We start from the raw sequence: 144,179 nt of genomic DNA on the forward strand, positions 1-144,179 counted from the left end.
CTAGCTCAGTCCGAAGATAAGAGGCTGACTCCAGCCAAGGCCACTGAACACAACCGACTCTCAGCTACCTGCCAAAAAAGACAGGAGCCTAGATTCCAACCCCAGTCAGCCATGAGAAAGGAGAACTAAGCTGAGCAGGACTGTAAAAATTGCAAAAATCTAGAGAGACGGCAAAGGCCAGCAAGGACAAAAACAAAGTCTTGCGTCCCTGAAGCTGGTGTGTTTTGGAAAAGCTGAGAAAGCTGCAAAAAAATGGTTTGGACTGGAACAAAGAGCACGGGAAACAAAGGTCCCTGAACAAAAAGCCTCCAGAAGAACCCAGGACTTAAAACGCTCCCGGGAGCTAAAGCAAGTTGGAGATCAACAGTGGACGGCTTGTGCACAAGACAGAACTCTCGTCCACCCTTCCCCCCCTCTTCTCCTGACGTTACACCCAGGCTTGGCCAGCCTCGGGTCGTGCATGTGTGAGTATGAAAGTGGGTTAAGGCTGGGGCACTAATGCTTTCTTTCTTTCTCTGAGTGATGTGGGGGCGTTCCCAGCACTCACCACTGTTATTTTATTATTTTATTAATAAAGCTTTAAAACTTAGACCCTTGGTGTGCTCCTTCATCTCCTCCCCCAACGATCCTCAGCCTGATCACCTGACACCTCAAGCAGATGGGTAATAAAAATCTGTCACAGATTTGCCACAGACTCCATCAGAAGTAACCAAAGCAGGGACTTCTGCACTGTGTGGGAGGAGATATAATGGGGCCTTCTAGAGGCCATCCCTGTCACTGGCATCCTATGGATCCAGAACTGTGCAGATCCTCTCTCCCACACACACATTCTGGGGGCACTATGATACACATGCTGCTCCCTCCCCTAGCCTAGGGAGAAAATTGCAGATAGGAGCCAGCCACAGACTCCATTTGGAAGAAGCAACTTCAGAAGCTGCTAAAAAGAGGGACTTCTGAACATTCAGACTACTTTCTATAGTTTTGACTGGACTTTCTACCCTGCCCTGTCCTCCTCACCCCTTTCCCATCACTTTTGCTTTCTATTTTTTTGACCTCTCCCAACACACCTGAAAAAATATGGTGATTTCATGCCATTAGCTGTTACCACATTGATCACTCTGCTGGTGTTAGAACCCCTCCTCCACTCTGTGTTTGTCTTGTCCATTTCAATTGTGAGCTCTTTGGGAAAGGGACAGTGCCTGGCTCAGTGGGGCCCCTATTTTGGTTGGTCCTTAAGCACTACCATAATAAACATGATTAACTTTTTTTTTGGCTGAGTAGAGAACTACGGATGAGTATGAGAAACATCTTTAGGGATGGGTAAGAGAAATCATTCAGGGAAAAATTACAACCAGCCTGAACACACTGCATGGGGCTGATTTTATCAGCAATGTCAGAATGATATATTCTGGGATGACTTTAGTGAACCAAGAAGCAATGGAGTAAAAATAAATTTATGAAATGCAAGTTTAAACATATTTATGTTCTGAGTGATCCCAACATTTGCCAGTCATTGCATGTGTGCGTGTTGTGTGTGTGTGTGTGTGTGTGTGTGTGTACACTTACAAAATAATAATATATGGACTCAATTCTACCTTCATTGTAGCTTTGAAGTTCTCCTTTCAATAAAATTTTCTGGATTTTTTTTTAAGAGAGAGACTCTCTTGTTCTGAATTTTGAAAGCACAGTAAATTATGTGCAATCAACAAAGCTGTTATGTGACACTGTCAAATATACAACTAATGAAACTGTAATCACCAGGCCTTATCATTTTAGTTGATGTTCTAATTTAATAATAGTTTCAAATCCTCAAGAGCCTTCTTAAATGTATTTATCATGCATTTGCCATTACCTAATCCAAAATAATTGTCTAAAGTTGATTCTCTAAATTATGCTAATAGCATCTTGCAAAGGTCTACATTTTCAGTAGGTTCAAGGTAATGTAAATATATACATCACATTAATATGCATATGCTGTAGTACACCCTATTAACAAGGATTCTGTAGAACTGCCATTTAGTGCTATAGGTGTTCCCTGCCGTGACCAGGCCATAGATCCAATTTGTTTCTCACCTCCTGAAGGCAAGGAATTTATCCTATCTGAGTCATTGGATTTTCACCTCCTGTTTCATTTTGAATAGTTTCTCATCCATTATATGCCTCCTTACTCTCGTAATGTGCTCACTTTTCAGGATTGGATTGATTCTGCAGATTTAAGGTCTTGATTCTACACCCATTAAATCAAAGGCAAAGCTCCCATTGACTTTACTGTTCCAGGATAGGCTCTAAATACAGGAATTCCTAGTTGATATAGTCTATTCATTCTTTTAGGGCTCAATTCTGCCAAATGCTGAATGTTCTGGCTCTAGTTCAGCAAAGTACTTAAGCATGTTCGGAACACTTGGTTAAAGTTAAGCACATGCTAAACTGCTTTGCTGGAGTGGGGCCAGAGTGCTTAGCACCTTGCATGATCAAGTCTATCATCGGGTTTCAGATACCAACACCATTATGTGCAGCTCCCTACACTAAAACATTTGTTTTGTTCTGTTAGAAGTGGAGCAGATGAGGTTATCTTTGCAAGGATGTAGCAGCAGCATTTGCAGTTTTCCTGTGCCCCCGGAAACATTGTGCTTGTTTCTGGCACAATATTTCCAGGAGCTCCCATTAAAAGTTGGAAAAAATCAGTTAATCTTAATTCACAGCCTTTTCTTCTCCTTACTGCAGTTCACTTTCTCATCTGCTCCTTTAACTACCCTTCCAATAATTCACCACTTTAATTTCTATGGATAAAATTACATAATTTAAATAATGAGCAACATGATCATTGTATAGATTTTGGGTTTTTCAGTAATAACTCAGCTGATATTTCATGCTTTCTGTGATGTAGTGGATAGCACTTTTGCACTGCCTTGTTTTACTGTGCAATTGAGAATCATAGAATCATAGAATAGAATCATAGAATATTAGGGTTGGAAGGGACCTCAGGAGGTCATCTAGTCCAACCCCCTGCTCAAAGAAGGACCGATCCCCGACTAAATCATCCCAGCCAGGGCTTTGTCAAGCCTGACCTTAAAAAACTTCTAGGGAAGGAGATTCCACCTCCCTCATAGTGTTTCCAGTGGTTCCAGTGCATTCCAGTGTTTCACCACCCTCATAGTGAAAAAGTTTTTCCTAATATCCAACCTAAATCTCCCCCACTGCAACTTGAGACCATTACTCCTTGTTCTGTCATCTGCTACCACTGAGAACAGTCTAGAGCAAACCCCTTTGGAGCCCCCTTTCAGGTAGTTGAAAGCAGCTATCAAATCCCCCCTCATTATCTCTTCCGAAGACTAAACATCCCCAGTTCCCTCAGCCTCTCCTCATAAGTCATGTGTTCCAGTCCCCTGATCATTTTTGTTGCTCTCCGCTGGACTCTTTCCAATTTTTCCACATCCTTCTTGTAGTGTGGGGCCCAAAACTGGACACAGTACTCCAGATGAGGCCTCACCAATGTCAAATAGAGGGGAACGATCACGTCCCTCGATCTGCTGGCAATGCCCCTACTTATACATCCCAAAATGCCATTGGCCTTCTTGGCAACAAGGGCACACTGTTGACTCATATCCAACTTCTCGTCCACTGTAACCCCTAGGTCCTTTTCTGCAGAAGTGCTGCCGAGCCATTCAGTCCCTAGTCTGTAGCGGTGCATTGGATTCTTCCATCCTAAGTGCAGGACTCTGCATTTGTCCTTGTTGAACCTCATCAGATTTCTTTTGGCCCAATCCTCCAATTTGTCTAGGTCCCTCTGTATCCTATCCCTACTTGCCACCGTATCTACCACTCCTCCTAGTTTAGTATCATCCGCAAATTTGCTGAGAGTGCAATCCACACCATCCTCCAGATCATTTATGAAGATATTGAACAAAACCGGCCCCAGGACCGACCCCTGGGGCACTCCACTTGATACCGGCTGCCAACTAGACACAGAGCCATTGATCACTACCCGCTGAGCCCGACAATCTAGCCAACTTTCTATCCACCTTATCGTCCATTCATCCAGCCCATACTTCTTTAACTTGCAGACAAGAATACTGTGGGAGACCGTGTCAAAAGCTTTGCTAAAGTCAAGGAACAACAAGTCCACTGCTTTCCCTTCATCCACAGAACCAGTTATCTCGTCATAGAAGGCAATTAGATTAGTCAGGCATGACTTGCCTTTGGTGAATCCATGCTGACTGTTCCTGATCACTTTCCTCTCCTCTAAGTGCTTCAGAATTGATTCCTTGAAGACCTGTTCCATGATTTTTCCAGGGACTGAGGTGAGGCTGACTGGCCTGTAGTTCCCAGGATCCTCCTTCTGCCCTTTTTTAAAGATGGGCACTACATTAGCCTTTTTCCAGTCATCTGGGACCTCCCCCGATCACCATGAGTTTTCAAAGATCATGGCCAATGGCTCTGCAATCACATCCGCCAACTCCTTTAGCACTCTCGGATGCAACGCATCCGGCCCCATGGACTTGTGCTCGTCCAGCTTTTCTAAATAGTCCCGAACCACTTCTTTTCCACAGAAGGCTGGTCACCCTCTCCCCATGCTGTGCTGCCCAGTGCAGTAGTCTGGGAGCTGACCTTGTTCGTGAAGAAAGAGGCAAAAAAAGCATTGAGTACATTAGCCTTTTCCACATCCTCTGTCACTAGGTTGCCTCCCTCATTCAGTAAGGGGCCCACACTTTCCTTGACTTTCTTCTTGTTGCTAACATAACTGAAGAAACCCTTCTTGTTACTCTTAACATCTCTTGCTAGCTGCAACTCCAGGTGTGATTTGGCCTTCCTGATTTCACTCCTGCAAGCCCGAGAAATATTTTTATACTCATCCTGGTCATTTCTCCAATCTTCCACTTCTAGTAAGCTTCTTTTTTGTATTTAAGAGCAGCAAGGATTTCACTGTTAAGCCAAGCTGGTCGCCTGCCATATTTACTATTCTTTCTACACATCGGGATGGTTTGTCCCTGTAACCTCAATAAGGATTCTTTAAAATACAGCCAGCTCTCCTGGACTCCTTTCCCCCTCATGTTATTCTCCCAGGGGATCTTGCCCATCAGTTCCCTGAGGGAGTCAAAGTCTGCTTTTCTGAAGTCCAGGGTCTGTATTCTGCTGCTCTCCTTTCTTCCTTGTGTTAGGATCCTGAACTCAACCATTTCATGGTCACTGCCTCCCAGGTTCCCATCCACATTTGCTTCCCCTACTAATTCTTCCCGGTTTGTGAGCAGCAGGTCAAGAACAGCTCTGCCCCTAGTTGGTTCCTCCAGCACTTGAACCAGGAAATTGTCCCCTACATTTTCCAAAAACTCCCTGGATTGCCTGTGCACCGCTGTATTGCTCTCCCAGCAGATATCAGGGTGATTGAAGTCTCCCATGAGAACCAGGGCCTGCGATCTAGTAACTTCTGCGAGTTGCCGGAGGAAAGCCTCGTCCACCTCATCCCCTTAGTCTGGTGGTCTATAGCAGACTCCCACCACGACATCACCCTTGTTGCTCACACTTCTAAACTTAATCCAGAGACTCTCAGGTTTTTCTGCAGTTTCATACTTGAGCTCTGAGCAGTCATACTGCTCTCTTACATACAGTGCAACTCCCCCACCTTTTCTGCCCTTCCTGTCCTTCCTGAACAGCTTATATCCATCCATGACAGTGCTCCAGTCATGTGAGTTATCCCACCAAGTCTCTGTTATTCCAATCACATCATAATTCCTTGACTGTGCCAGGACTTCCAGTTCTCCCTGCTTCTTTCCCAGGCTTTGTGCATTTGTGTATAGGCACTTGAGGTAACCTGCTGATCGCCCCTCCTTCTCAGTATTGAGCTTTCTTTAGTTATCTAATGAAAGCTCTGTGACTCTAACTAATGTCAAGATCAAGAAAAAGAGAAGAAATAAAAACAAATGAAGCTAGGCCAGGCAATATTTTGTCTTGCCTAATTTTTGTTTCCACTTGTCAGGAATTCTGGAGATTAACCCTGACACAACAATGCATAGTAAAGCAGGTTATTAATCTGTATTAGAATCTGTATGCACAAAACCCCTTTAGCAACTGTATATGTGATAAGAAAAGGAGGACTTGTGGCACCTTAGAGACTAACAAATTTATTCGAGCATAAGCTTTCATGAGCTACAGCTCACTTCATCGGAGGCATTCAGTGGAAAATACAGTGTGGGGATTTTATATACACAGAGAACATGGAACAGTGGGTGTTACCATACACACTGTAAGGAGAGTCACCCACTGTTCCATGTTCTCTGTGTATATAAAATCTCCCCACTGTATTTTCCACTGCATGCATCCGATGAAGTGAGCTGTAGCTCATGAAAGCTTATGCTCAAATAAATTTGTTAGTCTCTAAGGTGCCACAAGTCCTCCTTTTCTTTTTGCGGATACAGACTAACACGGCTGCTACTCTGAAACCTGTATATGTGATGTAAGGGTGGGATTCACAAGGGGGACTCAGGTGCCTAAATTGAACATTTTAGGTGCTACTGGCGTGCACAAAAACCCTGCTTAGCTGCTGACTAACACTGTAGATGCCTAAGTTCCCTGGGTGCCTAAATTTCCATGGTTAAAGTCCCCAAGGCACTAACATTTCACTGACTGGGTATGCATGAAGCTGCCTAAATCCTAACACTGCCAGCAACTCAGTACTTAACTCCATCCTAAATCCTTTGTAGCTTGCCTTTGGGGTCTGATCTAGTAGGTGTGTTCAGAGAATATCTAAACCCACACAAAACAGCCAGAGGAGGAAGTGGTGGTCTCCTTAACTTTTAGCCCAGTGGTTACAGCACTCCCTCTGGACATGGATCCCTCTGTCTCTTGTGGAGCAGAGATATGAACTTGTGGAGCAGAGATATGAACTCCCTCCTAGGAGAGTATATTAACTTATAGGGTGCTCTGTTGAAGCTGTTTGACTTTATATAAATTAAATATCCATTGGGCCAGAGTGACTGTATAGCTTGGCAGTTAGAGGTCTGAGGTGTGAGACCCAGGTTCCAGTCGCCCTGCTCTAATTACAATATATTTATACAGGGGAGGCCAAAATACCATGTAGTCCAATGCTCTAGATGCTTTCCTGGGAATATGGAGACCCAAATGGAGTCCCTCCTTTCAGATGTTGTCATGGTATCCTCTCGCACTGAGGATATCTCTGTGGAAGAGGAGACCCCAGTTATTAAGAAGAGACAGATAACTATAATGGGGGTTCAATTATTAGAAATACAGATAGTTGCATTGGTGATGACCAAGAGAACTGAGTGGTGAATAGCATGTTGGGTGTAAAAGTTGCAGACCTCTTGAGACATCTAGATAGACTTAGGTGCAGTGTTGGGGAGGAGGCAGTGGTCATGATACATGTAGGTACGAATGACATAGGGAAAGGCAGGAGAAGGTTCCTGGCGGCCAAATTGAGGTTGCTCGATAAGAGATTGAAGTTTAGGATGTCCATGGTAGCAGTCTCTGAAATCCTTCCAGTTCCATGTGAAGGGCCAGTTAGGCAGAACTGCAGGGTGTCAATGTGTGGATGAGATGATGATGTTGAGAGGAGAGATTTAGGGTCTTTTTGTAACTTAAGGTTTTGCCTAGAGGGATTCTCTATGTTTTTAATCTGATTACCCGGTAAGGTATTTACCCTTCTGATTTTACAGAGGTGATTCTTTTACTTTTTCTTCAATTAAAATTCTTCTTTTAAGAACCTGATTGCTTTTTCATTGTTCTTAAGATCTAAGGGTTTGGGTCTGTGTTCACCTATGCAAATTGGTGAGGATTTTTATCAAGCCTTCCCCAGGAAAGGGGGTGTAGGGCTTAGGGGGATTTTTGGGGGAAAGACTTTCTAAGTGGGCTCTTTCCCTGTTATATTTGTTAGACGCTGGGTGGTGGCAGCAATAAAGTCCAGGGACAAAAGGTAAAATAGTTTGTACCTTGGAGAAGTTTTAACCTAAGCTGGTAAAAATAAGCTTAGGGAGTTTTTCATGCAGGTCCCCACATCTGTACCCTAGAGTTCAGAGTGGGGAAGGAACCTTGACAGTGTCCAACTTGATATACTTTTCCAGTTTCTTTGATCTGGGTACATTTCATCTTACTTTATTGAATGTATTTACATAGGCAATTCCTGAGAAGGGGATGTAACATCATGGTGTGGGTTTTTTTGAAAATCATTCACAACTGTAATCATTAATCTCCTATACACAGGTCAGGGTTCCTATTTTTTTCCTGCCTCTCATATTTATCCAAACATTCTTTTGAAAGTTTATGCCCAGAATAATTATATCTCAGCTCAAATTAGCATTCTTGAACCTTTAAGGTGATTGTCTACTCTTTGATTAAATCGTTGTGGCATGCTAATTAACCTCTGTTCAAATGTTTATTGTCCCTGGTTTAGGGTCTTACCTTGAAGAGACATGACTGCTATTTCCCAGTAATTCTATATTAACATGATTTTACTCTATGTTACAGATGAATTATTAATAGGTTGAAGTTGATACACCTACCTATAAAATGTTAAAATAAAACCTATTAATTGTACCAACTATAATTAAATGATTCAACTCTATAAATATAAAATAGATAGAAATGGCCAGAAGACATTGACAATCATCAGGAAAGGTGAATAGAGTATATTGCCAAACAAATATACACTACAATAAAGTAATCAGTACAATTACATTTTTCCACATTATGCATTTCTAAAATATTTTTGTTTAGTAACATTATTAGATCTACTACACACTGAGAATGACACAAATTCATTAAATGGTTCAATATAGACCGATTTTAAACTACTAGAGTAGTTCAGTTAAAGTACTTCATTTTGGAATACTAGAGTTGTCCTAAAAATAAATTATTCCAATAATTTTATACCATTCTAAACTGAAAGCTTAAGATCCTGATAATTTTCAGATCTCAGTATTTATAGTAGGGAAAGAAAAGGAAAACAAGCACTCAGAATAGCAGTAATTTGTTCTGCTTTGCACAAATCCGCTTTTGGATTTGCATTCTTGAATGAACTCAGATACATATGCAAAGTCTGAAGTTATTTGCACTTATTCAAACTTTAAAAAGGAGAAACCAAACAAGGTGAAGCCAAAAAGAGGGCAAAAGAGGAGATAAAAGTGCAGGCGATATTATATGGTGTTGAGCTGTGCAAAATTTCCACTATGAAACTCAAAACCATAAGAATGCAGTGATCCAGACAGAGCCAGTGAAAGCTTAAAGACTTAAATACAGCTGAGGAGACATCACAAAGGGGGAAAAGGAGAGAGAAACCCAAGTGGGAGTGGACTGGGGAAAGGACTGCAAACAAGATTGGTCCCCAACTTTCAAAAGTGCTAATCGCTCAGCAGCTCCACTGAAATCAATGGGAGCTGCAAGCTGATCTACATTTTTTTTAAATCAGGCCACTTATTTAAGCATCTAAATATGGATTTAAGACACCCACTAATTTTAGACACCCATTTTTGAAAATCTTGGCCTGCAAATATTATTTAGCGCCATCACTGGTCAACAAGGAAACTGGAGAGGGCCATGATTGAGAGGGGCTTGGGAGATGAGTGTCCTGCAGAGCATAAGGGAGCTGAGGTTGTGATTCCCTAGAAAAGCAAGGACAAGAAGGGAACAAGGCTGCCTCCTTTCCAATGAGTCAAATTGATATCCAGCTTTGTACTCTTCTCTTCTACCAAACCATGTCTTTTAAAACAAATTGTATCCCTATGGCCATTGACACATGAAATGTAACAATCAGCTGAGCTGTTAAGTTATTCTCCCTTTTAGTTTCTCCTGGATGCCCTTTCATCCATGGCTGAACTCTATTCCCGCTCCCCCACACACTATTGAACTGAAAGAAACCTGTCACCTTTCCCTCCTTCAGCCCAGTTCTTGTCTGTGGACTCTAGGTCCCAGATCCTCAAAAGGGAGTTAGGCACCTAAATATTGTTGAGGATCTTGGGTCTAGGCATATATGCTGAGTTTCTAATGTGCCAGGGAATGTTCCCCCTGGCTCCGCCCCAGGCCCTGCCCCCACTCCACCCTTCCCCCAAGACCCCACCCCAGCTCTGCCTCTTCCCGCTCTGCCCTCACCCAATCTCTTCCCGCCCCATTCCACTCCCTCCCCCAAGTGCTCCCAGCCCTTACTCCTTCCCCCTCCCCCTCATGCCTCCTGCATACAGTGGAACAGCTGATCATGGTGGGTAGGAGGCACTGGAGGGTGGGGAAGGCACTGATAGGGCGGCTGCTGGAGCCAGGGCTGGAGCACCCACAGAATTGGTGCCTATGGGTCTAGGTGATTTTTCCATGCATCTAACAGGCTGAAATACCTTCTGAGAGAGGACTTCTTAGTGTGTGCCCTTTCTTCACTACTGTTTTAGAGGTTGTATGTTTAACTTTTCTGAAATAGTCTGTGAGATTCCCTGAATATTCAGAAGGCCAGATTCTGAACTGGTGTAAAATGGTAAAAATCTAAAGACGTCAATGAAGTGACACCCACTTACACCAGCTAAGAGTCCACCACCACCACCCCCTCGCCACGTTGCAAGTGGTCTGTCTAATTAAAAAAAAGATTTATTTAAGAATAGAGTGAGAATCATATTAAAACAAAATGAATGTTCTGAATAACATATCTAGTTCAACACCCGCATCTAGATAGGTCCCATGAGGTTGAGTTGCAGTGAACAAAAAAGGATTTTGTAGTTCCAGCAATCCTTTCTCACCTCTACTCTCTTAACCATGTAGCTCATCAATCAGACACTTTCTCCTTTAAGTCTCTTGAGTTTTCTGTACCCCCTGCATCCTAATCCTTTATAGTGTATAACCATTTTTAATATTAAAGGTGTGACAAAATTAATTATTATACCAAGCATGTAGGTCTAGGTTATATCAGCATTTCAGCAATGTAGAGTTTGATCTAGTGAATTATCTGGGGGAAGTGAAATAGTCTTTGTTCTCCATAAAATAGCTATTGTTCCCTGTATCTGCTTACATCCCCACTCCCTGTCTAACTCCGGATAGATTTCCCACTTTCCCGTCTCAGAACCTAATATTTCAAATCCCACTTTGATCTTGCCTGAACTTTTGTCAGCGAAAGAGTTGAGGTGACAGGATCTGGGTTTACAAATCAATTGTTCCTGGCTGGAGGCAATAGTTAAAGCCAACCTCAGGCTGTCTTTAAAGGAACAGGATTTACATTTATTGTGTAGCTTCTTCTTACGGGTATTTCTACTCAAAGCACATATCAAATGTTGGACGATTAAATCCAGTGTGCCACAAAAAATGCTCAAATTCCTTTGTAAAAGAGCTCAGGAGTAAGGGCTGTCTGAGTGTTACATCTCTATAGAAAAATCAGAATCATGCTAATTGAATACGGTTGCCTTCAGCAACTTTCACCAGTAATACTCTGCATTCTTCTTTGAACCAATTATTATTGGCTGAAGGACAGGGGGTGTGGGAAATGGTTGATCAAATACATTTATTGAACAAAATATGGCCTCATTTCTCAATTAATCAACTTAACAGTTAGCAGTTGACCAGCTTTTGTATAAAGTGAGAACAAAAAGACAAGCTAATTCTTATTTCCAGCTCTAAAACTATGGGCTCTAAATATAAACAAGAAAATAGGTCCATGAATCAGGGAAATAACTGTACATGTATTTAGGATGGAAAACTAATGTGCAAGAAAAAAATCAAAAGAACTCTTAATGTATAATATTTATTAGTTCTTATCTAAACTTCTTTCTGAAAAGAGTATTACCAAAAGACTCTTATGCCTCCAAGTGTCTACTCAGAAGATGCTCACTGTTCGCTGCTTCCTTCTCAAAGCAAAAAATAAATAAATAAATAAATAAATAAATAAATAGGCCTGGTGCTGTGCTCTCAGTACAGCCCTGTTAATCTCACCCACAGGTAGTATCTGAGAGAAGATGCCTTAGCTTTTGACTCCCACCATTTCCCAAGACTGTTGAGGTAGTCAAAGACTCCTTCCACTACCAGTTGAGCACAGTTTCTGCAAAAACTCTTTGGTCAAACTGTGTAGCTTTGGTGTTCAACTCTAATCGGAGGTCTAGGGCTCTCCCATTTATGAAGAGCTGCAATTAGGATTTGCAGTTGCATTCTTTTGGTGATATCTTTCCATGAGTCTACTGCACATGGCTGCCATCATCCCCAATGATATGCAGCCTCACTCTTTTCCCTTTTGTTGGAAGCTATCTACTGATCAGAGACAGCCACTGCTTTTCCACCCTGGCTAGGAGGCTCATTCTGCCTGCAAAGCTGAGGCAACATCTTGGTGATTAAGAAATTTTTTAAAAAATGGGAAGTGGTAACTGGGAGTCAGAGAGGACTCAGCTAGCTTGGAAGTGGATATATTAGAATAATTGATCTATATGCGAAGATTGCAAACCCCAGAGTATTATAGAAGTATTACCAGAGAAATTCTTCAGCCTCTATTTTGTGCGTCTAAGCTCTATTCTGAATAAGCAGGAGTCACTCCACTCCAAGATGGAAATTGTAGATCTTGAGCATGCTAGGTGCTGAAAAAGGGTGAAAAGTGTTGTTAATTGGCAGAAAGCCCAGGAACGCTAAAATTGCATCTTGACAAAAGGCCAAGTGGATGAAAGGCCAGTTGAGGTAAACAACTAGCTCAAGATGCTGCCTTGGCAAAAAGCCAAGTGTGTGAAAAGGTAGGCAGAATCATAACTCTGAGGTTAACAGCAACTGTGAGCATTTGCAAAGTGTTGACATATATACAAGAATGAGGTAATGTTTAGTAGCAAAACATACCCGACAAAGACCTGGGAGCTGATAGCACTGTATAACAGTCAGATGCTCAGGAGCAGAGTTAGCAATCAGGAGAGGATGGACAAGGAGATTAAAAGACTGCAAGAAAAACTGATGAAAAAGAAGTCAGAAGCTGCTAAGAGACCTGACCGCAGAAGATTGGAGTGGAGGTAAATGACCAGAGCTGACCAAGAAGCAAGCAGAAATAGCAGTAGCAAATAGAAGCGGCAGTCAGATACAGAGATTAAAGAGTAAAACCAAAGTATTTATAAAGTAAGTCTTCTAGTATTTTAATGATAATATAGCATAAATATAGGGTAGGGTAGTGTATAGTGTGTGTGTGTGAATAAGAATGCATAAATTCTGTTTTTAATTGCAATTTACCTATGTACAATTTAGGGCATATTTAAGAATTTCTATCAGCAATCTATAGTGGACTGACCATTTGTTATAGAGCACATTGCTTAGAGTCATTTAAAGTATGTATGCTTAGAGTTATGTATACTGTTGTAGTTTAAAGGTCCTTTAGCTTTCAGTAAGGGATTTGTGAAAGGGACTTATGCCTCATTTAGGATTTTAGATTACATTGCAGTAGGGATTGTTGCTTACATTAATAAAAGATACTTTGTTTTGGAAAGCGTGCTACCTATGTCAATCACTTTATCAGAAGGTATATCCGTGACCTTCAAGGATTTTCTTACCTACTCTGGAGTCCGATACCCCAGGCAGAGCCGATTAAGGGGGAATAGGCAGTTTCTTCTAGGGGTGCCCTAAAGCCTAAATTTCAGGGTAACAGAAATACCTATATTATGACACAGTACTGATTGATCCATGATACAGTCTCATTTGTGTAATGAGCCTAAAGATTGAGCAACTCCTTGGGATTGTGATTTCCCCCCTGCCAAAACCATACAGCTAAGGGTGGCCTAGAATTCCTCCTTACCTGTAAGGGGCTAAAAAGCTCAAATAACCTGGTTGGCACCTGACCAAAAGGACCAATGGGGAAAGAAGATACTTTCAAATCTTGGGGGGAGGGGGAGGACAGCTTTGTTTCTGTGTGTTCTCTTGGGAAGCAGAGAAGCATCAGGTCAGAAAACTTCTCCTATAAACCATCCTAAAAGTCTCTCATCTTACAAAAATTGTAAGTAAAAGCCAGTCAAGGCATGTTAGATTATCTTTTGTTCTGCTTGTGAATTTTTCCTTTGCTGGAGGGAGGTTTATTCCTGTTTATTGAAACTTTGAAACTAAGCCTAGAGGAAGTTCTGCTGTGTTTCTGAATCTTTTGTTACCCTGTAAAGTTATTTTCCATCCTGATTTCACAGAGGTGATTTTTACCTTTTTTTTTTTAAATAACATTCTTCTTTTAAGAACCTGACTGATTTCTCTATTATCCTAAGACCCAGGGGTTTGGGTCTGTGATCACTTTGTAACCAATTGGTTAGGATATTATTCTCAAGCCTCCCCAGGAAAGGGGGTGTAAAGGCTTGGGGGGATATTTTGGGGGAATAGGAACTCCAAGTGGTCCTTTCCCTGATTCTTTGTTAAATCACTTGGTGGTGGCAGCATACCCTCCAAACACAAATAATTTGTGCCTTGGGGAAGTTTTAACCTAAGCTAGTAGAAATAAGCTTAGGGGGTCTTTCATGCAGGTCCCCACATCTGTACCCTAAAGTTCAGAGTGGGGAGGGAACCCTGACACCCCCCATTCTCCGATAGTGAGTCCAGTTTGCTCCCTAAGCATATGCAGAGGTTATGCAGTTCTGCAGCCAGGCTTTCCCAGCCCCAGACTCTTGATGAAATATGCACCTCTGAAAGTATACTTTTTGCTTCTGTCTCTGTGTCTTACATTGGTTGCACATTTGACCCTAGTACCCTCAATCCCTCTGTGTCCCCACACAAAGGCCGCTATATGTCACCAATTTAAGAGTACAATGCAACATATTAGTAAGAATAGATGAAAAATATTAGCAAGTAACTAGTGAGACTGAAAAACCCTGGTCACCCTTGAGGTCAAATCCCTAATGTATCCCCCAATTTAGCCTCCATTTCTGAGCACATTTTTGTCTGTTATTACTAAACAAATGAAGTTGGCACAAGTGATACTGTATGCAAAGTGTATGTGCAAAAGATTGCATATATGCAAAATATATATGCAAAATACAGAGTTTGAACCTTCTAGACAAGTGGTTGGCAGCCTGCGGGCCACATGCAGCTCATCAGGGTATTCCACTGGCGGGCCACCAGACAGTTTGTTTACATCTGCACGGCTGCCCGCAGCTCCCAGTGGCCGCGGTTCACCATTCCCAGCCAATGGGAGCTGCAGGAAGTGGTGCGGTCCACAGGGACATGCTGGCCGCTGCTTCCCGCAGCTCCCATTGGCCGGCAACAGTGAACCACGGCCACTGGGAGCTGCAGGAAGTGGTGTGGTCCACAGGGACATGCTGGCCGCTGCTTCCCGCAGCTCCCATTGGCCGGCAACAGTGAACCATGGCCACTGGGAGCGGGGGAGGCTGTGCAAACATAAACAAACTGTCTGGCGGCCTGCCAGCGGATTACCCTGATGGGCCACAGGTTTCCCACCACTGTTTTAGACTCTCCCTCCCCTCCTCCCCCCACATATTTAGATATAGTATTTTAAAATTGCTGTTCCAACCAATTTAAAATAAATCTTACCCATGCCTGTCCTAGAAATCCTACTATGAAACATCTAAAAGGTGTTCAATAACACTCTAATACAGAAAAATCAAAAGGCAAGAAATAAGGGCACTGTGTTAAAGTTGTTAGTTGAGATTTTTTGAGAGCAAAGAGAATTTAGTCTGAGGCCACTCCAGTTAGCACATGTAAATGGTTGAACTATTACATTGTTATTGGTTGGGTGATTGAGTCACATGGCTGAAAAAAATGGAAGTAGCACCCAAAAACACAGGCAGATGGAAATGCTAAGAAGCTGAATCATGTAACCAGAGGGTTTTAAAATCCAGGGATCGAGGCTTTAATTGATGGAACTGTGTGTGTCTCTTTGTGTGAAAGACAAGTTGAGTACATACAAAAACTGAGAGAGACTCAGGGAGAGAGAGAAAAAAAAGCCAAGCAGAAGTCTGGAGCATGGAGTGTGTGGCAGACTGACTATATCCTGTAATATCCTGAACAAACATTATGGAATTAAGTTAAACCTTATTGAATTATGGTTAATAGCTTTGGAGCACATGGTATTAAAAACATAATTGTGTGTGTGGTGGTGTGTCATTTCATGTACCTTCTCTAGTAAGAAGGGGGGAAGCTAATGAACTTCTTCTGTTGTTATCCTTTGAAGCCACCATCCAGGAAGATATTCATATGCTGGTTCAAACTGTATTCTCCAACAGAGAGACCAACAGAAAAATAAAAGACTTTTGGACAAAAGCCTGAATTTAAAATGACTCAGGTCCTTCTTGCTGATCCAGTTAATGGACAGGACCCCTAGTCTATGGAGAGCCCAAATCCTTAGAGGAAGATATGTAGGACTTAGTCCACTGAGGCCCCATAAGACTGTGTGCTTGTTCTGAGCTGAAGCTATGATGAACTCGTAATGACGAAGAAGCCCCTATGGAAGGGTGATGCCTGATAAGCTTATTAGCATGTGTTCCTAATAATGTTCTTTTAATATTCCTAATAATTTTTTTCACTGTGAAGTTTTTTACCTAAAAATAAAGTAGGCTTGCTTAGAAAGAGCTGTATGGTCACTTATATCTGTGGCAAAAAGAAAAGGAGTACTTGTGGCACCTTAGAGACTAACCAGTTTATTTGAGCATGAGCTTTCGTGAGCTACAGCTCACTTCATCGGATGCATAGCATATCGTGGAAACTGCAGAAGACATTATATACACACAGAGACCATGAAACAAAACTTCCTCCCACCCCACTGTCCTGCTGCTAACAGCTTATCTAAAGTGATCATCAAAGAGGGCCATTTCCAGCACAAATCCAGGTTTTCTCACCCTTCCCCCCCCCACAGACACACATACAAACTCACTCTCCTGCTGGTAATAGCCCATTCCTCTTTGAAACCTCTCTTTATAATGCGCATGATAATCAAGGTGGGTCATTTCCAGCACTAATCCAGGTTTTCTCACCCCCCCCACAACACACACTCCCCTCCAAAAACCACACACACAAACTCACTCTCCTGCTGGCAATAGCTCATCTTACAATGTGCACAGCAATAATCCAAGTTTAACCAGAACGTCTTGGGGGGGGGGGGGGGTTGTAGGAAAAAAAACAAGGGGAGATAGGCTACCTTGCATAATGACTTAGCCACTCCCAGTCTCTATTCAAGCCCAAATTAATAGTATCCAATTTGCAAATGAATTCCAATTCAGCAGTTTCTCGCTGGAGTCTGGATTTGAAGTTTTTTTGCTTTAAGATAGCGACCCTCATGTCTGTGATTGCGTGACCAGAGAGATTGAAGTGTTCTCCGACTGGTTTATGAATGTTATAATTCTTAACATCTGATTTGTGTCCATTTATTCTTTTACGTAGAGACTGTCCAGTTTGACCAATGTACATGGCAGAGGGGCATTGCTGGCACATGATGGCATATATCACATTGGTGGATGTGCAGGTGAACGAGCCTCTGATAGTGTGGCTGATGTTGTTAGGCCCTGTGATGGTGTTCCCTGAATAGATATGTGGGCACAGTTGGCAACGGGCTTTGTTGCAAGGATAGGTTCCTGGGTTAGTGGTTCTGTTGTGTGGTATGTGGTTGTTGGTGAGTATTCGCTTCAGGTTGGGGGGCTGTCTGTAGGCAAGGACTGGCCTTTCTCCCAAGATTTGTGAGAGTGTTGGGTCATCCTTCAGGATAGGTTGTAGATCCTTAATAATGCGTTGGAGGGGTTTTAGTTGGGGGCTGAAGGTGACGGCTAGTGGCGTTCTGTTATTTTCTTTGTTAGTCCTGTCCTGTAGTAGGTGACTTCTGGGAACTCTTCTGGCTCTATCAATCTGTTTCTTCACTTCCGCAGGTGGGTATTGTAGTTGTAAGAATGCTTGATAGAGATCTTGTAGGTGTTTGTCTCTGTCTGAGGGGTTGGAGCAAATGCGGTTGTATCGCAGAGCTTGGCTGTAGACGATGGATCGTGTGGTGTGGTCAGGGTGAAAGCTGGAGGCATGTAGGTAGGAATAGCGGTCAGTAGGTTTCCGGTATAGGGTGGTGTTGATGTGACCATCGTTTATTAGCACTGTAGTGTCCAGGAAGTGGATCTCATGTGTGGACTGGACCAGGCTGAGGTTGATGGTGGGATGGAAATTGTTGAAATCATGGTGGAATTCCTCAAGGGCTTCTTTTCCATGGGTCCAGATGATGAAGATGTCATCAATATAGCGCAAGTAAAGTAGGGGCGTTAGGGGATGAGAGCTGAGGAAGTGTTGTTCTAAATCAGCCATAAAAATGTTGGCATACTGTGGGGCCATGCGGGTACCCATAGCAGTGCCGCTGATCTGAAGGTATACATTGTCCCCAAATGTAAAATAGTTATGGGTAAGGACAAAGTCACAAAGTTCAGCCACCAGGTTAGCCGTGACATTATCTGGGATAGTGTTCTTGATGGCTTGTAGTCCATCTTTGTGTGGAATGTTGGTGTAGAGGGCTTCTACATCCATAGTGGCCAGGATGGTGTTATCAGGAAGATCACCAATGGATTGTAGTTTCCTCAGGAAGTCAGTGGTGTCTCGAAGGTAGCTGGGAGTGCTGGTAGCGTAGGGCCTGAGGAGTGAGTCTACATAGCCGGACAATCCTGCTGTCAGGGTGCCAATGCCTGAGATGATGGGGCGCCCAGGATTTCCAGGTTTATGGATCTTGGGTAGTAGATAGAATATCCCAGGTCGGGGTTCCAGGGTTGTGTCTGTGCGGATTTGATCTTGTGCTTTTTCAGGAAGTTTCTTGAGCAAATGCTGTAGATGCTTTTGGTAACTCTCAGTGGGATCAGAGGGTAATGGCTTGTAGAAAGTGGTGTTGGAGAGCTGCCGAGAAGCCTCTTGTTCATATTCCGACCTATTCATGATGACAACAGCACCTCCTTTGTCAGCCTTTTTGATTATGATGTCAGAGTTGTTTCTGAGGCTGTGGATGGCATTGTGTTCTGCACGGCTGAGGTTATGGGGCAAGTGATGCTGCTTTTCCACAATTTCAGCCCGTGCACGTCGGCGGAAGCACTCTAGTCCAGTCTGCTGTTTCGACCTTCAGGAGGAGTCCACCTAGAATCCTTCTTTTTGTAATGTTGGTAGGCAGGCCTCTGTGGATCATTATGTTGTTCAGAGGTATTTTGGAAATATTCCTTGAGTCGGAGACGTCGAAAATAGGATTCTAGGTCACCACAGAACTGTATCATGTTCGAGGGGGTGGAGGGGCAGAAGGAGAGACCCCGAGATAGGACAGCTGCTTCTGCTGGGCTGAGAGTACAGTTGGATAGGTTAACAATATTGCTGGGTGGGTTGAGGGGACCATTGCTGTGGCCCCTTGTAGCCTGTAGTAGTTTAGAAAGTTTAATGTCCTTTTTCTTTTGTAGAGAAGTAAAGTGTGCGTTGTAAATGGCTTGTCTAGTTTTAGTAAAATCCAGCCACGAGGAAGTTTGTGTGGAAGGTTGGTTTTTTATGAGAGTATCCATTTTTGAGAGCTCATTCTTAATCTTTCCCTGTTTGCTGTAGAGGATGTTGATCAGGTGATTCCGCAGTTTCTTTGAGAGCGTGTGGCACAAGCTGTCAGCATAGTCTGTGTGGTATGTAGATTGTAATCACTCTGTTATCTGTCACTGAAGAGAAAGCAAGGAAGTCTGTTTAGTCAGACGGTTTTGCTGGGAAATATCCAGTGAGGGCAGGGAACTGTGCAGTCATGGAATACCCTTGTCAGAATAGAGAAAGATGCAGTTGCCCACCCAGAAAGACAACAGCTGAGGAGCTGGAAGCTGAGGTGATTGCCCTTGCTGAACCACTGAGTTGGTGCAGTTGCCCTGCTCTGTGACAGTATGGCCCTGGGAGAAGCCAAGAGAGAATTCTGGGTTGGGATGCTGGCTGAGAGAAGCTTGGGTCTATAAGCAAAAAAAACTACTCCTTTTTTTTTCTCTTTTTTTGTGCGTGTGTGATTCTCCTACATTTGGAGAAGTGGGACTTTGTATGTTCCTTTTAAAAATACCTGAGTGTATCAAAGAAAGCACCAGTTTCCATTTCTCCTTCATCAGTTTCTGCTCCCAAATAGAACTTCTGCAGGACCCCAAACTTTGACTAGCTGCTTTGGTCAAAAAGGGACAACAATATTTTAAGATAGGATAACAATTACTGATTGACTGCTAAGAGAGCAAAGGGATCAGTAAAAGAGCTGGCACACTGTAAAGAAGACTGCACTATTGTTCATCAAAGTTTCCTATGACTAAGCAGTTATTTCAAAACAAAACAAAAATCTCTCAGTCCAGCACATTCTGGTGTCTCATCCATCATAGCAGACACTTTTCTGATTTGATTGAAATGTTTTTTTATTTAAACACTGCATTGATCACAGCAGCAGCTTGCTGATGACTGCCTGGACAAGCCTGGTCAAGCAGATATCTTATCCAGTTATGGCAATTATAGTCAAGAAGAGGCCATCCACTTGCAAACCCTATATTGTACAGTGCAGGAAGCATAAATAGTATCAGGGTATCAGTAGATTTTTTTGTGGAAGTTTCTGTCATAGATATAACATATTTTTCTGAATGTTATATAGCTTTTAGCTTGCACTTCCATCTAGTCCAGCAATTTATTATGTATCTGTACTACTAATGTATAATTTAATTTGACTTATAAAACAGATAAAACATTTTGATTTTGTATTTATACTACCTTATACATTTCTTGGGTAAGGGTTAATGGCTTCCTCTATGTACTGGACACCCCTAAGTACATTTTCAGTACTCAATATATAATAGATGATGACAATCTTAAGGAATGATGCAAGTTTGTATTTAATAGGAGGAGGGAATATTTTCTAGAGATGTGTGAATAATTTTAGAAGCTCAGAATTTTAACAAAACTCACAATTATTTAGGTCCATATTCATAGCTTTGTAAGGCCATGAGGTATCCTCATGATTATGTAGCTTGACTCCTACGAACAGGCCATAGATTTCATCCAGTGCATTCTTCATCTAGACCAACAACTGGTAGTTAAACTAGAGCATATCTTTTAGATCTGTATCTCCTTTTGTTTCTCTGAATCTTCACAAGTTGCCAATTGTGTTGAAATTCATCTATGACCCTTTTTAGGTCTCACTCTCTGCTGGGCAGGTGGCTCATCTATCACACAAGTTTGAGAAAGTTGAAGGAAAATATATTCCTAGGTCCACCTTACCTGAGAGACTCCCAACAATGCAAGATTTAAATAAGAACAGCTGGACAGAATTCACCTTGTGGATAAACTGCGGAGCGGGGGGGGGGGTCATCTGGGCCTTGGCTTGGCCACTTTTAAATAGGCAGGGCCCATTGTAACTACAGGCAAACTACAAGCAAACTAGGCAGCTGCCTAGGATGACTAGGGTTGCCCACTTTCTACTCACACAAAACCGAACATCCTTGACTCACTGCCTGCCCCTCCCTTCCTCTGAGGCCCTGCCCCCTGCTCACTCCTTTCACCCTCCCTCTGTCACTCTCTCTCCCCACACTCATTCACTCGCTCATTTTCCCCAGGTTGGCTCAGAGGATTGGGGTGCGGGTGGGGGTGATGGTTCTGATTAGGGATGCAGGCTCCAGGGTGGGGCCAGAAATGAGGATCGCAGGATGTGGAAGGGGGTTCTGGGCTGGGAGGTGGAGCCAAGTGGTTAAGAGTATGGGAGGGGGCTCTGGGCTGAGGCAGGGGGTTGGGGTGTGGGAGGTTGTACAGGATCTGGGCTGGCGGTGTGGGTTCTGGGTTGGGGCCAGAAATGAGGGCTTCAGAGTGCAGGAGGGGGCTCCAGGCTCAGGCTGAGAGGTTCAGAGTGTGGGAAGGGGCTCCTGGCTGGGTCAGGGGGTTGGGGTGAAGGTGTGTGTGTGATGGCTCCAACTGAGGGTGAAGGCTCTGGGGTGCGGCTGGGGATGAGGGGTTTGATGTGTAGGAGGGGGCTCCAGGCTGCTATTGAGGGGTTTGGAGGGCGGGCGGGGGATCAGGGTTGGGGGAGGAGTGGAAGGGTGCGGGGCAGGCTCTGGGTGGCACTTACCTCAGGCAGCTCCTGGAATCAGCAGCATGTCCCCACTCCAGCTCCTGCATGGAGGCACGGCCAGGCAGCTCTGTGTGCTACCCCATCCACAGGTGCCACCTCGCAGCTTCCATTGTCCACGGTTCCCGGCCAATGGGAACTGTGGAGCTGGCGCTTGGGATAGGGGCAGCGTGCAGAGCCCCTGGCTGTCCCTATGCCTAGGAGCCATAGCGGGGACATGCCGCTGCTTCTGGGAGCTGTGCGGAGTGATGGCAGGCAGGGAGCCTGCATTAGTCCCACCGTTCCGCTGACCAGACGTTTAACGGCCCAGTCAGCAGTGCTGACCAGAGCTGCCAGTGTCCCTTTTCAACTGCGCATTCCAGTCGAAAACCAGACACCTGGCAACCCTAAGGATGACAGATTCAGCCAAGGGTGGAAGGGGTGGCCAGGCCAAAGCAGAGAGATTCTGTGACCCCATGCACCAGGTCACAATGCCACTCACTCAAATTTGTCAGTTCCAAACCCACACTTGTGCCATACCCACCGAACCATGAGAAGGCTCGCCATGTCTTCCTGCCTGGAAAGTCTGATGCACCTCCCCAGGATACTGCAATCTCCCAGTGGACAACCCCTTCTCTAGGGCATAGGAGGGGGTTATCTGAAGGTTATTGTATGGAACAAACCTCTGTTCCCCACAGCCCCATTTGATAATTTCTGTCTTGAATGGAATGTCACCAAAGAGAGCAAGATACTTAGGAGCCAGGGGGAAGGAATTTGGCACACAGGTGATATTACTAGGTGTCAGGGAAATGGAAGAATGGGGATGAATAAATGATGAAAGATAACACTGAACACTGAGGAAAGTGAAAGATGTGCAGAAGGTGGAAAAGAGTTAGGGGGAAAAATGAATAGAGGCCAGAAAAGATTCAGGCATATTCAGAGAAGCTTCAGATCTGTATGCAGTGCAGATAATAGTCAGTGGGTGTATTTGAAATGAACCTTTTGAAGTTTGCCCATCATTAACATTTACACAGAAGATCTTCTAGGCACTTAAGATATGTTTAGAAGAAGATGAATCAGAAATTCTAGTCACTGCATTTTAAGGCAGTATATCTATGTTAGTAGTAGGAGCTAATGCATATTTTAGTTTTTTTTTTTATTATGAGATTTTATAACACTTAGGGGTAAATTATCAGCCTTTTTTTTTTTTTTTTTTTTTTGGTCACTAAAGTGTGCCTAAGAGATTAAATGAGTTTTTTATTTCAGTTTTTGTACCTTCCTCATCTAGCAGCTCATTAGAAAGATTGGTGTACATTTCAGCTTGCTGGTTATTCTGCATCTGATTCTGCATCATGTAGTACCTTCCTTTCCTAAACCAAAATACCTTTTAATCTGTGTTAGTTCAAAAACAGGCGCATAAAATGTAAACTGGAAAGTGCATGGGTCCTTCACCTAATGCTTGTCTGTCCTTTTCCTTTCAGCTGGTCTGAGGGCAGCAAGCTGCTCTCAGCTCTCCATTTACAAGTATTTTGTAAATGTAAAGCTATACAGTAATTCTATCTCTCCCTCTCACTCACACCCATGACTTAATACAAAATCATTTTTTTTAATATTACAAAATAATTTTAGAAATTATTCTATGCCCATTACAATCACTATAAACAGAGTAATCAGACAAAGAAACACCATCACAACAAATCCCAGCAGACTAGTAGATATCAGGAAAGTTCTTAAAAAAAAAACCCAAAGCAACCCTAAATAATATATATTGCATATCATGTGGCTCAAATAAATCCTGCAGTAGGCTAATGGTGTAGGGGTAAATCCCATGGCATCTATACAACATATTGAGAATAGTCATACTATGTTAAATCCATAGTAATTGTATATTTTTATTTGGAGATTGTTATTAAACTGTCTGGAAAATACATCATTAGCCTAATGTTAATTAATGATTAGGCAAAACATTAGCCCAGGGGTGACCGGTTTGTCTGCTTATACTGAATATCAAGTTTGTTCCTGCCTCAAGTCTTTCTTGCTTTTAGATTATAAAGAGTTCTTTAACTAAGTCTGAGAAAATTGTTAAGCTTCATTATTACATATTAATGACTTTATTCTACATTTGATCTTTGTACAAAATAATTGGAGGTCTATGTGTAGAATTGTAATGATCTGGGATGGATGTAAATATAGTGAAGGAAGAGTTGGCATTTCATGTTTAAGTGAAGAGAACAAAAAGGAGAAAGGAAAAATGGAGTGAAATAAAATGCAGCAACACAACCATGTTGAGGAGTATTATGTAACTGGCAGGATAATTTTACTGGCTTAGAGGAAGAGAAGCTGAGAATGTAAACAAAGCGGTCTTGATATGGCTATACTGTGGTGCTTGGGACTTTAAGGACTCAGCTTCCCAGAAAGCGATTCAGGGTGGGGCACTGTGAAGCTCTTGTTGTTCTGCACAACCAACTGGAACAAAATACAGAAAAAGCAGGTCTTAGCACTTAGCACTCCTTAAACACTAAGACCCTCCACCTGCCCAGGAGGGTGCACCCCAGGGGACAGAAACACAGGCTGGGAGCTGTTCTTTGGTACCTCGGCCCCCAACCCATGGAAGGTGGAGGGTTTGGGGCTCCACACAGCAGCCTGAGTTCCCTGGGCAGCTTTTACCACAGCCCACCTCTGGCTTCTAGCAGCATGGTCTCAGGGGGAAGAGGAGGAGCAGTGGCAGGGTAACGGAGCAGGTGGGGCTCCTGCATGTGTCCTGCTTTTGCCTTTTGAAAAAGTGGTCACCCTGCTCCCAACTTAGGCCAACTTAGGCAGCTCCCTGTCTAGTGTGCTTCCTTTTATGGATCCTATTCTTAGGCACCTATCTCTCCCTTTGCATTGTATAGGGAGTCTAGGTGCCTAACTCAGGCTTTGTGGATTCTGTTGGGTGGTTAGGTGTCTACAAGGTAGGCATTGAAGCACTCATTGGCTATGTCTCTTTGTGGATTTGGGACTGAGTTATCACTGAACACCGCACAGAGAGCACAGTGGACTGTAGAGTGCAAATAGGAGCCTTCCTGTAGACAGCTAGATTCACAGCAGATTTGAGTTTCAGAGCAAACAAACTAGAGGAGTTCATGCTTAGAAATGGTCAAATATACAGCAAAGAAACTTGTATTCTGTGTTCTGTTTTTAACAATGCAGGTAGCAGTCCTGTGCTATTAGAATATATACTAAATGTATCCACAGCCTTCTGATATTGTATGCTGGTTCAGTTGGCAAGCCTCATTTCATCTCAGTTAAACAAGAGGAACCAGGAAATCCCCTACCAAAGCATAAACAAGTTAAAATTAACCCTGCAGAGTTCCAGGGTCCTCTACCCATGCAGTTTCTTGTGTCATCCCTCTGGAGACAGCACACAAATTGGCTGTAATTCAATCCATAGAGCAGAAGGCAGAAATTTCTTGCCACAAACAAACACAGCCCCAGGACATTTTATTCTCTTCAATACAGGATTTATGGCTCCCTTAAGCCACAGTAGAAATGCTATTAAGGGAGGAAAAAGGCCTGAGAAGATTGTTATATAGACATCTGTACTTGGTGGTGAGCAATTTAGGAATTCAAAAGCTAAGACCTAAATCATTGTTGCCTCTGTGGATGCACTGGTGGCAGGAGACAATATTGCAAGTCCCTTCCTCCTCACACTCCCCTGCAAGAGATAGACACAGTTTCGTAGGCATATATATTTTAAGCCCAGAAGGGACCATTTAGTATGATCATTTAGTCTAACCTCCTGCATAACACAGGCCTTTTAAGACTTCCTTTAATTAATTGCAGCTTCAAGTCCAATAGCTGTAGTTTAACTAGAGCATAACTACAGACTTTGACTACAAGTGTTATGACCTATGGAAATCAAGATGTGCTGCTGAAACAGCCTTCCCCAGAGAAAAGTGTCTGGATATAGTGTGGGAATGGCCAGAGGCTTGCCTTTTCTACATGTGAAGCAAATACCACTGCTTCTTGTTACCCCTCAATATCCTGGAGACAACTTGCTTTGCAGAGGCATGATGTCCATGGGCACTACAACTTGAGTGTTCCATATCCTCATCACCCTATGTAGCTTTGCTTTTAAGAGTAATAATTTGGCCGTAACCTTTAAAATAATTAAGATTAAGATAGACAGATTATTGCTTTCAGATCCAGAAATGGACAGTTTTAAGAGGTCTATCAAAGTAGTTGCATACAGACTCAATCAGTTACAGACTGTCAGTAAGAAACAATCTACTTTTTGGACTGTAAAGTTGCCATCTATGTAATGTGGGAACCTCTTATGTTTTGGCTGTATTTGTATAATAGATGTTTGGATAGTAAAATGCCTCATGGGTACAATGTGTGCCTTAAGAATGGGTACATGATTTTCATCCTCACCATTCCCCTCCTGTGCATATTGGTCTGGGCATGGCCATTTCTCTGTTGGTTTTTATTTATTGTAACCTTGTTCAAAATTTATTAACCATACTGTCCGTTTGTGGCACCCTAGAATTGTAAAGTTTTTTGACATTTAGTGCCACCCATTCACTTTCTGCCTCTTCTGCACAGATCAAGGCAACTCATCATTAGTGTGTTCAGTTATTTATGCTCCTGGACAGAAAAAACAAAACAAAAGAGCATGCAAAGGTATTTTTCACAGTTTACTACATTGTTTGCGTCACAGCCTTAGATACAAATTAATTGAACAGCCCTCATAAAGCATATGGGTATATTTATGGGAAGAGAAATAAATTTTTCACAATATTTGAACTGATTTTTGTGAGTTCACAAAACAAAAATGAAGCCTGCAAAAACATAACAGTGGTTTCCTATTGCTATTTTAATAGGTGGTATTTTAATTAATTACTGTCTTGGAGGTATCTATATTTTTTCCACTATATCAGTCTTGTGTTTCTCCATTTAGTAAACATTTCCCAGTGTTATGAAGGGATCTGAAATTCACATGCCAGATTTTTGTCTTAAAAGATCAATTTCTATTAAATCTTCTCATGCCAATCATTTTGTTTTATGCCTTTCTTATCTTCAACAATTGGTGGAACAACAGTTAGCTACTACTTCAGAGCCAGCAGAGAGCACAAAAACCATTCTTGTTGTTTTTTGCCAGGCAAAAAAATAAATAGTTTCTGTATGTTCTCTGCCAGTGAGCCGGTGTCTTTTAAAAACTGCATTATTTAAAATTCTGACACTTATCATTCTTAAAGTAGGTCAGATATCGTTTTGATCCTGAAAATATTGAGTGTGTCTCTTTAACTGCAATTTTAAAGCTTGATCCTGCAAAAATTTACAAACTTGGGTAATTTCCCTTCAAGGGCTAAATTATTATGTTGCTGTATTTGTGTGATTTGACCGATTAAAGTTACCAGAGTTTTGGGGTTTGTGGGATCAGGCCTCTAAACAAGATTTATACATAATCCAAATTTCAGAGGTTCTATCACCTGTCTATTTGGTTGGTAGGCTGCTGGTTGGCTGAAGGGCTGTATTTTTTAATGAGCGACCAATTTGGGCTAATAGATAAATTACCCTTCAATCACTTAGTAACCAATTAGTTGGCTATACAGAGAAACCATTTTCATTTAGTCTTTTAAGAAAGACAGGCAAGTACCTTGACCCCAAAGTCAATGGTAATAATGTTGGAAAATGTAAAGAGTGAGTGTTGTTTTATTTATTTTATTTTATTTTATTTTATTTACTTGAGTCAGTTTGCTTTTCATTTTTTTCTCCAATGGAAATAGCTTCTTAGGCTTTGATGTTTTCCTGTTAAAGTTATTCTCTCATGAGAGCCCTGGTCTAACTCAGTGAGTAGTTCTCAAATGAAAATTTTACAATTTAACCTTAAACCACTTAGAATTTTAAAATGATGATGGTTCTCTTATTGTTTTCCTTTCCCCTATTTTCATTTCTTGCTTTGGAACAAGCCTTTATTGCCCTCTTGCATTATAGGATAACATAGGCTGCAGACAGATTTTGTTGTGTTGGTTTTTCTGAAGCTGCTTTGTAACATCTTGAGCACTTTCTTTGTCCTTCTTTAGCAAATTACGGTCCTGATCCTGAGAGCTGCTGACTTCCTAAGAAGTTGTATCAGCTTGGCAGTTCTCAAAATCAGGGCTTAATAATATTTTTATCTTTGTTAATTTTGTCATACTTAATGTTCCTGATAGCGTTATGGCAAAGATATACTAAGATTACTTGGTTAGTGGGTGTAGGTCTCATGTGTGTGATCAACAATTTATGGCTATTGAAAATGTAAAGGGAGCCAGTAACAGACAAGTTCTCAAATATGGGTGAGCTCTCAAATTAATGGTCAATCCTATAACTGACCTATCAAACTCAATTCCTGAGCTGTGTGCTGGGTCAATGGCAGGGTCAAGGTTTTCACATCCATGAAAGGCTTGGGTGGGGTTTTTTGCACAAAAAGGGTAAATAGCACACGCAAGTACCCTTCTAACTGCACAATAACATTGTTGTATTTTGCATCAGACTTGTGCAGCATGGATAGCTTTCCGTGGATTTGATGTGTAAGCAGTTGGAAATCAGTGATTTTTTGACTCTGGTTTGCTATGAGATGTTGATCTCATTTGAACTCAGAACACAAAGTGAAATGGGTTGGACTGAATAAAATATTTGTACCATGTCTCTAAAGCAAAACCATTTGATTTCATACTGTTTGAGTCCATAACATCCTAATGCTGTTTGCTGCTACTCTTGCTGCATTGAAGAAGAAAGATGCTGCAGGTGCCATTCCTTTGTAAAAGGAAAGACTTGAGATTTACTTTTAGCCTCCACTGACACAACTGCACCTCCATTCAATATGCCTTATGTTTTTAAATTATTATGGAAGCAGGAGACAAAGTCAAAAGAACCTGCTATGTGACTTTTTGGGTCAGGCACCAGGCCTGGGCATGCTAACACCCCTCCTTCACATGCTTTAATAAAACCAAATGGGAATTACAGCTTGAAGAAGATGCTGCTACAGAAGCTGACCTGTTACTCCCAACATTGTTGTTGCTACTTAACTGTCTTCTTAGCTCTGACTACTGCCTTCTAATATGCTTCCAGCAGCCTTTTGCTTAAAGGAGGAAACAGTATTTAAACAAACAGAGAAGCATTCACTGTCTCCCACCTCCACCCCAACTTGCCTTCCCACAGCAAAATAATGAAAATAAGATTCAGAAATATTTCTCCCGCAATAGAAAATCATACTTATGAATAAGTGTGAATTTTAGGGACCTTAATGATTAACTACAATCTTTTCAATACCATTTCTATGGGGCTTTTTGCTCTGCAGATGCCCTCTGCACTGTGAACTTGAGCACTTCCTGATTGTACATTGTCAGTAAAACTCTGCCTTTGAAATCTTTCTCAGCATGTGGAACTGACCCTTTAACTTCCTACGCCCACCCTCTGCTGTGATGTGTGGCTCTGATTTCAATCGTATTCACTGTCCAAGCCTGCTTTAAGCTGAGAGTGGAAATAGGGGATTTTATATTTAAATAAATATTTTAAAAAATACGACCATTACAGGAAAAAACAAACAAATAAATTGGGTTTTGCTGTTTATATTTTCTAAACAATATATTCTTAAAATCCATTTTTTTAAAGTAAGTGCAAAAATGTAAATGAAGCTTCTAGAGCTCTTTGCCCTTGCAACTTTAATTATCAAGGTAAATATAAAATGTATGTGTAATTACTTTTAGATAAGGCTGTTTTTTTTTAAAATTGTTTTAGAGCACAGTTGATTAATTCAAGTGGTATTTTAGTTGGAGGAAATGGGGGAGGGGGTATTTTTCCTAAGAATGATATATTTAATTTTTTACCAACATTAGAAACAAAAAAATTGTTGCATGGCAGGAGTGCATTAGGGCCAGGAGGAGAAATAGTTGACATTCACAAGTAAATGGGAGAGTGCTTCAAAATACAGGCCCTCTTTCTCTTCAGATAAGCGTCCACACTTTGGTGCTTATCCAAACTATGTAAAGGTAGTATGCAAAAGTAGGTTGGTTATCTCATGAGAACAGATGTTCTCGTGAGATTTCTTTTATTTATTATGTTATTGATTGTTTGAATTATGGTACCAACTAGAGGCCTTAGTTAACATCTAGGGCCCGCGTCTTCTCGGTGCTGTACAAATGTGTCATAAGAAACTGGCCCTGCCCCCAAAAACATAAAAAATCAAAATAGAGTCCGAGAAAGGAAATCATATTAATCCTGATTTTACACATGAGGAATGGAGGCCCAGATGCTCAGAGGTATTTAGATATCTAAATATCTTTGTAGATCTGGGCTACGGAGATTAAGGTTTGGATCCACAAAGGGACTTGGGTGCCTAAATTAGTGCAAAAACAATGGGATCCACAAATCTTGAGCTGGCTGCCTAGGCTCCCTATACAGTGCAGGGAGAGAGAGAGGTGCCTAAGAATGGGATCCACAAAAGCCAGCACACTTGGTGGGGAGCTGCCAATGAGAGGGATATGTTCTAAATCCCACCCCCATCACAAACTTAGGAGCCTAAGTCTGGGCTGCAGGGAGGCACCTATTTCTGTCTCCGATCCACAACCAGTCTTAAAGTCAGGCAGCTTAGGCACCTCAACTGTTTCTTGTGAGAGAAAGTTAAGCTATTCACCTGAAAGGGAACCCCTATTCAAATCCCTTTTCCTCAGGCGGAAGGAGGAATTGAACAGTGTCTCCCACATCCTGGGTGAATACACAGGCTAAAAGTTATAAGGATGTATTTCCTCTGGCATTTCGTGTGATGTTAGGTGTGCTTAGAGCATGGCTACTGGATCAGTCACTGCAGACAAAATAAGCGGAGGTGCACCACTCTCTGGTTTGTGGATCACACTAGGACTTTGGTGGAAGATGGGCGTTTGGACACCTGAAGTTAGGCAGCAGTGTGCATGCCCAGAAGCAGAAACAAAGGCACTTACAGGCAGCAGCAGAGTGGAGGGGTTGTGGATTGTAGTGGTGCTTAAAACTAGGGTTTAGGTGCCTGTGGTCCTTTGTGCATCAGGGCCAGAAAGCCCAGTTCAATGGGTGAAAGTTTAGCTGTTGTATTTACAAAAAGAAAAAGAGTACTTGTGGCACCCTAGAGACTAACAAATTTATTTGAGCATAAGCTTTTGTGAGCTACAGCTCACTTCATCAGATGCCTGAAGTAAGCATGGGACTGCGCTTTTTCTTTGTGTTTGTTCTGGGGAGCTGTGTGGTTTGTTGTATCATTTTTATTCCACTTTTGGAGAATTGTAAAAGTCATTTTAGGCTATATCCGTTTTTTGCAAATACCAGAGTTGTTTTTTCCACTGACTTCAATGCACTTTGGATCAAGTCATGATTCTTGAGTGCTCTGTCCAGTATTGGTTTAAATGTTTCAAGCATTGGTATTTTTGCCACTTCCCTCAGGATGCTGAACCATAGTCTAATTATAGAACTCATTAGTTCTGCATTTGCTTTTTTCAAACCCTTTGGCATTCCTTTTATATCAATAATGCTTGCAACATAATTGCCAGTGGTTCAGTGAGTTTATTAGTTAATTCCCTTAAGACTGTGGGATTCATATCATACTGATCTGCTAATATATATAGGTTCAGATTTTCCAAATATTCCTTTCCTGCTTTTATCAACAGCCATGTTGACAAAATCTTAATTAATTCCTAATTGTCCATACCACTTTTATTTTGATCTATTCATTTATTAATGGATTTACTTTTTTGTTGTTTTTTTCTTTTTTCTGATAGTACTTATTATTTGTATGACTATCGTGCCTGGGAGTCCCAGACATGGACCAGTACTCTGTTGTACAAGACACCATACAAAACACACAACAAGATAACAGTCCCTGCCCAAATGAGCATACGATCTAAGTATAAAATAAGAAACAACAGATGGATATTAGTAGACAGAGGAGTTCAAGTGAATAGTGAGACAATATAGATCAACCAGGGTGCAATCCACACAGGTCCTTTGGCACCTATACCCTGTTTTTAGGCACAACTTGCAAGCTACAAAACTTTCACTCTGCTGCCACCTAACCCTGCAGGTGCCTAAGATCACTCAGTACCTAAATGTTTGCCTCTGGGCACATGCTCTGCTACTTTATTCTAGGCACCTGTTCCCTGCCTAGAGCAGGAGCAATTCACAAACTGGGGAATAGAGGCATTTGGCCACCTAAGTCATGTGCAGGGGCCAAGCCAGTGGGCATGCTCACAGGTTCCTACCAGCCTAAGCATCTCACATGAAGCAGAAAGGTGGAGGAAGGAGGCACACCCTTAGCATCTTTTAGCGTAGTAGTTAGGGTACTCACCAAGGATATGGGAAATACCTTGGTCAACTGCCCCCTCTGTCTGATGAGGAGATGGGATTTGAACAGGGATCTCTCGGGTGTCTGTCCTAACCATTGGGTTATGGAATATTCTGATGTGGGCTTTTTTTTCAATCCCTCCTATAGAAGTTGTTCCACTTCAATTCAATAATTAAATATTAATTGGGCCAGTGAAAGATAATGACTCTAGAATAGCCTAGTGAACTCACCTGAGAGGTGGCAGACCCTTTTCCAAGTATGGAGAACTTGAATCTGGGGTCTCCTATATCCTGGACAAGTAACCTACCCACTAGGATAAATATTACAAAGGAACTCCACCTCTTCTCCCCCCCAAAAAAACTTTTGTAGTGTTAGGTCACCTCTGAGTACACCTACCACATCGAGCTATGCATATGGCTTAGGCAGTCAAATGCCTATCCTTCCCCAGTTTGTGGATCTCTAGCAGAGCTAAGAGCCTCCTTGAAGCCCAGACTAAGGCACCTATTTCTATGACAGGGGTGGGTCTTAGCGCACACCTCTTTGATCAGCATCTCCTGTTGGTTAGCTTAGGCGGCTCCCTGCCTAGTGTACTGGCTTTGTAGATTGCATTCTAAGGCACCGATCTCTCCCTAGTCATTGTGTGTGGAACCTAAGTGCCTATCTCAGGCTTTGTAAGTTTCAGTGTTGTTTCTGTGATTTTCTTGGTGCCTAAAATTTAGTCACTATGATTCTCAGCATTGCAGTTCCTAAGTCCCTGTGTGGACCTGCCCAACAGCCTACCTGTTGTCTATTTTTTTGTAGGTATCGTAGTAAAAGAGATTTTCAAGCAGGTATTTGAAGGGAAATACTGAGGTAGCTTTGTGGATATTTACAGGAAATTGCTCCTGGGGATATGAGGCTGCATGGGACAAAGGATGAAGGTACATACTAAATTTTCAAATAAATGGGAAGTGGCTATATCTGTAAAAACACCCTTCAGATATTTCTTAACTATTTTGGGTATGTCTATGCAGCCCACAGAAGCGAGTCTCCCAGGCCAGAGCTGAGCTAGCAGGGCTCATGCTAACATGCTAAAAACAGCTGGGTAGACAGTGCTCTGGGGTTGTGACTTGGGCTGAAGCTCAGTCACTGAAGCCGAAGGATGGGCTTCGCTACTTGTGCTCCAGCTCAAACTGCAACTTCAAAGTGCTGCCTAGGCAGCTATTTGTAGAGTGAGTTCCACCAGACCGCATCAGTGAACTTGGGCTGGGACGCTTGCCTCTGTGGGCTGTGTAGACAAACCCTTTAGCAAGTGTTAATTTAGAGATAGGATGTGATCATGGGGAATGATTCAGTTAAGTGGTGGATAGATAAGAACAAATGAATGTTTTAATAACAGATTTCTTTAACCAAAGTGGGCCTTAGTTTCTCATAAACAATGAGACAGCTGCAGCATCCTCCAAAGTCGTTAATTGGAGTGGATACAGCAGTAGCACCTTCCCAGTTTATCATTGGCCAGACTCTGCCAACCTTAATCAATGCAACTACTCAAAGTGATTAAAGTTTGCAATTTTTTTCCTAATGGGATTATAGCCATAACTAACCTGTGGCCTTTAAAAGGTTTTTCTGTATTTAGTTATACAGGACATAGTTGTTTGTTTATAATCAACAGTATTTCTAGGGCAGCATGTAGTTGCATTGCCTGAGGAGCAGATTGGGTAGTCCTGGCACAGTCAAGGAACTATGATGTGTTTGGAATAACAGAGGCTTGGTGGGGTAACTCACATGATTGGGGCACTGTCATGGATGGGTGTAAACTGTTCAGGAAGGACAGGCAGGGCAGAAAAGGTTGAGGAGTTGCACTGTATGAAAGAGAACAGTCTGATTGCTCAGAGCTCCAGCATGAAACTGGAGAGTATATGGGTTAAGTTTACAGGCGAGAGCAACAAGGGTGATGTCTGTAGACCACCAGACTGGGAGGATGAGGTAGACGATGCTTTCTTCAGAAAACTAACAGAAGTTTCTAGATCACAGGCCCTGGTTCTCATGAGGGACTTTAATCACCCTGATATCTGCTGGGAAAACAATACAGCAGTGCACAGACAATCCAGGAAGTTTTTGGAGAGTGTTGGGGACAACTTCCTGGTGCATGTGCTAGAGGAACCAATCAGGGTCCATGCTCCTCTTGACCTGCTGCTCACAAACAGGGAAGGATTGGTAGCGGAAGGAGAAGTGGGTGGCAACCTGGGCAGCGAGTGACCATGAGATGGCCGAGTTCAGGGTCCTGACAAAAGGAAGAAGGGAGGGCAGCAGAGTATGGACCCTTGACTTCAGAAAAGCAGACTTTGACTCCCTCAGGGAACTGATGGACAGGATCCTCTGGGAGGCTAATATGAGGGGGGAAAGCCTTATTGACGGGGCAGGAACAAACCATCTTGATGTGCAGAAAGAATAGCAAATATGGAAGGTGACCAGTTTGACTTAACAGTGAAATCTTCGTTGAGCTTGAACACAAAAAGGAAGCTTACAAGAAGTGGAAACTTGGACAGATGACTAGGGAGGAGTATAAAAATATTGCTTCAGTATGCAGGGGTGTAATCAGGAAGGCCAAAGCACAACTGGAGTTGCAGCTAGCAAGGGATGTGAAGGGTAACAAAAAGGGTTTCTATAGGTATGTTAGCAATGAGAAGAAGGTCAGGAAAAGTGTGGGACCCTTACTGAATGAGAGAGGCAACCTAGTGACAGATGATGTGGAAAAAGCTGGAGTACTCAATGCATTTTTTATCTCAGTCTTCACAGACAAGGTCAACTCCCAGATTGCTGCACTAGACAGCACAGTATGGGGAGGAGGAGAGCAGCCCTCGGTGGTGAAAGAACAGGTTAAGGACTATTTAGAAAATCTGGACATGCACAAATCCTTGGGGCTGGATACAATGCATCCAAGAGTTCTGAGGGAGCTGGCTGATGTGATTGAAGAGCCATTGGCCATTATGTTTGAAAACTCGTGGCAATCGGGGGAGGTCCCAGATGATTGGAAACAGGCAAATATAGTGCCCATCTTTTAAAAAGGGAAGAAGGAGAATCCAGGGAACTACAGACCGCTCAGCCTCACCTCAGTCCCTGGAAAAATCATGGAGCAGGTCCTCAAGGCAAGCATTTTGAAGCACTTGAGGGAGAGAAAGCTGATCAGGAACAGTCAACATGGATTCACCAAGGGCAAGTCATGCCTAACCAACCTGATTGCCTTCTATGATGAGATAACTGGCTCTGAGGATATGGGGAAAGCGGTGGGTATGATATACCTGAGCTTTAGCAAAGCTTTTGAGAGGATCTCCCACAGTATTCTTGCCAGCAAGTTAAAGAAGTATGGATTGGATGAATGGACTATAAGGTAGATAAAAAACTGGCTAGATTGTTGGGCTCAATGGGTAGTGGTAAATGGCTCGAAGTCTAGCTGTCATCCAGTATCAAGCTGAGTGCCCCAGAGGTCGGTCCTGGGACCAGTTTTGTTTAATATCTTCATTAATAATCTGGATGAAAGGATGGATTGCACCCTCAGCAAGTTCGCAGATGACACTAAGCTGGGGGAAGAGGTAGATACACTGGAGGGCAGGGACAGAGTACAGAATGACATAGATAAATTGGAGGATTGGGCCAAAAGAAATCAGATGAGGTTCAACAAGGACAAGTGCAGAGTCCTGCACTTATGATGGAAGAATCTCAGGTAATGCTACAGGTTGGGGACCAATCAGCTAAGTGGTAGTTCTGCAGAAAAGGACCTGGGGATTACAGTGGACTAGAAGCTGGATATGAGTCAACAGTGTGCCCTTGTTGCCAGGAAGGCTAATGTCATACTGGCTGCATTAGTAGAGCATTGCCAGTAGATCGGGGAAGTGATTATTCCCCTCTATTTGGCACTTGTGAGGCGACATCTGCAGTATTGCATTCAGTTTTGGGCCCCCCACTACAGAAGGGATGTGGACAAATTGGAGAGAGTCCAGCAGAGAACAACAAAAATGATTATGAGACTGGGGCACATGACTTATGAGGAGAGGCTGAGGGAACTGGGCTTATTTAGTGTGCAGAAGAGAAGAGGGAGGGGGGATTTGATACTACCTAAAAGGGGGGTTCCAAAGAGGATGGAGCTAGACTGTTCTCAGTGGTGGAAGATGACGAAACAAGGAACAATGGTCTCAACCTGCAGTGGGGGAGGTCGAGGCTGGATATTAGGAAAAAAAACTATTTCACTAGGAGGGTGGTGAAGCACTGGAATGGGTTGGTTACCTTGGGAGGTGGTGGTATCTCCATCCTTAGAGGTTTTTAAGGCCAGACTTGACAAAGCCCTGGCTGGGAAGATTTAATTGGGGTTGGTCCTGCTTTGAGCAGGGGGTTGGATTGGAAGACCTCCTGAGGTCTCTTTCAACTCTAATCTTCTATGATTCTATGACGCAAGTTGTGAATCAGTCATACTCTGCCTCCTGGTGTACCCTTTATTTTGTGCCATGGGTATGTGGGGAGAAAGTATCCAGGTCAGCCCTATATCTGGCACAATGAATGTCCTCTGGCCTGCTAGCACTTTGTGGGGTGGAGCCAAGGCTCCAACTATTTTCCACCCCACATTATACAGTAGTATAATGGCCCTGGGAGGACTGCTCTCCCCACTGCACTGCTGTCCATGGCATGAGGAATTACCTTACTCCTGTATGCAGAATGGGGCGCAATTTGGTCCAAATGAAGACACACAAGTGACATGTAATTCTAATATCTTCCTTTCAACAACAACAAAAATTGCAGTAACACCGCCTTTCAAATGTCTCCCTGTACATGTAACAGCAACAAAGGTTTGGGTTTGGCCTGATGATATAGTTTGGGGTCCCTTCTAGAAAAAGAATCATTTTCCATTTTCAGGAATTACTACCTTCTTCTATGATTTCTCTTAAAATAGTGAGTCAGAACTGAAACATGCAGGGAGATGTGTGTGAGCACGCACACATCTATATCACATGAGCGGTTCTGATGCATTGGTCCCCTTCTGCTGCAGAAGGTTGTGGTACTAGAGATCCAGATGACACAAACTCTGATATTATGGATTAGTTTATCATGAGAAAGCAAATAATAATCTGTTTTGTGGACCATAATTATCATAATCACTTCTCTCTCCCTCCCTCCCTCTAGAGATTTTGGACTATGTCAATGGATTTGTGAGATGATGATTATAAGGAAGAAGCAAAGCAACCTGGACACAATAATAAACATTAAGTTTGATCAGAACTCAAACAAAACACGAGACCATAAAAAGTTTAGTTGATATTTTCTGCTTATCATTCCATTGGTGTACCTATCTGTCCATCTTAGCTATTACTAGAGCAGTTACCATATTATCTAAGTGCCAGATGTATCTCTGCATTTTCTGGCTCTAGCTGACAGCAGGAATGTGAAAATACCACAAAAATACTATCATCATTTCATTCCCTGGCTAATTTTGTAGATCCAAGAAGGGTTCAGTTTAGATGTGGTTCAGACTTTTGACTGCTTCCCCCTAACTAAATTATTGTACTGTCTTGAGTTCACCTACCAGTAAAAACTGAACATACTTCAGACACCTATTAACAGCTGAATTTTTTTTGTCTCTGCAGTGTACTTTTAGTCAACCATTTAAAATAAGGACAAAAGTATAATATTTAAACAGGAGGCGTTCCAATGGTAATGTTCTTTAGATTTATTGTGGTCTGCTGTCACTGAAATCAGTATTTTGAACAATGAAGGGTTTCCCCCCATTTCTGTGCCAAGAACCTTGCCACGTGGGGACTGTTAGATGACAATATGGCATTAATAAGAGAAGACACCTAATTTTTGAAATTTTGCCCCACCATAGCAAGCAAAGAAACCTGTTTTAAAGTTCTGGATTCCCATCGGGGCACCTGGTGGTCAGAAGAATCTTCCTGTCAAGTCCATGGAATGCAATTGGACAATACTTTCCCCTAAATTAGTGATTTATATATTTCAGTACTTGGAGGGTAAACTATAATTTTACTTTAATAAAAACTGTTATTCTTCACTTAATAGTGCTTTAAAAAACAAAAACAAAAAAAACCCCAGCCATTTTGGAAAAAAAGCTATCCTTTTATTATTAATGTAGGCTTTGAAGTGTCAGATCTCAAGGCCTGAATGACAGCTTTTTGATCTTAAAAGCCTTGTACAGGGAGAGCTTCACTTTTGTGTACTGATATAGTTGCAGATAATTGCAGGTAGTCTGAATAAAGGCTTAAGGCTACAAGAGTTTACATAAATGGTTTCTATCTCAGCATAACGATCAACCGCCTGATGGGGTTAATTTAGGAGGGATTGCAGAGAAGTATTTAATAAGTGAAAAGAGTCTGGTTAAGAGTTAGCCAGGATTCTGTCTATTGGTTAAGAAGAAGTGATAGAATAGGATATAGAACAAAACCAGCCCATTCAGGGCTTAATAAAAGGATAAAAAAGTACATCTGAGGAAAAGAGAAAAAGAAGAAAGGCAAAGACAAATATTTTTGCTCTTTAATAATAAATATTGTCTTGACACATTTTTTAAAGTCATTAATAGGAGTGCTAAGAAGAGCAAGGTTTAATGCAAGTTTTACTGAAGCTGCCAAGGGAACAGGAATAAAAATCACATTACATTACAAACAGCGCTACACTGCAGTTTCAAAGTCTTCAGAAGAATGATCACAGATGCCAAAAGGAAATGGCCATCATCACGAAAGATATATTTCTAGGATCTGATCTGGCTGCCTTTGAAGCTAATGGCAGCCTTTCCATTGATTCCAATGGGACGTGGACAGGGTCCTTAATTTTTCTACTGCAAAATAAAAAGAAAAGATTTATATTTTTCACAAATTATTAAAATAACTGGGCTAAGAAAAGATAAATATGCCATTTTCCCAGATAGATCATAAAACATTTATGTCAAATGGAGCTTGGTGATTTATTTTTTTCAGATAGTATATTTCAGCCACCCAAAATGTTTTTCAGGTAGCAGCCTCTCTTTTAATACTTAGCCTAGTGGCTAGAGCACTAACCTGGGATGTGGAAGACCAACATTCAATTCCTCCTTCTGACTGACATAGGAAACTTGGGTTTCCTATCTCCCAGGTCAGTGTCCACATCGCCAGGCTGTAGAGTCATTCTCACCTGCTTTTCTTAGCCCAGTGATAGTCACTGTCAGTATATGTTATCATGAAGCTATGAATCCAAGCCTCCCACATCTTGCGTAAGTCCTGTGATCACTAGGCTATAGGGTATATGTGGGGGCAGCATCATCAACATGTCCCCCTTAGGTTTTTTTTGAGAGGAAGGGATGACCTCGCTTAGATAGCTAATTCCAGGAGAGGGTGGATGGAGGAGAATCCCAAATGGAGGGAAGTGTCTCCCAACAGTCCAGATTTAGGCGCCTACCTCCCTTTGAGGGAAGAGCTTAGGTCCCACCCATCTGCTTGACATTTCCTATTGTCTAGTTTAGGTGTCTGCCTGCTCAATATGCTAGCTTTTGTGGATCCATTCTTAGGGACATAACTTTCCCCATGTATTGTATACGGAGCCTGGGCACCAAACTTGGCATTGGGGATTCCAGAAGGTGGCAGGGCACCTAGAAATTAGATGCTGCAATGCTCAGCGGAGCAACACCTAAATAATTCTGTGAATCTGGCCCTAGGTGCTCAATGTGGTAGCTCCTGTCACATCATAAGCATCTCCTATGCCATGCAGGAACAGTGCCCTGTTCTTGCAGGGCTTACAGATGTCTCATGACAACTACCTTCCAATACTGTGCCACTCTTCAGCTACACAGATGCCTGCTCTGTTCAGGAGCTATGCAGCAGGGCAAAGCAGCTGCTCGGTGAAGATCTTAGCCCCACCACAGTAGAATCCTGGCTGCATGGTTGTTGAGTATTGTCAACCCCAAGGTTTCAAAAACCATGAGACTGGCTTAAAAATCATGAGATTTACCTCTTATATATCTACATAAAGGTATATGTATTTTTTCTTTGCCATCTTGGTTCTGAGCCTTTAGGATGTACTCAGGTCATGTTTTCACATTTTTCTAAGCAACCATGAGGGCTAGAAACTTGTTTTTAAATGAAATCTGAGATTTTTCACATGACTCCACAAGATGTCATAAAGAAAGAGGTCAAATATCATAAGATTCAAGATAAAATTCTGAGGGTGCTGGGTAACATCCTCCCATACCCTCTCTAAGCTTTTCTCTCTGAGTCAGTTCTCCCACCCTGTCTATCTCCTTGCATTAGACAAAAGGTCAATATTGCTCATCCTGTTTGCTTCCACTGGAATGCAATGGATTCTCTCTCACAGCCCTCTACTTTATATTCTCTTCAGGACAGCAGTATATAAAGAGAGGTAGGAAGCAAATTGAACTACACAGGTTGTGGGGGAACTGTAGACAAACATTCAGCGAAGGGGAGAGAGCAGTAAAGACAAACTAAGGAAAAGAAGATAGGAAAATGGCCCTTTGGGTGTAATTACGCAATATGGCATCTTGGCAAAAAGCTAAATTTTTGAGGCATTTGTTTATAATACATTAGACATGAAGCCTTGAGGATATCAGACATTCATAGGTCCCCGCCCCGTAAACACCACAGTGGATCTACTTGCAAGATTGTATTTACTCATGTATTTGATAGATCAATCCCATATCTGCTCTGCTTCACTTAGATGGAGTTTTGCAGTGAACAAATGCCAAAATCAATGAACTTGTCAGGGGAAAAAAATGAAATAATCACTTTTTTACCTTAGAAAAAATAATTATAGACATTTATTAAAATGTTGGCACTCATTAAATTGAATAGTGGCCTTAATATCCAGTCCTGAATTTTGGAAGCTGTAATGTTCTGTGATATAAATATATATATATTGCATTACAAAAACCTACATCAAAATAATGTTAAGGTTGCAAATTCAAGCACTCATAATTGAGGAAATGCCAGAATTAGTTGACTGCCATTCAGTCTCTTTGTGCATATGCATTAAGATAGTCTTCACTTACAAGGTCACATACAATTTTTTTCAGAGGACTCCAGCCTCATTCAGCCCACAGGATGGATGGTGTTCTCTTAACAGCCAGCTATTCAACATTGTGTTTTCTCCTCACTGTTCAATACATGGATCCATGCCTTATTCACTGCACATTATTCAAACCTTTCTCTGAAGACAGAATTATTAATTCCCTGCTTGGCTTCTCTATGGAGCTCACTACAGCATCTGAGTGCTTAAGAAATACTTATGGTTTTATCTTCAAATACCCCTGTGACATGGTATTATTTCCATTTTATACATAGGAAACTGAGTCACAGACATTAATGTAAAAATGTCCACTATTTTTAGATGCCCCAGCTGAGATTCCCATTGTCTGATTTTTCAAAGTACTTCACATTGCATAGGACTTTATTGGTTCAGAGGACAGTTATTATTAATTTCAGTTGCAGCTCAGGGTGCTCAGCACATGCATGTCAGACCACAGGTGTCTCTAGTTGGGCACCCAGAAAATGAGAAACACAAAATTAGTGTGAAAACTTTCATTTAAGTGATTTTCCTAACATCCAATAGGACCTCTGTGGCAGAGACAGAGATAGAATCCTGTTCTCCAGGGCAGCATTCAGCTCCCTTAACCAAGAGACCATCCTTTCTCTTCCTGCAGTCCCCTGCTTCATTCGCTATCTACCTTTTAGCTTCTGAAACAAAAGAGGTGCAGGGCTCTTGCAGACAACAGCTTTATTCACTACACAGCTCTGATCCATTCTTTGAGCACTGTCCAGCCTGTGTACTGAATGAGGCAGGGGATCTATGGAAAAAATAGAATGTGATCATGTAATTAAAAACAATATAAAATGAATATGCACAAAGGGGGAAAATTAAAAGTTTTAATGAGGAAACTTAATTCTGGCATTTCCTTTTGAGTCCTTGACTGCAACATTAACATTCTTTCAAGTTTTTTTAACATAATTTCCTAGATTTTTTTAAGCAAACTGAAAAAAGGGAAATGGGATCATGTAGAACAGAAGTCCCCAAAATGTGGTTCATGTCCCCTGAAGGGGAACAGAGGAACTCTCGGGGGGGGCACGGTAGGGCTAGGGCCACCCTCTATAGAGGGCGGGGAGGGAATGCCACCTAGCCCTGCTCTGCCAGTAGGTCTACTCCATCCCCGCCCCCAGTCTTGGCCCCCGAACATGGCCTGACCGCAGCTTCTGCTCCTGCCCCCTGACTTGCTTCCATCCTCAGTCCCAGCCTCAGCACCCTTACCCCTGTCCACGACCCCCTGGAGACATGTCCCTACTCTGGCCCCGCCTCCTGGGGAGAGGAGGGCACAGGCATGAAAATTTTGGGGACCACTGATGTAGAAGAATATTGACTGTAACATTGTTCATCATCAAGCCTGGCACCTTTAGATCCTCCAGACAGACCTCTGCGCCTTGAACTAAATGAGTAATTGATAAGAGTAGGTGGTTGTGAGGCAGACACTAGAGGAAGCTGAGGCATGCATTTTGCCTGAGTCCACAGCTATTTGCTCAGATGAGAGGAATACTGAAGTAATTGAATCAGGGGTTTTGTTTCAGTTTCTGAAGGGAATGGAAGTGGCTACAGACCCTTCTGCCCTTAGCCTCTCTAGACTGTCCTTGTCCCTGTCTTCTTCTCTGCTCCCCTCCCCTCTCCTTGTCCCAGTCTCCTTCTCTCTGCCCCCTACTCCAGCTCTGTGTTCTAGCTCCAGCTCTCTCCCACTCACACATTCTTCCCCCAGCCCTGGCTTCTCAGTCTCTAGGCTGGAATGCAGAGGAGTTTCTCCTTCTCATTGGGCCCAGGAAGCACCCAGGGGAGTGTTAAGAACCCAAAAAAGGAAGTCACCCTGCTCTCAATTCCTGTATCTAGTGCAACAGCAGCTCTGGCAGCCAGGAAGAGCAATTGCAGGGAAAGTTCTACTTAGCTCCTGTAGCTGACACACTCTATTTAGCCTCTACTGAGCATGAAAAAAGGAGGCTTTCTGAGGCTTGTGACTTAGCCAAATGTAGGTGGATTTTAATAGACAATAAAAAGACACATCTCTGACCATAGGATGACCCACCTTACCAAATTTCAAGTCTCAACCCCAATATATGGAGATGCAAGAACTTCTCAACAAACCAGATATAAGACATTTTTAACATAGACAAAACAACTTATTTTTCCCTAGCCTCCCTCTAAGAAAAGATGGAGCCATTTGTGATTAAACTTAAATAATGATAATAATGAATAATATTCAGCTTGAGGCAGACACTGAGCATGAACAATTTCAGGCCAACTGGTTAAAATTTGGCAAAGTTATAAGCAACTTAAAATAGAGTCTTATAATGGGAAATGTTGGGCAACCTTAACATAGGTGTCACCACCTATACTCTAATAATTTAGGAGTAGTTTTTTTGAAAAATTACTATTTACTTTTCCCCATATCTGATTTGGCTGAAATTCTTTTCAATTTGTAAATTTTTATTTAAGATTAAAGGAATTGAAATTGAATGGGCGTAAATATAAAATCTTCTGTAATACTTATTTAACCAGTTTAATATTTATTTTTACTGTATGATATTGAAATACAAACCAGTACAATTTAATGCTTAGAATTATGAGACAGCTGAAGTTCCTGCCCCAAATCCTAACTGTTTTATGGAAGTAGACCCACTAAAGTTAATAAGGCAAGCAGAATATGCCCCAGTTGTATGTCAGTGTGACAGTGACAACTTGCATGTGTTGGAGAACATTATATTTTCTAAGGGTGAACTCAGCTGATCAGTCTTTTTTCTTCCTTTGTAAGTGCACAGGATAATTTAAAATATTAACTAGATATGTGTTAAGTATTCACAATGAAACCTGAAATCCTGCAAAATATCCCTGTTTGGGGCTGTGAATTTGCGCCTCTGAGCAAATTTGCCATAAAGTTTACTAACGTGCACAAAACCATTGAGTAAACCTGGGCTAGATTATGATGGTCATAGAATCCTAGAAAGAGCTCAGTGGGACCTTGAGAGGTCACTTACTCCAATCCCTGGTGCTGAGGCAGGGCCAACTATATCTAGACCATGCCTGACTGGTGTTTGTCCAACCTGTTCTTAAAAATCTCCAATGACAGGGATTCCACAAACTCTGTTGAAAGCTTTTTTCAATCCTTAACTAGCCTTATATCTAATATCTAACCTAAATCTTCATTGCTGCAGATTAAGCTGATTACTCCTTGGCCTTTCTTCAGTGGACATGGAGAACAATTGATCACTGTCCTCTTTTTGTAACGTTCTTCAAATATGTTAAGGGTTGTTATTAGGAACCCTCTCAGTCATCATTTCTGAAGACTAAACATGACCAGTATTTTAAGCTTCCCTCATAGGTCCGGTTTTCTAAACCTTTTGCGATTTTTGGTGCTCTCCTCTGGACTCTTTCCAATTTAGCCACATCTTTCCTGAAGTGTGGTGCCCAGAACTGGACACTATTCCAGCTGAGGCCTCATTATTGCTGGACAATTACCTGCCATGTCTTACATACAATGTTCCTGTTCATACACCCCAGAATGATATCAGCCTTTGTCACAACTGCTTCACATTGTTGACTCATATTCAGTTGGTGATCCACTATGACCCCACATCCTTTTCAGCAGTACTACTGCCTAGCCAACTACACACATGCATTTCAACTGAAGTGAGATAGAATTCAGTTTTGCATGGTTTCTAACACAAAATTCAGTTAACCTCAGTGGTTTCAAATGAGCTTCATAGTGGCATGTTGTACAAACCTGAACCCCAAAGCAAAACTGAAGGAGATGTAAACCCCAGCAGATTGAAACCCCTGTGTAGGAAATCAACTGACTTTGAAATAGTTGTAGAGTGAGTAGGGGAAATAATTTAATGCTATCATTAGTGTCTAGCTGCTGTAATTCCAATATTTTTCTTTTAATTTTACAAATACCATCCGCTCCTCACCAGACTTCCCTTGTTAATTGCTACCTCAGGTTAAATTCCTAATGATAGCTTGTAAGGTCCACTAGTATATTTGCCAAAATACATTGTTTCTTTTAACTTATTGTTCATTTATTCAGTGTGATTATCACTTTGTAAATATATTAGAGTCCTATTGTCAACAGTCATTAAGATCATTCTGACTTTATTCACATTTTATTTGTGCAATGCAATTGAGGCTTTTCGATAAAATTGAAAGAAATATTTTCTTTCATGTGTACATATAGGATACCGTATGTGTGGGGGATACATTGTGTCTCTGTTGCAAAGTCCTTTTTTATGGATGTGTGTGGAGATGCAACACCCCAGCAGGAACTGCAAGACACTGGCCCCAATCTCAGAAGTATTTAGGCACCTAACTCCCATTGATTTTAATGGGAGTTAGGTGCTGAAATACCTTTGAGGCTCTGAGCCATTGTGTCTGAGGGAGATACAAATACTCCACAAGGTTTTAGGAAATAGGTGGTATGTTGGAGTTGATTAGCCCCTGCTATATCTGTTCACATGGGACATCACAGCTAGAAATGTGACAGCTCCCTCTATATGGATTTCCTTTGGGGAAGCTAGCATCTTGGACAGTTCCTGAGAGCAAGGTATGGGATTGTCTCTGGACACTTCTCATGGGGCAGTGTCTACATGCAAGGCCTGATACACAGGGAATTGGCACAGTATTTACATATGATCCAGAACATCTCACTTACAGTTACATTAAAGGCTGAGTTCAAAAAAGACCAGTCTAAAATATAAACATGCTATATCTGTTTTTTTTTTGTTAAATGACACCGTCATGCTGTCTGAAGTGTGACTGTCAGTTCGGACTGTCAGAAAGAAGGCAGATACCCCAAACTGTTGGTGCATTCTATAATTAAAACCAGTAACAAATGTGAACTCCTGGATCACTATACCAGTCTCACCACAGAGTCACAGACAGTCCCTTAGATTCTCCACGTATTTTTCCACCCAGAAAAACTGCACTTTGTGATAATGGTCACTTAAATCAAAAACCACACCACATCAGGTTGCTCCCAGTCCCAAAAGACCAGTTACTTAACCCAGATCAATTGGTACTCCAAATCCTACGCCAAAGAAAACCTGGACAGTCAATTCTATAGTAAATTAACTAAAGATTTATTAGCTAAGAAAAAAGAATGAGAGTTATTGAGGGGTTAAAGCAGGTAACATACATGTATAGGTGAATCACAGTTTGTAATTCCAAATAGTAGCCATGATGTAATAAACTGCCAGTGTCCCAAAAGTCTTTTCAGGGTCCCCTATAGGAGTCCAATTAGTCCAAAGTTTCCTTGAATCCATGTTTAAAACTTCTTCTGACAGAAAACACACTGACAGTGTTTTTACCCTCATGGGCTTTTCCTTTGATGACGGTGAGTGAGGAATGCACTCAGAGACTTTGACCTTTGACTTTGGTCATTACACACAATAGTCACTTGCTTTGAAATTAGCTTTTTTCTGTTAAAGTTCTTCATTTGCATTTCACAAGGCTTCCTTCTTGTCTGATGAGTTATTTAGTTACAGGTGTATTTACAATGTAAATGTTTCAATTATAGTATAACAGGACACATAAGTAAAAACAATGCATGTAACATCCCATTAGTTTTCATGAAGTTTAAACACCAAATACACTCTTATACATTCAACAATTACTGTGATCTATACTAATACACAAGAGAATTGACCTGAATACACTCTGGCATGACCTAGTCTGCCAGTGTCACAGACACAAAGTCATGTTAGATGTGGATTAACCATTTAGATAGTCAATGGATAAGTACACTGTCTGCCATTGAAAACTCACCATTTACACTGGCTGGCAACCTGTCTGATTTTTCAGATACTAAAATAAGTGTATCATCATTTCAAATATGTTACTAGCTCTGAGCACCAGGAAGCCAGCTATATAAGTCAGTATATTCATACCAAAGCTCAGATTTCCCATGGCTCTTATTTATGAAAAAAAATCTATAGAACTGAACAGCTATTAAACCTGTAAGATTCTAAAGAAACTAGATTACTAGGGTCATTTTAAAAAATTCGATAGAAATTAAATATATGTGCATCCCCACTATATGTTTTTTGTCCCATCCTGAAGAGTTGCATAGTCAAACTATAACTTTCATTACATTCTGTAAGACTTTTTTCCATAAGACAGTGGTCTTGTGAAAGCTGCTGGATACCAAATAGTATTTCCTCGACAGTGACAGTTAAATGCTCTAGAACATCAATATCAATTTGAATATTAATGCCCCGTGTGTCCCGGCCCTGTATTCAGAAGCTGCATCTGGGCCAGGGTCAGACACAAGTTTCCAGAATATGGATCCAGATGGGGATAACATAATCTGAGAATGAGGTAGAAGATCCCACCATTTGTCATTCTCCCACTGAAATGATTTATTCCTGCTGAAATGCTCAGCTACCAAAATAACAAAGTGATCTTTGATGCAGTTGTAGGGAAATTAGGCTTTCAAGAGATTCTGGAACCAACCAGAATGAGTTTTTGAGGCTCAGATTTCTTCAAGTAATTGGAATTTATAAGAAGATCAAAGCCTGGATGAATGTTTTTCTTTGTTCATCTATGGGATGATGAAGAGAATTCGGCTGCAGTTTGCCTGCATTTGATATGGGTACTGATGTTTGTAACTATAATGGGGCCAAGTGTGCAACCCTTCCTCACAGTGGTAAGCATACATGCATGCCAATGTTTCAGTTTAATTCAGTGGGACTACTTGTATTCATATGTGCTCACTGACATGAACAAGAATGACACAGATAGTTCTTATGGAGTTAAAATGCTTTTAATAGGCTCTAGCATCAGTGTTATTTGCTTTAAAATTCCTTGAGGTTGTAGAGCAAGGTTGCCATGACAGGGCATCACTGACCATAGCTTCACCCAATAAGTTGTTAGGAGTAGCTGCCACATCACAAGATGTGTACACAGCAGAGGAGCTAAGCACAGGAACTGATTTATAAAACACCTGAGCACACTTCATCTGTTTGGCTATGCCTCTGCTTCCTGATAGGATCTCATTGTGCACTAAGTGGTTTCCCTACTCTCAAACCTCCTCCAAGTTAAGTAGAGTATTTATTTTTTTTTAAGGAGGAAATCATGGCACTGTGACTCTAGTGTGGGACTGGGAGTCAGGAATCCCAGATTCCATTTTCTGCTCTGCTTCAGATTCTTTCCATAAGTTTGGATGGGTCATTAGACTCAACATTTTCAAAACTGGTGCCTGATGTTAAGCACCTCAGTTTACGTACAGGTCCCAAAATGGATGGCCTGTCTTTCAGAGGTGCTAAATCAGTCCGTGGCTCAATTGCTCCATCTATAATACTGAGTTAATACTACTTACTTGGCTCCCAGGTGTAAAGTGAGAATAAATTGGTTAACTATTTCAAATCATGTTGATATCCTGCACGAGAACATGCTATAGAAGAGCTAAACATTAATGTTAAGGTACACAGGCAAACAGCAACTTTAATACTGTGCATCAAAGAGACTAATTTATTTGTGATCAAAATCAGAACAATATTGTCTAACATTCAGAGAAGCCAATCACTTTATTAGAGGTACTCAGGAATGCATGTCACCTTGAGTTCGCCAGGAATTACAGTGGCTATATTTCAGTAAGCATCTCATCATAAAGCCATTCATTCTGATATTTTAGTCACTATTAATGATGCATGAAAAGCACCTCCAACCTGCTACGACAGCTCAATACTGTTCCAATTAAAGTAAATGGGAATCTTGACTTCAAAGGGACCAAGATGAAGCTCTCTGTAGAATTTTCTTGAAAGACAGATTTTTCTTGGCTGCAATCTCATTCATTCTCTCATGTCATTGTTAATAACCAGGCTTGAGCATACTTTACCAAAAAAAATTTCCAAAGCATATGTTGCTAGGCTGTCCTTTGCCCTCCAGAAAAGTATTGGATCCAAGCTCTGGACTGTCATGTTCCACCTCACCAATTTGGAATGGTGTATGAATGCTGACGGGTTTGAGAACTGCAGAAATGGACTACATGGCATGTGTGCGATACAAAGCATACTGAGATCTGTTTAGGCAGTGCTAGATCCTCAGCCACACTAAGGTTGGATTGGAATTATGTTCCACATGAATGGAGTCGGTAGGATTGAAAGGCCCACAGAGATCTAATGCCTGTAATTACATTGTGTGTGAGCATCAAGGGAGGAAGATGCTTTTGAAGCTGTGCCTTTTGTTCAGGCTTGACAATCATGCTTGAATGCTTGCCAGTCTAGAGCTTATTGGGAAGGTGGCTGTATTAGTTAGGGGTGTGATCCTCATCAAACTGAAAATCCGTGCAGCTCCATTGACTTTAATAGAGTTACCATTTACAACACCTGAAGACCTAAGCTGAAATTTTTGAACTATCAGTTGTACTTGCTGCTGCTGTGATGTGAGAACCAGGTGTTAGTGAAGAATCCAAGAGTACGCTTAGACTGTGGACTGAGATCCTAAAATGTGCCTGCTACAGATATGAACTGAGGCCTGGTCTAGCTATAGTTTTGTACCACTATAACTATTTCAGCTAGGGAAGTGTTTTTGTTTTTCTTTACCAGCATAGTTATATCATTAAAATCCCTAGTATGGACAAAGTAGCACCAGTATAAAGATGACTTATTATCACTATAGCTTATTTCCTCTCCTTTATGAGAACAAGTTATGCTGTTTATAAAGATGTTTATAGCCAGTATAACTGCACCCACAGTACGGAGTGTTGTACTGCTTGAAATATAAAGGTGTAGTTAAAGCAGTACAACTCATGTGTGTAGACAAGCCCTGAGACCAATCTGCTTGGCTGATACATGGCCCCAAAGTGTAGTTCATAAATTGTGTGCTGACCATGCAGACTTCATTAAGCACATGGAAACAGCTGTTCATAACTAAATAATTCCCTTTAATCCTTCCAAATTAGTAAAAAAACAACAACAACAACAACAAACCCCCAAATACCAAAACTATCCTATTAAAACAAATGTATTGTGACAAAGGATATATGCCTTAACACACTCAAAAATGCCTTTAATTAACAAGTTTCAGAGTAGCAGCCCTGTTAGTCTGTATCCGCAAAAAAAACAGGAGTACTTGTGGCACCTTAGAGACTAACAAATTTCTTAGAGCATAAGCTTTTGTGGGCTACAGCCCACTTCATCGGATGCATTGAATGGAATATATAGTAAGAAGATATTTATATATATACAGAGAATGTGGAATTTACCATACAAACTGTAAGAGGCTAATTAATTAAGATGAGCTATTAGCAGCAGCAGAAAAAAAAACTTTTGTAGTGATAATCAAGATGGCCCATTTAGACAGTTGACAAGAAGGTGTGAGGATACTTAACTTAAGGAAATAGATTCAATATGTGTAATGACCCAGCCACTCCCAGTCTCTATTCAAACCCAAGTTAATGGTATCTAGTTTGCATATTAATTCAAGCTCAGCAGTTTCTCATTGGAGTCTGTTTCTGAAGCTTTTCTGTTGCAGAATTGCCACCCTTAAGTCTTTTACTGAGTGGCCAGAGAGGTTGAAGTGTTCTTCTACCGGTTTTTGAATGTTATGATTCCTGATGTCAGATTTGTGTCAGAAAAGCTTCAAAAACAGACTCCAATGAGAAATGTGGGGAAGATATGCAACAGCCTTTGTTTACAGAGCTGAGATTTTCCCATACACTTCACCCAGAATACACTGGTTAAGATAAAACATAAAAGAAGTTTATTAACTACAGAAAGATAGATTATAAATGTTAGCAAACAGATCAAAGCAGATTACCCAGCAAATAAACAAAACCGCAAATTAAGCCTAATATATAGATAGATAGGATTTGAATTAGCAATATCTCATCCTGACTGATGATACAAGCAGGCTTACAGATTCTTCAGGTACAAGCTGCACCTGTTTTGCAGCTTGGGTCCCCCTCCCCCATTCCAAGACCTTTGTCTTCCAGAGATTCTTTCAGGTGTTGAATTGTGTGGGAGTGAAGACGTATCATGATGTCATTTCCCACCTTGTATAGTTTCTCCATATGGCGGGAACCCTTTGTTCCAAGCTAAGTTGCCAGCTTAGGTTGTGGAAAAGTACACATACCAAAATGGAGTTTTATATTATGTGAGCTGGTCACACCCCCTTGCATGCCTTGCTTAGTCATAGCAGACATTACTCAGAGGCTGGCTGAAACTTTCCCAGATGAGGACAAACCTTTTCCATGGTCCATTCTTTTTGCTGATGGGCCATTAGCACTGTCTAACTTCTTCACTGTTGTACCTGAAAGGCTAGCTGTGGGTGTTTTCAACTTCATAACATCTTTCAGTAAAACATACATAGCAAAACTTTATAACTTCACATACAATGATAACACATGCAATTCAACAGGATATTAATGCTCAACAGATCAAGACTTCTAGAATGATACCTTACAAGGCATACTTTGTACAAGATACCACATAATTATATCATACTCATATCATAATCATATTACTACGGTGAATGTGGGGTGCAGAGTGTTACAATCCCATCCAGGGCACTAAATGCCCCAATAACAGCAATGTGGGTGAAACCAGACAATCACTACACTTTCAAATGAACTCATACAGGAAAATAATAAAAGCATCCTTGGGTGAATACTTTTCACAAAGTGATCAGTCTATATCTGACCTCTCAGTCCTCATCCTTAAAGAAAACCTGCACAATAATTTCAAAAGATGAGCCTGGGAGCTTAAATTCATAATTTTTCTAGACACTAAAGGTCATGATATTAATAAAGACACGGGATTTATGGTTTATTACAACAATCTGTAACCCTCTAATCCCCCTTTTTGTCCTAAAACTGCAGGGGTGTTAATTGGCCACTTCACCTTGAATGGTCCTTTAGAATATGTTCTAAGCTATCTGTTCAATTTTATATTTAGCTGTGGCACTGCAAATACCTTTCCAAGAACTGAAGAAAAGCTTTGTATGGCTTGAAAGCTTGTCTCTCACTGACAGAAGTTGGTTAGTAAAAGATATTAACTATCCTCCTTATCCTTTGAATTTGTCCTTACTGAATTTCATCCTGTTTATTTCAAACCATTTCTTCAGTTTGTCAAGATCATTTTGGTCATCCCCAACTTCACGTCTATCACAGCTCCCCTGACTGATCTGCCAAAAGGCAAAGACACCAAGAAGGTCCAGTGGGCTGACCAGTCAGATGAAACATTTAATACCATGAAGGTGTGACTGATCCAGACACTAGTCTTTGCCAAACCACACTTCACCAGGAGTTTATTCTCTATACAGATGCTTCTGATGTCAGCCTGGGAGTGGTACTTTTGGGAAGAAGACCACCCAGTTCTATATTTAAGCAGAAAGTTGTTCCCCAGGGAGAGATCATATTCAAGTACTTAGAAGGAAGCTTTAGCTATCAAGTGGGCTGTAGATTCCTTCAGGTATACCTGCTGGAGCGTCCCTTTTTGCTAGTCACAGACCAGCTACAATCCATGAAGGATTGAAAGACTTCAGCACTATTGCTTCTGGGTGCAGCTCTGAGCAGGGAAAGACAACGCAAATGCAGATTTTTTTATTATTATTTTAGGGAGAGTGGGACTGAGGAGATGCTCGAGCAAGGAACCTTTTCGTCTTGAGGGTGAGGATATGTGATGGGATATGCCACCATTCCACTGATAGAAAGGCATTCATTGGAACATTCCTTCATTCGGGCAGCACCAATTAGGTGCACCTGTAAAACATGCTCCACCTGGAGAAGGGGAGCTTAAAAACATGAAGTTTTGTACTGCAATGGGTGGGGAGATTGGTCAGGAGGAGAAGATGCTAGGGGCTGCCAATGAGCTCCATTTCAAGGGTGGCACAGCCCAGGGTACTGTCTGGCTTTTCCTTTCCTCACTCTTTATCTCCTTGTTTGGGAGCATACTGACATTGCAAGACTGATACAGACAAGGGGCCTTGGAAGGCTGCTCCATTTTCCCCACATCTGTTTCCAAGCCTGTTGCTTTCCTCAGACCTGTGCATGTGCTCCATCCTCAATGCTGCGCTCTGGCTTAATGCCCCAGTCTGGCATGAAGTGATTTGCACAATATCACCTATCCAGTCCTTCACAGAGCTAGAAATAGAACCAAGAAGTCCCTATTTCCAGACCCTTGTTTAAATGTCTGTGTTTCCATACTCTTTTGTCTACTGTACTAGTAATATTATTGATTTTACTCTGTTTAAACACACCTAGAAGAAAAATAAGCAGAGAGACAGAAATATTTAGGAATCTCCTTTCCAATTCCCTTGAAGTGAGATTTATGTTTTCTCCACTATTTTTTGGAATATTAATCAACTGGTTGTTTTTTTTTTTAATCCTTCTGCTTTTAAACCATTGCTGCCTTTTCAGCAGTCCATGTCTTGGTTTATTCAAATTACTTCTCCCCCAGCCTTAAAATGGATACTTGAAAGTACTGGAGACTTTCAATAACAATGTCTTTTTCAGGCAGTAAATCTTGAAAAAAGCTGTAGCTTTGTTTGATGATGAAAACATCATTTATATGGATCTCTTCTCCATCTGGCCTTGCTTTACAACACAAATTCAAAATGAAAATAATATAGCGCTTTATTGTTCACATATAAAAATGTGGCAGAGATTGAAGCTTATTCTGATTTTATTTGTTCCTAACGCAAGTAGACCAGGGCTTTTTCAAACTTACTTTTTTTTAAAAAAATCAAATAACTTTTAAATAAATTCCAGAATAAAGGGAATTTGCTGATATTCTCACAGCAGTCATTTAAAAGAAAAGTTTGTCTGAAAGCAAAACGTGATTTGCACAATATACGTAATATGGCTAGGTGATAATGTACAAATAGCTTAGGGATAGACTGGGGCATTTGGTCACAACTCTACATTGGAGATGGAACATATAAATGTATAGAAGTTGAATTGCTGTGACCACTAAGTATCTGACCCAAAGCCCCCTGAAATCAGTCCAAGTCTTAACTCCGAATTCAATGGACATTAAAAGGCCATTTAAAAATATTATTTTGGGATATAACATTTTAAATGGCTTTTTAATGTCCATTGAAATTGAAGAAAAGACTTGGACTGATTTCAGGGGCCTTTGGGTCAGATACTTAGATGTCACAAAAAGAAAAGGAGTACTTGTGACACCTTAGAGACTAACAAATTTATTTGAGCATAAGCTTTTGTGAGCTACAGTTCACTTCATTGGATGCATGCAGTGGAAAATATAGTGGGAAGATTTTATATACACAGAGAACATGAAACAATGGGTGTTACCATACACAGTGTAACGAGCATGATCAGATAAGGTGAGCTATTAGCAGCAGGAGAGAAAAAAAAAAACTTTTGCAGTGATAATCAAGGTGGGCCATTTCCAGCACTTGACAAGAACGTTTGAGGAACAGTTGGGAGGGGGAAGGGGGGATAAACATGGGGAAATAGTTTTACTTTGCGTAATGAAACATCCACTCCCAGTCTTTATTCAAGCCTAATGTAATGGTGTCCAGTTTGCAAATTAATTCCAATTCAGCAGTCTCTCATTGGAGTCTGTTTTTGAAGTTTTTTTATTGAAGAATTGCAACTTTTAGGTCTGTAATCGAGTGACCAGAGAGACTGAAGTGTTCACCGACTGGTTTTGAATGTTATAATTCCTGACGTCTGATTTGTGTCCATTTATTCTTTTACGTAGACACTGTCTGGTTTGGCCAATGTACATGGCAGAGGGGGCATTGCTGGCACATGATGGCATATATCATTTTGGTAAATGTGCAGGTGAACGAGCCTCTGAGAGTGTGGCTGATGTGATTAGGCCATATGATGGTGTCCCCTGAATAGATATGTGAACACAGTTGGCAACGGGCTTTGTTGCAAGGATAGGTTCCTCGTGGTATGGCGTGTGGTTGCAGGTGAGTATTTGCTTCAGGTTTGGGGGCTGTCTGTAAGCAAGGACTGGCCTGTCTCCCAAGATCTGTGAGAGTGATGGGTCATCCTTCAGAATAGGTTGTACATCCTTGATGATGTGCTGGAGAGGTTTTAGTTGGGGCTGAAGGTGATGGCTAGTGGCATTCTATTATTTTGTTTGTTGGGCCTGTCCTGTAGTAGGTAACTTCTGGGTAGTCTTCTGGCTTTGTCAATCTGTTTCTTCACTTCAGCAGGTGGGTATTTTAGTTGTAAGAACGCTTGATAGAGATCTTGTAGGTGTTTGTCTCTGTCTGAGGGGTTGCAGCAAATGCGGTTGTATCGCAGAGCTTGGCTGTAGACGATGGATCGTGTGGTGTGGTCTGGATGAAAGCTGGAGGCTGTAGGTAAGCATAGTGGTCAGTAGGTTTCCGGTGTAGTGTGGTGTTTATCTGACCATCATTTATTAGCACTGTAGTGTCCAGGAAGTGGATCTCTTGTGTGGACTGGTCCAGGCTGAGGTTGATGGTGGGATGGAAATTGTTGAAATCATGGTGCAATTCCTCAAGAGCTTCTTTTCCATGGGTCCAGATGATGAAGATGTCATCAATGTAGCACAAGTAGAGGAGGGGCGAGAGCTGGGGAAGCGTTGTTCTAAGTCAGCCATAAAAATGTTGGCATACTTTGGGGCCATGTGGGTACCCATAGCAGTGCTGCTGATTTGAAGGTATACATTGTCCCCAAATGTGAAATAGTTATGGGTGAGGACAAAGTCACAAAGTTCAGCCACCAGGTTTGCCATGACATTATTGGGGATACTGTTCCTGACGGCTTGTAATCCATCTTTGTGTGGAATGTTGGTGTAGCGGGCTTCTACATCCATAGTGGCTAGGATGGTGTTTTCAGGAAGGTCACCCATGGTCACAACAATTCTTATTCATCCATAATATTACAGACCCACTTCTTAAGCTATGCTCTTCCCTTCCCTGCACCCCGCCCCCAGGCTACCCATTTAAAAAAAAAAAAAAAACCAAAAAACAAAAAAACAAAAAAAAAAACCCCACTGTTCTATGGTGGAGGGCCAGCAGATGAAACAATCACATCCAGTGGTTTCTCAGTGCTAGTGCTTCAATGAGATGCCAAGCACTTTCCCAGGGCAAGGCAGCTGTCTAGAATGCAATTTAACAGGGTAGCCTTGGGCAGGATTAGACATTTGTTCAGCAGTTCATTTTTTGATACAAATATACCCCACTCTGTCATACATACAGCTTAAAAGCCCTAATGAAAATGTGTATTTTTTCACAGTGTCTTTCATAGTATTGTTTCCATCGCATATTCTATTATCTAATAATATAATTTAATTTGGAGCGAAACTGCCCCCCTTTGTCCATCACCCTATTTTCCCACTTAGTTCTTGTAGCTCTCACTTCTTGCATAATATTAGCCTTTAAATGGTAAAGTCTTGAAAGCAGAGAACATGTCTATATGGCTTGTAAGGTGCATTACATATTGTAGGTAATTCTAATAATTAATGAAATTTGGTATGTTCTTAATTTCCTGCTGATTATTGATGTTTTCCAACATCCCTCTGTTCAATTTATTTATATAAATTAAATTATCAGCTAATATTTCATTGAATTGTGATTGGAAAGACTAAAAAACAAACCCAGAATCTGTCTTCTTAAACGTCCAGAGTGTTCATATCTTCCTTCTCCTGCTGCAAGGATGGAGGGATGCACATATCCCATTGATATGTTACCATCACCTTATGTCTATGCTATAGGTCTGCTGCATAAGTCACTATCTGAGGTGTGTTTCCCAGCATTAATTGTTTTATTGCTTTTTCAATTTTTTTGGTCTTCGGAAGTCAGAAGAGAAGGATCGAAGTTGTTAGGTGCACCTGAACTTTCCTTGATTGCCCAAGTATCAAAGAAATAGCCGCTCAAAAATTGCCCTGTTCTGTTCATTCCCTCTAAAACATCCGGCACCATACACTGTTGGAAGACAGGCTACTAGGCTAATTGGACCACTGGTGTGATCCAGTATGGCTGTTCTTATGTATCTAAATTTTTGGCAAAACGAAGCAAGGCACTACACTCAGTTTCATGAGATTTCTCTGTAATGCAGTAACTTTTGATAAACACATCTGATCATTTCCAAAATTTCAGGGAACATTCCAGGGACCAATAGGTAGAACCCTACTGATCTTGGTGAATACTAGATAAGCTGATCTCCACTAAAATCACCATTTGGTCACTTTGGGTTTGTTTACATTGCAGTTACACACCCATTGCAGGCCCATGCCAGCTAACTCAGATTTGCAGGGCTCAGGGTAAAGGGCTGTTTATCTGCAGTGTGGACATTTGAGCTCAGGCTGGAGCCTGGGCTCTAGGACTCTGTGAGATTGGAGGGTCCCAGAGCTCAGGCTTCAGCCCAAGCCCGACTGTCTACACTGCAATTAAACAGCCCTTTACCCCAAGCCCTGCAAATCTGAGTCAACTGGCATGGGCCTGCCATGGGTGTGTAACTGCAGTGTAGACATACACTCTTGGTATGGGGGTGAGGTTTTGAATTTAGGGTTAGATTAGTAGACCCCACAACCCCCACTCTGGTCAGAACTCAGTTGATTTTGGTTAAAAGCTCCCTCCCCCCCCCAAAAAAATGGAAAAGTGGAAATTTTAGTGGAAACAACTTTTGGGGTTTTCTAGAATGATGGCAGTGGTAGTGGGAGCTGGGTGTACAGCTCAACCTACTTAAGAAATGAAGTGTGTGACCTTATCATTATAGATGGCAATTTTGTACATATTGGCAAAGAAGCTAATTGCTAGCAATTATCATCGTCATCTTTTTTTAAAGTTAACTGAAGCTGTCAAGGTTCCTTCCCCACTCTGAACTCTGAACAGATGTGGGGACCTGCATGAAAGACCCCCTAAGCTTATTCTTACCAGCTTAGGTTAAACACTGCTACCACCAAAGTGTCTAACAATAATAACAGGGAAAGTGCCCACTTGGAAACATCTCCCCCCCCCCCCCAAAAAAAAAACAGCACTACACCCCCTTTCCTGGGGAAGGCTTGATAAAAATCCTCACCAATTTGCATAGGTGAACACAGACCCAAACCCTTGGATCTTAAGAACAATGAAAAGCAATCAGGTTCTTAAAAGAAGAATTTTAATTAAAGAAAAAGTAAAATAATCACCTCTGTAAAATCAGGATGGTAAATACCTTACAGCGTAATCAGATTCAAAACATAGAGAATCCCTGTAGGCAAAATCTTAAGTTACAAAAAGATAAAAAAACAGGAATATACATTCCATTCAGCACAACTTATTTTATCAGCCATTTAAACAAAACAGAATCTATCTCATATCTAACTAGATTGCTTACTGACTTTTTACAGGAGTTCTGACCTGCATTCCTGCTCTGGTCCCGGCAAAAGCATCACATACACACAGGGAGAACCCTTTGTTTCTCCCCCTGCTTTGAAAGTATCTTGTCTCCTCATTGGTCATTTTGGTCAGGTGCCAGCAAGGTTATCTTAGCTTCTTAACACGTTACAGGTGAAAAAGGTTTTTCCTCTGGCCAGGAGAGATTTAAAGGTGTTTATCCTTCCCTTTATATTTATGACAGATGCAGATGTACTTTTACATACTGTTATGCATAAATTGTTGTTGCAAATGGCAGGGACCAATAAGGACAGACACAGGCAAGAGAATTTTTGGTCAAGGGGCCATAACTTAATTATAGCTTAAACAGCAAAGAAGCTTGTTTCTAAGGACAAGCTATCCTGGCATAAGTAAAAAGAAGAGAAGCAAAGTTGCCCCCAGCACTCATCAATCTATTCCCACTTTTGGTGATCAAATCCAGAGGAACTTACCTGTCTGAGGCCAAACCAACAACTTAAACCCAAAGCCTTTTTGGACCCAAGAAGTTCTTAAGCCTTTTTCAAGGCTTGAGGTCTTCATTGCAAACTGAAACTCTGGCACAAAAGGGTCAGGCTCAATTGACAGTCTTGTGGAGTGAAATCCTGTATTTGTGCAGAGTACAGATATTGGGCAGGCACGACACAGCAAGCTTCCTCACACAATCCTTTTAATGTTCCCTAACCTGCTGTGGAGAAGGGGCTATGTTAACTTGAAATCGTATGATATGAGATGCTGCTAGAGGACAAGTGCAATGTGAATGTGTATGATGGAGTATGTTGTGGGACACAGATCAAAAAGAGGATTTGGCCCTGGGGACACGGAGGCTTGACTCCTGGATAGAACCTGAACTGAGGCTGCTTTTATGGAACTTTGATGGGGGCTGAATTTGAAGAGTGATTGGCTGGAATCAAGGAGAGAGGAAAGAGGGTCACAGAGGGGGTCAAAGAAAGAGACTGTGATCAGGAAGGGCAGCAGTGCCATGCTTTTATGGGATCAGGCTGTCCCTCTGGGAGTAAGGAATAGAACAGTTACTGAACACCATGAATATGTTTGTTATGTCTAATCTGGTTAAGGAAAAGTGAAGTGGTTTTTCAAACTCAGTAGTTGGAGGAGTATTCAGTCAGTAGGTTTTGAAGAGAGCTGCAGGGCCCTTAAAATCAAGTTAAGAAAAGCAGCCAGGATCAACTTACTTACAAGCAAGTGTCTTGGGAAGAAGATTCTTATGGTAAATAGGCTATATTGGTGGCCTAGAGTCACTGGTGTTGGACAAGTTGTGTGCCCAGGAATGGGCAGGCTGTAACACCTGTTCTGGAGGGGACCACCTTTAGAAGTGAAAAGAACCATTTGTTCCCAGATCTTTCTGCTGAGCCTGCTAACAGAGGGTCAGTTTTGGTGGTGTGTTTTGTGACAATCACTTGTCTTCTAGGAACAGGTCTGATCCCAAAAGCTTGTTTCACACAGGCCTCCCAAGAGCCATTAAATGACAACTTTCTGTCACTAATAACAAGGGCTGGACACATACAGATTTCCAGTAATATAATTAGTATTGACATTTTTATTACTTTAAACTTAAACTCCTGTGCATAATTTAATTCTTTTCCATGTGCCTTCCTAGAACATTTTTTAATAATGTTTTTAGGTTTAGAGAAACAGGCAGTAATAATGCTTCTGTAACCAAATTAGGCTCATTTGATTATCAAGCAGTTATCTAAAGAAATGAATGCATTTAATTCAGAATTACAGGCCAGATTGTGGCCTGCTCAGCATCCAAGAGCAAGGTAAAAAGGGTATCCCTCTCTTGCCCTTGAATGCCAGAGGACAGCTCCAGGGAACTGGCAGTACGAAGCTTCATAGAGCTGTTACATTCCCTCTTTGTGTGTGTGTGTGTGTGTGGGAAGGAAGATGCAGGGTGGAACTGGGGGCTGGGGGGGTGGGCGGGGGACAGATCCAGCATTCTTCATTTGAAGCAAATGGCAGCATAGCTGAACCATGGTATCAGGGAGATATGCTGTGTGGGTATAGGCCAGGTGCAGTTTAGTCCCTCCCCTGATTCACCTAGTCACTGTCTCTCTCCCAAGGCAACACAACAAACTATATGGTTGGCCTAGCTCCACAGTTATAAAACTGTGCCTGCAAGCTAGCTAAATAATTGTTGTTGGAGTCTTGCTTCACTTCAATGAATGAGTGAAAAGGAAGGAAGGGGAAATAGAGATGAAGTGAATTGCCCAAGGTCGCAGACAGAGCTGGGATAGAAGCCAGGTCACCTATCTCCCAGCCTGCTATGATATCCTCTGCAGCACTCTTCTCCACAAGAAAGTTTTTGTGGGTTGCATAGTTTATTTTCAGAAATATGATCTACTAACTGTAAATTATATAGGTCTTCACCAGACATCAAGAAAGTTGTGCAGTTCTGTGCTGATACTCCTACCTTCTCCACCCACAAAGTTCAGCTGCTTTTTTAGAAACAAGTGTATTAGAAAGCACAGAGACATATGGGAAACAAACATTAGAATTTCATGTGTGCGGTGTTGTAGCCAAGTTGGTTCTAGGAGATAAGAGAGACAAGGTGGGTGATGTAATATTCACTAACAGAAGTTGGTCCAATAAAAGATATTACATCACCCACTTTGTTTCTCTATTATAATTTCATGACTTATAACTTAGGGATACCTGTGCAATCTAAAGAGTGCATGCATGTTTATTGCATGTAACATTACGTGTATTAATACACACACAGTAAAGCATTCACAAATAGGGCCTCTACATCTAACAGAAAAAAAGGGATAAACCTTTAAAATTAACATAATTGGCAGCAATCATTCACTCATCTGGCATTCATTATAGCAATATCAATCATGTAATAAGCTAAAACAGATCATTAATATTTATTAATAAAATTTATTGATATAAAGTACATTTACATAGGAAATTGTGCTGTGCCATTCACTAAATGCATCTTTTGTAAGTATTTCCAGGCATAGAGGGTTAAAACATAGAAAACACACAAAAATAAAACATAACCATAAAGAACCATAGGGAAAAGACACCCTAGCTAAGCTACCCTAATAATATGTTTCAAGCTTCTTATATTTATTTGTTGGGAAAAACTGGAGTGTTTGTTTGAGCCAAAAGAAGACATAAATATAAGAGCAAGACTGCCAGCAAGCTAAAGTTCAAAAATGTTTGTCATGTGTATTCTATTTTATATATAAATTTAGATGAGGATTACAGGTTTGGGTAATTGCCTCTTTGTAGAATTACAATAGCCAATAGAAAGGACATGGGCTGCTGATTGTCCTCCATGCCATTCAGAGTTTAGACAGTAACTTCATAATGGCTACTTAAAAATAAAATGATGGGCCGCTGCTTGCACATCATATTCTGCTAGGCACAAATAAGATAAAGATACTGATGCGATGAGTTGAGTTTATCATCACTGTTGACCACCTCACCTGAATTCTACCTACCAATCCATTACTACCAAGACTATTCTGAACACTGAAAATCTGAGAGCAACTTCAAGCAGTGACTTAAAAAAAAAAAAAAGATTGTCTCCATCTCTCCTTGCCTCCCCCACACTGCCCTCTATTAGCCTCGTTACACTGGTCTGAGATGCAAAATGGGCAACATTCAATCCAGAATTAGTTACAGATTTAAGATTTAAGGACCTATATTGTGATATATTAGGGCTAGCAATGTAACAGTAGTGAGGGGAAATTCCCAGCTTTCCACTGGGATACACAGTGTTTTGTTCTGGAAGATCCTAAGATATTGGTCCTTAAATCAGTGACATTATTTTGTACAAAAAGCTATTTTAGATAATGTGTAGTACTTTCTAAAATGTATTAGCTATGATTTCACACTTCTACAAAGTAGTATAAATTTGAACTCATTGTAAACAGGGCAGCCTGTCTTTACAGGTATAGGAGTATGGAAAATAATATCAATCAATAATATCAATACCAATAATGTCAATTTAAAAACTCCCTGAAACATTTCTAAAATAGTTTTCTAGAAAGTATGTGGCATACATGTGGAAAAACACCTTTGTCCAGTGGTTCGAGCACTAGCGTCTGAAAAGGAGATCTGGATTTTGTTCCAGCTCTGCACATTGGCTGTGTGACCTTGAGCAAGTCTCTTCCACTTTCCAAAGACTACCTTGATTCCTTTTTGCTTCCATTTGCAATTCAAGAGGTTAACTGTTCTATAAAGTCCTGCGTGGTTTAAATCCTGCATACCTCAGAAATCAGCTTGCTGTCCATATGATACGTCACATTTTAGATCAGCTAGGGCAGTGGCAAGCTAACAGTTAATAGGTTTAAATATTTGGAAGCTGCTAGCTTGGCATTTTTGGTATAGAGCCCTTAGATGTACAACCTACTTTATCTGCTGTATTGTCAAAATTACCCTCTGAGGGCAATGGTCCTCTCCTCTCCCACGTCATTTCTGGGAGCATAGGGGTGATCATTGAGGAAGTCAACAAGTTTTTTTATAATTAATACTATCAGCAGCAACAGACTGTGTGGTAGACCCTTTTATATAATGAATGGCTACGCAATTTGAATGTGAGTTTTCCCTCAGTGAATATTCTGGGATCACCAGATAACCATGTACTTTCCTCCCTAAAGTCTCTGTACTGCATGTTATCAGTTTCATTTTTTAAAGCATTTTTATAGTCCATTGTTTCCAAAACTTGGGAGGCCGCTTGTTCAGGGAAAGCCCCTGGGGGGCTGGGCCGGTTTGTTTACCTGCCGCGTCCGCAGGTTCAGCCAATCGCAGCTCCCACTGGCTGCGGTTCTCCGCTCCAGGCCAATGGGGGCTTCGGAAAGCGGCGCGGGCCGAGGGACGTACCGGCCACAGATTCCTGCAGCCCCCATTGGCCTGCAGCGGTGAATCGCGGCCAGTGGGAGTCACAATCAGCCAAACCTGCAGACGTGGAGGGTAAACAAACTGGCCCGGCCCACCAGGGGCTTTCCCGGAACAAGCGGCATCCCAAGTTTGGGAAACACTGTTATAGTCCATAGTATATTGCCATAAGTGATTACTTTTGCATAGTATTCTCTTGTCCATTCTCTTACCTAAGTACGATGTTAGTTTATTCATTTCTCCAAAAGATTATTGCTTTCAACCATTTAATCTGAAGTTTTATTTGTTACCATTTTCAGATTTCCATGGCTGTTCTTAAAAACATTTGTTTTGACAACCCTTTTGATTAAAAAAAAAAAAAAAGGACTCAAGCAGTTCTTCAAAGTGGAAAATATCTTCTGGTTCCTCTGTCACTTTTTTCCAGTTACTGTTTTAGATTTATTCTATTTCTCTCATTCCATTTAGGTGTTTTCTTGTGGTCTAAGCTTGTTTTCCTGTTACAGGTAGATGCAGGTTGGTTTTTCCTTTAAAACTTTTATTTTTCTGTCTTCTGTTGAAAGTTAGTGAACACATGAATCAACATAAATGATAGAAGCAGAACCAGCTAAATATAGCAGGCACTATTTTACTTTCAGGACAAAGGCACTTCATGTATTTGGCAACAGATAGTTCTGGGAACTTTTAATGAGGCTGCAGAAGTGTGCGTGCGTGCTTTTCCTTCATTTGTTTTGGCAGTGGCTGTGTTTTGATGCAGTGACTTTAAACATGCTGTGAGTAGGGAAGATCAAAAAGAAATGCTGCCTTCTATGCAGAGAACATTTTCCCACTCCTCTTCTGAAGTTTCCTCTGTGTTCTGCTCTAGTGCCTTTGAAGAAATAAAGTTAAACAAATGTTTTAGGCATGTAGTTAGTGTAAATTAGGTAGGATGTATTTGTATTTTTTTTTTATTTTAAACTGTGCTTGCCACCAATGTGCCAACATTGTTAACAAACTTAATGAGATATCTATTTTGGGAGGGACTTTTTTGTGAGGGGATTTGTACTATTTCTAATATTTCACTGGATGTTGCCTCAATCAAGTATTAACTAGTCAGTAGTTTAAAATGGGTAATACGGCAATAATATGACATTATTGTAATTTAATCTATTCTATTGCTAATTCCAAATGATAAATAATGTACATTTTAAATCCCAAACCTCTTGAATAAAGCCCAAAATTTGTTTGTACATATATATTATTGGTGATTTACCTGGAGCTTTATAGATATAATCTCTACCCTCCTGTTCCTTCAGAGAACAGTTCTTGGAGAGAATAATTTTTAAGCTTGTCTCTAAGGCCTGGTCTACACTACAAACTTAGATCAATGGAAGCCACCTTAAATTAACCTAATAATGTATGTGTCTACATTACCAGGTTCCTTCCACTGACCTAAATTGCCTGTAACGTTGACTTCTGTACTCTGCGACCACGAGAGGCATATCACTTAATTTGATGTTCACAGGTTGAAATAGGGGTAGTGTAAATGCTATGTTATGTAAATCGTATTAATTGGCTTCCAGGAGATGTCCCACAATGCTCCACTGTGACCGCTCTGGAGCATCTTTTCAACTCTGCTGCATGTCAGCCAGGTACACGGGAAACAGCCCCTCCCCTGGTAAAGCCCTGGGAACTTTTGAATTTTCATTTCCTGTTTGATCAGCATGGAGAGTTCGCCAGCACAGCTGACCATGGAGACTCAATGCCCCAAACTTGCTTCAGCCTGGTGAACACAGAAGGTGGTGGATCTTATTGCTGTGCAGGGAGAAGAGTCTGTGCAGGCACAGCTCCGATCCAGCAGAAGAAACGCTGACGCTATGCAAAGATCGCGTGGGGCATGGGGGAGAAGGGCTACACCAAGGACATGCAGCACTGCCGAGTGAAAATAAAAACAAACTTCAGCAAGAAAAGGGAGATGAATAGTCATCCTGGTTCTGTCCCACAGACATGCTGCTTTTACGACGAGCTGCATGCGATTCTTGTTGGCGACCCCACCACTATCCCAAAATGCAGTGTTAGCTGGGCTTCCTCCGAACCCAAACCTCTGAGTAACTTTACTCTCTGTGAGGTGGCATCAGAACAAACCAAAGGAGATGCAGCACTTCTGTTTGCTATATGACTGACACAAACAAATCAAAACCATGTGCTTTTAGTTAAAGCCAATACTTTATTAGTCTCCAACACTCCCACTAGAATGCCTTCTTGTAAAGTCACTAGACTCATAGACTATAAGAGTTAGAAGGGACCTCAGGAGATCATCTAATCCACCCCCCTGCTCAAAGCAGGCACAATCCCCAATTTTTTTTTGCCCCAGATCCCTAAATGGCTCCTTCAAGGATTGAACTCACAACCCTGGGTTTAGCAGGCCAATGCTCAAACCACTGAGCTATCCACTTTGTTTAGTCTCAAACACATGCAAACACAATAGATTATAGAGCACCCCAAACTGATAATTACCCCTTAGGAATTTGGAACAGTATTTGGGTGATTCAGATGCAGATTTCTGGTAGTCGGCCTTCTGTCTGACCCTGGAGAGCCTTCCAATGTGTCCATGAAGTGATCCGCTTGAGCCAGACCCAACAATTCCCCCCTTATACCCAAAAAGTTACAAAGACATGTCAATCAAAAGTGTTACAAAGCTGACCAAACAATATCAACCATTAGGGAAAAGCAGGAGTTACAAAAATATGTCACTAAAAAAAAAAAAAAATTAAGCAAGCAGTTTCGAGCCATAGTCTGGCAGTTATATTTTCCCATAAGGGCAGTCCTAAAATATAGCCAGACTGTCTGCTTTTCACAGATGTTTACCCCAGCTTATCAGAGAGGGTGTAGAGTCAAGCTGACTTCATGTGATAGCTGCCTATCCTTTCCGGCTTGCCTTAGTTACACTAAGTTCCTGCCCAGGCCTGCTAAATGGCTAAAAGCAACAAGCAGAATAATTGCTAGTCCATCCCAATAATTGTCAGTGGCTAGGACACCTGTCTGGTTGCTGAAATGCCCCTTTACACCAGGAGTCTGAGTCCCGGGCCACCTCGGGCAACAATGCCGATGAAATTGTGGATGAGGAAGAGGAGGAGGAGGAGAATGGGAGACGGGCAAGTGGTGAATACGTTCTCCCCGACAGCCAGGAACTGTTTTTAACCCTGGAGCCCAGCCGGACACAGGACAGAGTGATGGCCGACCATGATGCTGGGCAAGGCATTTCCAAGCAAACTGTTGGGGTTACATGCTATTATATTGTAATCAGAACATTGTATATGTGTAATCAGAACAAAAAGTGAGGTGCAGTGAGTATATGCTTCCCTGTGGCTGTTCCAGCTATCCAAAGGCAGTTCCCTGATAAAAAAAAACTGTTTATGTGTACAGGGATGGCCCAGGAATCCTCCATTAAGATCTCTATGAAACTTTCATGGAGGTACTCCGTAATCCTTTGCAGAAGGTTTCTGGGGAGGGCTGCCTTATTTCTTCCACCATGGTAGGACACTTTCCCACACCATTCCAGTGTTAACTCTGCTGGCATCATTGCAGCACACAGAACAGCAGTATAAGGACCAGATCTGTAGCCAGATGCTTGCAGCTTCTGCTCCTTTGACCACTTCTGTTATCCTCAGGAGACTGATATCACAAAGGGTCACCTAGGGGAAATGGGGGACATTTTCATTACAAGTGCTCATAGCACAAACAATAAAGCATGTGATCCACCAGCCACAGTGAATTCCAAGTCCCTCAACCACACTTTCCCTAACGTGTCATTGCTTTGGTTGGAAGGGATTGCCATCTATTATGAACAGCATTAAGGAAAAGGGGGCAGGGCTTCATGTGCCCCCCCAGGAGCCACCTTGGAAAAAGATGGCAATTTGGGACTCTTAATACTGTCCCCGTTCTCAAGCACTGTCCATATTACTGTGGGGAGGGGGCATTGCTCAACTGTGCTCACAATATGGGTGTGGTGGGTTGCGCCCCCTCCGGGGTGCCATCTGATTTAGGGGTACCAATGAGCCCAGCTGTTCCACCAGACTGGCCTCCCTTACACAGTCCTGTTGAGCCAGGCCTCCAAGCCTCCTCCAGCAAACACACAGGTAGGGACACTCCCAGCTGCAGAAAGACACAGATGCTGAAATCAGCACTGCAAGGGTAGACTTCAGCTAGGGAACTGTCCGGTGCTCAAGTGCACACCCCCTGTGGAGTGTAAACCCAAAATTATACCGCCTTGTGCTGCACAGAGAACTATACAGTGTAAGCTCATGAAATTTGCTCCCTCCCTCAATGTGGAGGAGGATATGCACATCTTTTTGCCCCTCCCAGTTATGAATTCCACAAACTGATTCAGAGAAAACAAAAACAAGTTTATTAACTTCAAAAAATGGATAGTAAGTGATTATAAGGGTTAGCAAACAGATCAAAGCAGATTACCCAGCAAATAAAACAAAAACACAATATAAACTTAAAATATTAAAGAAACTGGTTACAAGTAGTAATTTCTCACCCTAAATGTTGTTTTATGCAGATTGCAGAGTTTCTTAAAGGCAAGCTGCCCTTGCTTGCAGCTAAAAACTCCGGGTATTCCTTTCACAGGCCGGACACCTTTCGAGCATGGGTTCGCTCCTTCTTCCCCTTTGTCTTTGTTTCTTAGATGTTTCCAGCAGTCATCCTGGGCGGGGATTCAGTGAAGAACAATCACCTATTATGTCCTGCCCCTGCCTTAAATAGGTTTTACATATGGCGGGAATCCTTTGTTTTCCAGTGTGTCCTCCCCAAAAGTGGAAAAATACTGGTATTCTATCATGGAGTCCAGTACCAGGTAACATGATCCTGCAGTGTTAAAGCAGCCATGAGTTAAAGGCCGTTTGTAGCATCCCAGGAAGGTGGGAGATTAGCATCTTCAAAGACCCATTGTTCTCCCTAATGGTCCACTGACTTGTCCGCAGCTAGCCAGCCAGACTGATTGCATTCTGGCTGGTGGGCGTCCCCCAGGCGCAAACACTTTTGTAGTACAGATGTACCGTCAATATTCCTAACTTTAGATACAAAAATGATACATGCATACTGTTAGAGAGCTTATTCCTTCACTCTCCCACTTCCCTGGTCCTTCTCGCATGAACAGAGAGCAACAATACCCGAAGTCCGAAGGTGCAAACAATTCGATGTTTATTGGGGTGAACTTCCAGCAAGCTTAAATACAAGTTCCTTTTTCCTTATTTTCGAATCCCAACTTACTTCCTGTTTGCCCCTAATTTATATAGTAATATTCTTAGCTATACCTTAACCAATCATTCTACTGAAATTTAACTGACCAATCCTAACATATTGTAACATGATTAGCTAACCAATTATATCCCACCACTTTAATTAGTTTACACCCAGCAAAATTAATTATACAGCAGAGAGAAATAATCACAGAACCAGACAGAGACCATGCCAATAAACAATAGCAAAGTGGGAAATATAATGACAAAATAATACAGAAGTGAGGATTTCACAACTACATCTATAAAGACATAAGAGTTTCCCAGCTGTGTCTATTGGTAAGTGAGTTCTTACCAGACAGAAAACTATCAACCTCAATTTCCTTTTACATCTTCTAGGCACTTCCCTTTCTCTGGAGGTGATAGGCACTATCAGGACAGGATTGTATTCCTAACAGCCCAATAGCACCTTCTTTCAATGTGACTACTTTGGAATATGAGGATGTGACCGGTCGCTTCCTAGCTTATGGTTGCCTCTGTCGCTTAGCCAAAGGCCTTAGCCTAAGAACAGGGCCTCAGACTGTCACAGTAAGAGAAGGACCTTACACTGGCAGACAGTGATTTTGATTCTTTCTTTTATATCTCTAACTAGCCAAGTGATAAGAATACACCTAAATTCTTAAACAGGGCCTTGGCAGACAGGCCTGAATATCTATATCCTAACACAAACAAATAGGGTAATAATATTCAGCACACCATAACCTTTCAATGATACCTCACATGCCTTATCTTGCACAAAACATATCATAGTTATGTTGAAATCATATTATAACAATATTTATATAAAGTATATGTGTTGTAGTGTCACAGCGGGTTTGCCTCCATCATATTATAACAATATTTATATGAAGTATATGGGTTGTAGTGTCACAGCGGGTTTGTCGTCCATGCCTCAGGGCCATATTCACCATGGTTGGAACAGCAAACTGACTCATGGAATAGCTAGGAATTCTGATTATGTTGTGGTTTGCAGTGAACTGTAATAAGAGGATTTTTTTTTTAATAACAACCTTGCATCAGAAACAATGTATGCGCTGACAATGGTTGGCTTGTGCTCTGCATGCCTTACAGTGGAAAGCATGTCCTTCAGTGCATCCTTCACAATGGGAGAGAGGCTTTCCCAGATTAGAAGGTGGAAAAAGAGGACTGGGATGACATTTTTCAGAGAGATAATGAATGCCTCTGGGACAGCTGAGACCAAGCTCAGAGTCTGGAGGATTTCACCCTCCAAGAAACTGGACCTGGAACTGGAGAGCAGGAGAGTATCCCCAGAGCAGGGGCATTCAAGGCAGGATGAGATGCTGCAGATTATGAAGGACCAATCAGACATTTTAAATTGACTGTCTGAGCTGCAAGAAAAGCTGCTTGAGACTAGACTCCCTCTTAGAGCTGCCTGCAAGCATTTCTCCCCGAAATGTTCCAGGCAGCGGAGAGGGGAACAGTTCAATATCCTTTCCACTCAACCATGGGGAAGGATACAACGAACAGAAGGTGCCTATTCCAAGAACTTTGATGGGCAAGCCATTGCGTTGCTTTTGAAAAAAAGCTGACTTTGTTTCTCCCCTCTTAATGTTATCAGCCCTTTTGCTCAAGTTTACCTTACTTTTTTGTGCTTTCATTTTTTTTGTCTGTGCATAATAAAAGTAAACTCCTTGAGAAAGAAATGTTCTTTATTTATTCCAGTCATGCGGGTAAGGGATGGTTTACAGGGGAGCTAATGTAAAAGAGGGGATGGTTTGGGAAGGCACAACCCAAATAAGCGTCACACATTACTGTGGCGCATTACTGAAATGAGTTTTCAAAGGCTCATGGAGATGAAGAGCCCTTTGCTGGGCTTTTTATTATTGTCCTGGTATCTGGTTGCTCAAAATGAGCTGCCAACCGATTTACTTCCACACCCCCCTCTGGCAAAAAACTTTTCTCCCTTTGCCTCACAGATATTATGGAGCACACAGAAGGTAGCATTAACAATGGGGATATTGCTTTCACGGAGGCCTAAACTAGTAAGCAAGCTGCACCAGCAACCTTTTAAGTGTCCAAAGGCACATTCCACCACCACTCTGCACTTGCTCATCCTATTGTTGAACTGCTCCTTACTCCTGTCCAGGTGACTGGTGCACGGCTTCATGAGCTATGGGAAGAAGGGGTAGGCTGGGTCTCCCAGGATCATGAATTCAACATCATCAACGGTTATTTTGCAATTCAGAAAGAAAGTCCCTGCTTGCATTTTTCTGAACAGACCTGTGGTCTAAAAAGATGCACACATCATGCACTTTTCCTGACCTCGCACATTGATGTGAGTGAAATGCCCCCTGTGATCCACCAGCATGTGCAACACCACTGAAAAGAATCCCTTTCAGTTTATGTACTCTTTGGCAATGTGGCCTGGTGCCAATATAGGGATATGAGTGCCATCTATCACCCCACCACAGTTAGGGAACCCCATCACAGCAGATACACCCAATATGTCGTACATATTGCCCAGAGTCACTACTCCTCTCAGCAGAACCTCCCATACTGGATTTACCAACTCCGAATTGATTGCCCACTGACCAGTAACAGTCTGGCATCACAACTTCCATAGAGCAATCGCCACTCACTTCTCCACTGTCAGAGCAGCTCTCACTTTAGTTTCAGAGTAGCAGCCGTGTTAGTCTGTATTCACAAAAAGAAATGGAGTACTTGTGGCACCTTAGAGACTAACAAATTTATTTGAGCATAAGCTTTTGTGAGCTACAGCTCACTTCATCGGAGCTCACGAAAACTTATGCTCGAATAAATTTGTTAGTCTCTAAGGTGCCACAAGTACTCCTTTTCTTCTCACTTTAGTGTTGCTGCACTTCAAGACTGAGGAAAGCTCTGCACAAAGTTCCTGGAAAGTGGCCTTCCACATTCAAAAGTTCTGCAGCCACTGCTTGTCAACACATAGCTGCATAATGATGAGGTCCGACCAGTCAGTGATTGTTTCCCAGGACCAGAAATGGTGCTCCAACATGTTCAGCTGATGGGTGACTGCCACCAGCAACAGAGAATTTTTCATTCTATGGCTTGCAGCAGGGCAGTTTACATGAGATCGCAATGTTCTGCACGGTGGCTCCTGTCTCAGCTATGAAAATGTGCAGGATAAGGTGCAAGGTGTTTGTAATGATCACAACAAGAGTGCACAGTTGAGCAGCGTCCATACTTTTTATGCTATGGTGTACATGCAGCTACACCAGGCTTTTGAAAAAAGGATACAAAAAAACAACAACATGGGTTGTTTGCCATTGATATCAGTGAAGGGAGGGAGGAAAGTTCATCATAGGAGGCCAAAGCCACGTTTCCATTATCACCAGTGTCCATCTTTTAGTCCTATGAGGCATTGCAAGCCCTCCCAAAACCTCCTGTGGCTAGTTGCACTGTGGGATATCTACCCACAAAGCACTGCTCTGTGCATCAATGCAAGCGCTGCTAGTGAGGACACACTCCACTGAGAGAATGAGTGTGGTGTGGACATGCACAATCGATTTAATTAATTCAGAGGCTCAATGTCAACTTACACAAAGTCGACTTAATTTTGTAGTGTAGACATGCCCTTAAGTGTTTATGTTTTGCTTAAAGGCATGCTTTCCATCTATAGTGATACTTTGATTGAGGTGATTTTGATTGTGTAGATACTTTGTACTCAATTATCTTTGTAAATTCAACCATATATAATTTTCTAGAAATTTTTGGTTTTAGACACTACTTTTAATACCGGATAGGTATATGTCTCATAAGGAGCCAAAATACTTTTCTGGGTAGAAATAATTGGTGAGGAAGAAATAGTGGGTATGGGTCAGAGGGAAGGTTTGACACCTTGATGAACATATGTTTAAATAAAGTTAGGCTTTTCCCCATTCTTTACTTAAATACATTACAATGTGTGGAATATGGATCAGCACAAGGAGAAAATGAACACCTGGAGGTTAGTTAAAGGTCAGTTCAGAACTAAAGTACAGGTGAGAAAAAAGACGGTGAATGTGGAGCATATCCAAATAAAGAGATAATGAGGTGTATCGGTGGACTGAGTAGTACTGGAAGCTGTGTGAAGGGCAAAAGTACAGGGCATAATTGCATGAGATGAGATAAGTTGATTGCAACATTCTAATTTGTGTGCAGAATGTAGAAAGGAGACTGTTTGTAGTCTTGCTCCTGGAAGGGTCATAGTTCTGGTGAACAGGCTGCAGGTGTTGAGGGGAGGAGGGTGAAGCAATTGGGTGGTGGAGATGGAAGAGTTTTTGATGGTTTGATGCAATCAATTTTATTACAGGTGTTGGGTTTTTTTTTAATTTTGTGTCAATTATTATTTAATTTATGTAATTTGGTATATGGAATTTTAAGAAGATGGGATTGGGACATTTTATAAATTGCAATAAATGAACAAATACATGATATAATCCCCTCAGATTCACTCTGTGCCCATGCTGACATTAAAAATAACAAAACTAAATTTACCAGTAAACTACTGGTCTACATTAGAGGTGATTTATAAAATGATGTACTGCAAACTACTCATGGTAAGAGTGTACATGTGCGTAATGGAACCTAAGTCTACAGGACCCAAAGGCTTTTTCTACAGTAGAAATGTGCACCACTTTAAACTGGCTTTAAAATAAAGTCCTTGGTGCAAAATGGTTCTGTATAGGCAAGGACTAAATATATTTAAGTGCATCTGCATTAAGATTGTGCACCAGTTTAACTAAATCAATTTAAAAATCAATTTAAACTGGTACACTTCTCTAATATAGATATGGTCTCTGTTGCTGTCCTGTACACACGAAAGATGCCAAGCAGTTCTGAGGTTTAACATAAGTTTGGGGTAGTCAGCTTACTCTTGTGGTTGGCCCTCATTTTTATAGACTATTATTAATACACACTGAGAGACTGAAAGAGAAGAGCATAAATTACAGTATTACCAACACCAAGCATTCAAAAATTATAAGTCTGGCTTAAAAATCATGAGATTTAAATAAATATATATGAATGCTGGATTTTTTTTTTAATTTGCCTTTTGAGTTTTAAGTCTTTAGTGTTCAGTCATGTCATTTTCTTCAAGCTTTTCCCCACAATCAAAGGAGCCAGAAGCTTACTTTTGGAGTGAGGGGAATTTCAGTGAAAACTGCATCTCACACAATTGCAGTACTTCAGGAGCAGGGGCTTTCAGAAAAACAGCACATATCATAAGACCTGTAATAAACTTGCAAAAGTTACACCAACTGAGATTTTACTTGACCAAGTGGGAAAAGTTCAGATGTGTAAGTTATGTGTTGGTAAATGTGTGTGAGTAAGATAATGTAATTGGCATAATTTATGGGCTAAGAGAAACAGAAAAAAGTGTAAGTATCACCAAATTAGACTGCCCTCTGAATTTAACATAATGTTACTCTTCTCCAGTCACTGAAACCTGAACTTCAATGCTTTGCACATTTTCTAGTGTATCTTTGTGTATGTATCTTTTTGTGTGTTTAACCTTCAACAAAAATATGGCACTGCTGGTTCTAGTCAGATTGATATCACTGTTGTGTATCTTGCAAACTCTTAACTGAGAACTTAACTGCTCGTTCAGTTAAGGAAAACTTGGGAGTAATGTGCTTAACTGGAATTTGTTCTAGGAAAACTGGCAAGCATATTGTGTTTCTTCTTTTAAAGTGAAAAACTATGTCTACACTACAGCTTATGTCTGCATAACATATTATTCGGGAGGGGAGAAGGGAGACAGAGACTCCCCTTGGGATAACAAGCCTGGTACATATCAATTTCTTTGTTAAATTGACGAACTCGTGTACGCTTGCAGCGTCCAGCAGACACTGCAAGACGGAGTTTCCTAGGGTTATGTCTGGGACTGGAGATATTGGCTAGTGTCATTTGGTTGCACAATCCAAGGAGCAGCTTACATTCCAGAGGCTGTGCGTGAACAGCCCAGGAGTAGGGGTTCTCACAGCAGAGCAGCATGAGGCTTTCTCCCAGAGTCAAGGATTGGAGTGACCTAGCAGATCACCGGTCCAGATAACACCAGAGGGGAAAATCACAGAGTTAATTAAGAATTACTATCAGGAATACAGGAGTACTAGGAGTTTAATAATTGTATTCTATTATTATATCTAGGTTTGTCACAATTATGTCACTTCCAAAATGTATTATTATGAGATTTTACTTTGAAATTCTCACTGAAATATCAAAATATACACTGGTTTCAGAGTAGCAGCCATGTTAGTCTGTATTTGCAAAAAGAAAAAGAGTACTTGTGGCAACTTAGAGACTAACACATTTATTTGAGCCTAAGCTTTCGTGAGCTACAGCTCACTTCATCGGATGCATTCTGATGAAGTGAGCTGTAGTTCACAAAAGCTTAGGCTCAAATAAATTTGTTAGACTCTAAAATATATACTGTTTGACAGTCAGTTTTGGGGAATATATTAAACACAGTTTAAATTGCAGTCTAAACTTCAGAATTTGGATTTATATATGTCTGGCTTATGGTGGCAACACTGTATAGTGCAGAACAACCCACAGTAGAGGCAAGAAATGGTAGAATAGCCTCTTAAACAAATTGAATGCATCCGATGAAGTGAGCTGTAGCTCACGAAAGCTTAGGCTCAAATAAATTTGTTAGTCTCTAAGGTGCCACAAGTCCTCCTTTTCTTTTTGCGGATACAGACTAACACGGCTGCTACTCTGAAACCCTAAACAAATCATGTGACTTATAAATAAGACTCATATTTTAGAATATAAATAGATATTTATATTTGCTACAGAAAGGAATCAACCAGTAAATACCAATGGAATATGAAGAGCAGTTTTTGTGACAAGATACTTAACTGTACTTCAAAAGGCTAGGCTATGTTTTTATTCTAAATAGTTCTTATTCATGGCACAGTGTCAATATTAGAGCTGCATTAAACTTTTTTTATACTGTACAGGCAAATCATGTCAAAAGCATAGTCTTGCTCAGCTGATTCACAAATGTAGTCTCATTAAAATCAATGGGACTGCTCATCTGAGTGGAGTGAGTAGGATTTACCCTACAACACATACAGGTAATTAAATTCTACACAGTTTAATAAAACCATATTTATCCCACATTTTTATGCTACACAGGCAATTTGCAGAGAAAGAAAGAAAAAAGACTAAATTCCAAGGACTTAAATGGAGGTTCTTCCAGGTGGTGCTCAATCTGAGACAATTGCTGAGACAATCTATTATTTTAGTATTTAAATAATATATTTTCTTTTAGGCACATGTACAATTTAAATCAGTATTTTGAGGTTATAAAATATAATATATATAATTTTATATAAAATATAAAATCTTTCTATTTCTTAACAGTTTGTTAATTATTCCTTTTTTCATACAGTGCAATGTAACAATGTGCCAAGTTGTAATATGCATCTTCCAACTGTGTTAAACTAATGATACAAAAATGAAATCACATCACTATCAAGTATTATTAGTGCTTTAAGCTCCTCTTTGTTTTATTAACCATTGTACAGGTGTGAACTTTCTATGTGTAATAATTGGAAGGTTAGGTGAAATTAAACAGTTATTTTGATACAAATATCAGAATTTTCATTAGAATAGATCAGCTATTTCTTCAGTGAAGTTCCATTAAGTAATGATTCAGCTTTTATGTTTAGGCTTAATTGGTGCTGTTTTCCACAGCTTGATCATCTCTTCAGTTAGATTTTCCATCGATGTTGTTACATCAGTATCTTAAAATGATGTCAAGTGTGACAAAAGGTGATAGCACCTGTTAAAATCAGATGATTTCATCATAGCTCAGTTTTACAGTAGCACGACTCATTATATCACTTTATTACTTCTCTCTGTAGTGTAATGGGGATTGTAAAAAAAAAGAGAGAAAGAGGGAGCGCATGAGCTCAGTCTACCCCTTTTACTTCTCCAGCTTAACAATATGGCTGGCAGCTTATTTAGTCTACAGAAGAAAAGAATGAGGGGGGATTCAATAATATCCTTCAACTGCCTGCAGCAGGGTTCCAAAGAGGGTGGAGCTATGCTGTTCTCAGTGGTGGCAGATGACAGAACTAGGAGCAATGGTCTCAAGTTGCAGTTGAGGAGGTCTAGGTTGTATATTAGGAAATACTATTTCACTAGGAGGGTGGTGAAGCACTGGAATGGATTTCCTAGGTAGAATATCCATCCTTAGAGGTTTTTAAGGCCAGCTTGACAGGATCCTGGCTGGGAGGATTTAGTTGGGGTTGGTCCTGCTGTGAGCAGGGGGTTGGACTAGATACATCCTGAGGTCTCTTCCAACCCTAATCTTCTATGATTCTATGATTCTAAGTGTTAGAACCATTAGAGAAGGTGAGACCTCATCTGCAGTACTGTGTGCAATTCTGGTCTCCTATCTTTAAGAAAGATGAATTCAAAGTGGAACAGGTGCAGAGAAGGGCTACTAGGATGCTCCAAAGAATGGAAAACTTATCTTATGAGAGAAGACTCAAAGAGCTGGTTTTGTTTAGCTTAACCAAAACAATGCTGAGGGGAGATATGATTGCTCTTTATAAATACATCAAAGGGATAAAATCCAGGGAGGGAGAGTAGTTATTTAAGTTAAGCACCAATGTTGACACAAGAACAAACACATATAAACTGGCCATCAACAAGTTTAGGTTTGAAATTAGGCGAAGGTTTCTAACCATCAGAGGATTGAAGTTCTGGGGCAGCCTCTCAAGGGGAGCAATAGGGGCAAAAAAACCCTCACTGGCTCCAAAACTGAGCTAGATAAGTTTATGGAGGGGATGATATGACTGGATTGCCTACAAAAATCCCCAACGGCTGTAAGACGGAACACTAGATGGGGAGGACTCTGAGTTACTACAGAGAATTCTTTCCCAGGTATATTCCTGGTGGGTCTTGCCCACATGCTCAAGGTCTATTTGATCTCTATATTTGGGGTCAGAGAGGAATTTCCCCCTGAGTCACATTGGCATAGACCCTCGGGGGTATTTTAACCTTCTTCTGCAGCTAGGGAATTCAACTTCACTTGAAAGTTTCAGCTAGTGTAAATGGTGAATTCTCTGTAACTTGAAGTCTTTAAATCATGAATTGAGGGCTTTAGTAACTCAGATAGAGGTATAGGTCAATTCCAGGAGTGGGTGGGTGAGGTTCTATGGCCTGCAATGTGCAGGAGGTCAGACTAGATGATTATGATGGTTCCTTCTGACTTTAGTAAGAGTATCTGACTAAGAATATACATTACAATTTTAAAACTAACCGGTATCCCTTAAGTGACTTGCCACAAGCTTTCAGAACATGATAGTATTAGAGCTGAGTGTATCTAATATTTATTTAATTTTCTTTCTTGATATAGAAATTAGACACAGTGCTCCTATCCATACTTTTAAATCATGGCTAATGTGCATATGCAACATTTTGACACAATACTAAACACTTACATTGATATAAATACCCAAATCCAGTTGCTTCCTAAACTATTTTACCTATATGTGAAAGCACTATAAACTTGCTTTCACATATGCTGAGCATTAATGACTGGATAATTTGATTACTATCAATCACATTTGTGTCTGAGGAAGCTAAGGTACTATGATTAAGATATTTATTTATTTATTTATTTGTATTATTGTACAGTGTAGGATCCCTAGTTATGGACCAGGATCCATTGCACGAAGTGTTGTTTAAACACAGAAAAACAAACAAACAAACAGACAGACAGACAGACAGACAGACAAGTATGTTGTCCCTGTCCCAAAGAGTTTATAATGTTAGTATAGGACAAGAGATGACCAATGGTTGTAGACAGACAGATGGGTGAGTACAAGGAAACAATGCAACAATATTGTATACATAGACAAGACAGATACCGGGTGGAGGAAAGGGTAGAACACACAAGCAGAGAAAACAATGTGATAGCAGCAAATGGCATGTTAATTCAAAGATTTTTTAAAATTTTATTTTATGTATTTATTTGGTGGGAGCTCCTAGGAGGGGGTAAGCTAAATGTAAAGAAAAGGGAAGGGGACTAAGAGGAACAAGGCAGAGTAGAAGAGGGTAGGAGTGAAGCGGAGGTGAAGAGACTGTGAGGGAAATGAAGGGGAATGAGGAGGGTTGGAGCAAACAACCAATCAGCACACAACAGAGAAAGTCAGAGAATGTTCTACACTTTTGACTGGAATGTCCGGAAGTCCAAAGATCCCATCTTTGGCTGCTTCTGCTCCTTCCAGCTGAAATGTCTGTCTGGCTCCTCTCTGCAGTTATCCCCAAGGCCATATGGCAAGGGGGAAGGGAGGCACCACCTGAGTCCTAGCACCCCTAGAGTCTGTGTGTGGGGTCCCTCCTGCACAATTCTGGGGTGCTGGGGTAAGCTTAAGATAAGGGTAAGCAAATGTTATACCTCAGAGCATAAGATAATTTCCTACTTGGTCTGAGTCAAGAAGCGGTTAAGTGCTTGTTTTTGTTTTGTTTTAAATTGTTTTTTCCTTGTGTTTGTTCTAGATTCCCCTTATGCTTTGATGGGGAGATGCAGAAAGAGAGAATTGCCTTCTTCGCTGTGAGCCTGAATCTTCCAACCTTATTCACAATGGCTGAACAGTAGCTCACTCTACCACGCAGCTCGTTGATTTCTAACTCCTTTTAGAAACAGCCCCATTTGGTTGCTTTTTGGCTTCATTGAAGTGCTACTCAGCATTAGTAAAGATTGAAGAATTGAGCTCCGAAGCATTCAGTATTAATCATTGACCCAGGCAAAATTCTAAAGCAGAGGGGAAAGCAGTCAGTGCAGGTATGCTAAATGATGAGTACTCTGCAATATTGCACAGTGCCCAAAGCGTGCTGTGCACTTTGCAAACACGAGACCTGATCCCTACACCCTTACTCATGCCAAGTAGAACCTTACCTTGAAAATAGTCCCATTGGTTTCAATGGCACTTGACATAAAGTAAAGTGCTGTTCAACATGAGTTATGAGAGAAGATACAGTCCCTACCCAAATATAAAGAATTGTATGTTTAGTGCAAAAAGAAAAGGAGTACTTGTGGCACCTTAGAGACTAACCAATTTATTTGAGCATAAGCTTTCGTGAGCTACAGCTCACTTCATCTGATGCATAAAGTGGAAAATACAGTGGGGAGATTTATATACACACAGACCATGAAAAAATACACATTGTAAGGAGAGTGATCACTTAAGATGAGCTATTACCAGCAGGAGAGTGGGGTGGGGGGACAGAAAACCTTTTGAAGTGATAATCAAGGTGGGCCATTTCCAGCACATTTCCAGAAGTTTACAAAAATGTCTGAGGAACAGTGGCAGCGGGGGGGGAGGGAGGGAGGGGAAGGAATAAACAAGGGGAAATAGTTTTACTTAGTATAATGACTCAACCACTCCCAGTCTCTATTCAAGCCTAAGTTAATTGTATCCAATTTGCAAATTAATTCCAATTCAGCAGTCTCTCGTTGGAGTCTGTTTTCGAAGTTTTTTTGTTGAAGGATAGTCACTTTGAGATCAGAAATCGAGTAACCAGAGAGATTGAAGTGTTCTCCGACTGGTTTATGAATGTTATAATTCTTGACATCTGATTTGTGTCCATTTATTCTTTTACGTAGAGACTGTCCAGTTTGGCCAATGTACATGGCAGAGGGGCATTGCTGGCACATGATGGCATATATCACATTGGTAGATGTGCAGGTGAACGAGCCTCTGATAGTGTGGCTGATGTGATTAGGCCCTATGATGGTGTCTCCTGGTTCGCTGCTCCAGGCCAATGGGGGCTGCTGGAAGTGGCGTGGGCCGAAGGACATACTGGCCGCTGCTTCCAGAAGCTCCCATTGGCCTGGAGCAGCGAACCGCGGTCACTGGGAGCCGTGATCGGCCGAACCTGGGGACGCGGCAGGTAAACAAACCGGCCCGGCCCGCCAGAGGCTTTCCCTGCACAAGCGGTGGAACAAGTTGGGGAACCACTGGTTTAGTATATACAAGGATTGCAAAAGAAACTGTCTTGTAGTTAACTATTTTGTGCCAGATTTTCATACTCTTATCCCATAGGTAGTTCCACTTCTTTCCATTGGATATGGGGCATAATAAAACACTACTCATTGTGAGTAAGGGTTATGGAATCTGGTCCATATGTGTTTTGGAATGTTTGTATATTGATTTCTATGTTGTTCAGAATACCATCTTCATTGTTTTCCCTTTGGAAAGTCAAAACTATAATGTCAGTATAAAAAATCAGACATAATGTCAGTATAAAACAGCAAATATAAGTTTATCTTTGCCCACCCCACAGGACTGAAAGAAATTTACATTCTCTCAGTTTCGATAACCTTCATTGATAAGGTTATAAGATCATTCCTCTCTCTTTAAATTTGTTTGTTGTGTTACTCCACTGAAACAGCATTAGTCGGGGTCACACAGGAGTGCTTGTTTATAGTAAAGCAGCTTTGGCTGTTGCCCTGCCAACGTTCCCTTTAGGAGATAATCGGCTAAACAGCTTCCTATCAAAGAAGAAAAGAGGATAATACTTGGTAAGGAAGAAAGTGAGTGAGTGATCCACAGACAAAAAATAACCGAAAGGGGGGAAACTGCCAACTGGGAAGAGGTGTTTTAAACAACACCAAGCAAGCCTTAAGTCACAGCTCTAACAACAGCAGGTATGGACAGTTCTTAAAAAGAACAATAACAAAATCTGATGGTTTCAATAGTACAACTCTGTCCCTGAAAGGATTTTTCAGACTATATTGGTATAGACTGAACAGTTAAAGGTAGATGGAGATCCCCAAGACAGTTCATTTGGATGAACAGATGCACTCCATATATCCTAGAACAGTGGTTCCCAAACTTGTTTTGCCACTTGTGCAGGGAAAGCCCCGGCGGGCCGGGCCGGTTTGTTTACCTGCCGCGTCCGCAGGTTCGGCCGATCGCAGCTCCCAGTGGCCGCGGTTTGTCACTCCAGGCTGGAAGCATTAAAACTTTAATGCCTATGACACCATGTCTTTGGTCTTGATCCCCCCTCTCCCAAAAGGGGGTAAACCCCTCCCCTGAACAGCTAGAGAAAATGATCTGAGGAGACAAATGTGGGCATTTCTTGGGCAGGGTTTCAGGGCTGAACACATGATGGCTTTCAGGCACAGCCCCAGGCTTATTGTCCCCTTCTGTATGTTCACAGGGCTCCCTCTGGCCAGGTGCCAGTGCAGGATGTTGTGCTGGATTCTGACAGCCTCCCCCCACATCATAGAGGTGGAGAGTTGGATCTTCCACCTCAGTAGCACCCTGGGCTGCAGGAGGAGGTGTAGCTTGAGGAGGAGGTGCCAGTTCCTGGACACTAGCAATGGCTATTGGGGCAATTGGAACCAGAATCTGTTCCACCACCATTTGTACCAGGGACTGCAACAGGGCATGATCCCAGTCTCTTTGGGCAAGCTCCTGTTCCCTATTCCATGCATTCTGCTCCAGGAACCAGACCATTGCTGACTCCAGCCTCTGGAAAAAAAAAACATTCCTTCCACTTAACAGCCCAGTCCACTCTTTCCATCATAAAGTCAAACTGCTCCTGGCTCCTTCTGTTAGAGCCAACGAGTAGGTCCTCAAGTGTCCTTATCCATCTGCCCCGACTGTCCCTGTGCTGTTACTCCTAGTTCTAGGACTGAATGATTTCAACCTCCTCAGCCGACGGTCCTGCCAAATCAATCACAAGAGCAGCATCCATATTTCTTCTTTCCTTTCAAAATGAGTAAAAAAATCCTCCCATTTAACACAACTTTGCTGTTGAAGACCACAATATAGATATTTTTCAGCATTTCAGGAATGCCATAGATTCAATATGTGTAATGACTCAGCCAGAGGGGCATTGCTGGCACATGATGGCATATATCACATTGGTAGATGTGCAGGTGAACAAGCCCCTGATGGCATGGCTAATGTGATTAGGTCCTATGATAGTGACATGCCCCTCTGCCAGGTACATTGGCCAAACCGAACAGTCTCTACACAAAAGAATAAATAGACACAAATCTGACATCAGGAATCATAACATTCAAAAACCGGTAGGAGAACACTTCGACCTCTCTGGCCATTCAGTAAAAGATTTAGGGGTGGCACTTTTGCAACAGAAAAGCTTCAAAAACAGACTCCAATGAGAAACTGCTGAGCTTGAATTAATATGCAAACTAGATACCATTAACTTGGGTTTGAATAGAGACTGGGAGTGGCTGGGTCATTACACATATTGAATCTATTTCCCTATGTTAAGTATCCTCACACCTTCTTGTCAACTGTCTAAATGGGCCATCCTGATTATCACTACAAAAAGTTTTTTTCTCCTGCTGATAATAGCTCATCTTAACTAATTAACCTCTTACAGTTTGTATGGCAACTTCCACCTTCTCTGTATGTATATATATATCTTCTTACTATATGTTCCATTCTATGCATCCGATGAAGTGGGCTATTGCCCACGAAAGCTTATGCTCTAATAAATTTGTTAGTCTCTAAGGTGCCACAAGTACTCCTGTTCTTTTATTTAAAATGAGGCTCAATCCTGTGAAGTGCTGGAAGGTATAATTCAGGACACTACCTCACATGACTGGGCTCAAACTGATGTTCCCAAACTAGCTGCATCAAAGGAGCATGATTTTAAAAAGTTTTATTTATTCATCTATTTATTTATTTATTTATGCAATTTAATTCCATGTTTGCTGAAGACAGCTGCTGCCTGACACAGTATTGAACAACCTAAATTAGAACAGTATTTTCAGGTGGAATTTTGCAAATTATCTGGCTCTTACATTAGAAAAGGAAGCACATCTGACCATTTTAAATACAGGATCAAGCACTAATTTATTGACTATTTCTGCTTCCATAGTTCCTACAATAAATCATTATTACCATAATCCACAGCAGTACATATTATTTGGAATTTCTACAGTGTTAGTCCCTTTACATAAGAACAGCCATACTGGGTCAGACCAAAGGCCCTTCTAACCCAGTACCCTGTCTTCTGACAGTGGCCAATGCCAGGTGATTCAGAGGGAACGAACAGAACAGGTAATCATCAAGTGATCCATCTCCTGTCGCTCATTCCCAGATTCTGGCAAAAAGCGGTTAGGGACTCCATCCCTGCCCATCCTTGCTAGTAGCCATTGATAGACCTATCCTCCATTAATTTATCTAGCTCTTTTTCGAACCCTGTTATAGTCTTGGCCTTCAGAACATTCTTTGGCAAAGAGTTGCACAGGTTGACTGTGTGTTGTGTGAAGAAATACTTCCTTTTGTTTGTTTTAAACCTGCTATCTATTCATTTCATTTGGTGATCCCTTTTGTTTGCAGATGTGTGAGTGTGTATCTGCTTGTTGAATGGGTTAAAAGACTGTTCATTTGCCAAACATGGTGAACGCTTAATATATCCATCTGTTTCTCCTGAAGCATTTATATGGCTAACATGTACTTTATTTTGTTCATTCCAGAATAAGCATCCCACTCATTTCTTTGCTGGACATAACAGACTGCTATAGTAACTGTAATCAGCATTATGTGGAGATAAATAATCTTCTGCATAAATTTTGGGCATGTATATATAGGTTTACATTAGAAACTGAGGGGAATAAAAATTGTAATGGATAAGTAAGATTTCATTTGCTTTTCGTTGTTAATTCATCATAACAGTAAAAGTGGATGAGAAGATTTTATTCTTGAGCTGATAAATCTTCATGGCAATTCTACAAGGCAGATTATTATATACACACATGTGGCCTTCCCACAGCAATTAGAATCTTTCCTAAACAAATGCAGCCAACTTCTAAATGAACCTAAGTTTTATATTTTTAGAGTTTCTAGTCCATATGGTGTGTAAAAGTCTAGTTGTGAGTTTATACTGATGCAATGTCTCTCTGTTCTTCGTAGCTTTCCAAACTGTAGCAGAATGAAAACTGATCAAAATCTGGAGGGTGGACTGGAACAGAAAAAGGAAGGGAAGAAGACAGAGCAGGATCTCACGTATATCAACTCGGGGTCCTTGCTGGTACAGCACAGATGGTCAGGCAGCCCCACTGATGTACTGAGTCCTGGGTGTCACAAAGAATGACAGTCTCTGTAGCGAAGCAGAGGCCTGTCTGCCTTCCTATGGGGAATACCCCCAAAATCCATGCTTTTGCTTCCCAAAGACTCTCTTTTTAAGAACCTCTAAAAGGGGATGATGGGCAGAATAGGCTACAATCTCATTATGTAGTCCAATAAGCCTAATTTCTGAGACAACAGTTTTGGTCCATTCTCCTCTTATTTACAAATCAGAGCCTCAATGCAGTCCTTGAATTATATCAGCACCCCATTGTTATATACTGTCATAAATATAAAGGGAAGGCTAACCACTTTTAAATCCCTCCTGGCCAGAGGAAAAGCCCTTTCACTTGTAAAGGGTTAAGAAGCTAAGACAACCTCACTGGCACCTGACCAAAATGACCAATGAGGAGACAAGATACTTTAAAAGCTGGAGGTCGGGGAGAAACAAAGCCTTTCTCTCTGTCTGTGTGTTGTTTTTGCCAGGACCAGAGCAGGAATGCAGGTTAGAACTCCTGTAAAGGGTTAATAAGCAATCTAGTTAGATATGCGTTGGATTCTGTTTTGTTTAAATGGCTGATAAAATAAGTTGTGCTGAATGGAATGTATATTCCTGTTTTTGTGTCTTTTTGTAACTTAAGGTTTTGCCTAGAGGGATTCTCTGTGTTTTGAATCTGATTATCCTGTAAGGTATTTACCATCCTGATTTTACAGAGGTGATTCTTTTACTTTTTCTTTAATTAAAATTTTTGTTTTAAGAACCTGATTGCTTTGTCCTTGTTCTTAAGATCCAAGGGTTTGGGTCTGTGTTCACCTATGCAAATTGGTGAGGATTTTTAACAAGCCCTCCCCAGGAAAGGGGGTGTAGGGTTTGGGAGGATTTTGTGGGGAAAGACATTTCCAAGCAGGCTCTTTCCCTGTTATATATTTGTTAGACGCTTGGGTGTGGCAACAATAAAGTCCAAGGGCAAAAGGTAAAATAGTTTGTACCTTGGGGAAGTTTTAACCTAAGCTGGTAAAAATAAGCTTAGGGGATTTTTCATGCAGGTCCCCACATCTGTAGAGTTCAGAGTGGGGAAGGAACCTTGACATATACTGATTCATTTCCCTCTCTCCTTTTTGCTCTTTTTCTAACACTCATTGTTACAGATTAGTGAAACAATTTATGAACTGTCATCTCCTTTCCAACAGTTAATTTAGACTAACTGGTCCTCGATTAATGCAACAGGAGCTGGGATGTGAGTCAGAACAAAGGGCCGGGGGGAGGGGGGTCAGGCTCCTGGAGGAGCTATGGTAATCCTCCCCCATGAAGAAGAATACAATCCTATATAAACAATTCATAAATTGAATACAGTGGCCCACAATGATACTGAGTGGCATTGTAATGTCTGTCACAATGATATCGCCCTGTTAGAATCATAGAATATCAGGGTTGGAAGGGACCTCAGGAGGTCATCTAGTCCAACCCCCTGCTCAAAGCAGGACCAATCCCCAATTAAATCATCCCAGCCAGGGCTTTGTCAAGCCTGACCTTAAAAACTTCTAAGGAAGGAGATTCCACCACCTCCCTAGGTAACGCATTCCAGTGTTTCACCACCCTCCTAGTGAAAAACTTATTCCTAATATCCAACCTAAATCTCCCCCATGCAACTTGAGACAATTACTCCTTGTTTAGTCATCCACTACCACTGAGAACAGTCTAGAGCCATCCTCTTTGGAACCCCCTTTCAGGTAGTTGAAAGCAGCTATCAAATCCCCCCTCATTCTTCTCTTCTGTAGACTAAACAATCCCAGTTCCCTCAGCCTCTCCTCATAAGTCATGTGTTCCAGTCCCCTAATCATTTTTGTTGCCCTCTGCTGGACTCTCTCTAATTTTTCCACATCTGTCTTGTAGTGTGGGGCCCAAAACTGGACACAGTACTCCAGATGAGGCCTCACCAATGTCGAATAGAGGGGAACGATCACGTCCCTCGATCTGCTGGCAATGCCCCTACTTATACATCCCAAAATGCCATTGGCCTTCTTGGCAACAAGGGCACACTGTTGACTCATATCCAGCTTCTTGTGCACTGTAACCCTTGGTCCTTTTCTGCAGAACTGCTGCCTAGCCATTCGGTCCCTAGTCTGTAGCGGTGCATGGGGTTCTTCCGTCCTAAGTGCAGGACTCTGCACTTGTCCTTGTTGAACCTCATCAGATTTCTTTTGGCCCAATCCTCCAATTTGTCTAGGTCCATCTGTATCGTATCCCTACCCTCCAGCGTATCTACCTCTCCTCCCAGTTTAGTGTCATCTGCAAACTTGCTGAGGGTGCAATCTACACCATCCTCCAGATCATTTATGAAGGTATTGAACAAAACTGGCCCCAGGACCTACCCTTGGGGCACTCTGCTTGATACTGGCTGTCAACTAGACATGGAGCCATTGATCACTACCCGTTGAGCCCGACAATCTAGCCAACTTTCTACCCACCTTATAGTGCATTCATCCAGCCCATATTTCTTTAACTTGCTGACAAGAATACTGTGGGAGACAGTGTCAAAAGCTTTGCTAAAGTCAAGGAACAACATGTCCAAAGAAACATGCTTTCCCTTCATCCACAGAACCAGTTATTTCGTCACAGAAGGCAATTAGATTAGTCAGGCATGACTTGCCCTTGGTGAATCCATGCTGACTGTTCCTGATCACTTTCCTTTCCTCAGAGTGCTTCAAAATTGATTCCTTGAGGACCTGCTCCATGATTTTTCCGGGGACTGAGGTGAGGCTGACTGGCCTGTAGTTCCCAGGATCCTCCTTCTTCCCCTTTTTAAAGATGGGCACTACATTAGCCTTTTTCCAGTTGTCCGGGACTTCCCTGGATCGCCATGAGTTTTCAAAGATAATGGACAATGGCTCCGCAATCACATCCGCCAACTCCTTTAGCACTCTCGGATGCAACGCATCCGGCCCCATGGACTTGTGCACATCCAGCTTTTCTAAATAGTCCCGAACCACTTCTTTTTCCACAGAGGGTTGGTCACCTCCTCTCCATGCTGTGCTGCCCAGTGCAGTAGTCTGGGAGCTGACCTTGTTCATGAAGACAGAGGCAGAAAAAGTATTGAGTACATTAGCTTTTTCCACATCCTCTGTCACTAGGTTGCCTCCCTCATTCCGTAAGAAGCCCACACTTTCCTTAACTTTTTAGGAATCCCAGAACACTCCCCATTCCCACCCAGCAGCTGGGGAGGGGAGGACTAGCTCTTCACTGTGTACTTCCCTTGGGCAATAGCTCCTGGCTCCGCATCCCCTTGCCTCATTTTCATACCAGTTTTTTTGACTAATTAGTTTAGTCCTCTGGCTGTTCGGTGTTTGATAAAATTTCCAAGCCCTGTGTATGAGAGGATGTGTGAAAATAAGCACCTAAATAGATCTTGATGAGAGACAGTGGGACAAATGGATGGAATACATTAGAAAAGAGAATTGTGATTTGATGTGCGAAAAAATGATTTAAAGAGAATGCTGAGGTTGCAAGACAAGCACTCAAAAGTAGGAAATTCTAGAATTATGGTTGCCGGTGCAGTACATAACTGCTGTGTTCCTTTGAAGTGGAGGGGCATGGCAAAGGAAGTAGGATAGGATTGTGATTGTGTGGTATCACACTCTAGACAGTAGTCTTAGTCATTGGATAGTTCTCAAAACCTGTTTATAAAATACAAATATGTTCAACCAGTATGTTCTTTAGCATTGACAAGCTGAAAAACTGCTGCACCCTCTCAGCTGGGTGCCACCAACCAGGAAGGACAGATGTGACATTGCAGGTAATCCCAATTCCCTACCTCCATTTATACCTTTCCAGAAAATTGAAGAACATGGGAGACCGGGTGGCAATAAAATGAGATTACTGAATAGTTACAGGCTTTGAAGCTTTCCACTGAAATGTTGCTGATTTAAATTGAGCCTAGGTCACTAGCAATCATAAGTCACTGCTATCTGAGGGTTGTGCAGTAGTCTGAGTAAATGGTCTAATTCCAGTTTTTAATGGAAAGGGAAGTTTCACATATAACAACCTGTCAACAGAATCAGCATTGATTAACAGTCTTGGTAAAGAGACCAAGGTACAAATGGCTACTGACACCTGTAGGGGCATCCCTAGGAGGAAGTGCTCCAGGGGAGAGTTGTGGATCACAGGTGTAGGGAAGCTTGGATTACAGCTAAATAAAAGATACATTGGAGAATTGAATGTCTAAGGCGTCACTAGATCTAAATTAAACATCTCTGGGAGAAAAACTAGTGCAGCAGACAATTCCTTAGCCAGCGAGTAGATGGGTGTCAGGGAGGAACAAAGTAAAAATTATTATTAAAACTCCAAAAGAACTGCTAACAAATTTGCTAAATTGTTTTAATTGCAATCGACAAGAAGATAATGACATCCTCTGTCTTAAAGCCTAGCAGCTGCCAATTCAGAAGATAAAAGGGAGGGGAGAAAAGTGTGTAGCTCTTAAATGTGTCTGTTCTTCCTTAAAAGCTTCTTTAGAAAAAAAAACTGCTAAATAGAGCTTTGCTCACATTTTAAAATGGTTTTGCTTTGCAGTCAAGATCTAGCTTGGATGACTGCTCCAGTATAGAGATGAAATGAACTGGGGTTGCTGTTATGCTGTAATGAACAAAATGAACAAAAAATGAACAAAAATGAACAAAAAGATAAACAATGTGAATTCAAGACCTTTGAACCAAGTTACATTCTAGGGGGTTTCTCTACCATTCAACTGTTATTCAAAAGCACTCCTTCTGAAAATGCCATTTGCTTAAATATTTTCATATTTCCTCTAAGTCCAGCTCATTTAGTTCATTGTTGATTAAACAAACAACTGATAAGAGCACATGTGGGGGAAGTAAAGGCACCAGAATGATATTTTCAAGATTTATATTCAAACTGTCAGAGAAACAAAAATCTGGCTGAGGTTATCCTTGGTTGGGGATGGAAGTCTGTGAGTTGAACCTTATGGAATTTCCTGGGGGTAGTTTTTGGAGTTAGCCCCTAAAATCCAGTTTTTCCTTTCCTCTGTCCCCTCTACCTTGTGATCAGGACAGATCTCAGGGAAACCACACAGGCCAACTCCATATGTGTGAAGAGCTTATTCTTTTTGGCTCCTTTCAGTTCTCTGACCCCTGTCCACCAGATATATGTTGTCAGACAACTTCCCTTGTGACACGGGGAACCCAGATACATTTAACAGTGATGAAGTAACAGATCTGCAGAGTAAAACACCACAGGGGCACACAATGCCACCTTCACAGTCATACCCCTGAATGACCCCCTCCTGCCATGAACTCCTCTCTCTACCATCCTGTCTTCACGTTACAAGGTCTAAGTCTCAATGACCCCCAGTGGAATTTCTCTGAGGGCTAAGAGAACAGGGGAATAGTAACCACATGCAGAACACTCTGTTCAATAACTCCCACCCTGGAATCTATTTGACCCAGGTTCCATCTTCTTTCCATGGAAGTAGATTAACCAACATGGTCTCAGTGTATATCAGATTGGAAAAATCCTATTGTTGAGAGTCTCAGGGCAAGAAGAAGTGCTATCTAGACAACTAAAAGTGCCAATTTCTTATTCACCAAACAGAGACAATTAGGAAGGTTCAGTGAATGCTGATTAACATCAGACACAGGAACACTGAGCTACCAGTCAGAGAACAGCATGGTCAAATGGTCAGAATGGTAGAGAAGGAGAGAGAACAGACGGTCCTCAGTGGGAAGGAGAGCAGTGACTCACCAGAGCAAAATAAGTCACCTGCTAGTCAGAAGAGAGAGCTGGGAGGAAGAAGGATGAGCAGAATATGAGAGTGGAACTGCCAGTCAGAGGGGAGAGGATAGGACTATTTGATGTCTGCCACATAATTGGTCCTGTAGGAGAAGGGGTGGGACCAGGGAGAAATGCAATTCTGAGAAGACCTGTGGGAATAAGTGATTTTTATTGGTTTTCTGGCAAGTTCTGAAAAAAAGTTTCAGGTTATCTGATTGTTTTCAAAATTTTAGGCAAACTGAAAAGTAAAAAAAAAGAAGTTTTGGTTTCAACATGAAACTAAACATTATATTTAGATTTCAAGTACATCTAACATTTTATATTTTAATAAAATGGAAGGAATTTTTGAAATAAAACATTGTTTTGAATTAAAAAAATGAAATGTTTCATTAAAAATATCAAATAGAAATGTTTTTCAGATTTTTTTTTCTGCTTTCTTTCACACAAACCATTTGGCAAAACCAACATCAATTTCCAAAACATTTGGTGTCACTAAATCTGCATTTTTTTCCTGCAAAGTGCTCTACTTATGAGCATGCCTAATGGGGGACTTCCGTTGGAGTTTGTTGGTGCTCTGTTTGAAGGTATGTGATGAATGGGTCAGGGAGAGTTTGCATTTGGGCTTTTCAGCTAGAGTTCTACGTTATTTTTTGTATGAAATGTAAGTAACATTTTAATTTCCAATCAGCCAGAATAGGCAAAATTTATAGCCAGGCACAATAAGCAGTTGCTAATTTGATTTGAAATCTATAATTCACAGTCAGGTAGTTCAAAGACTGTTATTCTGGCTAGAAAAGTATCTGATATCTAATTTGTCAACTAAGCTCAATTCGATTTTGTATAAAAATAAACCACAGGTTGACTGGCTGCTGCAAAATACAAGTTGAATTGTTTTTAGGAATCCTTTCCTTTTTGGATTCTTTGTTGCAATCTTGCAATTGCAAAGTTAGCTGCAGTTGTGAGGGCCAAGCAATTGAATTTGCAAATAAGTATTTGAATTTGACACTATTTTAAATACATGTGAATAAAAACATTTGGTATGTATACAGAGACGTTGCTGATTTTGAAAAACAAAATGAAAAAGTGTTTGGATAACATAACACTATCTCTTTAAACTTCTGGGGTAAAGAAAAAAATTCAGGCTGAATAAGCAAAGGGCAATACTGAAGTCCATGGGCTAGGTTAATATAAACTACATGGTACAGCAGTGTGTGGTAAAGAACATGAAAAAAATAGATGTAAACACATTTTGTAGATTTCATAGAAAGCTAATCATACATGGTGAAACCATTAGACTAAAAAAAAATAGATAATAAAAGCACACATTAATTGTATTTCTCATGAGTTCATTGAATTTTGTGTTGCTTTGCTAAAGTATGGACGATAGAATTTTTTAAAAAGTGTATTTAAAGTAAAATTTAAAAATAATTATAGAAAGTTAAGATAGATGATGGGATTTACAAAGATTAAATGAAATAATTGAACATAAAATGTTTAAAATATCAAATGGTTATAAATTAAGGTATTCAATCACTGTAAAAGTTTTATTAAAAATGGTAGGTTTATTCCAATTCTTTACTATTTCTGAGAAGTGACTGAGGCATCAAGATGGAACTCTGTGGCTCCTTAGTTCTATAATAATAATTGACATACTGAAATAATGGACAAACTGAAAAGGTCCTGAAATGTTGGGAAGGGCTTGTGTACACAATGCACACCAGTGGAGTGTAAATTCTAGTCCACACCAGGGTGTCGCACTAACGGGCCCGTGAGAGCCAAATACATTAACAACGAGATAACAAAAATGAGAAACCTTGGCACAGTCCTCTAAAACAGGACAAGCGGAATGCAGAGAAATCTTGTGGAGGATCACAGAGGCAATAGTACAATACTATTTAATTTTTAATTAACCTGAGAGAGTGAGACTACAGCCTGAAAATGGGGACAACCACATTTTCGGGTGTGCGTGTGGGGAGGGGAGGGGGGAGTTTTAGCTGCTCATGTAGAAGAGATCGGGGGGGAAAGGGGGGAATCCCAGATTGGCATATACCCTTATAAGAAAAGAGTCCATTCACAATTTTTTTTTTATTTGATGAAGTCCCACTCCGCTCCTGGATCATTTTCTATGTTCTTAATGGAATCTGAGGGATATTTCAATTTCAAGTTATAACACAAGAAGATTGGAAGGATGGTCAGGAAAATGGTCTTGAAGAAGTCTAGTAAGTGCTTTATCAGCTCTGCTTTTTTGAAGAATGCAGCCTGTGATAACGTAACCAGTTTTATATTTTGTCTAAGTTACACTAAAAAGGGTAAGATATTTATTCAGCCAGTGGATCTCAACCTTTCCAAACTACTGTACCCCTTTCCAGAGTGTGATTTGTTTTGCGTACACCCAAGTTTCACGTCACTTAAAATCTACTTGCTTGCAAAATCAGACGTAAAAATACAAAAGTGTCACAGCACACTATTACTGAAAAAATTCTTACTTTCTCATTTTTATCATATCATTATAAAATAAATCAATTGGAATATAAATATTGTATGGATATTTCAGTGTATAGTATAAACAACAGTATAAAGAAGTCATCATCTAGTTGAAATTTTAGTATGAAATTATTCGCTATTGCTTTTTTATGTAAAACTAGGCACATATCTAGATGAGTTGGATGTACCCCCTGTAAGATCTCTGCGTATCCCAGGGTATGCCTATACTCCTGGTTGACAAACACTGAATTAAGCAGTTCAGCCTGTTCTATACATGTTATAGGGTCATTGCAGTAGTGCAAAAAATGTCAAAGAACTGCATGACTCAAATGCTTATTTTAATTTTATTTCAGATCCAGACCCATTAATAATAGTTTAGACTAAAACTCTAGCTCCTGACATAAAAGGTGGACAAAGTATCTGCTTGCTGTAAGTCAAGATCTTAACCAAATGCCTCTCTAGGCTGACAGAAGATGCTGTAGCTGCTTTACTGAAATAAATCAAATTATAAACAGTGTTGGCTAGAAAGCTTGCTGACATCTGCAATAAAAGTTTTTTGGGGAAAACTTTGTTGTACTGAATTCTAGGATCCTATCACCCACTTGAGTTTTATCTATGGCCTTTTGATCATCTCTCTAAAGATGTATGCTACACAGGTTGCAGCATGAAGATCAAGGAATTAGATTCTGTCTTAATGGTTTATTCAGTTCTTCATTCCAAAGCCTTTTAAAGTCAATATTCTCCAAAAGCTTTACCTATTCTTTTGATATCCTCTTCCTCAATTAAAAAAGTAATAATTAGGGGAAGAACCCACAGATTTCCAGTTTCCAGAGGACCAAGCCTATTGGTATACTTATTTTAGTAGCTTATAATTTTGGAATATTTTGTCAGATATTTTCCATTTTTCTTTAACAGTAATTTTATCCAATGTCAGCATTTCCTTATGACACTGATCCCTAAAGGAAGATGCTATCTATTTAGCAGGAAAATCTGAAAACATACTGACATTAAAGGGGACTAGAGAGGCACTTAATGGTGTTGCAGGGGAAAACCATCACAATAGGCCTAGAACAATAATCCAACATTATTATACATGTTCATAGACCTTCAAATTTCTTCTTTCTATTGGGAAAAAACCCAACATAGTATTTCTATAGGAAGTCAGTGATGTTCAGTGGAATTCACCTGGCAGGAGAGATGATATTTTGAACATATCAGGAGTGAACGATGAATGAAGAATAGAATGATCCCCATTCACCCAGCACACTTTAAACTCCACAGGTGAGATAGCATTTGATTTATTTTTCTCTTTGAAACTAGAGGTTGTGAACACTTTAAAATATTATTAAATATTAATACTATTAAAATATCTTCAAAATGTTGTCCATGAGATTTGGGCTCCTCCCTCCCCCCAAACAAACAGAAAGAACCAACCATTTCTTCTATTTCTTGTAAGGTTCAATGTGCATATGCAAATCTGTGTATTTCTTTTAGAGGAAAAGTGAAGTGCTTTTTTTTTTCTGAATCTATGTAGATTTTCACTTATGTGAGCCTCATATCCAGTGTGAATCATGAAGGAAACTCCCTTAACTGATGATTTGTGGCTTTCTGAGGCACAATGTACTTGCAAATCGAGGCTGGCTCAAGAGTGATACCCTACAATGCATGTTGATCTCAGGAACCTTAGGGACCCCTGGAACATTCCAGCCAGTTCATTTACGCAAAGAAACTCTCACCCAGAGGACCTATTGCCTAATAGTTCAAACTGATTCTCCTCCAGCTCTCTGTTGTAGCCCTAAATTAGGTGTTTAAAGGTACCATTTAGTGGTTATGCTTCCAAATTCCAGTCAGTCTCCTTATACACCTGAACCCAGAGGCTCTATCTCTATCACTCAAGGTCAATTTTGCCTAACACGCCATTATAAATGTGTCTATTGACTGTTTACCAAACAGCCCTAGCACCTCTATTGTTTACAGTAGACATATGAATGTGATAGAGAGCCCTGAGGCCAGGGAATTGCCTTTTCTGTATGTTGTGAAAAGTAATTTAGGTTTAGCTGCGATACAGTGATTTGAAAAATCACAACTTCTCTTCTCCCTCATTTGCATTGTCAGAAATGTTTTGGCAGGATGCCAACATAATAAATAACTCTTAAAATTCTAATATAAGTATGGTTTTATGCCACCACCAAAGTAGCAGCATACTGCATTGGGATTCCTGTGATCAGGCAGCCTCTTAGGCAGTGGGTACGTTGGCCCAAGCAAACTCTATCAACCAGTATGTGGTCCAGAGGCCTATCCCCCGCTCCTGGTGCTCCACCTGGGAAAGGATCACCTCCCTTGTGACAGGGGAGGGAGAAAGCCAAGTTGCGCTCCTCAAAACCATTTCCGTGTATTCAGTACATGGGTCCAGCAGCCAATCACACCTCACTGGAAAAACAGCCCTCATCAGGCTATTGCAGTCAGTCCTGAAGTGCAAGCTGTGCTGCAGTGCTGAAAATCAGGGTTCAGATTCTTTAGATGATGTATAATGAAGATGGGGAATGGGATGTTTCATACGAGAATTTGATTCTACTCTTTTCCTTAAAAAAAAAAAACTATGAAATAACATAAGAAATTAGTTACAAAACTGTTCAAAGTAAGTTAATTATGTTGCAAAGCCAAGAAGTCAAAATCTGGGAAATGCCAGAATTTCAGCAGCCCTTGCAACTTTAATTAAGCCCCTTTGGGCATTATGATACAGTCTTTAATGACATGATCATATGATTACTTTTCTGCAGGGCCCCTGCTTTATTAAGGGAACTGGATGGATGGTTCTTAGAGAATGAAACAGTTGAAACTATGCCGGTATTTTTATGGTCCTTATTGCCACAGTATGTGAGCACTTCAGTCACTTGTGGATTTTATCCTTGTGAGGTATGGGGATAGTATCCCCATTGTCCTGGTGGAAGAACTGAGTAGAATAAGTGACTTGCCCAAAGTCAAACAGGGATCCTGTGGCTAAGCTGGGAGTTGAACCCTGGTGTTGAGTCTTAGTTTGACCATCTTATCGACTAGACCATACTTTCTTGATAGCTAAAAGTATCCTGGATGCACCAATATTGATAGCCAACTCTGCCAAAGGATATTTTCTTTTCTGTGTTTTCAGCATGCTTCCTATTGAATGGAAAAGTTCACAATTATCTTGTAAAGCATACATATGTAAGTATTCTTATACAGTGCTTGAACCAAGCATAATAACAAAGTGCATTATGCATTGTTGTGCATATCAAAAGCCAAAATAGTTTACAATATAAACATGGCTTTACACCATTTAGAATTGAATGTTCATTTGACATAAGGATCATACTTTCCAGTGTTTGTTTCATCTGTTTAAATATCTTGGTTAGCTTTTGTGTTTCTTAACAGAAAATAATGTTTTTTTTCCAAGGATTCTTTCCCATTAAGTAGCTGAAAAATGTTTAGTAGTGTCTTACTCAAGAAGTAATTTTACTTTCATTGGTGCCACTCATGGAGTAAGCTATTATTCAGCATGTGTCAGTATATAAGATTCTAGCAGTTAGTGAGGCCTAGCTGTTAACTCCTCCCTGAAAGAGTCTTGGATTTTACACCCCCTTTGGGTTCTTCTAAGGAAGCTTATTAATACCTTTCTTCCATGATTGGGGTGTCCCATACACCCTGTCAAAGTTATGTTAATTGTTTGTGGTCACCTGTATCTAAAAAGTTTTGATCCTTTGGAAAAAATGTTTAGAGTGTGGTTTTATGTGCAATTCTACCCTAAAAAGGCACCTGCCCCACTTAAAACAGAAGACTTGTGGATGAGTGCAGAGTACAATTCATGTATCTTTCCATGGGGGTCTCCACTGGGTGCCCACTGCAGGAGATATGTGTGTCCATCCATTGCCTACGGTGATGGGGTGTACAAACTTCAAACTGGCCAGGAAAGGGTAACAAGCTACTCTGGTTTTAGTTGGCCCCCTCCTGCTACAGTGTCAAGCTTGGAGCATAGGGTTAAAAAGGCAGAGTTCAGCTTACTTGGGAGGTGGCTACGAGGGAGCACAGACCTCCAGTTCTCAGTTCACATGGGAAGCCTGGCTTAGGCCAGGAAGTGATTAGAGAGAAAGTGACCTGATGTGTGACTACTAGCTGGATTTGCTACTAGTGGTGTGCCTATTGCAGCTGAATAAAACTGCTGCAGGTGGTGTCCTGCCTGAAGGGGGAGATAGCCAAATAAAACCCTTCTGTCTTTTGTACCTGACTGAGGATGCAGCAGTGTGTTATCATGTGATCCGGGGCAACCCTGTCAGACCCATCTGTTCCAAACTCATGGAACCTCTCACTCCTAGATAGACTTCTTCTTCAGTGCTGAAACAAGGAGCAACATCCTCATGGAAGCGGATAACTCCTAGTTCTACATGAGAAGTGTGTGATCTGCATGAAGAGGGTCCCTTCTATGTGTAGGACATGAAAGCATGTTTGGACTGTTTGTATACCATCCTCATCAGCATGGTATCTGAGCATGTTATAATCTCATATAATTTGCCCTTCTCTAGCACATCCAAGGCTTTCCTCAAATTTCTGAGTTCCAGTCATTTCCCTCCATGTGTTCTTTGGATGTTTTTTCTTCAGCATTTTAAACTTCCTCACAGTTGATCTCATTGTATTCCCCTTGTCTCTTTTTCTGTTTCTCTAGGACAGTTTTGTGTTTGAAAGACCTGTCTAGCCATCACCCATGAACTTAATTAATGTAAATTTGAACCTTTTATTCCAGATCGTTAATTGAAATGTTAAAACTATGCTAATTACTGACTGAGCCATTTGGGACTTACCAGACACTTCAGACCTAGTGCATGCTGCATTACATATAATTATCTGAAATCTGAGTATGAGTCGTCTCTGGTTTAGTTAGAGCATCCATCCAAATTGTGTGGTGAGTGCCTTGAGCATAATATATGTATGGTATATCTATCTATTTGGAGAGAGGCATGGGAGGTAAAATTGACCTCTTAATTTTCTTCCTGGTTTTGCTGCTCACTTACATCCTGATCCTGGTTGATTGAAGCTCATGAGATTTTTATCATTGATTTAAGTGGAAGTAGGATCAGAGCATTATAATTTGACCTTAAGTAATTTACCTAGCCTATCTGTCCCTTCTTCAAGATGCTGAACCCTCTGGCTTTGACCCAGCAAAGCACTTGAGCACAAGCTTAGCTTTAAGCATGTGACTAGCCCATTGATTTCCATAAATAAACCAAAATGGAGAGGAGTTCTATCAATCAAAAAACATGTCTTTGGAATTTGCAGTCACTAGCACTTCTCTTTCCAATTCTCAGTGTGAGATAATGAACTGGATGGAAGGGACTGAATATGGCTTGACTTAATCATGCGAGCACAATGTCCAAAAGGTCTAGTCACATTATCAAAATGGCCATTTCACGCCCCCCCCGGCAAGAGTAGCAAATTAATTCTGAGGGAAATTGTTAGTGTGGGCGGCTTATAAGGTATCAGAAAATTCTACAATATGTCCAGTCATGGATTCATTCCAAAGTTTCCTATGAAATTTGGATACACTCATTCAAATTCAAAGAAGAGGGCATCTGTGACAACTTGTCCCTTTCACAGAAATTTGGAAGTGCCCAGTTTCACCATCTCTGTGCAATAAATCAATATTATTGAATAGGAAGATATTCTATGCATGTACGGTGATGCTAACGTATTACTCATGCTAAGTATTTGTTTTTTTCCCCCTTCTTATATTTTTCATTCTGATAGGGTGATTTGTTATTATGTGTTTATATATGCTTTTGCAATATAGGAATGAAGTAGTTTATTATTTTAATGCTGGTTTATTTCAACAGCACACTGTAGCATTTAATTTCAGAATGTGGTACTACACAAAAATTAGATGTGCAGGTGAACGAGCCTCTGATGGTGTGGCTGATGTGATTAGGCCCTATGACGGTGTCCCCTGAATAGATATGTAGACACAGTTGGCAACAGGCTTTGTTGCAAGGATAGGTTCCTGGGTTAGTGGTTCTGTTAGGTGGTGTGTAGTTGCTGGTGAGTATTTGCTTCAGGTTGGGGGGCTGTTTGTAAGCAAGGACAGGCCTGTCTCCCAAGATCTGTGAGAGTGATGGGTCGTCCTTCAGGATAGGTTGTAGATCCTTGATGACGCATTGGAGAGGTTTTAGCTTGGGGCTGAAGGTGATGGCTACTGGCGTTCTGTTATTTTCTTTGTTGGGCCTGTCCTGTAGTAGGTGACTTCTGGGTACTCTTCTGGCTCTGTCAATCTGTTTCTTCACTTCAGCAGGTGGGTATTGTAGTTGTAAGAATGCTTGATAGAGATCTTGTCGGTGTTTGTCTCTGTCTGAGGGGTTGGAGCAAATGCGGTTGTATCGTAGAGCTTGGCTGTACACAATGGATCGTGTGGTGTGGTCTGGATGAAAGCTGGAGGCATGTAGGTAAAGAAACTACAGCATTTGCTCAAGAAACTCCCTGAAAAAGCACAAGAACAAATCCGCACAGACACACCCCTGGAACCCTGACCTGGGGTATTCCATCTGCTACCGAAGATCCATAAACCTGGAAATCCTGGACGCCCCATCATCTCAGGCATTGGCACCCTGACAGCAGGATTGTCCCACTATGTAGACTCCCTCCTCAGGCCCTACGCTACCAGCACTCCCAGCTATCTTCGAGACACCACTGACTTTCTGAGGAAATTACAATCCATCAGTGATCTTCCTGAAAACACCATCCTGGCCACTATGGATGTAGAAGCCCTCTACACCAACATTCCACACAAAGATGGACAAGCCATCAGGAACAGTATCCCCAATAATGTCATGGCAAACCTGGTGGCTGAACTTTGTGACTTTGTCCTCACCCATAACTATTTCACATTTGGGGACAATGTATACCTTCAAATCAGCGGCACTGCTATGGGTACCCGCATGGCCCCACAGTATGCCAACATTTTTATGGCTAACTTAGAACAACGCTTCCTCAGCTCTCGTCCCCTAATGCCCCTACTCTACTTGCGCTACATTGATGACATCTTCATCATCTGGACCCATGGCAAAGAAGCCCTTGAGGAATTCCACCATGATTTCAACAATTTCCATCCCACCATCAACCTCAGCCTGGACCAGTCCACACAAGAGATCCACTTCCTGGACACTACGGTGCTAATAAGCGATGGTCACATAAACACCACCCTATACCGGAAACCTACTGACCGCTATTCCTACCTATATAGGAATATATCCACATATCTATTCAGGGGACACCATCATAGGGCCTAATCACATCAGCCACAATATCAGAGGCTCATTCACCTGCACATCTACCAATATGATATATGCCATCATGTGCCAGCAATGCCCCCTCTGCCATGTACATTGGCCAAACCGGACAGTGTCTACGTAAAAGAATAAATGGACACAAATCAGACGTCAAGAATTATAACATTCAAAAACCAGTTGGAGAACACTTCAATCTCTCTGGTCACTCGATTACAGACCTAAAAGTGGCAATACTTCAACCAAAAAACTTGAAAAACAGACTCCAAGGAGAGACTGCTGAATTGGAATTAATTTGCAAACTGGATACAATTAACTTAGGCTTGAATAGAGACTGGGAATGGATGGGTCATTACACAAAGTAAAACTATTTCCCCATGTTTATCCCCACCCCCCATTCCCCACTATTCCTCAGACGTTCTTGTCAAGTGCTGGAAATGGCCCACCTTGATTATCACTACAAAAGGTTTTTTTCCCCCCCTGCTCTCCTGCTGGTAATAGCTCACCTTAAGTGATCTCTCTGGTTACAGTGTGTATGGTAACACCCATTGTGTCATGTTCTCTATGTATATAAATCTCCCCACTGTATTTTCCACTGAATGCATCCGATGAAGTGAGCTGTAGCTCACGAAAGTTTATGCTCAAATAAATTTGTTAGTCTAAGGTGCCACAAGTCCTCCTTTTCTTTTTGAAAAATTAGAAAGTTAGTTAAACAGAAATTAAAAGGTACAGTGACAAAAGTGTAATCCCTGCGAAATGCATGGAAACTTTTTAAAGACACTATAATAGAGGTTCAACTTAAATGTATACCCCAAATTAAAACACATAGTAAGGGAACCAAAAAAAAAATGCCACTGTTGCTAAACAACAAAGTAAAAGAAGCAGTGAGACAAAAAGGCATCCTTTAAAAAGTGGAAGTCAAATCCTAGTGAGGAAAATAGAAAGGAGCATAAACTCTGGCAAATAAAGTGTAAAAATATAATGAGGAAGGCCCAAAAAGAATTTGAAGAACAGATAGCCAAAGACTCAAAAAGTAATAGCAAAAACATTTTTAAGTACATCAGAAGCAGGAAGCCTGCTAAAGGAGCACTCAAGAACAATAAGTTCATTATGGAGAAACTAAATGAATTTTTTGCATCAGTCTTCATGGTTGAGGTTGTGAGGGAGAATCCCAAACCTGAGCCATTCTTTTTAGGTGACAAATCTGAGGAATTGTCCCAAATTTGGCGAGGTGTCATTAGAGGAGGGTTTGGAACAAACTGATAAACTAAACAGTAATAAGTCACCAGGACAAGATGGTATTTACCCAAGAGTTCTGAAGGAACTCAAATGTGAAATTGCAGAACTACTAACTGCAGTCTCTAACCTATCATTAAATCAGCTTCTATACCAAATGACTGGAAGATAGCTAATGTGAACCCAATTTTTTAAAAGGTCTCCATAGGTGATCCCAGCAATTAGAGGCTGGTAAGCCTGATTTTAATACCGGGCAAACTGATTGAAACTATAGTAAAGAACAAAATTGTCAGACACATAGATAAAGGAAGAGTCAACATGATTTTTGTAAAGGGAAATCATGTCTCACCAATCTACTAAAATTCTTTGAGGGGGTCAATAAGCATGTGAACAAGGGGAATCCATCTGATATAGTGTACTTAGATTTTCAGAAAGCCTTTGACAATGTTCCTCACCAAAGGCTCTTAAGCAAAGTAAGCTGTCAAGAGATAAGAAGAAAGGTCCTCTCATGGATTGGTGACTGGTTAAATGATAGGAAACAAAAGGTAGGAATAAATGGTCAGTTTTCATAAAAGAGAGAGGTAAATAGTGGTTCCCCCAAGGGCCTGTACTGGGATCAGTCCTATTCAACATATTAATAAATTATCTGGAAAAAGGGGTAAACAGTGAGATGGCAAAATTTGCAGATGATACAAAACTAATCAGGATAGTTAAATCCCAGGCAGACTGTGAAGAGCTACAAAAGGTTCTCACAAAACTGGATGACTGGGCAGATGAAATTCAAGGTTGATAAATGAAAAGTAATGCACATTGGAAAGCATAATCCCGACTATACATATAAAATGATGGTGTCTAAATTAGCCGTTACCACTCAAGAAAGAGATCTTGGAGTCATTGTGGATAGCTCTCTGAAGACATTCACTTAATGTACAGCGTCAGTCAAAAAAGCAAACAGAATGTGAAGAACTTCAAAAAGATCTTACAAAACTAAGTGATTGGGCAACAAAATGGCAAATGAAATTTAATGTGGATAAATGTAAAGTAATGCACATTGGAAAAAATAACCCCAACTATACATACAATATGATGGGGGCTAATTTAGCTACAACTAATCAGGAGAAAGATCTTGGCATCATCATGAAGACGTCCACACAGTGTGTAGCGGCAGTCAAAAAAGCAAACGGGATGTGAGGAATCATTAAAAAAGGGATAGAGAATAAGACGGAGAATATCTTATTGCCCTTATATAAATCCATGGTACGCCCACATCTTGAATACTGTGTACAGATGTGGTCCCCTCATCTCAAAAAAGATATACTGGCATTAGAAAAGTTTCAAAAAAGGGCAAGTAAAATGATTAGGGGTTTGGAACGGATCCCATATGAGAGAGATTAAAGAGGCTAGGACTTTTCAGCTTGGCAAAGAGGAGACTAAGGGGGGATATTATAGAGATATATAAAATCATGAGTGGTGTGGAGAAAGTGAATAAGGAAAAGTTTTTTACTTGTTCCCATAATGTAAGAACTAGAGGCCACCAAATGAAATTAATGGGTAGCAGGTTTAAAACAAATAAAAGGAAGTTCTTCTTCACTCAGCACACAATCAACCTGTGGAACTCCTCCTTGCCTGAGGAGGTTGTGAAGGCTAGGACTATAACAGGGTTTAAAAGAGAACAAGATAAATTCATGGAGGTTAAGTCCATTAATGGCTATTAGCCAGGATGGGTAAGGAATGGTGTCCCTGGCCTCTGTTTGTCAGAGGGTGGAGATGGATGGCAGGAGAGATCACTTGATCATTACCTGTTAGGTTCACTCCCTCTGGGACATCTGGCATTGGCCACTGTCAGTAGACAGGATACTGGGCTGGACAGACCTTTGATCTGACCCAGTATGACCATTTTTATGTTCTTATGTTCTTAATGTTGGGAATCATTAAGAAAGGGATAGATAATAAGACAGAAAATATCATACTGCTTCTATATAAATCCATGTTACATCCACATCTTGAACACTGTGTGCAGATGTGGTCGTCCCATCTCAAAAAAGATACTGGAATTGGAAAAGGTCCAGAAAAAGTCAACAAAAATTATTAGGGCTTCTGTATGAGGAGAGGTTTCAGAGTAGCAGCTGTGTTAGTCTGTATCTGTAAAAAGAAAAGGGGTACTTGTGGCACCTTAGAGACTAACAAATTTATGAGAGCAAGATCTGTGAGAGTGATGGGTCATCCTTCAGGATAGGTTGTCGATCCTTGATGATGCATTGGAGAGGTTTTAGTTGGGGGCTGAAGGTGATGGCTAGTGGTGTTCTGTTATTTTCTTTGTTGGGACTGTCCTGTAGTAGGTAACCTCTCCAACGCATCATCAAGGATCTACAACCTATCCTGAAGGACGACCCATCACACTCACAGATCTTGGGGGACAGGCCAGTCCTTGCTTACAGACAGTCCCCCAACCTGAAGCAAATACTCACCAGCAACCACACACCACACAACAAAAATACTAACCCAGGAACCTATCCTTGCAACAAAGGCTGTTGCCAACTGTGTCCACATATCTATTCAGGGGACACCATCACAGGGCCTAATCACATCAGCCACACTATCAGAGGCTCGTTCACGTGCGCATCTACCAATGTGATATATGCCATCATGTGCCAGCAATGCCCCTCTGCCATGTACATTGGTCAAACTGGACAGTCTCTACGTAAAAGAATAAATGGACACAAATCAGACCTCAAGAATTATAACATTCAAAAGCCAGTTGGAGAACACTTCAATCTCTCTGGTCACTCGATTACAGACCTAAAAGTGGCAATTCTTCAACAAAAAAAACTTCGAAAACAGATTCCAAGGAGAGACTGCTGAATTGGAATTAATTTCCAAACTGGATACAATTAGGCTTGAATAAAGGCTGGGAGTCGATGTGTCATTACACAAAGTAAAACTATTTCCCTATGTTTATTCCCTCCCCTCATCCCCCACTGTTCCTCACATGTTCTTGTCAAGTGCTGCAAATGGCCCACCTTGATTATCACTTCAAAAGGTTCCCCTCCCTGCCCCCGCTCTCCTGCTAGTAATAGCTCACATTTCCTGATCATTCTTGTTACAGTCTGCATGGTAACGCCCATTGTTTCATGTTCTCTATGTATATAAATCTCCTCACTGTATTTCCCACTGCACGCATCCGATGAAGTGAGCTGTAGCTCACGAAAGCTTATGCTCTAATAAATTTGTTAGCCTCTAAGGTGCCACAAGTACTCCTTTTCTTTGTATGAGGAGAGATTAATAAAACTGGGACTTTTCAGCGTGGAAAAGAGAACTAAAGGGGGATAATATTGACGTCTATAAAATCATGGCTGTTGTGGAGAAAGTAAATAAGGAAATGTTACTTACTCCTTCTCATAACACAAGAACTAGGGGTCACCAAATGAAATGAATATGCAGCAGGTTCTAAACAAACAAAAGGAAGGTTTTTTTTTTTTTTTCACACAGTGCAGTCAGTCTGTGGAACTGTTTGCCAGAGGATGTTGTGATGGCCAACACTATAACAAGGTTCAAAAAAGAACTAGATAAATTCAAGGAGCATAAGTCCATCAATGGCTGTTAGCCAGGATACTGGGCTAGATGAACCTTTGGTCTGACCCATTATGACCATTCTTACGTTCTTAAAAATATTTTACTTATGTTTTATTATTGGAGTTAAAAATTCACAAAAGCTCTTCAGTGAGCCAAGATATTGAATTTGACACATATTTTATTGCTTTCCAACCTAATTGTGATATAGACCTCAGTCAATCTATTTAATATAACGAGATCATGTTCCATTAAGAAGAGAGCTTTAATTTTGTTTTGCATTGAACTGAAAAAGTTAAAATATTTTGTTATGCAAAATGTTTCTGGACAAAATTCACCTTATTTAGTATTTTGAATTAATGGCCAAAGTTTTTAATAACTCAGCTGTAGAAAATCCTTCCCTAAATAATTCTCCCTTTCCTAATCTCTCCCTTTCCCCAAACTCACTGCCTATAAGCAGGCATATCCCTTTCAGATTTATCTTATTGCCTGTCTTTTTTTGCAGTCAGAGATAGTGTAATAGCTCTTTCATTTTATAGTGCACCACAGAACAGAGAGTCAGCCTTTCAGCCACTATTTCTGTACTCTGGAAATTGATCTCCAGTCCTGAAGCAGAGTCAGTAGATATAAATTACAACTGATTTCACTTTAGACTCATAATTCAGGGAGCAACCTTTCTAAATAAAAAGGCGTTATGGACTCTTCAGTTCCAAACACTGTAGCTTTGCTGTAGTGATACTGTCCAGGCCTATTTCTAGAGACTAATCCTCCGAGTCTCACAGAGCTAAGGGACGGGAGTTTTGCTGTATTTTGAACCAACTTTCATTATGTTCACCTAAAAATCAATACAAAATTCTGAAGTAATGTTCTTAAACACTATTGCTTGCAGTACTGGTGCTTCGGTGGGTTGGAGCAATTACAGCAGAACACTCTGGTATTTTTATAAGGGTAAGCAATGAAATATTGAACAGAAAGGTTTATGTTCCATTTTGACAAGTAAAAATTGACTATGTCATTGCTTTTCTTCCACGTCTCTGCTTTCTCCCCCTCATAGGTGCAGCATTTTCATTCTCAAACCACATTATCTACTTTTGCCCACCTTCACTCTGATCCTTTCTCATGCAGTGCACCCATGTTCTCTGCAAGTGTAAAGCTGATGGAATAATTGATTTTGTTGTTGTTGTTTATGTTCAGCCAGCAAATCAAAAAGTCAGAAAAAATCTGATTTGGTTCTGAAAATGTTTTACATTTGTCAGCAATTTGGAAAAGCCCATTTCATGCCATCACATGTACATCTATGTGCATTCATTCATTCCCCTATTTGTAAACTTTAGCATAGGGATTAGGGAACTTGTTTGGAATGGGGGAGACCCATGATTGAATTCTGACTCTGAAACAGGGACGTGAATGCAAATCTCCCCCCTCCCAGGTGAGTGCCCTGGCTACCAGGCTAGAGTTTATTCTGTCCTCATTTTCTTTTGTTGAAGCTGTTACACTTTGTAAAAATACAGACATGTTCATTGGGCCATGACACTATAGCCTGGTGATTAAGGCACTCATCTGGGGATGGGCATGAGAAGATATGGATTTATATCTTTTCCCTGCCTGTCTCAGAGGAGGGATTTGAATCCACATCTCCTACCTCCCAGCTGAGTTCCTTAATCCGCAGGTTATAGAATTATTCTCTCTTACTCTCTGGGCAAAATAATATTTATGTATTTAACACAAGGTGGAGCAGCTCCCACAGGAGAGATTGAGAGTAACCTATCCCAGAATAACCTATATCCTGATAGTTAGGGCACTTATCTGGCAAGGAGGAAGCTCTTAGGTTAAGAGTTGGGGATTCAAGCCTTAGGGCAAGTCTAGACTACAAAATTAAGTCAGCCTAAGTTACATTGACCTACAGTAAATGAATCAGTTTTACACATCGGTACTACACTTTCTGTGTTGGCGGTGTGCATCCTCACCAGGAGCATTTGCACCCATTTAATTGCCAGTGTGGGGCATTGTGGGGTGGTTTCTGAAAAGAGGCAAACATCAATGTAAGCAACGCAGAGTCTACACTGACAGTGTATCAACCTAAATACACCTAGTTAAGCACTATGTTTCTCCTGGAGGTGGACTTATTAAGTTGGTGTAGTGGGTGAATTACATCGGTGGGAGCTACAATTTAGTGTGGACACTTACAGAGTTAGGTTGACAGAAATTACTTTATGTCAACCTAATTCTGTATTGTACACCAGGCCTTAGTCTCTGACAGCCCAGGTAAGTGCCCTGACCACTAGTCTAAAGGTTAGAAAGGGAGGAACACATATGTTTGCTGGCCCTGAAAGCTGTTTTCCCAGCTGAAGTGATTACATCAAATTCACATAGTTTTTGTTCAAACAAAATTGCATTTTTTGATGCATAAACTCTTTGTCTGAAAGCTTTTGCCCAGCTCTATTAGTAAGTCTCATCCTGTAGCTGTTCTGTTGTCCTAGTGGAATGTAGCAGTTGTGAACAGCTGTGGTCACAGTGAGGGAGATTGTTTCTCAGAGAACTGATCTAGTCCCATGTAGGGCTCTGAGCATTAGAAACAAACCCTTTAATTTAATTCTGTGTTCCACAGAGACCTAACCCAGAGAGAGAAACACTGAGGTGACATGCTGTTAGAGGCCCGTGTTGCTAAGAAGTGAGATTGCTGCATTTTAAGTGAAATGGTGCTTCTCAGGGTCAATGGCTTTATTCACAGTGTGGCAGAGCTCCAACCTTGTCCCTGTGGGTCCCACACTTCCACGCAGTTTATGCTAGCCTCAGAGGCTCACTGCAACCCTCCATGTAGCCCTTCTCTCTCTAGGACCAGGATTACAGTCTACTGAGCCCTTTTCATCGTAAGCCAGGAAGGAGGTTGGTGAGAGAACTCCCAGAGTCTCTGTTGTGGGCTTATTCCCAAACAGTTCAGCCTCCTGTCCTGACAGGGGCCTGTCTTCCCCTCCCAGGAGGTGTTTGTGTAATGGCAGTTTGGGGGGAACCCAGGCCCGCCCTCTACTCTGGGTTCCGGCCCAGGAACCCTAATGGCAGCAGCTGTTGGCAGCTGACCTTTCATTGCCAGAGTTGCTACATTTCCCTGGGCCACTTCCCCACAGCTCTCCTGCTTCTCTCTCTCTTAACACTTTCTTCATCCTTACCTTAGGGCTCCCTTTCCAGTGGCTTGAGGTTGTCTTCATTACCCAGCCCTTCAGCCACACTTCCACTCCTCTGGCTCCCTGACTTCCCTCAGCCTGACTGAAGTGAGCCCCTTCAGAGGGGCCTTAATTAGAGTCAGGTGTTCACATTAGCTTAACGGCCTCACCTGGCTCTTTGCAGGTTGATTGGAGTCAGGTGTTCTCATTAGCCTGGAGCAGCAGTCAGGGAACAGAAAACTGCTTATCCAGAGGCCAGTATGTCTGCCTTCTACTACTCTGCTTTACCCAACTGGCATGGGTCTATCACAACAGATACAACAGATTTCAGTAATGAAGCTTGGCATCACAAAAGTGTGGATCATTGTGGCCTGATCTGTGTTTGACAGCATCTTTAGCACCTGTCACTATTAGGATTTCTAGAAACAGAATCCAGAAGGACAAACTTGACACCTGGAGATTAGATGTGGCAAGTGTGGCACATATTGAAACTTCTTTAATATACATCACTTTCCACACCATTTTCATTTTTCTCAAATTCAGTTTCATGTCATATTCTTGGTCTAAGTGCAGATGATTTCCAGGCCCCACGGATAGCTCTGAGGTAGAAATAAATGGGTGCGATCTGCGTATTGCCACCACTAGAGATGGTCAAGTTCATTAACACTAGTATGACTAAAATCTCTGAATTGGGTACAAATGAATAGACTTGTGTATGCTTTGACCCACATGCACAAAGTGAAAATCAGTGCACTGTGTCAGGTCTGAATTGGTTTCATAGTGAAAGAAGATGAACCTGTTTATTGTAAATAATCGTTATGCAAAACCATGCTGGCCTACAATTAACCTGAAACTGTCCAGGGTTGCTTGAAAGGTTCACAATCTTAACAAATCCTTTCTGTAACTATGGCTTGAATGTCAAGTTTGTAACAAGACTCCCAAACCAAAATCTACCTACAAAACCGAGTAAAACTTTCTAGTACTTCCCACAAATGAAAGCAAAAATAGAAGTGGGCCACTATCAAAATCTAGACTCTGAACCCCCTTACCTAAATCTCAAACTTTATACTTCAGGCCCACTTCTAGTAAAAATGCATTCCCATTTTTGTAATATTTCCATGACTGAGCCAAAACACTATTGCATGAATTAGGCTGCATTTTGTGAAAAGATACAACCAGTAGTGGGCAACCTGCAGCCCGCAGGCCGCATGCGACCCATCAAGGTAATCTGATTGAGGGCTGCGAGACATTTTGCAGATGTTGACCTTCCGCAGGCACAGCCCCCTGCAGCTCCCAGTCGCCGCTGTTTGCCATTCCCAGCCAATGGGAGCTGCATGGAGTGGCGTCCAGCACGTCCCTGAGGCCTGCAGCTTTCCGCAGCTCCCATTGGCCTGGAATGACGAACTGCGGCCACTGGAAGATGCGGGGGGTTGTCCCTGCAGACAGTCAATGTCAGCAAAATGTCTTGCAGCCCGCAATCAGATTACCCTGATGGGCCGCTGGCTATTGTGAGGCTATTTGCCTCTTCTTCTAATTAGTCTGTCCCGTGACAATATTGCAGTAACTTCTTATCTTGGTAATGATAAATTTCATCTGGATAACCATGTTAGGCTTCAAGTTTGTGTATATTGTTTGTCATCTTATTATTCACTAAATGCTTTTAACTCTGCTGCCATTCTTTGGAGCTAATTGAAGTTGGTTGATGTTTCAGTTCTAATTTGGCTTTTCTGTCATTTATTTTGTTTTCCTTTTATGTTCTTGATCATACCACAGTCAGTTGTTCCACAGCCATGCAATACCGTCTTCATTTTTAATGACCTCCTTTTGTTTCCTTTCAGTATTTGAAAAAACATCATTATCTAACTTAAAGTATGTTTAAACACTTTCAACCCCTCTAATGGCAGGGTTTAGTTGTCGACAGATCTATAGTGAATTTATCACTGTAGGGACACAGCCTTTCAGTCCTTTTAAATCCGTATTTCAAATTGACCTGATTCTGCTTCTGGGTTTCTTAGTTTCTGACTTGATTGTGGAGCTCAGGGTGAAGTGAGTTTTGGAGAAACAATATTTGTCACAGCAAATTGTAAAGATTTTTTTTTTCTGAGAGAACATTTATTCTGATCTAGTTCAAATATTAGAGAAAGTAGCTATGAACTCTAGCCAAAGAGAAAATGTGAATAGGTTAAGCGATTTTTAGAAGTGATTCATTGTTAGTGCAGTTCAAAATGCTCTGTTAATGCATCCTTTCAGCAATATGGCATAAATTAAAACAGCGAAACAACTTCACAGCTGCTTGATTTTATTATTTTAGTGTTTTATGATTGTTATTGTATTTTTTATAATTTTTAATGTAAAATTGTAAAGCAAATTTGGTATTTCTCCCTCCCGAATTGGTTAAAGAGGACCTGCCTCATTCATTTGTATAGGGGATGGAGGAGAATCTTGTCCTTGGGATAGCACAGAATCACTCAAAACAGGAAAATCATATTACAGAATAAGTAATATATTGACAGGAACACAAAAAAAGGAAATCAGCCTGAGCTAAGATTAGCATAGCAGTATGAGTCTAGCTATTTTCTCCTAAGGCATAAAACTGACAGCAAAAGGACTCTGTTTGCGGACTTTCTGTTGTACAGCCAAGCTGTTAATATCTAGTAGAGAGCTCCCATGTGTAGATATGCTCAGACACTTAGCTTTTCCTAAGGATTAATGCTGCTAGGTACAGTTTGTTTTCTGCCAGTGAGTTGACCATTTTGTGTCTCCCTTTTCTTAAATAGGGCTTTACTAACACAAAATGTACAAAAGTGGAGTTGGCCACAGTCTGATTACTGACAGGAAGTTCATGGTTGTGTTATATTTTATTACTAAACGTACTTCTGCATCTGAAAAGGATGCAACCTCAATCTTGGAGATAGAATATGACAGTGTTTACAAAACCAGTTGCCTGTTTACTATACAATGGCAATACACTATCTCTAGAGTGATAAACATTCTTGACTCTTGTTCTCTGACAGGCATTGCATTATGTGACCTTGCTTTGGGGCTCACAGCCAAAAAGGAGTCATGGTCAGGAGAGGTGTCTTTCTGTATAATGCCACATAAAGGGTAGACTCACAGAGGCAACTAATAAGTAGCAAATTCACAGCAAATAATTTAACATATTTTGTCTGTTTGGCTGTTCCAAATTTAGTAAAGCATTTATGTGTGCTTAATTTAAGCACACTGAGGTCAATGATACGACTCAGATTGAAAGTTAAGCATGTGCCATAAGTGTTTTGCTGGATTGGGACCATATCATCCACAAGTAGATCATGATGTCTTTGAATGTGTAAATTTTTCCAATTTACTTGACTTTTTTAAATTGATGACTACAGATAGATTACAAAAAAGGTCACTGCAAGTATCTCAGTCTTGATATGTGAAATCTGAACTGTATTGATTAGTTGCGACTGGTGACATAAATCACATGGTACAGCTTTTGTTCCCTGACTGGATGTGCATAACTCTTTTAAATAGGAGGAGGGACTAAAGAAACTACAGTTTAAGGAAAGATAGAAAATACAGGTTTCAGAGTGGTAGCCGTGTTAGTCTATATCAGCAAAAAGAATGAGGAGTACTTGTGGCACCTTAGAGACTAACAAATTTATTTGGGCATAAGCTTTCATGGGCTAAAACCCACTTCATCAAATGCATGCAGTGGAAAATACAGTAGGAAGATATATATAAAGAGAACATGAAAAAATGGGGGTTGCCATACCAACTCTAATGAGACTAATCAATTAAGGTGGGCTATTCTCAGCAGGAGAAAACAAACTTTTGTAGTGATAATCAGGATGGCCCATTTCGAACAGTTGACAAGAAGTTGTGAGTAACAGGAGGGGGAAAATTAGCATGGGGAAACAGTTTTTAGTTTGTGTAATGACTCATCAACTCTCAGTCTTTATTCAAGCCTAATTTAATGGTGTCCAATTTGCAAATTAATTCCAGTTCTGCAGTTTCTCACTGGAGTCAGTTTTTGATTTTTTTTTTGTTGAAGAATTGCGACTTTTAGGTCTGTAATTGAGTGTCCGGGGAGGTTGAAGTGTTCTCCGACTGGTTTTTGAATGTTATAATTCTTGGATGGTATTGCTGCCACCACCAAGTGATTTAGACAAAGATACAGGAAAAGGACCACTTGCAGTTCCTGTTTCCCCAAAATATCCCCCCAAACCCCTACACTCCCTTTCCTGGGGAGGCTTGAGAATAATATACCAACCAATTGCTTTTAATAAAAGTACATACCAGACCCTTTATGTTTAGGACACTAAAATTAATTAGGTTCTTAAAAGAAGAACTTTATTATAAAGAAAAAAAATGAAAGAAACACCTCTGTAAAATCAGGATGGAAGGTAATTTTACAGGGTAATAAAAAGATTTAAAACACAGAGGATTCCCCTCTAGGCTCAACTTCAAAGTTACAAAAACAGGAATAAACCTCCCTCTTAGCATAGGGAAAATTCACAAGCTAAAACAAAAGATAATCTAACACATTTTCTTGCTATAACTTACCATTTTTGTCATTTTAGATGTATTATTTCAGGATCTTTTTAGGAGCTGGGTTACCTGCTTGGTCTCTCTCTTTGTCCCGAGAGGGAACCAACAAAAAGAGCACAAACAAAACTTCCTCCCGCCCCCAGATTTGAAAGTACCTTCTTTCCTTATTGGTCCTTTTGGTCAGGTGCCAACCAGGTTATTTGAGCTTCTTAACCCCTTACAGGTAAAGGAGGGATTTTATGCTACCCTTAGCTGTATGTTTATGACATGCTCCTCAAATCACAGATGGTGCTGGACAGCCTGTTCCACACTGGCTGTGATTTCTTCCTGGAGCTGTAGGAGAAAACAAAGTTAATAAGACACATGCACCTCTAGATATACTACTGATTATATAAAAACTAACAATATTTCCCACATTTCAAGGATGATTTTAACCAGCTGATTGTGGGAAACTTTCACGGGAGAGTGCATCAGCCACTTTGTTAGAAGCTCCTGAAATGTGCTGTATTTGAAAATAAAAATCTTGGAGAGCTAAACTCCACCAAAGCAGTTTTTTGTTATTTTCCTTGAAGGTATGAAGCCACTTTAACACAGCATGGTCAGTTTGCAGGTAGAAACGCCGTCCCCAAACGTATGGGAGTAGCTTTTCCAGAGTGTACACAATGGTGTACTGACCGGTCAATAGGGTTGCCAGGTGTCCTTTTTTTTACCAGAATGCCTGGTTGAAAAGGGACCCTGGAGGCTCCGGTCAGCACTGCTGAACAGGCTGTTAAAAGTCTGGTTGGCATGGGGATAGCAGGCTCCCTACCTGGCTCTGTGCAGCTGCTCTCTGAAAGCGGCAACATGTCCCTCAGCTCCTAGCAGAGGGGCAGCCACAGGGCCTCCATGTATTGCCCCTACCCCACACTGACACTTATAGCCTTTTATTTTATTTAAATTGAATTTGGTAATGTGATTTGGGTCCGGCTCTGGAGGCTACAGTTTCAAGTATAACAGAGTGAAAGTCACCACTGCTACTTGCTTCAGAGTTAGAGTCTTTAGGAACACATAAAGACCAAAGCTAGTGACCACACAGATATTCACAAGTACAAAGACTGTTTTACAAGTTTTATTAAAGTTACAATTAAAGTTATGATTACCCAAACATATAGAAATTCTATAGAGACCTATGCACAAGTTACAAATATAGTTATACTCACACCCTTAACAACAATATTAGGATCTGATGGGTCTCTCATGGCTTTATCATCAGTAGAGGGATGGTTCCTGCTGGAGTCACCCATAGGGAGTTCAATTTTCCCATTCTAGGCATCCCCTTTTTATAATGTGATTCTGTCTATACCTACATTCTGTGCATGTCCATAAAAGTGTCAACCCTCTTTTCTCTCACTGGTCTGTGTCCCCTGGAAATTTAAGGGACCCCAATTTTCTACAGGCTGCTTAAATTCCATTTGTTCTGATTAATATTTATGCACAACCTGTATTCCATGGTTAAGGCACATGTCTGAGACAGATGTGCCTTTAGACTATTTTTTTGATCTAATATTAATCTTCTGGGTAATTTTGCACAATATTACCACTTGGTACCCCTTTCGCCATAATTTTAGGGCATTGGGTTATTTCTCGGTCATTGGCTTACGTCATCATTTCTTGTCTCCAAGGCCTAAAACAGCTAAGCTAAAGTCTTTCAGGCTCAATCTACAGGTCATGTGTTTCAGCTTTTCTTACTCAAGTCTTATACTTGGTTCCTCTAAATACTGATCAATGTTATACTTTTATAATCTTACAAATTAACTACAATTAACATACAGTGAATATAATATATTGATTAATCATAACATCACACAATACATGGATAATAAACTAAAGTCATTGGCTACACTCTGCAGTTCCCATTGGCCGGAAACCTCCTCCTGCACCCCAACCCCTGTCCCAGCCCTGAGCCCCCTCCCGCATACAAGCTCCCTCCTGTAGTCTGCACCCCACACCCACTCCTGTGCCCCAACATCCTGTCCCAGCTCAGACCCCTCTTGTGCTTCAAACCCCTCAGCCTCAGCCCAAAGCCCCCTCCTACACCCCAAACCCCTCATCCCTGGGGTGGGTGGGGGAGAGCAAGCAACAGAGGGAGGGGAGATGGAGTGAGTGGGGATGGGGTCTTGCAGAAGGGGTGGGAAGAGGTGGGGCAGGGGCTGGGGCAAGGGTGCTCAGTTTTGTGTGATTAGAAAGTTAGCAATTCTTCCGGTCAACCGGACACCCTGTGGAACTGGAAGTAATCAATCAGGCAGCAGTGCAGACAAAAACAACAACAACAACAGGAAATACTGTACTGTGCCTGTATTGCGTCTTAAAGGTAGGCACATCTGGGCTGTCTGTCCCCACCCCCAACTCGCCACATGGGGAGCAACCACTTACAGTTAGGAGGTGAAAATGCTGAGTTTCACAGGCACAATTGTGAGCCGCCAAGCAGGCAGAGCAGGAGCAGTACTGGGGTCTGTGGCTTTCTTGTAAGCCTCAGCCGCAGTTCTCCCTTCTTCCCCCTCTGGGAAAGAAACTTCCCGAGGTCCTGCTGGAACCAGGTCTGGAGTGTTTGCTACTGGAGCTGGAACCCAAGTTCCTTCCTGCACACTGCGCTCTGGAGGAACACTCAATTTTGAAAGGCCACAGCCTTCACCGTGCATGCACTGACACCATGGTGCCTCACTCATCACCCTAGAACCAGCTGTCTGTCCCCACTCACTAGGCAGCTACTTACAGGTAGGAGGTGAAGACGCTGAAGTTCGCAGGCACAGCTGTGAGCCCCCGCTCTGAACAGTCTTCCCTGAGGAACATCCCATAATGTCTTGTTCAGTGTTATGAACATTTCAGAGTTACAAACAACGTCCATTCCCAAGGTGTCTGTAACTCTTGAGGTTCTACTGTAAACCTGAGTAGAGAAGTTTAGAAATTTTTCAGTCTTGTCCTTTATGGGATGCATATATTATTTCCTCCTAAGGTATCATTCCTAGAAAAGTTAAGCTACCATAAACATTGATTGGGTACAAAGTTCAAATTTAATTTTTAAATTTTCTTTCACATGAACTTTGTGGCCAGATCCATGTCTGGCACCTCTAAGATCCTCTGTTCAAAGGCTCTGATTAGAGCTGGTGAGGTATTGGTTTCCAAAACAAATTATGACAAAAACATTTTGTTTTCATTTAAAAAAATATTTGACATTTTTTTCAATATTTGTTTTTCTTTTTTCCTTTTTGGCTATGAACGTCTGACATTTTTTCAGTTTAAAACTAACAAAAATCAGTTTTTAGTTATGAAAAACTTATAAAAATCATGTTTTCATTATTTATTTTAAGAAAACAGATTTTTTAATTCATGAAAATTAAATGTGCACTTGTTCCACTGTTTGCAGATTGGCACTTCCACCTATGCATCCTGACTGGGAGGAAGGGGAGTCCATGGAGAGGAGCGCTGCCTCTATAGCTCCTTGTGGGGTTCTAATAGTGCAGGCTGATCCTATCCTCTTCCCCAAAAACCTCAAAACCAAGTTGCACAAGTTACTGCAGACTACCTCTCCCGCCATGCTATGAATCTCAAGAGGATTCCATCTGACAGCTAGGTGTCAGGTGAACACTTGGCAGCAATAGTCTTACAAGACCCATGCTGTTGAAGTACATAGAGAACCAAGTGTGATACTGTACTCCATATTCTTCATAGAGAAGTTACGATAAGATTATGGCATAAACATAATTCATTTTATGCAAGATAGGCCATGTGAGATATCACTGAAAAGGTTATGATTTACTGAATATGATTATGAATTTTGTATCTGAAGTTAGGAATATTGTCTATGTATCTATTACAAATGTGTTTACACATGGGGAACACCCACTAGGCAGAATCCACTCAGTGTAGATGGCTGGCTGGAAAGGACCATTAGAAGAAACAATAAGCCTTAGAAGAAGTTTATCTCCTACCGGGGGTCTTCCAAAGACAATAGGCCACTGTTGTAAATCACAAAATGAGGAGGGGGTTATATCAATAAATCGTTCTTAAACAAAAGGATAAAGATTGTATCAACTGTTGAATACAGGTCTCATCACTGCTCTGTCATCATTAACCAGCTCATGAGCAAGTCTGTCAATCTTTTATGGTGATACATTTTTAAGAGATGTGAAGGCCTCTATCTGAAAACATTTTGTTAGAGCAAAAAAAAATTAGTTTTCATGATTTAACATGTCTTTCCAAAAAAAATGAGGCTGGTGTTGACCCTCATTGTCAACAATGGGCACAAGGGTTCAGAATGTGTATCAGAAAGGAAATTGAAGCAGTTCTGGTGGATATTGACTGCTGCTTATGGTCTGGAAGTTTAAGATTATGGCAGGAGAAAATAGGTCAGAATTTGATTACTAGTTCTCCTGTAAGATCAGATCATCAGTCTTCTTTGTACTGAATCCAATAGTTTGTGTCAGTCTTTGAGTTGCTGTAGGGTAAAAACATGGGGTTTAAAAAAAATCTTCAAGGTCAGAAAAAATACATTATATGTTCATTTGATTAAATCACTTTATTTCCACTTACTGTGATTGGTGGTATTGATCTTGACATTTTAATATAATAAAGCACAGTAAAATGACTAATCAAGGCCATTTAAAGACCAATGTATGGTGACTTGTAGACCAAGGATGTATTCATTATTTTCAAGATTTATTAATTTCTTAGCATACGAGTATAAATGTTTCATAACAGGATATTTTATTATTCATTGTTTTACAGTCAGTTTCCCACATTATAGTAGTTAGTCCTTTGCCACTTTTAAAATTAGATTCAGTTCAAAATTAGGTCAGCCTACTGCCCATGTCTGGTCGAATGGACTTCAGTACTTTTCAGTTTCATGCCACCCTGATGAAATCTTGAACTACTGTAAATTAATAATCTTAGCTAAAGTGTAACCTATATTAAGATAGCTTGAGACCATTTTGAATTGGCACTATCCACAAAAACCTCTTTGTTAACTATCTATAAGCAACACTTAATTATACTGAAGGAGATAAGATAAATATTCAAGTCACTGAATAAACAATATGGGCTGAGTCACATCTGTAAATCACAGCTTCAGTTGGGTGATGGCGGTGCATAGATGCACAATCTCCAAGAGGCATAATTTTAGCTTGAGCTCCCTCAATGTGCCTCTTTAGGGTGACTAGCATTGTCCCTCTTCTTGTCCTGCCAGAAATGCTTGTCAGTGTATAGAATGGTGGGGCCACGATTATGCTCTTCCCTTTGAGTGTGTCTTCACTGCAGAGTTAGCTGTAATGATCTACTCCTGAGTTAGCTTACTCATGTGGCAAAATAACATTAGTGTTGCTATGTCCACATTGGCATTGTTCTTGGTCATGCGTGGTCCTAAGACTTTTGGGGTACATCCCTTGGTTCATACTGCTGAAGTGAGCTGGGCCAAGGGAATTGTTGGAAGGCACTGGAGGATGAGCAGGACTGAAAAGGCTCTAGCCGGTGTCCACATTATTAGAGTGGCCTTGTTAGCAGTTGACAAGTTATGCTTACTTGACTTTTAGCTTCTACCCCCTCCCCCCTGCCACCCATGCTAGTCACCATTGTACTTGAATAAAGGAGTTTTGTGTTTAGACTGGACATGAGTTAGGTGCAACACTTGAGTTATAACTTGAGTCAACTTGGCAGTGAAGACAAGCCATTTGAGATGACTTATGCCCCAAAGGGTGCATGGAGGAAAAATGAACTGAATTATTATCCATAATTTTTCAAAGATTTTATGGCAAGAAATGGGTTGTTTGTAAACTGTTGTCTTCAGAGGAGATTTTCAAAGGCAACACTAATGGGTCCTGCCAGAAATCCTAACAGAGGATGCTTAACTCTCATTGAAAGACAATGGGAGTTAGATACTTAATTGCCATTAGTGTCTTTGGAAATCTACCCATTTAAATGTCTTTGGCTATTCATTGTGTGTGATTGTCAACTAAGTTGCATGATATTGGCTTTGCTCCTTCCTTGGATGACTGAAACTCTGCAAGGCCAGGCATTCTCTGCACCAATACTGATGTCTCTATTCAAGCAGAAATACCCTTTTATAGGTGTATTCAGTCAAAGAGATGATATTGTTTTCTCTATTAAATTAGAACCCTATTGGTTTAATCCCTATTGAACTCAATAGGAGTTTTCCATGAGGGATTTGTCCAGCTCTACTCAACATCAAATTTTAATTCAACTCTAATATCAGCAGGCACAGCATCTATTAACTTCAGTTGGAGTTGTGCCTACATACACTGTCACAGAATGTGGCCCATGATAATGTAATATTTAAAATGAACTGGAGCAGAACTTTTTGATGACAAAGGACTTGGCTGGTCCCTCAAATCCCAATTATCAGAAGGCTTTAAGAAGTTGTTCTGCAAATTAGGATTCTCCAGTAAAGTGTTTTTCGGTGAAGGATTCCTCCCAGGCAGTGTGAATAATTCTTGAAGAAATTTCAGATTTATTTATTTGTTTACCATACTGTAACAGAGTGCAGGGAGTTAACAGGTGCGCTTGCACTCTGATCACTCTGACACCCATTAGTTTCACTGGAGAAAGCTGATTGGGGTAATTAAAGATAATTATTAATTAGGCTGGTGGCCTGGATGAGTTAACAAGCCAAGTAGCCCATCACCTCAAAACAGATAAAGAAGCATAGGAAGGAAGTATCAAGGGAGAGAGGACCAGGGCTAGCTGAGCCCAGTCTTACAGATGCCTCAGGGAAGAGAGACCTCTGCTCCTCTCAAGTCCTGAGGAGAGGGCCGAAAAGTACCTGGGGCATTGTGAATGGTACTGTTGCACAAGACTGTGAAGCTGTTGGTGGAGGGAACTCAAATAAATGGCATATTGAACACACTACCAATGGAGTCTGAGTCAGTTTCTGTGGCAAGAAGGGGCAAAAGCAGAACACATTCTGATACACATACCTATAGGGAAATTAAAATGAGTTTAGTGGAGGAAAGTTCCACATGGCTTTATATTCTTTATAAAAAAAAGTAACCAATATACTCAATATGCTGCTTACTATTGAAATCAAAGGTAGGGTAAACAGAGAATGTCATTTAGATGAATTGTTTGCAATGATTTTGTGTTTGTGTGTGTAGAAAGCATTCTCATATATGCTTTTGGTAATGCTGTGCTTGCAGTTCAGTAAATATACAGCTTAAAAAAATAACTTTGTCAGCAGTTGATTGCAGATCAATATTTTCAGAGTACTGCTGAGTTTGAATTAAGAAAGTTCTCTGTTTTAGAGACAAATAATGTTGATAACTGGAGGAAAGCTGAATTTATTCAAGAGAGAGTTCAGTTTTGGATATATAGCTGAAATCAGTGCAGCATGCGGTATATAATAATTGCATTTTGCTCCTTCCATAGCTAAACAATAAAATAAATTAAAGCTTTAAAATATACAAATCCCTCTACTGCCATTTTCAGCATAGCCCTCTTAACTGAAGAACATTCAGTGCTTAGAGCTAAACCATATAAACTTTAATCTAAACTCCAGATAGCTAAAAGGGAATATGTAACCTAAAGTTAGAGTTTCATCCTAAATTAAAAGCCAACTTGTTAGCAGATGGCAGGCATTTAGCAGAAATCTCTTCTTACAATTTATACAAAACCCTTCTTGTAAACAAAAAAAATCATCATATTTGGTAAATCAGAATAAAAGTCCACTCTGCATAGAAATAAAGATGGTTGTGGAATATACTAAAGATGTGAAAATTTAGTACTAGCACACTGCTACGCCTACCATTTGAAAAAGAAATATTTTGGACTTTGTGTGTTCAAGGTGGGATTCTTGAGAACCCCCTTCCCCCGCCCCAGTGAGCACACTGATGCATTAGATCCCTCCCAATCTGACCTCCAGTAAGCACCACAGGGACTATCCCATGGTGTGTCACACCGTGTTGCCATTCTGCCCTCCGGGAGACCTTCCTGTGAACAACCCCTTTGAACCAGCCCTCCCTCACTTAGTCAGATGTGGAGTCTGACACACTGGGCACTGCTGCAACTGCCAAGCCTACAGGTGACTCAGCTGCATTGCCAGCATTTGTAGGCAGCCATGGACCCATATAGGTGGCCATAGGCCATCCTTCTGCTCACAGTGTTGTCAACTCTGGTGAATTTATCACAAGTAATGTGATTTTGACCTGTGCTGGAAACAGTCTAGTGATGAAGTGAGAAACTCCAGTCTTCACTTTTTAGACTGATGGGGAAAATCCATTCTGATTGACCCTCTTCCCCACTTCACTGTCCCTGGGGAAGAGCAGCCATTCACAGCTTTTCCAGAGGCAGGCAGAGCTCTTTCCCTCCTCCCCTCAGGAGCAGAGAGAAGTTTTTGGAGAGGGGAAAGGGGGAAGGGAGGAGCCAATGACATTTTTACAAGAGTGAGATGCAGGAGCTGAAAGAGCACAGCACACCAGAACATCTTTGCTCCCTCCTTCCCCTTCCCTCCTGGGAGCAGTGGATCTGCTCCTCCCTCCTCCTATGTATTCTTCTGATACCAGAACTGGAAAGTGAACCCCCTGGAGTTGCCTCCTCCAATCAGAAAGGGGATGAACAAAGAACCTCCACATCTGCAGGAGGAGCACAGGGGCTAGAGCAAGGGGCAGATGGTGGACTGGGGAATAAGCAAGAAGGGGAATGCAGAACTGTGGTGTGGCAGGATGGACTGGAGTTGATTTAGGGCTGGGGAAGATGTGAAGGCTGGGGGGCACAAAATTAATTGATGAAGGTATGAAGTGCCCAGAATTGCATTTCTCACTATAAATCAGCAATGCTAATTGTCATGTATACACTCACAGGGAGTGAGCAGGGCAAGTTAAAAACACCCACAAATTAGCTCATTCTTTTTTAAAATCATGCTTTTGGGGGGTCTGGATCATGATATTTGCAACTCTTGGTGTTTGCAATACTGTAGTTGATTTCTGTGCACTGGTGTTGAGTACTGGCTGGTGGCAGGATAGTGGTAATGAAGGAGAATCAAAAGGAGGGGATATAAGAAAGGAACAAGAGAAGACTATAGAATGAATACATTTAGCAGAGAGATGTGCGGGGGAAATAGGAAGGGGGGAGGATGAAGGAGGTGGCAGCAGATTTAAGCAAGGGAAAGGGGTGAAGAGAAAGAGAAGAAAACTAGAAAAAAGAGAGAGAAGTCAAATGCATGAAAATTCCTCCCTCTTATGATGGCTCTCTCTCTTCCTGCTCCTCCCACCTCCAAAATCCTATGAACACTACTCTGATCCCCATCAAAAATATGGCCTTATCTTGCTGCAAGATAAGTATCCTGTTTTTTTTCCCTTTGAAAATCTGGTTATCTACTTTTATTTTTAAACTTAACTGCTGTCTCACACCCTATTATTGACATTCGTACCTACTAGCCCTTAGGCAGCTCAAAGCTTCAGAGGAAACTTTCTGAAGAATGTGTGTGTGTGCGCATGTGCACAAATTTCCATCAGACTCTTGTACTAAAGGCTTTTTCCACAGTTCACACTTGCCTGATATCACAAATCCTGAGAGTTTTTTGACTTTTTGCTGATGTCAAGTAGTTCTTGATCAGTTTACATTTCGAAAAGGTATAATCTGCGCAAGTCACAATAACTACCATAGACACAAAAATGCACAACACAACCCAGCTATGAGGCCCTTCTTTTCATGTTCAGTGGTGGAAATCCTGCGTCTTCCTCCACAAGTATGCAGGCTCCCCTTTGTAGTGGAACTGACCCCAGTCCACACCAGTTGAGTGGTCCTCTGGGCCTCCCTGCTCATTAGAAAGTGGATGAGTGTGGGGATGGAAGATTTGCTGCCCTGAAGATCCTCCCATTCCCCACAATGAGAGAGGGAATATTCTGTCCACTGGGCAGTCATAACCTCAGCAGCTGCATAGCCATTCAAGGTCCTCTGGGGGCGGATTTCTTCCTCCCATACATTTACCTAGTGCTCAGAATAGCTATTCAGGCTGGGAGCTCAACTCTCCATTTCTCCTATAGTAATGGAAATTTAGAAGCATAATCAGCTGGGAAGTGAGGCAACTGTGTGGAATAAACTAGTCTGGAAATCATATATGCTGCATTATTTAATTGTAAAGAAATCTCCCCAAAATCACCTCAGGGTCTGGTAAATTGCCCTTGCTTTCTAATTGCTCAACCTGCATTTCATTTATTGAGAATATTCCCTACTAGAAGATAATTTTAAATCAGATCATTTGGCAGGCCTCTAGATGGTAGGGTCCATTTAAGGTTTTAGTACAATTCCACCTCTGCCCTTTCTCCCCTCCCTCCTCCGCAGTGTTTAGAACATAGGAGATGACAGTTTTCCCTCTCAGTATTAAAACTCTTTACCACAACGTCAAAAGCTTAAAATAATGGAAGTTGTTTATCTATATAAAGAAAGCAATTCAAGCTGTAGTGCAAGGCATACCTAGGAGTAGCCTATCATGGTGATTGGTGACAGACGTGCAATAGTAGCTTTACTTTAATGTACTTTAATGAAACAGAGACCAGGAAAAAGAGGGCTAAGCTTTTCTTTACTACAGATAAATGTTCAGTAATCATATTTTGAATAATATTCCATTTCAAAGCAATGTCAGAAATTTAGGGTGCACATGTATTTATTTAGCAGTTGACACTAAATTAAGATAAACATTGCCCTGGGGAAAATCAGAATCTTATCCCAGGTTCAGTACTTCAGCAACTCAGTATCTAGAGATAAGCTAAAAAGGATGGGTAGTTGACACTTGACTTTATTCTATTCCCTTTAAATAACAGTGGCGGGATGATATGTAATGTTGGATGTCCATATAAGGCAATAATTGTAATTAAAGATGAGCACAGATCTGATTAGTGAATTACAAAAAGAATAGAGGAGAGCTGAATACTAAAATGTATTACCTGTCATTACTTGTTCCCTGCTCTTTTCAAACTCCTCTGCACCTTAACTGTACAGACTGAATGGCAATTATCCCCGTGCAGAAGTCCCACTTAAGACTCTGTATCACTTGAACCTTAAATTAAGAGTGTAAAGTTGGATGTGGTGGTGAGGAGGCTTAAAGAGCACACAGGGCCTTCTGCAAACCCACTGTGTAGAGATGAATTTCACTCATTGTGAATGCATCAATGGAGAATCAGAACTATAGGAATTACTTTGAGGCTGTGTTCTTACAGCCAGGTAATCCAAGAGGGAGACAGACTTTTCTTTGTTTCTGCACAAGTCTCATTAAATAAGGCAGACAAATCCAAATGAAAAGAGTGGGGTGAACTTCATCCAGCCACCGTTCATTGATAACTTACATAGGGAGTAACTGGCCACTCATAGTTTACAGGTATCTTGTTAATTTCTGTTGTACTGACTTCAATGACAACACACCCTTAATGCATTTATTTTATTCTATTTTACTCTTAGGGCCCAATCCTGCACACACTGATGCACAAATAACTTTTTGCTCACATGCGTGGTCTCACTGAATTTAGTGAGACTACTCAAGTGTTCAAAGGTACTCATATGCATAAACGTTTACAGGATTGGGGACTTAATGAACATAACACCAGTCATTTTGGTAAAGGGCTTACCTATTTATTATTAGATGCTTGTCCAGTATTTAACAATAAAGGTATAGGTTGCTAAACATGAGTGAAAATGAACATGAACACCAACAGAAACACCATTTAGAAAAGAATATAAATATGCTTCATAAATATGCTCTTTTAAAGTCATAGTGTAACAATCAAGGACGAAAAAGGAAAGGATGACAACTCAATGGCAGCATTTTATAAAATAATAGTTTAAGAAAGAAATGAATGGCAAAGAAGCAAAATAGGGGCAAAAAAGAAAAGGAAAGAGGTATATAGAGAAAAAAACAGAAAATATGATTAATAAAACAGCATGGGAGAATGAAGGAAAAAAAGTTGAAAGCATATATCCATATTTAAAACTCTTTTGGGAAAGAAAAGAAAAAGGTCACTCTTGTAATAAATAAATTACTTTGTTTCTGATCTTTTAAATTTATTCATGTGAGGACTTAAGGGTTTTGCTGATTTTGTTAGTGATTTTTGAGACTATAATAATATATTCATGATGTCATCTGCCAAACACAAAAAGTTCAAGTGCCACTGAGTTAATAGCGGTATGTGACATGTTGCACCACTGTGGTCATCAATTCACTGTGGTCATCAGTTCATCTCTGATAATTGCATAACTGCTTTATTCCAGTAAGAATCTTACCATTTGTTTCTTTTGTGATACCATGTGTCCAATGGTAGTATAGGAGAAAGTGAGCCTGATTCTAGTTTACATGGGCAAAATAAAAGACCCTTAGTGTAAAGAGAGGGAACCACTTAAAGATCCTTTAAACTGCCAGAGAGGTATAAAGGGGCCTTTGTATAAATAAGAATTGTACCCAGTGAGTATTAATACAAGGATAGCACAATATTAATATATGTCTCTGTTCACAACTTGGTAGGGTAGCACAATTTCAGATTCATATATTATAACCAGGGAAGCAGAATGGTAATCTCTAGTGGTTTTACTTAAATAGTTAATTCAGGTTCTATGTCTACTACTAGTTCTGACCATATGACTCATTTAAAGTGCAAAGATTTTATGTGGAACTGGTAAAATCTCTAAAACTGGAGAGAACGTTCTAAGTGCACCTGTTGTATGTATACAGCAATGTAAGGACTGACACACTCGTATCTTTACATAGCTTGTCCTTTGCCAAAACAAGATATATTGGTCAAGAGTCACCCATGGTGTGACTCTTCTGACACGGCTAGTGAAACTTCCCCTTTCGCTCTCTGGCCTCCAGTGTTCTATGATGATTTCATGGTACCGTGCTAGCTTGGATTTTGAGAGAAACATAACAGGTCCTTTACCTTTTTCAATCCTCCCCTCCCCCCCATGTGTGTGGCATAATTTAACTAAATAAACCACATGGACACTTTTTTACAGATTGAAGGTATCTTTATCTTTGGGTCAGAAGTTGCTAAGCTGTGCTGTTGTCCTTGTCCAAGAACCTCAGCTAGTGGAACAGCAAATGTCCTCATCCTCATTTCCTAGCATACATACTTGGTCTGAGCACGTGACTGACAGTGGAGAAATTACAGTGTTCTAATCTCAACTCAGAAAATGTCCCCTCTCTTTGGGCTTGAGCAACTCACTTCACCCCTCTACCCAGAGTTACCTAGCTGTAAAAAGAGCATAATTAATCATAGGGGTTATCCTGATGTTTAAAGGCCACATCTTCAGCTGGCAAAGCTAATTTATACGAGAGGATAATCTTGCTCTCATTGGCTAATGGTTGTACAGTGCATTGCAGATAGAAATAATTGAGTTTATTATTATTAAATTTTATTTATTAATGTCAAATACGATCACTTATTCAAATGACAAATGTATGTTATATCTTAACCCAGAGAAACAATGAGAGGTCTTTCAGTGGATTAACTTAGTACTCTTATGTTACAGGCTCATGGAGAAATGTTCTCTGCAATGGCTCCTCAACACACTTGTACAGCAGTGCAACTTAAATGTTGTTGGGTCAGTTATGGTATTTTGACATTTCTTGAACCAGTTAGTTCAACCTCATTAAGAATCTTTTCTTTGGAGTAGCTGGGATTTCAGTAAGGAAACTCATTTCGCATTTGGGTAGCTACAAATATCAACTCCATTTTTACAGAGAAGACTAGTAAATTTTAGGTTTCAGAGTAACAGCCGTGTTAGTCTGTATTCGTAAAAAGAAAAAAGAAAAGGAGTACTTGTGGCACCTTAGAGACTAACCAGTTTATTTGAGCATGAGCTTTCGTGAGCTACAGCTCACTTCATCGGATGCATAGCATATCGTGGAAACTGCAGAAGACATTATATACACACAGAGACCATGAAACAAAACTTCCTCCCACCCCACTGTCCTGCTGGTAACAGCTTATCTAAAGTGACCATCAAGTAGGGCCATTTCCAGCACAAATCCAGGTTTTCTCACCCTTCCCCCCCCCACACACACACATACAAACTCACTCTCCTGCTGGTAATAGCCCATCCCTCTTTGAAACCTCTCTTTATAATGCGCATGATAATCAAGGTGGGTCATTTCCAGCACTAATCCAGGTTTTCTCACCCCCCCCCACACACCCCCCTCCAAAAACCACACACACAACTCACTCTCCTGCTGGCAATAGCTCATCTTACAATGTGCACAGCAATAATCCAAGTTTAACCAGAACGTCTTGGGGGGGGTTTGTAGGAAAAAAACAAGGGGAGATAGGCTACCTTGCATAATGCCTTAGCCACTCCCAGTCTCTATTCAAGCCCAAATTAATAGTATCCAATTTGCAAATGAATTCCAATTCAGCAGTTTCTCGCTGGAGTCTGGATTTGAAGTTTTTTTGCTTTAAGATAGCGACCCTCATGTCTGTGATTGCGTGACCAGAGAGATTGAAGTGTTCTCCGACTGGTTTATGAATGTTATAATTCTTAACATCTGATTTGTGTCCATTTATTCTTTTACGTAGAAACTGTCCAGTTTGACCAATGTACATGGCAGAGGGGCATTGCTGGCACATGATGGCATATATCACATTGGTGGATGTGCAGGTGAATGAGCCTCTGATAGTGTGGCTGATGTTGTTAGGCCCTGTGATGGTGTCCCCTGAATAGATATGTGGGCACAGTTGGCAACGGGCTTTGTTGCAAGGATACATTTGACCAATGTACATTGGTCAAACTGGACAGTCTCTACGTAAAAGAATAAATGGACACAAATCAGATGTTAAGAATTATAACATTCATAAACCAGTCGGAGAACACTTCAATCTCTCTGGTCACGCAATCACAGACATGAGGGTCGCTATCTTAAAGCAAAAAAACTTCAAATCCAGACTCCAGCGAGAAACTGCTGAATTGGAATTCATTTGCAAATTGGATACTATTAATTTGGGCTTGAATAGAGACTGGGAGTGGCTAAGTCATTATGCAAGGTAGCCTATCTCCCCTTGTTTTTTTCCTACAACCCCCCCCCCCCCCAAGACGTTCTGGTTAAACTTGGATTATTGCTGTGCACATTGTAAAATGAGCTATTGCCAGCAGGAGAGTGAGTTTGTGTGTGTGGTTTTTGGAGGGGGGTGTGGGGGGGGGTGAGAAAACCTGGATTAGTGCTGGAAATGACCCACCTTGATTATCATGCGCATTATAAAGAGAGGTTTCAAAGAGGGATGGGCTATTACCAGCAGGAGAGTGAGTTTTTATGTGTGTCTGTGGGGGGGGGGGGAAGGGTGAGAAAACCTGGATTTGTGCTGGAAATGGCCCTCCTTGATGATCACTTTAGATAAGCTGTTACCAGCAGGAGAGTGGGGTGGGAGGAAGTTTTGTTTCATGGTCTCTGTGTGTATATAATGTCTTCTGCAGTTTCCACGATATGCTATGCATCCGATGAAGTGAGCTGTAGCTCACGAAAGCTCATGCTCAAATAAACTGGTTAGTCTCTAAGGTGCCACAAGTACTCCTTTTCTTTTTTCTTTTTAGTAAATTTTAATTTATCTTTAGATTATCTGCCCAAAGTGGTTTGTGTTTTTCCTATCAATCAATGTCTTTATTTGCCTGATTTCTAGCTCAAGCCGTAACATTTCTTTCACATGTATTAGAGTCATATGTGATCAATTGTATCTGTACATGGCTGTGGCTTTTAGAAGACTAAAGACAGTTTGTTTTATTCTGAGGAGAAAGATATCTATGCCTGTAATGCTTCATTTTCAAAATGGATTAAAAGATATTTTCTTCTTTGTGAAACTATGTTCCAGATTCCTCCAGCTTGATTAAAATGCCATTCTTGAAGGGATAACAGTGGCATGGACAGAGAATGCACACAGGCATGTAAGGCAAGGCATGTAGATGCCTGGAAATACACTTCTCCATTTCAGGTTGGATTTCATGCCTTTAATCAGTTTAACTTTTGGCTTTAGGGTATTTCATAAGGTGGTGTACAAATAGTCTTTTGTTCAACTCTCCTGTGTTAGTTTTCTGTTCATTTTTATTAGCCAGGTTTTGGTAGAAAAGAGATGCTTAGTATGGATGAATTAACTCATTTTGCCTAATTTTGAACCCACTCACACACTTTAGATCTTTGAAAAGACTAATTTTTGCCTGTCAGTATAACAGGTATTGCTCCTAATGTCTTTATCCTTTATCCTTATCCTTTATCCTTTATAATTTCTGCACTTATTTCTGTGTTGTGCAAGATAATATGCCAATAACATGTTTTGTATGGAGTCTATTTTCTGGGTTGCTTACAGATATTTCCTATTCTTAGGGGAACATTTGGAGCCATTCTCAAAGATTAAAATAGTCTTTTAACAAATCTTTCATTTAAAAAGTCTTAGTAGATATTCTTCTGAGACTTGTCTCTATTTTGCAATCCCACATGCTTATTTTATATGGTAGGCTTGTAAGGTTTTTTGTTCAAAGTTTTTTTTCTTGAGAAAAAGTTGAGCAAACTTTGAGTTTTATTTCAGTTTCATATGTGAGATTTCCTTTGCATTTGTCATGGATATTGTACTGCTTTTAATAACTTTGAACACTGTCGGTTTGTGAATATTTTTTTTTTGGGGGGGTGTCACTCGATTCCATAACTTGTATACTTCCAGATTCCTGACTATACAAGGTCTCTGAAGATTCCAAGTACTTATTCTCAATCTCATTTTTTTTGCTGAAGATGCAGATAGAAGCAGAATTATTTCCCCTCAGACACTGCATCACTGACTATAAATTAAAGACCTTATTTTAAATTCTCTATATCATTTGAAATGAAGCAAATGATATTACAAAATATATAAGAAAAACAGTTTGTATGGGTCAGTTTAAATTGCAGCTTCTAGAGATAGGACCACTGTGAGCAGAAGCTTCTTGCAGGATCTTGAGTGCAAGTGAAACAATATTTTTTTTTCCCAAAAATCTTTTTAAAATGACATTGGGAGAAAAAAAAAAAGACCTTTTACCTGACTCCATTATCCAGTCACACACTTTTCAAAGACACCCAAAGTGATGATGATTATGCTTTAATACACGGTAATAAGCATTAGTATAGCTTTCATGGGAGAAGGAGGGGAAAAGGAAAGCTATAGGGGTGATTCAGTACTTGCAGGGTCTTACCCATTTTTTTTCTTTCAGGCCACTCATAGACCCCTAGCTGTTAAATGGCCTTAGATAGCTGATGTGACTATTATTACTCTTCCTAAAGCTCTAAGAAATATTTTGTTCCTGCTGACTGAGATCTGCCTTTTGAAGCTTGTCATAGAACTGTTTAAAATAATGCAGTATTATTAATTGGGTATATTGGAAAAAACTCCATTGAAGTCAATGAAATTATACCAGTGTAATAACTGGAGTAAGCAACAGAAGAAGCAGGCTTATGGTGTCTGCCAATTATTTAGCATAGGGGAAGAAAAGAGATTGTTACCATGGAGATCCTAAGAAGTTCTTTGTTTAGATAGCTAATTATGAAGCTAGAGAACTGGCTGCCAGAATATTTTGCTTGACTGGTATCTTCAAACTGGAGTGAAATTAAGGAGAAAAAAAAAACTTTTGTTTGCTAAATAGGCTAAAATTATCCCCACATGGTTGCCAATACTGTTGTCATAAAAATAAAGGGAAGGGTAAACACCTTTAAATCCCTCCTGGCCTGAGGAAAAACCCTTTCACCTGTAAAGGGTTAAGAAGCTAAAGATAACCACGCTGGCACCTGACCAAAATGACCAATGAGGAGACAAGATACTTTCAAAGCTGGAAGGGGGGGAAACAAAGGATTCTCTCTGTCTGTGTGTTGCTTTTGCCGAGACCAGAGCAGGAATGCAGGTCAGAACTCCTGTAAAAAGTCAGTAAGCAATCTAGTTAGATATGAGTTAGATTCTGTTTTGTTTAAATGGCTGATAAAATAAGTTGTGCTGAATGGAATGTATATTCCTGTTTTTGTGTCTTTTTTGTACTTTAAGGTTTTGCCTAGAGGGATTCTCTATGTTTTGAATCTAATTACCCTGTAAGGTATTTACCATCCTGATTGTACAGAGGTGATTCTTTTACTTTTTCTTTAATTAAAATTTTTCTTTTAAGAACCTGATTGCTTTTTCCTTGTTCTTAAGGTCCAAGGGTTTGGGTCTGTGTTCACCTATGCAAATTGGTGAGGATTTTTATCAAGCCTCCCGCAGGAAAGGGGGTGTAGGACTTGGGGAGATTTTTTGGGGAAAGACGTTTCCAAGTGGGCTCTTTCCCGGTTATATTTTGTTAGACGCTTGGTAATGGCAGCAATAAAGTCCAGGGACAAAAGGAAAAATAGTTTGTACCTTGGGGAAGCTGGTAAAAATAAGCTTAGGGGGGTTTTCATGCAGGTCCCCTCATCTGTACCCTAGGGTTCAGAGTGGAGAAGGAACCTTGACAACTCTCAATAAGCCAAACCTATCTCAGGCTACTGGTGTTTGTTCTGCAACTTAGTGCATCAAACTTTGATGTATTAATGCACACAACCCCTTTTAAACTTTCTTAACCATATAATATGTCAAGGCCATGTAGGGTTAGCAGAAAGCTTGATCCTGGGGCATGATGATTCACCTAATCCAGGGGTTCCCAAACTTGGTTCGCAGCTTGTTCAGGGTAAGCCCCTGGCAGGCTGTGAGATTCTTTGTTTATCTGAGCGTCTGCAGCCGCTCGCAGCTCCTAGTGGCTGCGGTTCACCGTTCCCTGCCAATGAGAGCTTCTGGAAGCGGTGGCCCGGCCCGTGCCACTTCCCGCAGCTCCCATTGGCTGGGAACGGCGAACCATGGCCACTGGGAGCTGCAGGTGGCCCTACCTGCGGACGCTCAGGTAAACAAACCGTCTCACGGCCCACCAGGGGCTTACCCTGAACAAGTCCCGAACCATGTTTGGGAACCCCTGACTCAATCTGTCTTTACAACTTATGAATTCAGGTTCATATTATGAAGTTGTTACTATGAAAACTGCTGTATCATGGAATGTCTCTAGGTCTTGTTTCATTCACAAAGTGATACTGAATGCAGGTTATGTTGAACAACTGGAACTAACTAAAGCCTGTGCACTGCTGCCCATGTGGTTGAGTAAGAGCCCAACTCCCCAGCGTTCCCTGTTTTCCTGGTGTCCCATGAATAATAGTCCCTACTAGGAACATCCCAACTCCAGTTCCACTGATCATAATACAGGTCTGTGGATCCACCAGGGGCTGACAGGAACTGTGGCACTTACATACCAGGCAATGGAGAGTACTTACCTTTAACTGATCAATGGATATGAGCAGGAAGTTGGCTTGAGCTGAAAGAATCCACTTCCTCTAGCTTGTCTATAATAGGCTGATTGTTTGCAGAGTAGAAAGTTACCAGCCTCACAACAAAGGAACCAGCTATTGGCAGTGGGACATATAAACCAGAGATACTCACTGTTGTAAGAACAGGAAGTTTTGGGTAGGAGAGAAAGGAATGGTAAGGACCAATCAAGGTCAGAGAAGGCAAGCTAGCTAGACAAGGTTCTGTGTTTGAGAGCACAAGGCAAGCACTGCAGTAGACGGTCCCTGGAAGGCCCAGGGGGACTCTGGCCACCATCTAAACAGTGCTCTGGAACAGTAAGAAAACTGAGGCATGGACAATGTGTAGGGTCTACTATTTTGTATACATCTGTGTATTTCTCATGAAGAGTAGTGGTTTTAGTTTTAGAAGCCTGTGCAAAGTATGTATTGTGTTATACTATTCATGTGACCCTTGAAGAGGTAATATGTGGGCTCAGAACACCCACATGGCTGGGGTGTGTTTAAGCTATTGGAGGGGGTGGAGTCTGATGTCTCAGAACTGGTTTCAGGGTCTGGGCATGGAACCATGAGGTCACAGCTCTTAGGAAGGGGTGCTAGACTGTGGGTCTGTCTAAGAACCCCCAAGATCAGGGAAGTGCCTGGGGCTCTGTTCAGACTCAGAAGGCTTAAAATATTGGGGGATTCAGTGACTGGAGCATCTCACAGCAATCTGGTTAGTGACCAAGAAGAGGCACTTAACTGGACATGTTAAATAGGGAGCAATGTTTTCCTTCAAAAGAATGGTGGTCTCACATTACACCAGTGCTATTTTCACGTTGTGCACCTACAGATGCCTGCATTTTGCCATTTGGAAAACTAACCCCTACATCTCAAATGGCACATATCACAAGAGCCAGTGTGTTTGCCTACATGTACCAGCCACTTTCCAATTTGTGTAATTATTTTCTTCCTGCCTCATAGGCTTGCTCCTATCTGACCCCTATGTTTTCAACATTGATATAGTATCCTTCTTAACTCCTTATTATAAACTCTTGTATATTTTTTCTGTGTGCTCTTAAACAGCTGCCACATTTCATTTCAGAACTGGCTACATGTGACATTAAGCTACAGTTGAGACTGGTAGGCGTACTCATGTTTTGTGATTTTAATGTATGGAATAAGGGCACAGAGCATGGGATGGGATTCTATTGGTAGATTAGAATACAATTATCTGCACACTAGAACCATCCACCACTGAAATGTATTCATTTTTAAACACCTTTAGTCATTGAAAACTTAAGTGCTAAAATTAATATACACTTTTATTTTTTATTTTAGTGCTTAGAAGCAATATCAGTTACTACTGATCAGTTCAAGAATTGATTAAAAAGGATAATAATAGCTATTGGTTGTGTGGAAATAAAAAAACCCTGAGACACAGGCTAGAACCAGCACTGGATGTATACTCCTCCTACCAAGGGTGGTTTGTGTTCACACAGAAGGAGATACTTTGACTTCTCTTTGGGGATTAAACCATTCTTTAAGTACTTTTTTTTCATACTGTGTTTTCAGGAGAAATGACTTTAAATGCAATAAAAGAGTGAGCTGTTCTTGAACTGTATTAATACTATTGAAAACTAAAGTTATGTTATGGAGGACACAAGTTGCAGTGTCCAAAATTGTTGCCAAACATGTTATTTTGTATTGTCCCATTATCCACCTCCAAACCCACTGAGAATACTGTGCTAAACCAAATGGAGATAGGAATAAAAAGAGTGCTATTGAGTAAAAAAAAACAGTTGCAATAAGAAGGCAAGTAAATAAAAAAACATACACTATAGGAATGCTTTGGGTCACAGAGGTGTCTCCAGCAGCAGATCTATCTCTACAGTCTGTTAATGATCCCTTATACTAGAAAGTTAGCAGGGCTGTTTTCTGCACATGGCACAAAGTTTTGCTCATGACTGAGTGATGAATCAATTGTTTCTGTTTCCTTTGTGCACTTTATCATAGTTCATCAGACATCCATGAGCATGACTGATTTCTCCATGAGGTAATATGCAAAACAAGTGTTTGGACTGAAGTAACATAAATTACAGTTATTCAATAAGCACCACTTACAATCAGTTTTGTGGTGTTTTTTTTTATTGGCAATCTGACACATCATGCTAGGTAACTGATTAGTTTTAATGTATAATTTTTACCTCTAAGTTTTATTGTATTTTAATTATGAGTCATATAACTAATTACTTTCACATTTCTAGATATAAACATTTCATATAATCACTATAAATTCAGGATGTGACACAGTTTGTCCTCAATTGCATTCCTTAATCGGGGGGTGAGGGGAGAGGAGGAGAACTTCCATTTCATCCATCTGAGTTAAGAAGTGGTGCTCTATTCAGTCAGAGTTGTTGGCCACACACAGTAAATGTAACACATACCCACTTCAATAACAAGGTTAATAAATATGCTGTTGATTTTTTTTCTCACTATATGACCCACCAACCCTCTACTTCACCACTAGGCAGTTTTACAAAAGATGAATTTTTAGTATTACTGTTGGCTTTTGAATTTCATTCACTAAAGGATAATCTTGCATTTCAAATACAGGACTGGGCATTATGGGATGTGTGTATAAAGCACTTGGAGATAATTAGTGGGACGATACTATAGAATGCAAAATAATATCACTTACACATTCTGTGGATATTTAGGGATTAAGATTTCACTGATTGTTTGCACAGAATATTAGCACTGATTGTGGTCTGTAGGGGATGGTAAATGGACAGTGGGTAATCATGTTTAAATTAGATAAGATATAAGAGAGCCAAGACAGTTTGTAAGAAAATGGCAAACCTAAAGTCCTGCTGGATCAGGACAAATCAGCGGAAGCTGTTAGCATTCTGTTATGTTCAATTTTTTACTTATATGCCACCAGAGGAAATTGGTGGGGCTGGTGGGGAGGGGAGAAAGTCCCAGAAGCAAGGGAGGAACACTCAGTGAGGATCACCAGGTAATTCCTCCCCCACAGGAGTTTCTGGCCCCCATTGGCCAGGCTGGCACGGGGGGGGAGGGGGAGGGAGAGAAGGGGGAAGTGCTGATTGGTCAGCATTCTCCAGCTCCCAGGATTTAACCTGAAGTGGTGGCCATGTGGAGCCTCTTTCGGATCCATTCCAGCAGCAAAGAGTTATGCACAATTTCCAACAGCAGCAGTCATCAAGATGTGAACGGATACAGCAGATAAAGATTTCAGAACCCTTCTCACTTGGGGAAGTGGGGTCTCTGCCCTGACATGGGGGCTGTAGCTCTGCTTCCCCAGCATAGGGGCTCTGCCCACTATTGAAGCAGGAGGACCATTAGGGAGGGATTCCATGTTGGTTCCCTCCAGCCCTCCATACTTGAGGGGGAGGCCAGGGGCTGCATGCGGAAGCTGCTGGGGCTGGACTCGGGCCTGGAACTGTGGCCCCCCCACTTGTAGGGGTGGCAGTGAGGGAGGCCAGTGGCCACATGGTGCAGCTACAGTGGCTGAGAGTAGCCCTGCCTGAGCGGGGTTTGTTACTGTGGACTGTCCCTCTCTCTCCCACTACTCACCGGGGGGGGGGGTCATGTGGTGCTGCTATGGTGGCTGAGTGGTGGTGGACCATGTGTTCCCAGGCAGCCTTGATGGAACCGAGTCTGCTCCCTTGCCCCATCCATCCCCTGTGTGGGCAGGAGAGGCTGAGGGATGCTGCAGCTGCCACAGGAGGGCATTGCTTCTTGTGTCCTGCTACAAACCACTCCAACTGCCAGGTTCTGGTGGGGGCAGGGGAAGGCATTTCGGGGCTTTGGCCAGGGTACAGCCAGCAGGTGCCCACTCCAGGAGCTGCTCTGATGAGCCAGGCAGGATGTACAGTCCTTCTCCCTCCCACTGCCAGGGTAAGGGTGGCAGCAGTCAGGCTATAGGTTGTAAGGATGCCCTCCCGCAGGCACTGAGGGGACCTAGCAATGCGAGTGGTAGGTGAGGGTTCCTTCGGACATCTTTGCTGGGGAATTGTGTGCTTGGATTTACAGCACCATGGAGAAGGATGTTCTCAGTCTTCACAGGAATTGAGATCTGGGGAGGACCAATGCCCTGAAAATTGTCACAGAGGGAGAGTCACAAGATGAGGGGAGCAACTGAATTAAATGAGATACTCATTATTTGATGTTGTGGTAGCCATAGTCAGGGAGTGTGGCCCAGGGGCACTAGTAGAAAAATGTGACATTAAGTCTGCATTCCATTTGCTTCCAGTGCATCCCAGGGACTTCAGCTTGCTTGGGTTTCAGTTTGAAGGCCACTACTATTTTGATAAATCCATGCTCAGGAGGGAGCTCAGTGTCATGTGCCACTTTTGAAAGATTCATATCCATGTTAGAGGGGGTGATAGTGCACAGCGTGAGCCAGGATAGTCTCATGCACAAGTTGATGACTTCTTATTTGCAAGAAGGTTGGACACAGAAAGCTGTGAGTACATACTTCATGCATTTCAGAATCTAGTCTATTTATTTATTTATAGTAGTGGTCCTCCCCACCACTAAAAAAAAAATAAATAAACAAACAACCAGAAGGCCCTTCCCTAAGTTTAACATATCTTGAGCTGGACATGGGTCAGGGTGTTTCCAGGTTACCTACAGAGAAGTTGGAATCAGACTGGGCACTGACACGGGCTTTCAAAGGGACAAAGAAAATTATGCCAAGGGAGCTACAGGAGGTCAAGGGCACCTAAACTTTGCATGTTGGGTGGTGGTTCCTGGTTGGCCATTTTGTGCCATCTAGTAACTAACTCCTCTGGACTGCAAAAATCCCACCACTTTGTCAGAATGACAAGGATAATGAAGGGAGACAGAAGTATGGGAAAAATTCCTGGTAGAGTTTAACAGGGCTTTGATACGATGTTCAGACTGGTTGCTCAAGACTGAGCTGCAGGTACAATCCAACTCTTCAGAAAGCATAGGTTTGGGCATTTGCTTTCAAGGTTAGGGGTGTGCACAGAGTTGGCCAGAAAACTAGGTGGCTCACTGCATTATAAAGGACATCAACTGTCCACTAGTTTGTTTTCTTTCTTTCTTTCTTTCTTTCTTTCTTTCTTTCTTTCTTTCTTTCTTTCTTTCTTTCTTTCTTTCTTTCTTATACTTGTGGCAGTCACTATTCAGGGAGAAAACATTCAGAACAAAAAAGTCCATTTCTGGTGTAACAAAACTAATCTATTTTCTATATTGTCAACAAATAGTTGGCCAAGAGTGCTCAGGTAATGAGGCTGGTGAGGTCCTTTGTTTTATGCTGCCTGCAATTTAATATCCTTTTCCATGCAGTGCATGTCCTGGGAGTGAATAGTGGTGTTGCTGATGCTGTATCTTGATTTCAGGATGGCAGATTCCAGGAACTTGCTCTGTTTGCCAGTAAGGATTTGTGGATGATGCCTCAACAACTCCGGAACCTTGGTTCATGACAGGTGTGGGACTAAATGAGGATTTGGTTGTTTTGTGGACTCTGAGAGCTTATAAGGCAAGTCTTTCAGATTTCATGGAATTTAGGGCACAGGAATTGCTTCAGCAAGAGTGGCCCATACCCACTCATAAGGTGATGCAATATGTGGTGTCTTTGACCTACTCTGGGTTGGCTCCTTCTACTATCTCTGGCCACTAGGAGGCCTGTCCCACTGGAGTAATTTGGCAGATTTTCCAGACCCATGTAGGTATTTGGTAGTATGAAAGCTCTTAGAAGGGTGGCCCAGGAGGGGTGCATGCCTGAGGGATGACAGGCTACCCATAACACTGGAAACCTTGGAGGGGTTATTATAGGCTTTACTGTGGGTTGGTGGCTGTGGGAGGGAGGGAGGACATTTTATGTAAAGCGGCAGTCATTGTTGCCTTTTTGGTTCATTTAATGTGAGGGAGCTGGTGCCTATGGCAGCTGCAGACAGGTCCCAGAGTGCATTAAATGTAACAGACATGCAACTATCTGCAGGGGCGCTGTCCCTCATTTGAGGTACTCAGAAAGAGACCAGAAGGGAAGAAGGGCTTATGTGGTATTGAAGGAATGTGCAGATGAGTGCTTGTGCCCATAAAGCCAATAAAAGCCTTGTGAAAAATTTAGGGCCTGTAGCAAGACCCCCTGTTAACACATAGTAATGGAAGCTTCTTGACAAGTTACCAATTTGGCATGCTACCGAAAAAAAACCGGTACTTTTCTTGACCCAGGAAAACGTGGTACTCATTCTTTAAACATCAGAGCAAAGGTGCAAATATGCTTGCTCACCCTGGGCACCAAAGAACTTGAATTTATGCTGATTAGAAGTATTCAACAAATATTTCAAATACATGTATAGGCACTAGGCCTAAAAATTAGACTAGAAAAAGAAATTGTAGTGAACAGGGGATTTTTTTAAGAGGCTTATTTTTATTCAGTACACACAATTTCTATTATTAATCTGATTTTATTTAAACTAAGTTTATCCTTTTTAAAGAACTGGAAAAAATGATAGTGTGCTCTCCTAAAATGCAGTCAATGATTCCAGTAGATGTCCCAAAAATTGCATCATATGCACTGAGAAATAATTAAAAAATAATTAGGAATAATAATTATACACTGCAGGCAGATTTAATCACAAATCTTACATACTAAACCATTTCTAAACATATTAGTGCATATGCTTATTTAAATTAACTTAGCAGCTAAGCGTACACATCAGTACACATAGCTGCATTTTTGGTAAGAATTTGAAATATATGTATTTGAATCCCTCTTTTTTCTATCTCAATATATTGGATGTATTTTTTAAAGATATCCATTATACGAATACACGTTCATTTTATTTCACACTTTAAAGATTTTTGCCAAATAAATGCCTTAGATAACAAATCCCAGTCAATTTTAGCTTGGCTCATTACTGGGAATACATAATCCTCCCTAGGTTTCTACAAAGATTTGGTCATTTAACGGTAATTACAAGGCTACTTTCTGGCATATGAATTGTAGCCTAATTAAACTAGGCTCCAGGCAGGCACAGTAATGATGCTGGATAAGCAGTATTTTTGAAATTCCCAAAATACTACTAAGTTCTCTTTGGTTTTGCTGATTTCATGCATTTTCTGCCAACTTAAACTACTTAGTGGTTTAAGTCTGAGTCAATGCTTTAGGGGAAGTTTTCTCATAAAACACTCCCTTTTCTAGACTTATACTTATGTAAATTAATGAAATAGGTGTGCTTAACAAGAAATGGACAACTTAATAAATACTGGTTTCATTGATTACATTACTAAATGCATCCTCACTTAGAGGTGAATAGATCAGTGGATGAATACTATACAACTGTATACCCTTGATAAATTTTAAAACAGTACATAGTTGTTGATACTCTATCAGGTTAAACCTAACAGCTCCATTTAGCTGTTGTTTTTCATGTATGTGTGATTTGGAGACAGACTCTCAGATATAGTATAGATGCCCTGAAAGTACTAAAGCAAGGCTATGATAATAGCGACTTAGTGACTTGTAGCATTCTGTATCATACTTCATTAATATACGTTCAGAAGTTTTGAATGATGCCTCCAACAGCTCCTCCTAGGCATATCTAAGTGAGATTTGGCATAAAATGTAATGTTTTCTCTGTTCATTTAGGGAGAGATTTCAAAGGCACAAAAATGGCAGTTAGGCTGCCATTTATGACTGAAAATCTTCCCTTAGAATGTAAAACGTCTGTACAAAACTTAATAGAGTGCAATGGGGGGGGGGGGAGTAAGTTCAGAATTGGTCAACAGTTTATAATTTTCCCTCAGAACAGTGGACTTGAACAAACTGCTCAGCACCTAGTTTTGATAGATATTTCTTTCATATTCAGTCTCCTCCACACAAACCTTTCCTGCCTACCCCACCCCAACTTAATTCTGTTATAAAATGATGAAGTGTGGTGGCTTTTATATTTGAGCTTACTCAGACATAGCAGTCTTGACTGTTTGCAATAGCAATGAGCATCTGGAAATCTGAGTTTCGTCATCTTGTTCAAGAAATGCTTCTGTTTTTTTCAAAATGCCTCATGTGAGCTACTTCTATTCCTCCAAAGCCTCAACAAAGTCCTCGAGTAAATTTGTGCGGCAAGGGGAAGAGCAGCACATAATTCGTCCTTTTAGAAACAATATAGGTAGAATTAACTATGTCTTTGTTCCAATCTTATTCATGAAACTACATCACATCTTTGCAGTCTTCTGCCCACAAGGGCCCTTGTTTGGGGGCAAGGGGGTGGGGGGGCGGGAAATCTTCCCTGTCCTCTAGTCCTGTCTCCACCAAGAAAAATATCTTAAAAGAAGGGCAAAAAACTCTAGAAATGGGTTTTCTCAATTCATTACAAATCCAAAACCTGTGTTTTTATCACCCCAGTTCTTTCTTTCTTTCTTTTCTTTCTTTCTTTCTTTCTTTCTTTCTTTCTTTCTTTCTTTCTTTCTTTCTTTCTTTCTTTCTTTCTTTCTTTCTTTCACTTGAAAATGGGGCCCTTTCCCAATAGTGAGCCTTTTTAGAAAGAAATATTTGACTTTGAAACTCAAGATTCAGAATTTGAATTTTTTGTTTTTGCTTGCTGCCAAATTATGCAACAAATTGAGGGGCCCAAAATTGCTTAAACAAAACTGACAAGGATATTGTTGCAGTACTTAATAGAAAACGTCTCCAGATTCAAACAACATTACTTGCTTTTTTTATGAGCAGCACAATTGCAGACTCCTAGATGTCTCTTGACAGTGCTACTCTGCGTGAAATAAGGCAGAGCAACCCAATAGCAGACTGGTTGCAGACACTGACTCCTGGTAATACAACAATCTAGTTGTACTTTGTGAGCCTCTTCATATTCTCCAAACATCTGCATACCAACCCCTTGAGAGTCCTGGTAGTGGGGTTGGAATATTGCTGCAGTATAGGTGAATCACCCATTGTATTTACAGTACAATATCCCTTAGCAGTATGTTCCTTGACTGTAGGGCTTTGCAAACCTTTCATAACAAATCAAAGTGTGAAAAACTCCTGTGATTTTATGTTTGAAAAACTGAAAATAAGGATTGTTCAGATCCAGGTGCTGTTTATCCTACACATAAAACTTTAATGGCATTTGGGAAAATGCTCCTGGTTTGGTTTCATCTCTAGTCATGAAATCTGGAACAAGGACTGAGTGGAGAACAGTAATTCTCTAGTAATTGCTGCTTATCACTAACAACGCATTTTGAGAGACAACCCAGGTTGGAAAGTTAAGGAGGCACAGTGGTACTGCAGTTCTAGGTTGTATCCTGGGAATCCTCTCACAGAAGGATAAGATCCTGCTCCCACTTTTGCTGATGCTCTACTGACCCCTAATAATGTTGAGGACCTGATATATCTCAGGCTTCCCTAGGCAATAATTAGTGACACCTCCAGAATGCATCAGGGAGTGTACACTGTCATTTAAAATCAAAACAATAATGCAAAACATTAGAAAATTTTCAGCATCATCATTCAGGACCCTGCCCTAGATCCCTCCAAAAGTTTACCTAGGCATTCTGTAAGTACTGTTTACTTTTAGAGTGAACAAGCACACATGCCAAGACTTATGGTGGATTTAGAGATGGTCCAAATATTGCAGTGCTTTCACACCTAATTTCAATGGGAGTTCCTCTTATGAAATCAATCTGCTGTTTCAAGCTAGTTGGGTTTTTAGATTAGCCTTCAGTTTTATATTATTCTGCTAAAAGCAAAGCTTCTTTTACAAATGTTATTAGCATAGTTATATTCTTATCACAATAAAATAAAATAAATCACTCTACTGCAAGCAGTATTGTAATTGCGTAACATGGATTAGTGTCATTGTTCTGTAACTCAATAATAGCAATTGCTTTCTGTTTCTGTTTGCCCAGAGATGAATTTTATTGCAATCTATCAGTACTTATCCAAAGATCACCATAAAATTCTTGGATATTCACAGTGCAAACAAAACAAGTGGTTAGTTACTAGCACTGGATAATGGTTTCATCATTCTTCTTGCTGCTTTTCTTTTGTGCTCTGATACACGGCTGCTGTGCTTTGAAATTTTTCAGGACAAATAGTCTGATATCACTAAACTAAGCCTACAAAATTTGCACGTATGCTCATAGCACTCACAACAAGTAATCGTACTCACAAAACAATATTTGTGTATGTAATTACAGAAATGTGAATTGTATGAATGCAAAGATGATATGCTAGGAAAATGTGTCCTTTTATATCAAGATTAAGCACACATTGAATATTCATGCTTGATTTATAAATCCCTAAACCTAGACATCTGCAATGGAAATCAGAGCTAAGAAAAGGTACAGAGTTTGGACTTAAGAGTGCTCATATGCAAAAACAATTCTCTTGAATTTTCATGGGCAAGAGAACCAGTTTTCATTACAGAAGACCAGCATAACTGCTAGAAATGGTGCCATATCTAGCAGTTATGCTGGTCTTCTGTAATGAAAATAGAGAGAGAGCACGTGTACACACACAGAGAATTCCACAAATATTTACTTGAATTTTTAAATGTATTTGCTTTAGTCTTTCTCTCAACTTTTTAGTGTTTGCTTTCTGCAAATATTTGTGCATCCCATTTGTAATGGGACGACTGTTTACAGAAAATGAATTTCAAAAATGGGTGACTATTTTTGGAAACCACATTTTAAAATCATATATATTTCTATTACCTATTTTATATTTATGTGTGTGTGTGTATGTGTGTTTTTATATATATATATATAATATAAAATTATGCACTCCTCCAGCTAATCAGGTAATAGAAATGATATGTGATATCTCACAATGCAGTAACACAGCATGAGTGGCAAAGACTCACAGGGTATTCTTTGAAGTCGTTCACTAGAATTAAAATAAAATTACAAACAAATATGCTGAATACTTTTGAGACACTGACAGCAAAATTAAGGAAATCAGAGTCTGTTCACAGAAAAAAAAATGTTTACTCATATTTTTAATTTTTTTATCAAATACAAATAAGTCCTAAATATCCAGATGCTAAATTCTTGAAATATGGGTTCCCCCCGGCACAAATTCTTTCTGAACATGAGTATGCATTTCCCGAGTGATAATTCAGTTTTCATAGCTTATTTTCAGTCACTATCATGATGCAGTACTGGGATTATCACTGCCTCTTTAGAGGCATCCACTCATGCTTTTACATCCACACTCTAGCCCAAATATATGCTCTCCCCTCCATGCTGCCCAGGAGTGTTTTTTTTTTTTTTGATTAATTCAGAATCATGTGCACTCAGTAAAAAAAACAGTTTACCTTCTGCAGTTCTTTCAAGCAGAAATGTTCTTATTCATGGAGCCACATGGCTGTTGATTTGCCTTCACTTATGACATTGGAAGTATTCCAACATACTGAGGACCAATTTAATAAATTAATGTTCACAAAATTCAATGAAACAATTATTCCAATTCATTTGTCTGTAAAGAGCATCTTCTCTTGTTAATCATTAGGCCATTACCCGTGAGAGTGGTCAGCAAATCCTCAGCATGCAAATGAAGTAGGATAGTATACAAGACAATAGAAAATAAGCAAATTTCCCATAGAACAATACAGTTCTGCTGCCAATGTTTCATATATGCCAGCAGCAACCTGAGTACCTATGATAGAGGAATCTAGTTAACTCCTGCTCCTCTGTTAAGATAGGTATTCACCTCCCTACTGCAATTATCTAGTGAGTGACAGTGTCATAGTCCATTAGCAAACTCATGAATTTCAATTACCTCTTCAGGAAAGTTAGCCACTGTTTATCATACTGGACAATAGTATCAGCTACGTTACTTAAGATTGCAAAATATCACCCCATGTTTTCAAATGCTCCAAACTCCGGTAACATGCAGTTTTTAGGATATTTCCCATGCTTGGCCTATTACCCACATTTTCCGCCCCCATTTGGGAAGCCAGAAAAGGCAA

At 40.9% G+C, this 144,179-nt stretch overlaps 1 long non-coding RNA gene across 1 annotated transcript; it reads left to right on the plus strand.

Moving 5' to 3' along the window:
* The first annotated feature begins 12,697 nt into the window (after positions 1–12,697).
* On the plus strand, positions 12,698–85,548 carry LOC141982349 (uncharacterized). Its single transcript, XR_012638038.1, has 3 exons — positions 12,698–13,059; positions 79,286–79,571; positions 84,685–85,548. It is a non-coding gene; the product is annotated as an uncharacterized LOC141982349 (long non-coding RNA).
* Positions 85,549–144,179: the final 58,631 nt, after the last annotated feature.

This window comes from Natator depressus, chromosome 1 (assembly GCF_965152275.1).
Source record: "Natator depressus isolate rNatDep1 chromosome 1, rNatDep2.hap1, whole genome shotgun sequence".
In the NCBI taxonomy this organism is placed as follows: domain Eukaryota; kingdom Metazoa; phylum Chordata; order Testudines; family Cheloniidae; genus Natator; species Natator depressus.